Consider the following 135,077-nt stretch of genomic DNA (forward strand, 5'->3'; position numbering starts at 1 on the left):
TATGGTTGTTTTAAGATCTCCTTTGTGGATGCGGTTCAGTTTCACCACATATGTATAGGTGTGAACTTATTTTTCTTGCTTGATATTTGTTATGCCTCCTGTATTTGTGGGTTTATATCTTTCACCAGTTCTTAGAAGTTCTCAGGAATTATCTTTTCAAACATTGTCTCTTTTCCATCCTCTTTTTTACCTACTTTTTGGAACTCCAATTTGACATTCTCATTCCAACCTCCCAATTTTGAAATCTCTCAGTCATATTGTCCCTCTGCTCCCCCACTTTTGTGGCATATTTTGGGAAATCTTTTCCTACCTGCCCGTAATTCTAAAATTCTCTCAACTGTCTCTTATCTGTTTAACTTTTCTTTTGCATTTTACTTCAACAATGAATTTTTTTAGTTTTATTGAGGCATAATTGATGTACAAAAAACTGCACATATTCAATGTACACAATTTGATGTGTTTGGATATGGGTATATACCAGTGATGCCACAATTAAAGTGGCATTTAAAAAATTATTTATTTAATTTATTTATTTTTGGCTGCGTTTGGTCTTCATTGCTGCACGTGGGCTTTCTCTGGTTGCAGTGAGCAGAGGCTACTCTTCGTTGTGGTGCGCAGGCTTCCCATTGCGGTGGCTTCTCGTTGCGGAGCATGGGCTCTAGGTGCACGGGCTTCAGTAGTTGTGGCTCGCAGGCTCAGTAGTTGTGGCACACGGGCTTAGTTGCTCCACAGCATGTGGGATCTTCCTGGACCAGGGCTCAAACCCGTGTCCCCTGCATTGGCAGGCGGATTCTTAACCACTGTGCCACCAGGGAAGCCCTAAAGTTGCACTTTTAAACAATGTTCTCTTTGGTTCTTTTTTGTTGTGAAGCAGTAGAAAACAATATTTGATTTTATAGAAAAATTTAATATAGAGTAAAATTAAAACCCTTTTATTACGATCCATTTGAGAATAAGTTCCTGACTTGAAGCCCCATCACCCCCAAGTACCTTTGTAAGAGGGAATAACAAATCTGACTCCATACTGGATCTGTTTCTTTTACTTTAACCTTTGTATTCTATTGCTTTTGCTACACATTAAGAATGTTGCCTATAGCCTGAACTATACAGGGTAACCCATTCTCAGGGCTCTGACCTTTAAAGGTATAACAATTTTCCATTCATGTAGAATGAAAACGAGATAAAAAGTTGCAGAAGAGAGAATAACACTTGTCTTGTTGGAGGTTTATAAGGACATTGTGACCAGACCTCTGTGGACAGCTGCAAGAAAAAAGGATTCTGGCCCAAGAAGGTTGCAGTAATCAACCACACCCCCACCCCTTTAATATAAAAGAAGCCTGAATTCTAACTCAGGTAAGATGGCTCTTTGGGACGCTAGTCCATCATCTTCTTGGTCATCTGGCTTTCTGAGTAAATTCACTATTCCTTGTCTCAACACCTCATCTCTCAATTTATTGGCCTGTCCTGCAGTGAGCAGTATGAACTTGGATTCCGTAACACTTAGTATTTTCTACAAAGACTTTCTTCCTGCATATCACCTACAATCATCAAAATAAGGAAGTTAATTCTGCTATATAACTCCCATCTTATCTTCAGACTTCATCAATTTTTGCAACTTGTTCCAATAATATTCATTACAGTGAAATGATCCAGTTCAGAATCATGCATTGCATTCAGCTGTCATGTCGTTTTTTTTCTTCAGTCTGAAACAGTTCCTCAGTCTTTCCTTGACTTTCATAACTTTAACACTTTTGAAGACTAAAGGACAATTGTTTTGTAGTATGTCCCTCACTTTTTTTGTCCTTACTTCTTCAGGATTAGGTTCAGTTAGGTATCTGTGACAGGATCAGCACATAAGTGATGCTGTTTCTCCCTATTGCATCTTTTCAGGTGGCACACAATTTTGATTTATCCCATTACTGAAAATGTTTACTATCATCAGTTTAGGTGGAGTTTTGTAGGCTCTTCCACGAGAAATTATTCTTTTCTACTAATACGCCAGCGCCCACGTATACTGCTTGCAGATCTGGAATCATATGAAGTCATTGGACACCTCTGCGCCTTTGCTCAGCCTTCTCTTTCTACCTAAAACAACCCTTTTCTCTCCCCATAATCCCCACACTCGTTGTTTTGGAACCAACGTCTGTAGCTTGTGGGTACGTAAAGGCCTAATTACATTCACCCCCCCTCCCCCCAAAGGCCAACAAGTCATAAGTCGTCTTCGGACGCCTTATCCTGAGAAGCCCTCACTCTTCTCAGCATTACTGTCTGGTCCCCTTTCTGTTACTCATTAGCATCTTGCTCTCCACCTTTGTCGCTGCTCAAACGCAAATTCTCCCGCACTCGTTCCGCGACGTCTGTCTTAGGTCCGTACCGGCTCAGCGCACCCGCCTCTGCCCGCAGTCGGCAGTGCGCATGCCCCGCACCTCCCGGCCCGCCCCAGGCGCGCTCGCTCCCCGCGTCGGTCCACCGCTCAGTTACTCCGCCCCCACCGCGCGCCGCACTGTCTGAACACAGAAACCAGGCTCAGGTCCCACTGCGGGGCGCGGGTCCGCTCCCTCCCCTTTCCAACGAGACTTCCGCCGGCCGTAAAGCTCGGCGCCAACTGCTGCAAAGCGCCTTGCGACAGAGCCCGGGGCCGAACTACAGCCGGTAACCGCCCCCACGTTAAACAGTAGGCTATCAGGAGCCGAGGAAGGCGGCCGCTCGCGTGTTTGATTTCCGCGCTCGGCCTGCGTTCCCCGGAGGTGGCTCGGAGCCGCCGCGGCCAGGAGGGGAGGGCCCGCGCCCGCGCCTCCCGGCCGCCATCATCCCGGCGTGCACCGCGGCGGCGGGCCGAGCCGGCCGCCATGTTGCGATAGTTTGTTGTTTTCTTCCTGAAGAGGAGCAGGCCGTAGGGCCAGCAACCCGCCGGCCGCGCAGCCATCCACCCCCAGGCCCGGCCCGCTGCCCCCCGTGTCTCGTCCCCCGCCGTGCGTCTCCAGGCCCCGGCTGGCCCGGCGGCCCCCACAGCTGGCTTGGTGGGGCGAGGCTGAAGGCCGGGCCCAGCGAGCACTATGGCGGCCGCCCTGGGAGCGGGCGGAGGAACCGGCGCTGGAGGTAAGTGAGCGGCCCCGCGAGGGAGGCGGCGGCGGGGGGGCAGCGGGCCGCTCCTGGCCGTCTTTGTGCTCTCGTGTCCCTGCCTTCACGGCGGTGAGGGCTCAGGCTCACCGGAGGCGGCGGGCGGCCTGCGCGGGGGGCGGGGTGACAGCGCCCGCCCCCGGGCCCTTTGCGGGAGGGTCGCGGCCCAGGAGGTGTTGTCCTGTTGGGCTCCGGGTGGTTGACAGCCCTGCATTAGACTCATCTACGTGAGGGGATGTGTTTGTGCGGAGTTTCGGAGGGCAAGGAGTCTGAAAAAAATAACCTCCCCGAGCTGGTCTCGTTTTCCATGAACTCCTTAGTGGTCTGATACCGACCCATTAGGGCTTCGTGATCAGCGTCCTAGGAGATAGAAACGGGGCCGAAAAGGGTCAGGTACTGATGCAGTTCCTCTGGGTAGTTTGTCTTGTTTTCCTAGCGTAGATGAGTTCGATAGGGGACCTAAGTCAAAACAGATTTCAGGTCAAATCCCTTTCTGGTTGAAATCACATTTTGTTGATTGAGGTTTTTTTTTTTTAACGTGAGAAAAACACTTGAAAGTGACTTTTACGATAGTTCGAAAACTTTGATAAAGGAGACTCTTAACTGGTAAAGTATGAACAACAGCAGTGTTTGGACTTGGTTGTCATTATTGAAACCATCCTACTGCGTGTTCTTTAGGAATGCTTATTTATGAGTACATTGCAATAATCCTGTCTAGGTCTAAGTATTTTGGTCTAAGTATTGAAGCGCTCATATGGTGCAATGGAAAAACCCACAGACACTAAATGCAAGAAATGTCACTTCTGGCAGTATGATTTGGTGTATGCCATTTTTCTGTCACGTGATTTTTTTCCTGAGGCTTTCTAGTTAAATTTTGAAAATACTTGGCTTACCTTCCTTACTTGGTTACTTTCTGGGGTTCAAAATCATGGTTCTGTATCATTTTCAAAGTGTAGTCTGGGAACTCCTGGGTCAGAAGTGTTTCCGTTAATAGTACTAGTGTCACTTGCATGTTTCGCTCTTTCACTGGAGCATAGTGGAGTTTTCCAAAGGCTGCGTGACACGTGAAGGCATCGTTGTACAGGTGGCCAATGGAATGTGTGCTTGCATAGCGTTTTGAGTTTCTCATTTTTAATTTCAAAAATAAGCAAATGTCAGTGAGTGTAATTCACATAAACAAAAGCTTTTTGGTGTCTTCAATACATTTGAGTCCAGAAAGTTTTTGAGAATGGCTATTTTAGAGGATTAAGTAGGTTTTGTCCTTGATGATTTGGAGTTTTTCCTTCCATTTTGTCACAGGTGCCTGGTTTCCCATTGCTTTTAGACTAAAGGCAAACTCCTTACCAAGACTTGTGAGTTCTGCGTGACTCGGTCCCCCAGCCTCCCCAAGCTCTTGGGTCAGCCTGCTTCCCTCCAGGAGGACCGCCCCTGCCCTCCCTCTGGCTCTTCATCCCCCAGGCCTCAGGCTCCTTGGGAGGCCTTCCTTGAGCGTTCTTTCTTCTGTCTCAGATATGTCCATCTCATGCTTGTGTGCCTCCCTCACCTAAATTCTGTGGCACCCTTCTTTCTTCAGAGCATTTATCTGAGTCTGTGATTTTATTTGGTTATTTATTTACTTTTTTAAAATCTCCCTTCCCCAGGAGCCTGTAAGCCCCTTGAGGACAGGAATGCTGCCTGTTTTACCTGCCGTTTATTCCAAGTTCCTGGCATGTAGTGTATGTTCAACAAACACTTGACAAATTAGTGATTAAAGAATAAAGTATTTTCTTCATGAATCCCTTTGCACCCTTTTCTGTGCACACGTAAGTTGCACATTTACAGCTGTGTGGCTTTTTATGGTATGAATGGAATCCCGTAGTGCGCCCCAGTTTGCTTTGTTCACTTAGTAGTAGGTCTTGATGATCTCTCCTGTGTTAGTAGGTGAGAGTTACATGGATCCACCATTTATTGATTAACCATTTTTGTATTGATGGACATTTCAGTTATATGTCCTTTTCCACTGCTGTGGAAAATTCTGCACTAAACGTCTACAGGCACATCTTGGTGTGCTTAAGCAAATATTTCTGGAGGATTGATAACTCTAGAAGTGGAAATACGGTGTTGTAGGCTACATATATTAAAAACTTTTTGTGTGTGTGTGTTTTTTTGTTTTTCAGCCTTGCCTCTCGGCACGTGGGATCTTAGTTCCCCGATTAGGGATTGAACTGATCAGGGATTGAACCCGGGTCCACACCAGTGAAAGCCCGGAATCCTAACCACTAGGCCACCAGGGAACTACCGCTCCCACCCAATTTTTTTTTTTTATTGAAGTGTAGTTGATTTACAAAGTTGTGTTAGTTTCAAGTGTACAGCAGTGATTCGTTTATATATAATTACACATATATATATTTTCTTTTTCAGATTTTTTTTTTTTGTCATTTGTTTTCATAAATTTTTTTCGTAATGGTGTCTCCATGCCAAGAGTTCCCCTGTGCTTTTAATACCTTATGCTTCTGTACTTTTTTATGTTTAGCTTTTATTGCATATGGAATTTTATTTTGGGTGTGGTGTGAATTTGGGGCTTCTAACAGTTCTAATATGATTTATTGAATTCTCTATCTTTTCCAACTTTAGAACATATTAAATTCTCATTCATAGTTTTAAAAGATTACTGCTCCATGGTGTGTGTCTATATATATTATAGCATGTTTTTCAGAAATTTCAATGAGCTCTGCATTTAAAAAAAAGATAAACTTCAGAATCATCACATTCTATAAAGAATTCTGCTGAAATTCTTACTGGGATTGCATTGAGTTTATTAATATAACTTTGGGATGATGGTTACTTTTACAATATGGGTTCTTTCATTCGGCAACAAGAATGTCTTGCTGTCAAGCTCTTTTTTGCCCGTCAGTTATCTACCACATTTCTGAGTACCTGCTCTGTGCTGGGCACTGATCTAAGAGGTTGGGATACATAAATATTGGAATAGAAGAGATTGCAGATACGAAGAAAATTTTACTTAAGTTCCATAGGAGAAGGGATCTCTGTCTTCTATGGAACTTAACCTTAGTAAAATTTTCTTTATATAGTTTTCATACATTTCTTGTTAGTTTTATTCCTAGATATCTTGTATTTGTTGTGGATGGTATAGTTTTTCATCCTATTATATTCTGAAATTTGTTGCTGATCTACTATAGAAAAACTTTTTTTTTTGGTTATTGTGTATAACTGGCTTATTGGAATCTTTTTTTAAGAGTTTGGTGCTTTAGATTTTCTAGTCAGACTGTCATATCTGCAGTCTCTTCTATTTCAGTATTTATGTCTCATTTCTTTTTCTTGTACTTCTCGTTCTAGAACCATTCCTTGTCAAGTCCTCCAATATAATGTTGGGTAGTAGGGGTGATGACAGGCATCTTTGTCTTGTCATCCTGTCATGAGTTTAATGAGCGTTCTTTTAATGTTTTACCAGTGAGTTTAGTGTTTGCTGTAGTTTTCTGGTAGTTACTGTTTGTTTAGCTCAGAAAGTTTATTTTTTGAGTTGGGGTTTTAATTTTATCAAAGCCTTTTCTGCATCATTGAGGTGATCATGAGGCCCCTTCTTTAATATCTTACTGTGATGTATTGATAGATTTCCAATGCTGAATCAATCATGCAATCTTGTGTTCAGAACCTTCTGGCTCTGTAAGTCCTTTTCATTGTTCTGTTGCTTTTCATTTTAGGGTTTATCTGTGATCATAAGAGAGATAGGCTTATAGTTTTGTATTTGTGTGTGCACATGGTGCTATCCTGTTTTTTGTAAGATAGGCTGACTTCCTAGAATGAGTTGTGAGATTTTCTGGACATTGTAAAAATCTTTTTATTAAACGTCAGAAGAGCTGTTGTCTGCAAAGCCATTTGGATCTGTTGCCTGTTTATTTTTCAGTTTCTTCTGATATTATTGGTCTATTTAGCTTTTTTAAATCCATGGGTCAATTTTGATAAATTTTTCTGGGAAAATTATTCTTTATGTTTATATTTTCAAATGAACAAATATGGAGTTACAGGCTTCAGTTTCCTAAGAGTGGGTGTGTTGAAGGTAGGTAAATTTTTGAGACCCATGCATGTCTGAGTAAATTCTTACTTTATTTTCATGCTTGATTGATGATTTGGTAGGGTCTCGAACTCTAGATTTGACTTAGATTCATTTTCCTTAGATTTTTGGTAGTACTGCTGTGTTGTTTTCTGGCTTCCAGTTCTGCTCTTGAGAAGTCTGATGACATTCTGATTCCCTGTCATTTGTATGTGACCCTTTTTCTCTTCCTGGAAGGTTTTAACAGTTCCTCCTTATTGTTATAAGATTCATTAGCATAGGTCTTTTTCTATTTCTTGTGCTGCATTTGGTGGATACCTTAGTCTGGAAATACGCATCCTTCAGTTCTGGGAAATTTTCTCACGGTACTGTTTTTCTCCTTTCAATTCCTCTGTTCTCACTTTCTGAAATTCTTATTATTGGATTTTGCTACTTCATTTGTATACAAAAGATAAGCATGATGAGACAGTTCATTAAGATTCTTTTGGAAGGATAGATATTTTGGTAGTTCATAGAGTCACATAAAGGAGTTGGACAACTAAGACTGCAGAACAATGGAAGTCAGGGCGGTGTGGGCCTTGGGCGGACTTGCAGCTGCTGATGGGGCTTCTCCAGCTAGGCTCTGTGGCTGCCACTTCCTCGTCACTTACTCTTCTTATAGACACAGGGATTTTGTTCCTGTTTGGCCAGGTGCTGTTCACCTTTAGCTGATTTAGCTACAGCAAAATGTGGGTCCACTGTTCTAGATCTTTTGATATTTTTATTTTTTTGGAAGAAGCTGTAACTCCGGTACTTATATATAATTATATTTTTAAAATATTGGCAACCAAGTTGATTAAAAAAAGACAACATAATTCAAAGAGAGTGTGTGTCTTCTAGGCCAGCAGATTGCATCCTGTGCTTTAGAGTGATTCTGCCTTCATGATTTTGTAGGTTCCATGAATTAGTGGTCTTCCTACCTAAACATTCAGGAAGTTATGGTTACCCTTTAATATTTTTACATAGGAAATCAGGGTTTGTTACTGCAGTTGCTTCCTGAATAAGTTCAAGAGCGTTGTACTTCGTGTTTGGTAGACCAGAGTTTAAATCTGATTTTGCTGTTAACTAACTTTGATTAGTCTTACTTTTCACATCTGTAAAAGGAGAATTTGGGGGATGGATTAAATGAGAAAACAAATATAAAAATGCTAGCTTGTTGAAGTAAAATGAAACCTCTCTTCAGCTCTTCAGTAGTGCTAGGCTTATTTGAGCTTTGTCAGTCTTGTTTTAGTTAGGACAGAGGCCATGCCTTGCATTCCAAGTATGAAGGGTTTTAACACAGGAATTAGAGGCTTGTACAATCCTTGGAAAGGCTGGGGGTGTGATGGTCAGGAAAACTTAGTCTGGTTATCTGATACTGATGGTTGGGAGCTTGCCCGGAAGCCCTTGTAACTGAAGACTATTGCGGAGGCTCCAGTGGACTGTCTCAAGTCTGCAGTACTGGAGGTGTTGACTTCTGATGGTATCGAGTCTCAAGAAGCTCCCACTGACCATCACAGCACCTACAAGCCCGGATGCCACACATGGTTTTCAAGAGCACATTCTGACCTCTGAGAACCTCCTATCTGCAGTGTGTGTGTCCGTCCGTCATCTGTCCTGCCTCTGCCTCATCAGAGTAACTGATGATAATTGTGACTCAGAGCTCCTGTGACTGCCTTACCTTGCATACTCCAACTCAGAACCACACAGGGAAGGAGGCTCCGGGAAGTCTACTCCTCCCATTCTCTGCACCATTGCATAGAGCGGTGGGGACCACAGTCTCAGCAGAGCTGTTACTTCTGTCTGTGGAAGGAAAGACAGATGGGTAGAAGGAAATTGTCCCTTTCTTTGACATTTCTTCCCTTACACTTCACCAATTTAGCAACTAATCTTTAGCAATTGAGAAGGTTTCACTTTTTAAAAAGAAGGTGTGGATTCTTGGGAAAAGAAATGGGGTGTCATTTTCTCTAGATTCTAAGTCATGATGGGAACATTCAGTTGGCTGAGCTCTGACTTCTTGTCCTCTCCCAGCCTGCCCGGGCCAGTAGAGAACTCAAGGGTCTAGCTTTTATGGCTTCCGTAATTGGGAGGCAGAGCCCTGCTCTGTCTTCCTTCAGGACTCATACTGTGATTAATTTCCAACACAGGAAGAGGAAATTCAGTTGTAAGACCCGCAAAACAAATTGTCAGTGTGCACTGCACTTCATAAGCGAAATACAAAGTTCACTTTAGGGAAACCTCTCCAGGGTCCCATGAAAGTAAGAGAGTTTTAGAACAAGACTACAAATAATTTTTCAAGTACATGTTGTAGGGGTGCTTTCTGAAAATTTTGCTTGGTTACTCAAAATTTGGTAGTTATACTATAGGGCAAAGATGCTCACTTTGAATGTTCTTAAATATTAGTCCAATTCCTTCCTCTAGTTGCTGTTTAAATAAAGGGTCTGGATTTCCTCACTTATAAAATATGGAATTTTGACTCAGTTAGTGATTCAGAATATGAGCATGTATACATGAGAATGGTGTTGAGGCGAAAGAAAGAAGGTTAGAACCTTTGGACTAGAGCAAAGATTGGCAAACTTCGTAAAGGGCCAAATGGTAAATATTTTAGGCTCTGCAGATCACAGGGCTTCTCTTGCAATCCTCTGCTGTGCCTTGTAGCTTGAAAGACCTGTAGAGAATATGTAACTGAATTAGCATACAGTGTTCCAATAAAAGCTTATTTACATAAGTCAGGCAGTAGCCAAATTTGGACAAAAAGAGGTGGCAGACCCTACGTGGCCTGTGGACTGTAGTTTGCTGACCCTTGGACTAGACAGTTGCTAGAATCCTGTTCCAAGCTAATATTCTATAAAATTTCTAATCTAAGCTCCAGGTTCCTGGAAAGGATGAGGAAATAAGAATGATAAGTAAAAGAGTTGTGTTCGTTATAGATATCTAATTGCTGTGTAATTGAAGATTGTAAAAATTCCAGTAGCTGTTTTTAAGTCTTGCAGATGAGGAAAGTTGATTCCCTTAATAACATAGCATGTCTGGTATAATGTTTAGCCTTAGAAGGAGAGTTTCTAGGTAAAGGCCTTGACCACTCTTGTCCTGCCGAGTTAATCTTCCCCTTGGTCTTCAGGGATGCACTGTTCTTCCTTTAAAACTCTGGATTAGTGTGGACATGTTTTGTTCTCTTGGTTCTGCTCAGTATGACAGATATAAACTAGAACTTTAAAAAAAAAAGGATTTGTTTATATTCTAAAGGGAGAACAGAAGGGAAGTGATGCAGAAAATGTAAGAAGAATAAAAATAGGCATACAGAGTTCTTGTCTTAGTTTGTTTCTTAGGATTTTGAGTTAGAGTTCTTTTCATATCCATTTTTACATTCCATATTCCAGGTGGAAAGAAAGTATGTTTTTGTTTTCTGCTTTATCAGGTGTGGTTTTTCCTTTGCTTAATGTGGTTTTGTCCAAGCACAAGGTTACCCACATTTACAACCTTTTGTGTCTCCTTTTGGGAATTCTAGTTATTTTCCGCTTCCTTTAGGTATTTAGTTTCTCTCGGCAGTGTTTCATAGTTCTTAATTTATAGGTCTTTCACAAATTTTATTATGATTATCCCTAGTATGTATTTCATATTTTTAAGCTAGTGCAAGGATTTTTTAAATTTCCAACTGCTCATTCCTTGTATGTAGAAAAACTTGATTTTTTAAATATTGTTCTTATATTCTGTGACCTTATTTCATTCACTGAATAGTTTCAGTACCTTTTTTTCATAGATTCCATATGATTTTCTCCATAGTTGATCGTGTTTGCTGTGAATGATGACAGTTTTACTTCTTCCTTTTCTATCTGAATTCCTTTTATTTCTTTTTCTTGTCTGGTTGCACTAGGTAGAACTTCCATTACAGTGCCGAATTGCAGTGTAATGGAAGCCCAATCCCAGTCTTGTTCCTGATTCCAGCTGAAAGCACCGAGTCTTTGCCTTTACCTGTGATGTTTGCTATAGGTTTTTCTTACAGATGCCCTTTGATCAGGTTAGGGAAATACCATTCTATACTTAAATTTGATGAGAGTTTGTATAAGGAATGTGGATATTGGGTTTTTTAAAAAAATAAATTTATTTATGTATTTATGTATGTATTTATTTTTGGCTGCGTTGGGTCTTTGTTGCTGCACATGGGCTTTCTCTGGTTGTGGTGTGCGGGCTTCTCATTGCGGTGGCTTCTCTTGTTGTAGAGCGCAGGCTCTAGGCGCGCAGGCTTCAGTAATTGTGACACGTGGTCTCTAGAGCGCAGGCTCAGTAGTTGTGGCGCACGGGCTTAGTTGCTCTGTGGCATGTGGGATTTTCCCGGACCAGGTCTTGAACCCGTGTCCCCTGCATTGGCAGACGGATTCTTAACCACTGTGCCACCAGGGAAATCCCAGATACTGGGTTTTGATTAATGCTTTTTCTCCTTATATTGAGATGATAATTGGGTTTTCTACTTTTAGTTTGTTATTATGACACATTACATTGATTTTTAAAAAGTATTGATTTTTGGATGTTAAACGAACCGTTCATTCCTGGGATAAACCCATGTGGTCATGATGTGTATTATCCTTTTAATGTATTATTGAGTCCTATATGCTAATTTTTTAAAAATAATTTTTGCATGTATGGTCATGAGGAATAATGGTCAAATTTTTTTTTTAATATCTTTGTTTAGTTTTATAGTGGCCTCAGGAATGAATTTGAAAGTGTTTTACTAGTCTGTTTCATGTATCTCTGCTGTAATCTTTATTTTATGGACACAGTTTTCTCTTTTAAATACTTATTTTTTATTTGTTTATTTTTGCTGCACCAGCTCTTAGTTGTGGCATGCGGGCCTCTTTTTTTTTAATAAATAAATTGGTTGATTGATTGATTGATTGCTGTGTTGGGTCTTCGTTGCTGTGCGTGGGCTTTCTCTGGCTGCAGTGAGTGTGGCCTACTCTTCATTGCGGCCCGTGGGCTTCTCATTGCGGGTCTCCTCATTGCGGTGGCTTCTCTTGGTGCGGAGCATGGGCTCTAGGTGCAGGGGCTTCAGTAGTTGCGGCACGCGGGCTCAGTAGTTGTGGCTCGTGGGCTCATTAGTTGTGGTGCGCAGGCTTAGTTGCTCTGTGGATGGAATGTGGGATCTTTCTGGACCAGATCTTGAACCCATGTCCCCTGCATTGGCAGGCAGATTCTTTTTTTTTTTTTTTTTTGTGGTATGCGGGCCTCTCACTGTTGTGGCCTCTCCCGTTGCGGAGCACAGGCTCCGGCCATGGCTCACAGGCCCAGCCACTCCGTGGCATGTGGGATCTTCCTGGACCGGGGCATGAACCCGTGTCCCCTGCATCAGCAGGCGGACTCTCAACCACTGCGCCACCAGGGAAGCCCGGGCAGGTGGATTCTTAACCACCGTGCCACCAGGGAAGTCCACATGCGGGCTTCTTAGTTGCCACACTCGGACTTTTTAGTTGTGGCATGTGGACTCTTAGGTGTGGCATGCATGTGGGATCTGGTCCCCAGACCAGGGATCAAACCCAGGCTTCCTGCATTGGGAGCATGAAGTCTTACCCACTGGATCACAGGGAAGTCCCTCTGCTCTAATCTTTATCATTTACTTCCTTTTGCTATCTTTTGGTTTAATTTCCTTTTCTTTCTCCAGTTCCTCAAGATTTAAATTAAGGTTGTTGATTTGAGATTTTTCTTCTTTGTTAATGTAGGCAATTATAGCCATAAATTTTCCTCCAAGTACTGCTTTTGCTGCATCCCATAAACTTTGGTATGTTGTATTTTTGTGTTCATTTTTCTCAAAGTACATTCTTATTTCCCTGTTTCTTATCTCTTCTTTGACCTATGGGTTGATGAAGTGTACTGGTTAATTTCCATGTATTTGTGAATATTTCAGTTTTCCTTCTTCTGTTTGTTTCTAGTTTTATTATACAGTTGACCCTTGAACAATATAGGGGTCAGCTGCAACCCTCTATGCAGTTGAAAATCCACGCATAACTTTGCAACTGGCTTTTCCATATCCATGGTTCTGCATCTGTGGATTCAACCAATCACGGATTGTGTAGTACTGTAGTACATATTTATTGGCAAAAAATACACACATAAGTGAAACCTATGCAGTTCAATCCGGTGTTGTTCAAGGGTCAACCATTCTTTAGTCAGGTTTGTATGCTTTGTATGATTTTGACCTTTTGAAACTATTAATTAAGAATTGTTTTATGGCCTAACATATATCCCAGAGAATGTTCCGTGTACACCTGAGAAGAATGTATATTCTGCTGCTGAGTTGAGTGTCCTGTTAGGTCTAATATCCAGTATAATTTCATCTTTTTAAAGAAACGATAGTACTGTACCATTTATTTTTAAAACGAGCTTTGCAAAGTCTTAAATTTCTATTTAACTTCCAAATACTCTCATCTTGATTATGTCTGCAGAGACCATGTTTCTAAATAAGGTCACATTCACAGGTGGGGGAATGGGGAGGTAGGACTTAAATGTGTCATTTTGGGGCACACAGTTCAATCAACTACAGAGTCAGTTAGCAACAGATTTCTTCTGTTTTTGTTTAGCTGTGAATGTCTTTTTTTCACCTTTATTTTGATAGTTTTGCTGGATATAGAATTCTTTGAGCACTTGGTGTATGCCTCTGACCTCCATTGTTTCTGATGAGAATTAGCTGTTAATTTTATCGCATTTGTTAAGTGATGAGTTGTTTTTCTCTTGCTGCTGCTGAGGTTTTCTCTTTGTCTCTGAAACATTTTGACTATGATGTGTGTATTTGTAGATCTCTGTGTTTATTTTACTTTGAGTTCGTTGAACTTTTTGAATGTGTAGATTAATATTTACAAATAAATTCGAGAAGTTTTCAGCTATTACTTCTTCAGATATTTCTCCCTGCTTCTATTTCTCTTTTTCTCCTATTACACATATATTTGTGTGCTTAATGGTATCTCACGTTTCTTTGAAGTTATGTTCATTTTTCTTCATTTTTTTCTTTCTGTTCTTTGGATTGGATAATCTCTGTTGATCTGTTTTCAAGTTTACCAGTTCTTTCTTTTTTGCCAGTTCAAATCTGTTGTTGAGCCCCTCTAGTGAATTTTTCATTTCAGTTATTTTTCAATTATAGAATTTCTTTTTGCTTCTTTTTTATAGTTACTGTTTATTCATACTGTTTATTTAGTGCAACATTGTCATCATACCTTCCTTTAGCTCTTTAATCATGGTTTCATTTAGTTATTTGAGCATACTTATAATGGCCAATTTGTCTGTTAAAGCTGACGTTCGTGGCGTGTGGGATCTTAGTTCCCTGACCAGGGATCAGACCCATGCCCCCTGCATTGGAAGTGCAGATTCTTGACCACTGGACTGCCTGGGAAGTCCCTCACAGGCAGTTTCTGTTGCCTCCCTTTTTTCTGATGGGTTGTGGGTTGTACTTTCCTGCTTCTTTGCATGTCTTGTAATTTCTTGTTGGAAATCATTTTAGATAATATATTGTGTCATGTCTGAGTGCTGGTCTCCCACCTCTCCACCCTGGCCCTGTTTTTACTTGCTTGCTTACCTTTTTGGTGACCAGCTAGGTTTTAAGTGAAGTCTGTTCCCACCCCACACCCCACTCTGGGCAGTGTGAAGCTTCTGATGTCACTCCTCAAGGGGGCCACAGCCTTGGGCATGCCCACAGGCACCCTGGGATGGTGGTGCTTTGGCTGGGCTCCTTCTGTCTTTTTCTCTGACCACACCTTCCACAGTGCCCTGGGCCATAATTTCCTTTACAGACTGACCAGTCAAATTCAGACTCCTTTGATTGGATAGTGTCTGAGGTCAGTGATTGAGATCTGTTCTAAGTAAGTGAGGGCACTGGCCCCTGTCTCCTCATTTCTCTGGTCCACTAGGCATCCTGCAGTTCAGTCCTTATCTCCAGTGACTCTTACCTTTTTAATAATCTCTCTCCAAAACCTTCACTGTTTTTGAGAGCGCCTTTTGCTTAGGACTTTTTCTGTACTCTGTTCATAACGAAGTTAGTTCCTCTTAGAGAGTTTTGGAGCTCTGTTGCTACAAGGTTTGCTTTGCCCCTTGGGCTCACTCTGAGCCCCAACTCTTGTGCTGTGGGTGGGGACAGTGATGTACTTGTCTCTTGGGTGACACCCTTGCTCTAGGAGCCGAGTGCCTGGGTGGCAGCAGGGTGGGGGGCGGGTGCTGGCAGTAGCCCTGGATCTGCTTGCTTACCTCTCGGTATGAAACCCCCACCCCGTGAGCTGGGGCAGGGGTGATCTGGGCGCCAGAGGCGTCTGTACCACACTTGGGGCCTGGGTGAAAGAAGGGAACCCCTGCCTCCTTCTCACGCCCGGGAGTTAGCCTCAGTGCCAGGCAGGTTGCGTAGGGGGAGGAATGCGGAGGTGTGTGTTCTTGGCTGCACTGGTCTAGAGGGGATGGAGTTGATGCCTCACTGAGCTGCGAGGGGGAGGAGTGAGTGGGTCCTGGTTCAAAACCCACAGAATCCTGTAGCCGTTCTTACCAAATTTGAGTAGATTTCTTGAATGAGTGTTTTCCATTTAATGTATGCATTTAGAATCAATTCCAGAGACATTAGTCATTTCATCAAAAATAATTTTCACCAGTTTCACAGAGAGTGGGTTCGTGGAGCTCCTCCTGATGTTATACTGGAAGCAGAATTCCCCAAGGATGCTAATTCTTTAATATCTCTCATTCTTCTTCTTTTTAAAGCACCTATTCTGTTTGGTAGTGTATGGTAGGAATTGATGTATTACCTTGCTAGAACTTTATTGGTTAATTTCTAGCCCCAGGCTGAAAAAATTCCTGGGGTTTTATGTTTATGTCATCTCGCTCCCCTAGGTAGGCTCTCTGGGGAGACATGATGCTGCTTCTCAAGCCTCTTTGCTTGCATGTGTTCTAAGATGAAAAACTTAAATTCCAGTTTTTTGATTTTCCTAATAATAAAAATAAATTTGAAAATGAGGTAGGAGATGTGGTGTATATGTGAAATATACACTCAGTGTGGGAAAAAATGTAAAATATCTTAATCTTTTCTGTATCGAGTACATGTTATAATGATGTTTTTGATACGCTAGGTTAAAATGTTGTTAACATTTAACCTGTTTAAATTTCGTCTTTATTTAAAAATTTTTTTAATTCTTTTTTTAAAAATTGAAGTATAGTTGATTTACAATATTATGTTAGTTTCAGGTGTACAGCAAAGTGATTCAGTTATTTTTTTTCAGGTTATATTCCATTATAGATTATTATAAGGTATTGAATATAGTTCCCTGTGCTGTACAGTAAATCCTTTTTGCTTATGTATGGTAGTTTGTGTACTCTTAATTTGTCCCTCCCTCCCTCCGTCGCTGTCCCCTTTGGTAATCATAAGTTTGTTTTCTGTGTCTTTTTCTTTTCACTTTTTAAAATGTGAACAGTAGTAAAATTTAAAATTGTGTATGTAGCTTGTATTGTATTTCTATTGTTTGTTAATTCTCTACATTATCTCTACTGCCCTTAAATAGGGTCTTTGTTTTCCATGATTAATTTGGAAAAATGTAAAAATTTCAAAAAGTATTAGAAAAGTCTCTTTAATTTTTGCAAGGCGGCAATTTTCCCCTTTTATATAGTTGTAGTAAAAAATATGTACTCAAAAACCATTGTTTTATAAAGAAAACAGTTTTACTTAAATTTATGATTTTAAAAAACTATTCTGTCAGTTTTCATGCCTAATAGTGTTTAGTAAGTTGATGTTCTTTAGGTAGATATGTGCTTTAAAATTTTTTAGTTATTAAAAATGGCTAAAGCATTTATAATTGTTGTATATGAAATTTTAGTATTTTAAAATGTCGTGTCAGGAATCCTTAAATGAAACAAGTTGTTTCAGTATTTGAATGTGTGTCTGTTTTAATTTAGTAAGACTGACTTTCGTGGCCTCTCGCTCACAGATGATGACTTTGACCAGTTTGATAAGCCTGGTGCAGAGCGGTCCTGGAGGAGAAGAGCTGCAGACGAGGACTGGGACAGGTGCGGAAACCCCTGGTTACGTGCAGGATCCATGCTGATTTATCTCCTGTCGCTAGGCCACACAGAGATCTTTACTGAGCAGTGTGTTAGCTAGTGATGCTCTTTCCTGGGTAGGCTGGTCCTTACTGGGCTAAAGTAGGGCAGGGGTGAGCACTCCAGGTGGAAGGCTTTGTGGTGGGCTTCTACCCCAGGCCTGTGCTGTCTCAGGGCTGCCAGCGGAGCACGGGGGGTCTTATCTCTCTGTTTTTATACAGTGATGGTATTGAGTTGGTGGGCACCCAGAGCTATTATTGGAGTAATTGTATGCCTGCAACAACAATAGCAACAGAATTCCTCCACATCCTACATAATATTTGGCTAGACGTTAACATTTTTGCTATTTTAATTTGTGTAAAATGGTATCTCATAGTTTAAATTTGGATTTCTCTGATAACTAGTGAAGATGGAAATCTCTCTTTAGGAATACACACACACACACACATACACATACACACACACATACACACACACACACTCTATTAAAAATGTCGACAGTTATGATAGATGTCAGTTCCATGGAGTGATTACTTCTGGGAAGGCACTCTAGTAGGGGTTAGAGGGATGTGCACTGGAGAAGTGCACAGAGGCCTTCATTTGAGTTGGAGGAGTTCTCAAATGATGACTATTCGTTACATATTTCTTACTATCTTAAATACTGTGTTGAAAATGTGAACATTACCTTGGAGTTACCAAGGTAACTACATTACCTTGCAGTCAGAAAGTTTGATAATGAAGGTCAATAGACCTGAATAAGGAACAACAATGATATACTGCTGTGAAAAGAATACCTGGTTGCTGTTTGAAAACTGTGATGTCCCAGAAGTTTTACTGAAAAATCTACATTAAAAACTGTGTAATTCTTATAGTCTACATAAAGTTGATTACCCTCAATGACTCTTAAGGTAGTCCATAAAAAAGTGAGAGCTTAGAGCAAAGTTTTCTATATAAGCAGTGGTCCTATTGGGAAGTACTGATAACTAGTTTTATTTAAAAGACTGTGATGGGGAGCTGAGTCAAATCTTGTGTATTTTCATAATTTACTCATCATTTGGACTTTCTGTTCTGTTAGTCATCTGGTAGTATTTGTCTTTTTCTTTTGGGTTGTTTGTCTTTTCCTTATTGATTTTAGGGATTCTTTATACTTTTTGAAATTTGTTTTTTTGCACTTAGAGATATCTCCTTCCAGTCTGTGGCATGTATTGTCTTAAACTTAATAGTCTTCAAGTAGGTTTTTATAAATAATATCATTATAATCTTTTCCTGTATGGTTTTTGTTTATTTTTTAAATTAAAATATGAAAAATGTATTTGGAAATCATTTTCAGACTTATGGGAAAGTTGCAAGAAAAACCCAGGAATTCTTATAAGCCCTTCTTTCAGACTCACAGTTGCTTTTTGTCATATTCCTGTTATTCTCTCCCTCTTTACATGCTCACATACACACACATAGAACATTTTTCTTTCCTGCACCTTTTGACAGTAGTTTGCAGTAGTTTGTATCATGCCATTTTCTTCTGAATCTACATTGGTTATCCAAGGTTTGTCAGTTGTCCCAGTAATGTGCTTTCTAGCCAAAAATGAGTTTCTTTTCCTCCTCTTTGTTTGTTCATCTGGAAGAATTCTGTCTTTAAAGACTTCTGTAAAGGCTTCTATAAAGGCTTTGTCTTTAACGACGTGACATTTTTGAAGAGGACACGCTGTTTATCTTGTAGCAGCCCTCAAGTGTGGTTTTGCTAGTGTCTCCTCAAGCCTAGATTCAGGTTGTGCATTTGGTAAGTAAGGTGCGCTCTTTGGTGACACTGTGGCCTTCCTGAGGCCACCTCTTCAGGAGACATGTGATGTCAGCCAAGCTGCTTTCTGCCTTTTGTCCTCAAGAAATTCTTCCCTACCCTGTATTCTGTATGTTCCTATGAAAGTTTTAAAGTGTTTTTTGGTCTCCATCCCTCCCTCCCTCCCTCCCTCCCTCCTTCCTTCCTTCCTTCCTTTTCTTCCTCCGTTCTGTCCTTCCTCCTGAAATTGATTAAATTGTTTTTTTTTTTTAATACTTATTGAGAATTTCAAGTGTATATGAGAATAGTACAGTGCAGGCAATATACCATCCTTCAGCTTCAACAGTGTCAGTGGGAAGCACTCTTGTTTTATATGTGATCTCTGTAACCCTCCTCACATCACAGACATAATTTCATCTGAAAATATATCAGATTGTATTTCTCTAAAAAATGAAGGCTCTATAAATATAGCCATAATAGAGTTATAGCTAAAACGCAGCCCCTCAATAGGACTGTCTTATTAATGTCCACATCTCCCCGATCGTCTCATGCATATATAAGTGTATACAAATACACGTACATATAATGTGGATGTGTGTCCTTTTATAGTTTGACTTGGAATCCAAATAAGATCCATATATCATAATTTATTTGTAGGTCTTTTAAGTATTGTTTCATCTGTAAGTTCTCTCCACAGTTTTTGTTAGTTCCCTGCAGTTTTTGTTGAAGAAACAAGGGGTTTATCTTGGAGAATTTCTACTTTTGGTGATTGCATCTCTTGGAGTGTTTTTAGTATGTTCCTTCATCTTGCATTTTCTGTAAATTCATAGTTAGATCTGGAGGTTGATCAGATTCAGGTTTGAATTTGGGCAGGAGTAGGGGCTCTGCAGTGTCTTAGTTGGTGGTATGTTCCTCCATCAGGAGCTTCACAATATCTTGTTAACTTTTTGTGGTGTAACCAGCCATTAGACGATCCAAGTGGTGATATTCTCATTCTGTCATTCCTTCTTTTTCTGTTAGTTGTGGTAATTCTGTAAACTACTTGGTTCCTCTGAGGTACGGAATAAGTGCTTGATTCTTTACTTTTATTTACCAGTTTTCAAAAGAATGGCTCAGTTCCTTAGCATCCTCCAGAGGTGAGTTCTATTTTTGAGTCATTTCAAATTCATAGATTTAAATACTGCATGTGTTTTTTTAATCCATTGTAGTTATTATTCTTATTAATGTTTGAATTGTCCCAGTATTTGTTCAGTGGGAATTTATTTTGGTTGTCATGACATTAGTTGGTCTTCTGCTATGAAGGAATTGGGTTTTGTTTGCAGTGAGACAGGGCTCTAGTTTTTCTTGTTCTTTCCAGTGTGACTAGCATTTGTCCCAGTGCCCTCTCTTCACTCATCTTCAGTGCATGTTTGCATATGAAGATTCTGTATCATATGTATTTCTTTATTTGATATTTTTAAAGCATAAAATAGCCTCTTCCATGTGCTGGATGGTAGAGGAGAAGTTTGAAAGTTTAGAAGAGTGAGTCAGAAAACACCAGTGTACGTCCCGGTAGGTAAGAGCATGTTGAGGAGGTCTCCACTGAAGGTCATTTGATGACGGGGATGTTTAGGGGCAGGGCTAAAGAAGCAGGTGTGACACTGGGGGAGCAGCCGCAGGCCTGCGGGGCAGGGCTGTCTGAGGGCCCAGCCAGGGCTGCGCTTGTGTGGGGTGGAACTGGAGCTGAGCAGGTGGGGGGGGCAGTCTCTCCTCTCACTTTGTGACATTCCGTTGGGACCTCCCATGGCCGAGCCCATCCAGAAGAAAGACCGGGGGAACGGAGAGCCTGTGGGAGCCATTCCTGGAGACCCCATCCAGGGCCTGGAGCCGGCAGGGACCAGACGAGGTTGGCCTGGAGTAGGCAGGCACAGAGACGATGAGCTCACGTGCAGTCTTTGTTGTCACTTAGATTTCTCATTTTGAAAGGCTGCAGCCAGGTGACTGCCTGCAAAATACCTGTTTCCTGAAAAAGTCTTTTAGTATAATTCTGTTTGTTAGTAAAAATGTACTTGCTCCCTAAGAGATCGTTGTCTCTCATCTTTGATAAGAAATACCTGCCAAAGAGGTTGTTCTTCCTCCAGTAGTGTTTACTGGTGAAATCTTGTGGGAGCTCTGCAGGTGAATGCAGGAAGCCTCCTCGTGCTTTTGGTACTCCTTTCGCTTCCGAACAGTTATCGTTATTGTCCACGAGCATAACTGCTCACGCCTTTGAAAGGACTCGATTTGGACCATTCAGTCCCATTGGTTCATTGTTGCTTTTGGTGACCCTTGGTGTAATTTTGGTAGTGTTTCGTAGTTTACAAGTTTCTTCCCTTTTGTGTACCTCTTTGTAAGGATCCAACTTTATGATAACAATAGAGAACTAACTACATTTAACTTTTGTGGGGTGTGTGCATAGTAGTTAGTATTTGGACTCTGGAGCCAGACTGTCTCAACTCATCTACTGGTTTCTGACTTGGAAGCAGGGTGACCTTGGGCCAGTTCTTTAACATCTTGGCGTCTTTGTTTTCACGTTGAAAAAAATGGAGAATGATGTAGGTGTCTGGTTGCTGGGGTTGTGTTATGTCAACAAAAGAGCGAGTGTGTGTGAAACGCGTGGAGTGGTTCTTGGCATGTAGCACACTGAATGGGCGTTAGTGATTTCTTGAGCTATAATTTATGCATATTGTAGTCGCGTGCACTTAATCCTTCTGTCTCCCGTCTTGCTTTCTTATTTCATGCTATTATTGCCTTTGTTAGTCATGGAAACAACTGTTCTCCACCTCTGTATACTCCACTCATTTACAACTGGTAAAGTTTTCATTTATCTTCTTTTAAAAAATGCTTTTGTTTAGAAAAAATAGGTGGTAGTGCAAGACTGATTTCTTATTTCCATATATTTGTCAGCAACAAATACTTTCTAGATTTTTGCTTATATGATTACCAGTACCTGTTCATATTATGGTTTTAAGAGTTCTCCTCAGTTAGTTTCCCTGGGGCAAATGGGATTACCTCCCCTTTTCAGTTATTTGGAGGGATGCTTCAGGGGGTGCTTGTCCTCAAAGGGGTGCTTGTATTTTTGGGGGGTTATCTGGAATCAGATTCTCAAATCCGCTTATTGTAAATATTGTGACTAGAAAGCACTTTTTCCTCGTCCATGGAAAATGATTGTAACACTGAAGACACAAAAATTGTATCTGAAAGATGATTAGGTGATTTGTGGATTGAAAATGTTGGAAGAAGTTATACATTAGTCTCTAATAACTGTTTTACTTATACAGGTCCATGAAAGATTTTTTTCCATGAGCTAAGTTCTCATCCTGAGTCTGTCTCTGCTGTGTGACCTTGGGCAAATCATTTAACCTTGTCCTTATTTCCTTTATCTATAAAATGATGGTATACGATTTATGTAGGGTAACATAAAATAATGAAAGAGGTATTCAGTGCATGAATGAAATGACTTGTTGAGTTGTTTCTGGTTCTAAAAAGTAGTATATAGAATTTCTGTTGTAACTTCCTATGTGCATTCCAGGATATTCTGGCATTCTGCACAGTAGCACACTAGAAGTAAACATGGGTTTTGGGTAAAATAGCACTCAAAACCTATAGAACTTACAGATATTTGTAACCAGAGCCCTTATTGAAAAAGTAGCAAATCATAGTAAGAACATTGGTGCAGTTAAATCTCCATTGGCATTTGTACCTAGAATCATAGCCTAATTGCGTTTCCTCCTTTCTAGTTGTTGGTCCTTAGTCATCTGCTTTTAAAAGATGTAATTTAGTGGTAGCCATCTTCATCAGTTAGAGAAACATACAGTGGGAAATGTCTTCAGGTTTTTCATCTGGTAAGGGTTTGTATTTTAATTATGAGAAAAACTCCTTCTGATTGCTTCAAAGCATAAATATGCTGACAAAAAATTGCGGACAGCTGACATGACTCCCATGTTATAAAGATAATTCTCTTAGTTATGATTTACTTGAATGTCCTCATCAGCATTTGTTTTTCATTTTTAAACTTCCTCAGTTTTCGCAGTTTGAGTGTTAAATGGTCTTTCAATGATTTTGGTTTTTAATTTTCCTAGTTAATGATGTTGAGCATCTATCTTTTCCTATTTCATCGTAGATAAGAGAAAGCATAGATATTGTATTATAGTTTCTTCTTGCTCATTAATGAACAAGTCCAGAGAAATTAAGATCTCATATTGAGGTGAAAAAACTAAGATTAGAAGTCTAGTGAGAGCCGCTAGTTATAGCAAAGCTTCCCATACTTAAAGGACCAGATGTTCCCTATGTATTTGAAAATACGTTTTCATTATTAATAAAGGAAAATGTAGCAAACTTAATGTGAAAGTACCCAAACCCTAATGTCCTGGATAAATTTCCCAGTGGTCGACAAACTTCGCAGTGTGTAATAGGAATAATACATTGTCATGTCTCTTTTTTCCACAGTGAACTTGAAGATGACTTACTGGGAGAAGATTTGCTCTCTGGCAAAAAGGTAAGAAATACAGGTCTTCCTGAAACTAAATGATAGTTATTTAATTGCATTTAAAATATAGGAATACATCTTATGCATGGGATGTGTTACTGGAAAGTTGGGTATAGATTAAAATTTTGTGAATCGAATTACTTTTTAAATGCACAAAGAGTTGAGTGTTTAATTTGTTAGTAAGTTCTTTGATAACTTAGAATTCAAGCCCTAAACCCTTTGAAGCAAGTACTTTAGCTCCTGCTACGACAAGGCACTCTAGCAGGCACTGAATCTCTGAAGGCGGCAGCAAAGCTGCCACTTGCCCAAAGGAAGCGGCAGCTCCTTCCTTAACATTCAGTGGTTAGTATTTGCATATTGGAGCTGGGATTTACTTTTTGGGAATATTCAGAGATAAGCATAAAAATAAACATAAATATGATACATTTTCAGATAAACAAGAATAAAAGTCTAAAACCTGATGTAGGTTTTTCTAAACTCTTGATCAAGTAAAAACTTGAAAGCAGTTATCGTTGATGTGTATATCTATTTATATATCGTGTGTATATGTATATACATAACTCTACATATATATATATATATTTTTTTTTTGGCTGCGTTGGGTCTTCGTTGCTGCGCGTGGGCTTTCTCTAGTTGTGGCGGGCAGGGGCTGCTCTTCGTTGTGGTGCGCGGGCTTCTCATTGTGGTGGCTTCTCTTGTTGTGGAGCACAGGCCCTAGGTGCGCGGGCTTCAGTAGTCGTGGCGCACGAGCTTAGTTGCTCTGCAGCATGTGGGATCTTCCCGGACCAGGGCTCAAACCTGTGTCCCCTGCATCGGCAGGCGGACTCTCAACCACTGCACCACCAGGGAAGCCCCATTTTTTTTTTTTGTGGTAAGAAAAAATTACTTGTCTATAGGATACTGCCAAAGGACTCGTTCCTTTTTTTCTTTCATTAAGAGTTATAGTAAATATGATCATTATGCTTGCTGCTTCTATACTTATTTGACTGGGCATCTAAAAATTAGTTCGGGGTTTCCCTGGTGGCACAGTGGTTGGGAATTCGCCTGTCAATACAGGGGACACAGGTTCGAGCCCTGGTCTGGGAAGATCCCACGTGCTGCGGAGCGACTAAGTCCGCGCTCCACAACTGCTGAAGCCCACACGCCCTAGAGCCCGTGCTCCACAACAAGAGAAGCCACTGCGGTGGGAAGCCCGCGCACTGCAACGAAGAATAGCCCCTGCTCGCTGCAGCTAGAGAAACCTACGCACAGCAATGAAGACCCAACACAGCCATAAATAAATAAATTAATTAAAAATAAATAAATAAAAATTAGTCTGGGGTAGTTAGCCAGTATGCCATATGTAGAATCTCGACTGGCAAATGGTTATATCAAACTGAGAAAACTTTCTGAATGGTAGATGTTTTAGTAACAAGGTTAGAAACAATCCAGTCAACGTAATTTTGCACTTTTGTAACAAGTTTTTTTTTGTGGAAGTAACATGCATTAATTAGATTTCTTACTTTAATTAGAATCAGTCGGATTTGTCAGATGAGGAGCTAAATGATGATCTTTTGCAGAGTGATAACGAAGACGAAGAAAATTTCAGGTACTCAACATTAGCTCATTAAAAATGTTCTTTATGTAACTAAATTTCTAGTGACTAATTTATAATTATAGTGAGATATAAATGATAATGTAGCACTGTATCTTTAACATGATTATATTGTAAACAGGATATTAATATAACTCTTTGATGTGGAAGCCATATATATTTTTCTATAAATAGATCAACTGTTTAAAATCAGTGTTGGTCTTGCATTTAATGACCTCTGAGAGCTCTGTTGAGTGCTGGTTATAAAAGTTCAGTACAGGTATATGCACCGCTCTTTTAAAGAATTCTTTTATTTGGACGGGGGGCAGTGGCCCCCCACTCTTAATACTGTTAGTCACAGTTTGATGTTACTGCTTTTGTTTTCATTTTAGACAGTTTTTATCTATACATATCTAGTAACTGAATTGCCATTTTGAAAACTCCTTTGGACTGTACTTCGCCTCTAGTTGACTATCTGAATATAGTTGTTTTCGTCTGTTTGGGCTGCCATAACAAAATTTCATAAAAGGGTAGCTTACAAAGAACAGAAATTTATTTCTCACGGTTCTGGGAGCCGGGAAGTCCTAGGTTGAGGTGCTGGCCTGGTTGGGTTCTAGTGAGGACCCCCAGCCCTCTCACTGTGTACTCACATGGTTGGAAGGTGTGAGGGAGCTCTCTCGGGTCCCTTTCATAAGGGCACTGATCGTATTCAGAGGTTCCACCCTCATGACCTAGGCATCTCCCAAAGGCTTCACCTCCAGACACCATCACATTGGGTTTTAGGATTCAACACATGAATTTGGAGGGGGGGGGGCACAAATACTCAGTGCATGGCAATAAAGAACATCTTTCTGTTGCCGACATAGTAACGCAATTAGAAGAGGAAGAGGCATTTAGTATACTCTGTTCGGTGGAACAATTTTTTCAGTTTTATGAGGAAACATTTATTGTGAAAATATAGAGACGCTTCTTGCTTATAGATGTAGTTAACAAATATATTCCATTCATTGTTGAGCTATAGATTTGTAATAGTTTTTCTAACATAATGGGTAACAAGTTTTAAATTAATTTATTTTGTCAGTTATTTGTTTCCCAGTTCCATTCCGTGACATCATTATTATATTTTGATCTTTTGAGTTAGTTAAATTGCCCTTGAAATAAACCTTTGGAATGTTTTTAGCCATATGTCTTCAAGTGTATGTGGCATGTTCAATTTTTTGTTAGGATTGGATACTTAATAAGTGTAAACTTAGATTTAGCTACAAAACCTTGTGTTTTAAGTGTTATTATGCATTTTTAATTGTTTGACATTTATCTGTTGTGATTTAACAGGTGGAATGTGATTTCTTTTTTTGCAGTTTTAAAACTGCCCTCGTTTATTTTACTCAGAAATTAACTTTTTTTTTTTTTTTAAAGAGTTTTACTTTTTATTTTTTTATTTGCGGTACGCGGGCCTCTCATCGCTGTGGCCCCTCCCGCCGCAGAGCACAGGCTCCGGACGCGCAAGCCCGGCGGCCATGGCTCACGGGCCCAGCTGCTCCACGGCATGTGGGATCCTCTCGGGCCGTGGCATGAACCCTCGTCCCCTGCATCGGCAGGCGGACTCTCAACCACTGCGCCACCAGGGAAGCCCAGAAATTAACTTTTTAAAAAAAAATTTGTGGCTAGTATAAACTTTAGTTGAACATTGAAATGTATTTTCATGCAGATTTTTAATATTTTGATTTCTTAAATAGGAGTTTATAGTTTGCGTCATAGATTTAAAAAAGAAAACAAGTTCTTAAAATTCCATCTATGATTTTCTGTTTATAGAGTAATACTCCTAGTTTTACCTGGATGTTTTAGAAAATAGATACCACCCATTTCATTCTGGAAGTTAGAATGAAACATAGTCTATTTGCTTTCAGTCCTGGACTTTTGCCAGGTAGACCTGTTTCCCATGGTTGCTCTGTTCTCCTGGTCACATAAGCTGCAGCCGATGATAGAGGGGGCGCCTTATGCAGTAGGAGTCTGGTGCTGGCCCTGGCTCAGTGTAGTGCACTGAGCTCTGCGGTGTGCAGGAGGGTTTGTAGTGCTGGCTTAGTAGGGAGCACAATGAGTTTTGCTTGCAGTCGTTGTTGTCAGCGTGCATTGAGCAGCCACTGGAGTAACTTTTCACTGGTCTTTCTAACAGTTAACTTATGCAGTGATTTAGTTTTGAGCTTCACTCCAGTTGCCTGCCTTTCTTTGTATTTTTGTCCCCTCTAGTTCTCAGGGTGTCACAATTAGTCTGAATACCACATCTGGCATGGTCACATCGTTTGAACTGTCTGACAACACTAATGACCAGTCTGGAGAACAGGAATCCGAGTATGAACAAGGAGAGGATGAACTCGTTTATCACAAGTCTGATGGATCTGAACTGTATGCTCCTGAGTACCAGGAAGAAGGACAGTATGAAGGCCACGGTGCTGAGCTGGCAGAAGACCACATCGAGTACGCGGGGGAGCCGGAGGAGGAGCCACTGTACAGCGACGAGGTGTTAGACATCGAGATCAACGAGCCTTTAGATGAGTTCACAGTGAGTCTTTCTCCTTTGTATGGCCGAAGAGAGCATGGCTGCCTGGGTACAGGTTTCTAGACTGATTTGAAATCTGTTTCCCTCCCCTGGGAGGGCGGGAAATTAGACCTTATTATCACTGTCTGCCAGTTTCTTTATCTGTGCTCTGACAAAGTTTGTGTTGACAGCTTGTTTGGCCGGAGGTAATGCTCCTTTGTCATCCTGGAAGGCTGCACAGAATCGTGACCTTGAGGAAGAAAACAGCTTTGTGTGGTGGAGATACACTGCCAATTGTTAGAAGTACTTAATGCAGGGCTTTTATCCAGGCTTTAGACAAGATCTGATAAAGTCCTTCTAAGGTGAAAAGATTATTGACCTGCTAAAGACATCTTTAAGGTGCTAATATTCCAGAGTGATTGATGTCCTGTTCATTCATCCTTTTTTGTAACTGAGAACTGTCTAAACATGAATAAAGAGATTGGAGGTTAGTTTAGGAAATGTCACCCATAATTTGTTATCTGTAATCAGGAAGCAAAGATTGCACTGATTTTTATTTCAGAAAGGTGGTTTTGGTTGGTAGCTTTTTTTTTTTTTAGGTTGAACTGTCAAGAAAGAAAAAGGTATTAGTGAAAGATTGCTCATCTGTCTTCATGTTATCATTAAAAAAGATTTGTTTTTGAAATAAGCATTAAAAGAAATTTATGTTGGAAGGGCATGACCTCCATAGGTGCAGTAGAATCTTAGGGTTTTCAGGGTGCTGGTCTCCCCCAAGGTGCAGTGTGAGTGGGGCTGCTGGAATGGGGTGGAGGCATGCAGCATTAGGGCTAGAGTTCTGCCTTTATCTCTTAATGTTTCTATTCAGAGTAGGTAATTTTTCATTTGATAAAAAATTTGTGTGTGTGTAGTTTTGAAAGACACTAATCGTTTACGTGGAGCCTTAGAATATTTAGTTCCAAACACAGTTGCGTTTATATATCGCAGTGTTATTTTTAAGATTTATTCTTTTTGAATGCTTTCTCTTTAGTAGATATAGTAATGAAAAAATATTTCTAGATTTGGTAAACAGAATCCTGTAAAAGGCATCATGGGTCCTTGTTTTTCCGATAACTCTGTAATGGTTTCTTTTGGTAATAAATCCTTCAGTAGTGTGGACAGGTGCTCTCTGGTTTACTGGTGTGTCCATATACTATGTTAAAGTGAGACACTGTAAATTAAAATGATTCTTAAAAATTAAGCCAAGGTCTTTAAAAAATGTGCCCCGTTATTCCCTGGTTAGAGCGTTTTAGTATTTCTACTGCTCATCCCTAAAATAAGATGGTCAGTCAGTCACATCCCTTGTAAATTCAAAAGCTCAACAGATCTTTACCAGTGTCCAAGCAGTGGGGATGTAAGTATTGCTGAAATATGAAGCATAAAGCGTGGCCCCTGCCTTCTGTGAACTTAGACTTTAGTGGAACAAATCACAGTGTGGAAAGTGCTTGATAGCACTTATACATGGTCACATAAGAGGTATCTCTCACTTTGGTGTTCTTGCAGAGTTTGTTGTAAAGAGAATTTTTAGTAAGTGAGGACTTTCCCTCTCTTATTTTCCAAACTTGAGGTTACATTTAGGCCCCTTGTTGTATAAAATCCAACTTAACTATCCAGCATCTTGTGCCTAAGATTCACGTATTGAAAAGACAAAAATGCAAATTCATTATACTCACAGTACTTCTCCGCATTAAAATAAATTTTTTCAGAATTAAAAAAATCTTAAATAAATTTACTTAACTGAACGTGTCCAAATATTTTCACAGAGAGTTGTAAAGTTTAAAGGTACAAGGCGAAGTTAAATGTCTGTCTGTGAGCAGTGTCAGCTCACCTCAGTATATCCGGCTTTACAGCCACACTCATTCTTTCCTTTCTTTCTGGTTTCTTTAAGATTATTGGTTTCTTTATAGACATCACAGTGGTAGAATCTGGCACTGCCTCTTCTTTGCATGGAAAGAGAAAAATGGACTTAAGCTGTGAAATACTTTTCTCCAGCTCTGCAGTGCGGGCCTCTTACTGTCTTAGGCTGTCACTGGTGCACAGATTAATTAATTATTCATTATTAGAGTAACGAACATATGAGTAGATTGCAGTCCTGTGTATCCCAGTGGTATTTTAGTTTATTAAATGGTTTATTTAACTGTGGTTCATGTCCTACTTAGGACTTGTTAACTCATACTCTAAAGCTAGAATTAACTCTGTACTCATCACGAGTATGTTCTGTCTATTTGAGCTCACACGTAACATCACAGGGAGGAATTTTGTGTATAACTGGGAGTGGAATCATAAAATCGCAGAATTTTACAATTGGAAGGGACAATCTTACATATGAAGAAACTGCATTTTCCCATAAAAAGTTGGTAGTAAATTGTGGTGTTCTTTCCTTTCATACTCAAAAAAATTTTTTTTGAATTTTGCTGTCCTAATCTTGAGAGTGAATTGGGATTTGATGTAAAAACTTGTGTTCTTGTATTAGGAAGAGATGTATATTATTTATTATTCAACAGAATATGAGAACACTGTCAGATGATTTATACTTTTGAGCACAACCAGATTTACTTAGTGCCTGTAAAGTTAACATAGATTGAGATTTCATAAGACATTGTTCTGTAAGAACAATTTCAGATTGGTAATTTATGTAATGGATAGCAGATTTTTGTTTCCCAGTGAGAGTTCAGTGGTGTAGACTATTCTCCATTGTATGTTGGCTGACAATTTTGATTAGCATCGTATGGCCTTATTTGAAATCCGACAGTTCTGCTCTCAGTGAATCATGGGTAGTGATAGTTGCTCTTTTAGGTAGGATGGTAACAGTTTCTTTGGGGAAGTAAAATGCAGTGTGTTTGGACAGTCTTGCGAGACGGTTGTGGGGACTAAGGTGGTCTGTCACCTTGGGTACACCTGCTGTTCTTTGTAGAGAGACTGTTGGATTCTGTGCAGTAGGGCTGTGCAGGTCCCGCAGCTGGTCCGCTCTTCCTTCCTGCCTATTGTTCACTTGAGCTGGTGGCCAGGGGCACTGGGGAGTTCAGCTCCCCTGGAGGGGTCAGATCTTGTTACTTGTAGTGATACCTGCAGGAGCCCTTCTTTCCTTGCAATTGTTGTTTCTAGCCAGCTTGCCTGCTTCCTTCCCTATGCCCTCAAGAGATGCCTGCCTGCTGCCATGCCCTTACATTTCATGCAAACCTGGAATCATCCTTCTGATTCAAGGGAGCGGCTGATGGAGAAACTAATTCTAACATGTAATTTTAATACAGCTCCTGAGTTGAATTGAATTGCCCATACTTTTGTTGTCTTCTGTTGCTATAAAAACGGTTCGAATTGGGCATGATTCCAGCCCCCGTACTGCTGCTGAGCTGCTCTGTGCAAGCACATACACACTTTCTTTTTAAGATTACATTTCCTTAGTGTTGGATTTGAAGAAGAGCTACTTGTCAGGGCCCTTGGAGGTTGAAGCAGGGTCCGTATCACTCCCTGCAGCGATTGGGTTGGCATACTGCTCTCTTGCGCCCATGAACACTCAGGGGAGGCCCCATTCTGGTTTTGTGCTTAGTGCTTTTCTGCTCAGTCTGATAATTGCCATAGTAAAATTTGCTAACATAACTAAGCATGAGTCATGAAGGTGAAAAGTGCTTAAAAACCCCAAAGCTATATGAGAAAAACTTACTTTCTCTTTAATGGCTGTTAGGATGAAGAATACTTGCAGGCTTGTGGGCAACAAGGGATGAAAGAGCAGGAAGACTGTGTTGCTGAAGAGGAATTAGATGAGATTACTGATTCCCAGGTTGCTCCTGAAACTGAAGAGGTATTTGTTCATCTTTTCAAAAGAGTCCAAAAGTTTGCTGGAGTTTTTTTTTTCTTCCAGATTTAAAATGAGCATCTTTTTAATATTAGCAAAAAGTTGATACATCTCTTCTTTGAAGTATGAGTGTAGTTAAAAAAAAAAGAACAAAAACAAAACCCTGAGCTCTCTAGAATCTTTGGACAGTGAGTTCTGGTTAGCTGTGGCTTCCAGATAGCTGTTTGCCCTTTGAGTGTTAAGAATGTTTTTTTTGTTTTTTTTTTTTTGCGGTACGCGGGCCTCTCACTGCTGTGGCTTCTCCCGCTGCGGAGCACAGGCTCCGGACGCACAGGCTCAGCGGCCATGGCTCACGGGCCCAGCCGCTCCGCGGCATGTGGGATCCTCCCGGACAGGGGCACGAACCCGCGTCCCCTGCAACGGCAGGCGGACTCTCAGCCAATGCGCCACCAGGGAGGCCCCTAAGAATGTTTTAAATGTTTTATGGGAGTGTGGGTAGAAATGTTTTGAAATGCGCAGTATATGTTAGTGCTTTGAAAGGAGTGCTGTAATTATTTCAAATTAGTTAACGTTAGTTAATTTTGACCATTATTCAAAAAATACTGCAGAGTTCCCTGGATTTAGGTGCTGTGTTAGGTATTGAAGAAATAAGGATGATTGAGAAGCTTGGTTCTTGTGCTCAAGGTAATTGCAGCCTCATAAAAGGGAGAGAAGACGTGGGCAAATCCCAGTGATGGAAACATAGAAGTAAACCTCCTGGAAGAGGCTCAGGCACATGCTTTAGCGGGTCACACAGCGGGCCTCTCTGGTCGGGTGTGTGTCTTGAGGATGGATTGGGGAACCGGGGTGGGATGTGTTGAGGCTTTATGGAGGAGGCAGCCTGTGAAGTAGGTCTGGAAAAATAGATGTCATTGGATGAATAGAGGTGTGCTCTGAGATGGAGGCTTATAGATTCTGTTTTCCAACCTTGGAACTTGTCCCATGGGTCAAGCGTGTGAGCCACAAAATCATTCTATAGTCTTAGAACTTGTGGGTTAAAATTTTTTTTTTCCTTAATAATGTTTTTTCTCAGTTATTTTCCTTAATACTTTTTTCCCTCTTTTTCCCAAGAGATCATGAAAAGTGGTATTTCTCTGGCTTAGGTCATTTCCTTTAGGTCTTACACCAGTGCTTTAGAAACTCAGTATACAAAACATTTACCCTTATCTTTTCCCTAATATAATGCTACGACAGAGTATATGATCACGTACAGACACTTTCTGGGACACCCTTGCTTTTCCCCAACGAGCTAAATTTGACTTCTCTTTTTGTGCTTTCTCTCTGTCTCTCTTGCTATTTGAAATAATTTGAAACTTAGAGAAAAGGTAGAATAGTAGAACGCTCCCTTTTCCCAGATTCTTCAATTGTAGGCAAATATATTCAGCCCAAGGAACCAAGACAAAGCTAAAGAAGATGTTAAGTAAGAAATGGTTCTCCTACTGGTGACTGCTCTGTTCTGAGTGATGAGCCACCGAACCGAGGTTCAGGGAGACCAGATTTAAGTGGGTCGTGTTTAGCACCACGTTCCGCCCAGTGCAAAGCCAGTACGAGCCTAGATTAGGTCAGACCTGTGAAAGGGTGTTTTGGCAAAAGATCTCTGAGAGAGAAATCTAAGAAGCTGTTAAGGCGTTGGGGGGGACAGACGGAAGTGGCTGTGGAGGTCATTCTGGGGGTGAGTAGTTGAAAGGGAAACCTGGGAATCCAGCGCCCATTAATTAGTTCATTTCGTCTTCATTAGTTTGTAGTATTTTGTAGTTGGAAAATTAATTCCATTGTGGTTTTTTTCCGCCCAGTAATTTATTCTTTCAGCATTTTAGGTAATACTTCTCCTTACTCGGATAATGTATTGTGTTTGTAGCATATTTTAGAGTGAGAAAAGGTTTTGTAGATTTTAAGCTTGAAATGATCTCTGGAGATATAAACTATTTTATTGTAAAGCAGTTAAAGAATAAGAATGCTGGTAGGTGTTATGCTGTTGCTTGGGTGCCTTCGGGAACTGATAAGGTATGACTTGTAGATCTAGATGTTTCCGACTTTGGTTCCTGAACTGTATTCATTAAAATATTGAAGCAAAAGTGGATTATTATTTAAAAAAATGGTAATCTTACCTTCCATTTTCAGTGTCTTCTGAACAGACAGATTGAGGGAGAGAGTTATCTTTGGAGGAGCATGAATGATCAGACCCAGCCCTCAAGTAAATGAACTCATAACATGTATGAGTTAATATAACAATATCTCAGACATACTTAGGAAGCCTTAGTCATCGGGGGAAAAGTTAGATACCTTTCTTGTACCTTATGCCAATATTGATCTCAGATTAATTCACACCAAACTTTACATGTATTAGAAGAAAATGTTTTAATGTTTTAATAATGGTGTGTTAGCCTTAGGCTTACCTGCAAAACAGAAAACTCACCAAATAGTGCAAGTTTATTTCTCATGATGTCAAAAAATTCCAGAAGGCATTTCAGATCTGGTATTAGCCTCACAAGGTAATCAGGTACCCAGGCTTCTTCCAGATTTCCATGGTACAACTCCAGGGCTGCTGGTCTTACCATGGTCCACATCCAAGCAGTGGATTGCAGGAAGACTGAATGAGACCATGCCCACCCTTTGAAGACATGTCCCAGAGTTCTCAAACAACACTGTGTAAACATCTCATGAGTTACGTCTTAGGTACGTGGCTGTACCTCACAGCAAAGGAGACTGGTGAATATAGTGTTTTATTAGGTGACAGCATATTCAGTTAAAGCTGAGATTTTCATGATTAAGGACATGATAGAGAATGAGTAAAAATGAGTACCAAGTTGTCTTGGTTTCACTACTCTGCTACTCTTGGTATTGGGCCTTTTTAAGCCGTAAAGGAAAAGAATGATTTGATCATACAGAAATACCCCAAAACACTATAAACAAGTTTAGAAAGTCATAGAGAAATACCCCAAAACACTATAAACAAGTTTAGACAGTATGAGGAAATATTTACACATGAGCCTAAGAATTAGTATATGTAGTAAAGTTAATATGTTCGGTATGGAAGAGTTAATATATTCAGTATGTTCCGTATATACAGATGAGCACTCCTGTAGAAAGAAGGGCAAATAATGTGAGAAAGTAATCCAAAAATAACATAAGCAAATGATCACTAAGTATATAAAATATATTCAATAAAATAAAAATTATAACAGTTGAGAATTCTAACCTGTCTTAATATTGGGAAAAATCAAAATTATTGGTCAGGTATTTTTTATTCTGTTGGGGGGATTATTTTGGAAATATTGACTGCCAGAAGAATTTTCCACAATTCTGTCATGTCTCTGCATGTTCGGGGGAGCAAAGCACCTCCTTTGTTCCCGACAGTCTTTTCAAGGATGTTTTTGTAGCAGCATCTAGGAAAGATGTATCTTTCTCTGGAGTAGGGGGCAGCCATGCCTTCTGCTCATTATAACAGTTCCCTAAACTCAGTGCCCCTCCTGTAATACAGCTACCTTTGCACAGGGTCACCTGGCCCTCTTCGTCAGATGGCCCAATGGGAATTGGGGCTTAGGGAGCTGGACCCAAATGCTACTGCTATTGTTAAGAGTAATAAATTGTCCTAGTCTGTGGCTGAGAGCCTCGTGCCTTCTCACAGCCTCCATGAAACAGTGGCAGGCTACGTTATTAACTTGCAAGAAGAGTAAAATTGCAGACCCTACACTGTTCGTGACAGTATCAAAAGCCTGAAAGTCCTTTGGCTCAATAATTCCACTTTGATGAAGTTATCCAAGAGTTAATCGAAGATGTGCTGTTCAAGGACACATGCAGTGGGTATTTGTTTGCAGCGTTGAAAATAAGTGGAACCAATGTAAATAGATTTTTCTAAAAGGTTGAATAAATGATGGTCAGGGGACTGCAGGTTGCCAAAGGATGCCCTTGCTCTCTTGGACATGGAAAGAGGCTCGTGATGCGTTAAGTGAAAAGAGCAAGCTAACAGATTTCCTCCCCTTAGGTTCCTCCATAGCTTTGCATGTTTAAATGTGTGTGTGTGACTCTCAAACACATGTCTGGATGGATAAAGACAAATGGTGATAGTGATCACCTCTGGATGGTGGGATTATTTTATACTTTCTGTGTCAAATATTTTAAAATGTTTTTGCCACGAATAAAATAACTTTTGTGAACAGGGAAATACAGAGAGGTTAAAATTTGACCCTTGGTGATTTGGAGGGGAAAGAAGTAGAATGCGTTTGTTTAACTCCTGTGATTTCCAGTTGCTGCTAACTCACTTGAAACATCTTAATGCTTGTTTTCTATGTGACTCTTTTTATAGAGAAGAAAGTAAACTCTCATCCAGATTACATAGTTTATACCATCTGTTAAGAGGTATATTATCTGCTTTTTCTTTTAAGCTGTATGTTCCATAATTTAATTTTATATCTAGTATTTAAAAATATTTTTAAAAAGTCACTCACACATTTTCCTTATCCTCTGTCCTTGATTGTTGGTTTGTTTATTGCCTTGTTTTTGTTGCTTGTTTTTGTACTGACTGAAAATTCTTTGTATTGCTCTTTGCTCTCAGGACTTAATAGTCCTTCTTGGAGGCAGGTGTTGTGCTGGTCTTTTCTCCTGGCAACAGATGTTTTGGGCTTGTTTTCTTCCTCATAGTGGAATCGCTGAATGTCAGTCAAAGAGATCATTATTGAGAACTTGTATGCACGGTACTGTTGTGGGTGCTGGGAGGTATTATTTCAGTACCTTTTGGTAGTCTTTGCTTTTGGAGGGCTGTCCTCCCATCCTTTTTAGTAGTATAAATAAATTATATAGTCCTCAGGGAAGAGCAGCAGTTTTATTTTGCCGCATACACCTGTGTTTTGGTGTCTTCCTAGTTTTTTGACCCATTGTCTTAAATTAACTGTCTGCAGCGTGTTGATGAACCAAACCTTTGCACTCCACCTTGCGTTGCAGTGCTCATGGCTCTGGGTTGCTTAAGACGGAGGTGGAAGGCACATTGCAGTTTTTCAGATGACTTCTTTTTAGGAGTTATGTTTAAGTACACATTAGAATCTGAATTATGGAACTAAAAAGTAATTTCAGTTGAAAGGTCTATTTTCAGTGGCTCCTTTTATTTAACTAATGTTCTTCCTTGGTTAATACAAAGGAATCACTGTACTCGAAACAAATTAGAAAGACCTAATTATGAAGACTAACTCTCAAGCCTTTCTAATTATACAGCCACTTCAGTGTCAGTGATGCTTTTGTCTTCAAACATGGTTAAAAAGGTTTTGGCTTGTATAGAGGAACAAGTGAGAAGTTTAAAAATATCTTTGCACTAGTTAAATTTGAAACTTTTAAAATTGTGATAACATTTACATTCAGTGATAGGCATAGATCTGAGGTATACGTTCAGTGTTTTGATACATCCAAGTTACTATCCTTCTGTTGGTGAGAAACAGTTCATCACCCCAGAAAATTCCCCCTTGTTTCTTTCTAGTCTGTCCTGACTCCTCTCAGAGGCAAGCCGTGTTCTTAGTTCTGTTGACTTAAATTAGTCTTTCCTTGTCTTTCCTTTGCATACATTTATACAATCAGTTTGTGATGATGTAATGCTGTGTGCCTAGCTTCTTTTGCTCACCGTAATGTTTCTGAGTTTCATCCAAGTGGTTGTGTATGTCAGTAGTCAACAGTTCATTCCATTTTATGGATATACCTTATTTGTGTTCTGATAATAGATATTTGGGTTGTTTGCAGTTTTGTTTTTGTTATTATGAATAACTCAAAGCTTATCTTACACATCGTTTTGTGAATGTAATTTTTCGTTTCCCTTGGCATTAACTAGGAGTGGAATTACTGAGACAGGGTAGCAGTGTGTTTAATGCTATAAGAAACAGCTGAATGGTTTTCCAAAGTGTTTGTACCGTTTATACTCCCACCAGTCATGTGTGAGAGTCTCAGTTCTCCCATTAGTTTATCTAGTTTTTGTACCATTATTTGTTGTAAAGGCTTTCCCATTGAGTTGCCTTGGTGCTTATGTTAAGAATCAATTGCCCACTTAAGTTTAGGTCTCTTTCTGGAATCTCTTTTTTGTTCTATTGCCAATACTACACTATCTTGATTACTGTGGCATGAAATCAGGAAGTGTAATTCACCAGTTTTGTTCCCTTTTCAAGATTGTTTTGGCTATTCTCAGTCCTTTGAATTTTGCATATAAATTCTGTAATTCACTTGTCAGTATCTATTAAAAATCTGTTTGGGATTTTTATGAAAATTACATTGTATCTTTAGATCATATTCGGGGAAAACTAACATCGTAATAACCATGTTGCCTGTTGATAAACAGTTTAATTCTTCCTACTAGTTTTTTTATTTCTTTCTTTTGCTGCGATCTCCAGTGCTATGTAGAATAGAAACATTGAGGGCACTGTTGTTCATAGTAGGTGTAAAATATTCAATATTTCATCAAGTAAGTAATATAAGCTACTTGGAGGTTTTTCAGTCAAATTGAAGTTCTTTTCTATGTCTAGTTTACTGAGATATTTTTTTTTAAATCAGAAGTGAGTGTTGAATTTTGTCAATGCTTTTTCTGCATCTGTTGAGATAATCTTGTGACTTTTATCCCCCGTTTTATTAATGTGAATTAAATTGGCTTTAAAAGCTATTAACTATATTCCCAAATTAATTTCCATTTTGCAGGTTTTTCCATTAATGTCCTCTTTCCATTAATGTCCTCTTTCTATTCTGGGATCCAGTCCAGGGCACCACGTTGTTGTCTTGTCTCCTCTGGTCTGTAATAGTTTGTTGGTCTTTCCTGAGTTTCACGACCATGACAGTCTAAAGAAGTACTGGCCAGGTGTCCTGTGGAATGTCTCCCAACCTGGGCTCGTCTGATGTTTTTCTCATGATTATACTGGGGTTATGGGTTTTTGGAAAGAATACCATGGAGGTTAGGTGTCCTCATTCCATCATACCACTGGGTACAGGACCTCCCTGGCAATGTCAGCCTTGATTATGTGGTGAGGTGGCCTTTGCCAGTTAAAGATAGTAATTCTGTAAAGTTACTATCTTTTACTTTCTCTGCTCTCTTCTTTGGAAGCAAGTAACTAAGTCTAGTCTGCACCCAAGGCGAGGGAGAGGAGGGACTTAAGGTCCACTCCTGGGGGAGGGGAGAGTATGTACATATATTTGGAATTCTTCTCGAAGTAAGATTTGTTAAATTGATTTTTGAATGTTAAATCAACCTTATGCTTCCGGCTAAACCTCACTTGGTCGTGACGAATTTTCCTTTTATTTTTTGCTGGATTCCATGTGCTTTTATTTTCTTAAGGACTTTTGTGTCTGTATTCATGAAGGAGGTTGGTCTGTAATTTTCTTCTCTTGTAATGTTTGCACAATTTAATTGCTCAGTCTTTCCAGCTTGTAAATTTTAACTGTTGGTAGAAATAGATACTTTTTGTATATCATGATATAGTAAAGAAGTATCCTCTGTCAAATATTTTGTAAGCACTAAAAACTTTTGGGAAGTTTTTTAAAGCAGTGTTCTCTATAGTTTTCTATTGGGTTGGCCAAAAAGTTCCTTCAGTTTTTAAAATAAAAATAAAAGACACATTTTTCATGTTCATCAAGAACTTTATTGAACAACACATTCACCCTTTTGTTCTACTACCTTCTGCCAAGAACTGCAAATAACTGTACCAGGTGCCCTTTACAGTCTTCCAGGGAATTGAAATGTTTTCCATTAAGAGAAGTTTGTAAGTGGAAATCCGAAGATGCAATGTCTGGTGAATACGACAGATGAATTAGAACTTCCCAGCCAAGCTGTTAACAGTCTTTGCCTGGTCATCAAAGAAACATGCCGTCTTGTGTTACCCTGATGGAAGATTATGTGTTTTCTGTTGACTAATTCCGGATGCTTTTCGTCGAGTGCTGCTTTCAGTTGGTCTAATTGGGAGCAGTACTTGTTGGAATTAATTGTTCGGTTTTCCGGAAGGAACTCATAATGGAGGACTCCATTCCAATCCCACCATATACACAACGTCACCTTCTCTGGATGAAGACTGGCCTTGGCGTGGTTGGTGGTGGTTCATTTCGCTTGCCCCACGATTTCTTCCATTCCACATTATTGTACAGTATCCACTATTCGTCGCCCGTCACAATTTGTTTTAAAATGGAACGTTTTCATTGCAGTTAAGTAGAGAATTACATGCAGAAATAGGTCAGGAAGGTGTTTTTGCTTAACTTAACCAAGCTGGTGCAAATGATTTTCAGCACTCGTTTGGATATTTTGTGTATGTCGGCTGTCTCCCACTTGGTATAACGTTGATTGTTCTCAATTAATGTCTTGATTTGATCGCTGTCAACTTCATCTGGGCTACCCGACCCTGGAGCGTGGTCAACGGAGAAATCTCCAGCACGAAACTTTGCAAACCACTTTTGACACGTTCAGTCAGTCACAGCACCTTCTCCATACACTGCACAACTGCACAAATCATGTTTTGCATTTCAGTTGCGTTTTTGCCTTTCTTGAAATAATAAAGCATAATATGCCAAAAATGTTGCTTTTTGTCTTCCATCTTCAGTATTAAAATGGCTACACAAAAATTCAACAGTTTTGATACTTTTTTTTTTTATGCATGCTGATATGACAGCTGTCACAATACAGTCTAACAAAATTGTTTTGAATGAAGTTAGAGACAACTACGTGCTCCTGGAGCCACCTTACAGGAAAAACCAAACGAACTTTTTGGCCCACCCAGTATATATGATAAGACTTTAGTGGACTTGGCTATTTTTAAAGAACTTTCATGATGGTTTTCATATGCACCCTCTGTTTCATATGCACCCTCTGTTTCAGGATAATTAAATAGCTAAAGATCAAACCTCCAAATATTTCTGGCAGTGTCTATAATGAAATCAGAGATTTACATACGTATTTAAATTCTTACAAAATACAATCTTAGGCTAATTAAATTATTATATTGTTATCCAGCACCACCCTTCAGTGGAATTTTAGTTGTGAATGGAATATTGTGAATATGTATGAATATTCCATTCATAAGTATCTCTCTGCAGAGAAAGTCAGCATTTTGGCAGGTAGGTTAGTTAGTTAATTCTATAAGCACATAGGCAAAGGAGATGCCCAGTATTTAGAGTAAGAGGTAGTGACCAGTGGCTGAAGGAGCGAGTCTAGCTTAGTGAATGTTGCCAGGTGGCCTGCACTTGAGGCAACTGAGACCAGGCAGTGTTTCAGTTTTAGCTCAGGGCTTGTATAATCCTTGATGTAGTTCAAAGCTGAAGTGGACCCTGCGACTTGGACCAGAAGTTTGCATTCTAGGACATTCCATCTCTCAAAAAGCTACCTTGTGCCATCCTTTTTGTAGTCAGGCCCTCCCTCCATTCCTAATCACTGGTAACCAGTGCAGTTTTGTTTCTTGGAGAGTGTCATGTATGTGGAATTGTCGCAGAGTATCACCTTTTGAGTGATAAACCTTTTGACTTCTCTCAATCAGCATGATGCCTTTGTGATTGCACCCCAGTTGTTGTATCAGTAGTTCATTCCTTTTTATGGCCGAAAGAGCATTCCATGGTTTGGATGCACCATAGTTCGTATATCCATTCACTACTGTTTCTGTTTTCGGTGATCCAAAAGAGAACTGTAAACATTTTCCTGTAGGTTTTTACATGAAATGACTATTGTAATAGAATCTTTGCTTTATTGGTAGTGATTTCCTTTCCTCCTCTGTGGCCTTGCTACTTAAAGTGTGTTCTGTGGACCTGCACGTTGGCTTCACTTGGGAGCTTCTTGGAAATACAGAATGTCAGACCCCACCCTGGACCTGCGGAATCAGAATCTGCATCTTAGCAGGATTCCCAGTGATCGGTATAAACCTTAAATTTGAGAAGCACTGCTCTGGAGCATTAATGGCGGTGGAGAAGAGTATTTTGTAAGTGAGTTGACGTTTGCTCAGTTTGAACGTAGTGCAGCACAAACATAGCTGGGTCCATCTCGCACGTCACTCATTCTTGGTTTCAGATATTGAGTAAGACAGAAGTAATTGTATTAAACCAACAAAATGCCAGCATTTTGGTACTTTAAAATTCTATAGTGGAGGGGCTTCCCTGGTGGTGCAGTGGTTAAGAATCTGCCTGCCATTGCAGGGGACACAGGTTTGAGCCCTGGTCCGGGAAGATCCCACATGCTGCAGAGCAACTAAGCCCGTGTGCCACAACTACTGAGCTCGTGTGCCGCAACTACTGAAGCCCACGCGCCTACAGCCTGTGCTTGGCAACAAGAGAAGCCACTGCAATGAGAAGCCCGCGCACTGCAACAAAGAGAGTAGCCCCCACTTGCTGCAACTAGAGAAAGCCTGCACACAGCAACGAAGACCCAGCGCAGCCAAAAATAAATTAATTAATTAATGAAAAAAATTCTATAATGGACTTCCCTGGTGATGCAGTGGTTAAGAATCTGCCTGCCCATGCAGGGGACACAGGTTCGATCCCTGGTCCAGGAAGATCCCACGTGCCGCAGAGCAACTAAGTCTGTGCGCCACAACTGTGTTCTAGAGCCCGCAAGCCACAGCTACTGAAGCCCCCACGCCTAGAGCCCGTGCTTCACAACAAGAGAGGCCACCGCAATGAGAAGCCTGCGCACCGCAACCAAGAGTAGCCCCCGCCCGCCGCAACTAGAGAAAGCCTGTGCGCAGCAACAAAGACCCAACACAGCCAAAAATAAATAAGTAAAATAAATTAAAAAAAAAAGAAATGGACTAAAATTAAAAACAAAAAATTCTATAGTATGCTGAGTATCAGAATACTGAAAAGTGGTTTTGCAATCATTAGGCTAAAAGTTACAGTTTACATTCATTATTTTATTTTCAGGCATTTGTTTCTCTACTTTAGGGTTTATAGCAATGAGTGTGTGCATTTTTTACACAGAAAATGTTGGGGAAAGAATCCAAAATGATTGTATCTTTTTTTTCTTGCACACTTTCTAATGAAGTAGTTTATATTTCTTTCTTTTAAGAGTAAAGGACCTGTAAGAATTATGAATGATGAGACTAAAGGAGTAGTTTCTGGGTCTTTTTTTTTTTTTTTTCAAGTTTACCAAAAATCTAAGTGAACCTAACGGTCAGAAGGTACCTACCTTATTACCTAACAGTAGGTCACTAAGATGTAACATGAGGTGAAAGTGATTCGTGTCAAAAGGAACATGAGTTATGCAGAAAGAATTGATGAAGAAATTACTTTTAGTTTGGGACCAGATTGGGCAGAATTTTTATAGGAATCCTGATGTAATGAAATATAAGATAAAAACTGGTTTTAGTGTGATGTGAATGAAGAAAAAAAATAGTTTTATGGTTAATAATCTGAGCCAGAGGTGGTAATGAGCGAACACTAGGCAGTGGAACGAAGTAGAAAGGGGTGAGAAATGTTACAGGAAAGATTATGGAGGCTGAAAAAAAACCAGATCAACCCAACAGCAGATTTGGAGCGCTTGCCTGGCATTGAAAGTCAAAGTAGATGGGGTCAGGAATTACAGGAAATGTGGAGCCTGTTTAATGGGAAGGAGTGTGCTGTCATCTAATGTGAGTTACAGGGTGGGTTATATGCTAATAAGCTCATGGAACACTAGTGTTAATTTAATTAATATATTGAACTTTGTTTAGCTCTGAATTAGACTCCAGGCCAGCAGGGATTTTTGGAATTCATGTTTGCTCTCTTAGAAGTATAAGTAGTAACAATGTGTAAGACTTTGTTTATTAACCAGGAGTAGGAATTTGAATTTTTTCTAGCATTGTTAATTTTTAATGTTTGAGATTTTTTCTCCTGGGATCAGTTTAATGTTTCACATGGCTTTACAAATAGGACATTTTGCAGTATTTTTACATCTTGAATATAAAGAGCTTTTATGTGTGCATACACATATGTGTATACATACCATTATTCAATATTTAATTCAAAAGAATATGAACTCACTTTCCCTCCTCTTGTTTTTTGTATGTCTGCAATGTAGGGAGGCATGGAAACTTTGGAGCTGCAGAAGGACATGAAAGAGGAGTCTGATGAAGAAGAGGATGATGATGAAGAATCTGGACGATTACGTTTCAAAACTGAAAGGAAAGAAGGAACAATTATTAGGCTCTCAGATGTAACTAGAGAGAGAAGGAACATTCCAGAAACTTTGGGTAACGTTTTTTGCCTGTCTCCCATCCTTCACTCCCATTTCAACTTCCTCCGTAGTACTGTTATGATTAACGAAACAGATAAAAAAAAGTTGCGTTTATAGAGTATTATGCATGGCATTTACAGGGTGGATGGTCGTTGTGAGGTGAGAGCTGAGTTACGGTGCTGTACAGGTCAGCCTATAAACGTGACTTGTCTTCTGGATTAAAACATGTTTGAATAAAATATTTGATTGTTTTTTTTAATAGTTTTTCTTTTGGAGTCTGTGGCTGCTCTCGTGCATCCTGTGCGCTTCCTGGCTGGCTCTGGGAAGGTGGTGTGGGGTGGTACGGGGTCATTTTACCCTTCCCGAGACTGTCCAGGTTGCCAGGGCTAATTCTGGGCCAGACTGTTTTTATTTTGTACCTTTTAGTGTTGTTATAACCATCTCTTTTTGCTGCTCTTTTATTATAACCATGAGACAAGATGACTTGTTTGTAGCACAGTCAGTTGAACATCATTCCTGTTACAGACCTACTGCAGGCTGTTGCTAATCAGCAGAGCCTTTTCCAGTATTGACCCCCCGCCCCCTCTTGTCTGTGGCTCTGTCTAGTGCCCATTGCAAAGAATAAAGCAGTGGTTCTCACATTTGAGCGGCAGAATCACCCAGAAGACGTGTTAAAACACATATTTCTGGATGCACTCTCAGCTGTTCTGATTCGGTAGCTTTAGGGTGGGGCCCAGGGAAGTTGCGTTTCTGGTGCGTTCCCGGGTAATGCCATTCCTGCTGCTCTGGGACCCATACTTTGAGAGCCACTGGGATATTGTCCCGTACTCCAAGGAGGAGGGTAGGAGGGTGGAAGGATGGAAGGACAGAGGGTTGTTGTTCTTGTTCTCTGGTCTTGGTCAAAGTAAAAGTCAAGAAACTAACCATTAGTTACTACCTTTATTACTTCATAAAAGTGTTATTTGTAACCGTTTTCAGTCGAAACCCTGAGCGTGTGTCTTTAAGTGGCAGATAGGAATTCTCTGTCACAGGGCACTAAGCTCACAAGATGCCAAAGTTAACAGTAGTGAGCCAGTCTTACCATGTTCCTTTACTGAGTAAGGTTTGTGGAAAGGTTGACCTAGAGACTTAGTGTTCTCCATTTCTTCTCCCTCCAGTTTCCTCCTCCTACCTTTTGGCCCAGGATTTCCCTAGACTGTTCTTAAGTTATGGTATAAAGTTGCCGGTTAGTCTGAACCAGTACACCACAGGTTTCTAAGAAAGCAGAGCTGAGAAGTTGGGCTTGGGTAAAAGGAGGTGAATCAAAGGTCTTAAAACGGGGATGAAAAGACTAAAAGTATCCGTCAGCAGAAGTAATTGGTAACATTACAGAACAAGCTTATTGGAATAGATAGACATCTCAATCTTGGGCTGGGATAAGATGAACAAAGGAAAGATGGCGCCCCTGGCTGAACACCAGAGGGCAATGGGCAGCGGCTTATTAGGGAAGGAGGGTGGCATGTGGGGCGGGTGGTGGTGGTGAATCATCCCTTTTCTGCTTCTGTGTAGCTGGCCTGTGGCTTTGTTACATAAGTTGGGGAACATATGTGTCAAATCTTCATAATTGGGATAGCTACACGTTCTAAGGATGTGAAATCACTTCACAGACACCGTCAGGAATGGTGGCCTTCCCTCTCTGCAGCCAGCTCCTATGGGCCCTGGTGCATTTCATGGATCACCCTCCCCTCATCCTCAGCGCCCTTGCTTCTCCCGTCCCCTGGTCCTCAGCTATGGTCTTCTCATCTCTTTTCACTTTACCTTGACCCAAGCACTGACGTGTTCTGAAATGTCCTGCTTGCCTGTGTTCATAATTTGTACTTGTTTCATTCCTGCGTCTCTTTCTTTTCAGGATCTTTGCCTCATTTCATTCTTTTCAGGGTCATTTGTACTTCCTTAACTGAAAAGAATTTGTGTTGAATCTTTTTTTTTTTTCCTTTTTAGGGCATTTCTCAGTTGCTATAGTCATGTCATCCTGAGACAGGAGGGTGGAAGGTGGGTAGTGATGGGCAGGTTGGCCCTTTACATACGGGCAGAGAGGGCCTGGGGTTCTTAGAGGCAAAGTATCTGAAGCATAAACAGTTTGACCATTTACCATTTTTTTAAACGTTAAGAAAAAAGGCTTTAAATGTATTTGTGCAGAATGTGATTCTTTGGCTAGATAATAGGGCAAGTAAAAATGGTACTTAAAAGTATCTTTCTCTGTTCCCTATTTGTAAGCCCTAACTTAAGAAAGCTTAGTGTTTGAAAACATGAGTTTTCTAGTAACTGAAAAGTTAGGATTATTCCCAGTACAAAAACGATTTTTCTGTTCATTTTAGAGATTGGTTTCCTAAAGCAGTGAGCTCCCTTATTTCCTTAAGACCCCTCCCCCCAACAAAAGGTTAATTTTATATAGAAGAAGAATATTCAGTGAGAAAGAGAAGCTACTACAGTATTTGGTATACTAGAAATTCACATAAATTTGTACTCATCACTTTGTATACTCCTGGTGATAGAAATACCAGTTTCAGGTTCTGTATACAGATGCTTGCACTTATCTGATTGTATAAAGCTGCTTACCTACTCTTTGTAATGGAATTGAAATACCTTGCTACCGGAATATATATGTCGTCTCATATGATATGTGTTTCTTGACAAATGGTGTCTTTTAACATTCTGAATACAAATAAAAACAATCATTTTGTGATATCATTGATTAATGTTAAGAACACTCCACTCTAAAAAGAATGAAATGATGGTCTGGCATCCCCCATTTCTGACCCTTCCATCTGCATGTGGACTAGTGAGTTCTTTTCAAAATCTGGAAGGGCATTTGGTCACTTTCAGTCTTCTTTACATTCAAATATATGATGTCATCCTTAAATATGAAGAACACTAACTCATATTTATGACAGTCTTGACCATTGTAGAACCTGATTCACAGTTGTTGATCTGTATTTTGAATTACAGATTGGATTAGATATGGAATTTTGGGCTTTTACCTGAGTTACGATCTTAAGTAGTGAGCTTTTATCCTCAACCAGGATTCTGGGAATTAAATACCTTAGAGAAAATGTGACTGTTTCTCAGTTTTCCCAAGGATGGTACAAAACTACGTACTTAGGAAATACATTCATTCATTACATAAAAAGGACCCCATTGGGTAAAAGGGCTTAATTCTCTCACAGAATGCAGTTGGGAAGGGTTTCTAGCACATGCATGTGTAAGGGAAAGATTTATTTTGAATGGAAATGTCAAAAGCCATCTCTAAGACGTGGGTGTCATTGACCAGTTACCCTGAAGTGTCAGCACAGCAGTTCAGAGCTGCCAGTTCTTTTGCCCTAGGAGGTGGACCTCAGATTCTCTTTGGAAGCAGTACAAGCAATAAATGAAAAACTATGTTTATTTTAGTTAGGCTTTGACAGTTCTTTCTGTATGAGGAGGCACCTAGATTTTTCCGTGTCCTCAGTTTCACTGGCACATGTAATATGTTAAACCATGTTTTACTGCTTTAACCTGAAGACCGTTGTTGTTATGCCCACATGAAGTCCTCTTGAAGTAATGTCCTCGGCTAATTTTGCTTAAGGCAGAGGATCTTTGGGAAAAATATTTTCATCTAGTAATGAACAGTTTAAGGTCACCTAGTACCAGCAATAGGATACTGCCTTCAGTTTACACGATGGTCCTTGTATTTGCAAGATTTTCACAAATTTCTTGATTCAGTTACCTGTTTAAAAAAGAAAAAAACTCAGACTGTCATTTGTTTTTATTTTGCCAAGTAAACTGTTTTATAGATATTCATTATGTATTCAACTATTATGAAATTATTTATATGTAAATATGTTTTTCTTAAGCACATTTTAGAAAGGGACAACACTGTAAAACCTCGTTACATTGAGCTATATCTCTTTACTTTGTAATATGGACATAGTTCAGAAAACACTTAAAGGGAAATTAACATTTCAGTTGAAGTTACAAATGTAATTTTCATCCTGTCATATTTTGGTGACCTTTTGTGACAGCTTGTCTCAATTGGAGGAAAGCATTTTTACTTGCTGATTAAAGATGTCATTTGAAACCATTTTATTACTGGGGATAGTGAAATTAATCTTGACACTTAGAACCACTAGCAAAATAATTGCTGATTCACTGCATAAAATGTGTATGTGAACCAATCATGTAGTCAAGATGAGAATAAAAGTGTGTGCTTGTTAAGAAGAGATTAAATTTTCTTTTGTATGGAGTCAAAGATTCATTTGAAAGGGAGGGGAATACCATAGAAACAATTTCAAGAAAATGAAATGTGGCTTAGAGGTTTTGGAAGAGTTTGGAGATGATTATGGAATCCAAGGTAGGAGATAAACTGGTAATATTTAAAATTTACCCTTCACTGTGGAAGAGGGCATAACAATCCTTCTTAGTAGAATTCAGTGAAATCTTTAGAAGGTATTCATTTATTAATGGAAGATATATTATCATAACTTAGATAATATTTTAAAATAAAGGAACCATATTTGAATAAGTTAGCATTTTTCTTCTAGGAATTCAGAATAATGTGCCAACTGAAGTTTCTTAGGGCCAGAGCCTATATGTTTCTTGTATCCCTAAAGCACTGGTCAGAGAGGTGAGCAGCCCCTACTGGGTGTCCCAGAAATATCTGCATTAATGAGTTTTTTTCTTTTCTGGCTTTGCTCTCATTTGCTGTAGCTTCCCTATCAGACTGCATGGATATAAGCCTTTCTTCACAGAGTAAAGTTGTTATTTAAAAAAACATAAATCTGAAAATCTGAAATGACAGTATTAAATAAGTTTCCATTTTTTATGAAATTAACTTAAGTATTTGACTCGAGAGTGATTTTATTAGTTCTGCTTTTAAAGCAGAACAATCAGGAATTTGTCATTTTTGAGTCTCTGTGTCACTGTGTATTAACTAATACTTGTCCTGGTTCCGCTTTAGAAGAGTGTCCTTGTTTAAGACTGGGGGAGCCAGGTCTTGACCAGCGTCATCCGCCATCACTGCAAGATGCCTAGCAGATTAAGGGCGGTGGTTGGGTTGAACTTCAGCTCCTCCTTTTTAGCTTCCCTCAGCACAAATGAAAACACTTTAAAATTTACAGGCGATCCTTGTATTTTATTACAAGGGAAAGGCATGTCTTCCATTTAACTGGTCTCACTCATGGGGCCTGAGTGTCTCTGTGATTGTATCCTACTTGATGCTGCTAGTTGAGTTGTTCGTAGTGGGTGAAGCACTCGCTGTTCCTAAGTTTCATCGTCATGTAGTTCTTTCCTGTTTTTCCCTATAAGTCTGACTTAGGCTATTCGAAGGTATCTAACACATGTGCATCTTTTCAAATAGAGCTTTCAGCAGAAGCCAAAGCTGCGCTGCTTGAATTCGAAGAAAGGGAGCGGCAGCATAAGCAGGGCCGCTACGGCTCGAGGCGGGGAGGAAGGAGAGGAGGTTCGTCCATGTGTCGTGGAGTGGGAGACCAGAGGAGAGAGAACACTGAGAGGGGAAGAGCCAAGGATCACAGGCCCGCCCTGCTGCCCACACAGCCACCTGTGGTGGTAAGTTGTGTAGTTTCATTGTGGGAGCTTTTGCAATTTCAGATGAAAATACGCTTTTGTGTGGGTATCATATTTTGCATTTATCTTAGTCTGAAATTAAAATTGAGTAAAAGGCATAATGGCTCAAGTTTCTTTGTAATCTATAGTATGATTTCGTGTATGGTCACACACATTCAGTCCTCTAGTATTCAGGTAGTGCAAACTAATTCTCTGCACATTACTGATAAAGAGAGAGGCGATAAGGAGACCTGGTGTCCTCCCGTGGCCGAACCACAGGGGAGCCTTGCTTTTACCTTCTGCTTGTGGAGACGTGCTGCTCCTGCGAGCACCATTCTGAAAATACTGGACGTCTTACATCTAGAATCTGGCAGTAATGGCGTATTTTATAAAATATTTTTCCTTATACACCGCTTACCGTAGGTTTTTCCTTAAATGTAGCAGTTTCTCTTACAAGTAACTATCATATCCTATCCATAAAAATGGAGATTGTCATATCCATAAAAAGTTTTCATAATTTAGGAAGAAATCAAGTACTTGTAATTTCAGCTTCATTTGAATTTCCTCTGTATTTCAAAGATGAGGCATCTCAGGAATAAAGACAGGAATCGTAGTGATTTGTTGTTGTTGTTCCTTCAGTTAGCGTCAGGATCTTACAGCTTTTTCCTTCAGAAGTCAGTCTTCAAGGACAGATTCATTTAATATAAATATGTGTCCACACTGTCTACCCTCCTACATTATTACCTGAGTTTAGGGGAAAACCACACTTTGCCTCCGTGTACAAATGTTATGTTTCAGGAGGCATTCATTTGTGAAATAACAAAGTAGAAAAGATGACTTACTGTTTTTTGTTTTGTTTTATTATTATTATTTTTAATTAATTTTTATTGGAGTATGGTTGCTTTGCAGTGTTGTGTTAGCCTCCACTGCACAGCAGAATGACTCAGCCGTACACATACAGATATCCCCTCCCTTTTGGACTTCCCTCCCATTTAGGTTACCACAGTGCATTAGGTAGAGTTCCCTGTGCTGTACGGTGCGTTCCCGTCAGTTGTCTATTTTATACATAGTATCAATAATGTAAACGTGTCAGTCCCAGTCTCCCAGTCCCTCCCACCCCACTCCTTTCCCCCTTGGTATCCAGACATTTGTCCTCTAAGGATGACTTAACTGTTTTAGCAGGAGAATTCTAATTTTGATCTACAGGGAAGAGAGGTAGGTGGGTTGATTACAGCATAAAGAGGTTGATGATATTAATAACTGCTGTCTGCTCATACAACTGTTCTTAAGCTTCTCTGATAGCGAGAAGACTGGCCCTTCAGTTTTTTCTTTTTCTTCTCCATCCCGTCTCCTCGCCCCCAACCTCCACTTGCCGTGTACTAAACAGCCAACTCCGTTATTTTGGCCTCCTGGAGGGGAACCAGCCACACAGGAGACCAGTTTTTGCATAATTGTGTCTCCATGATCCTGGAAAAGTAACAGAACTCCCTGTTTTCTTATCTACATAGAGGAAGTATGCACCCATACGTGCCTCCTTCAGAGAGGCTCAACTGCGAGATCTGTGAGTGCTTTAAAAACGTTGCCCAAGTGTCAGTTGACCTGAGTCCCTCCCGACAGTGATGCCGTATCTGTGGAATTCTGTAGATGCTATAGGGCTCCCAGTGAGCTGGGACTGAACCCACTCCTGGAGCTTTGGCATATATGCTCTATGCTCATCTTCGCTAGTCAGTGGTGTTTTAAAGCTGCAGTTTACTGAAACGGTCACAACTGTCTGAAATGGCCTTAACCTCGCTCACACTTGGGTCCCTCCTTGATCCTGGCCACTCCCCACCCCAGAGCTGTCTCTTTGACTCTTCACCCTCAGAGTTCTGGAAAGAATAACCTTTGCTCACCGTCTTTGCTTGTGTCCATTTTCTCGGTCCGTCCCTTGCTGCCTGGACTTCGTGCCTTTCCCTCTCCCGGATGTGCTTCCAGAATCGCCACCTGACGTTTGCAGTCCGTCCTGTTGGACTGCACTCTGGGACCTTGGGCATCACCCACGAGCTCCTCTTTCTTGAGCCTTTCTTATTTTGAGTGTCTGAGCTTGGGGTGTACTCTCTTCTCTTCCAGCAGGGCCCCTTCTGTCTCTCCTGTTCCTCTGGCTGCGTTGTTCTCAGGCCTCTTTTTAGTCAGAGCTCTCAGTCAGCAGCATTGACCTTCCTGCCATCTGCTGTCTCCACACGAGTCTGGGTCTGTAGCCCTAGCCTCTTGCCAGCTCAGTTTCTTCATTTCCTAGCTGCCCTGGGCCTCTCTGCATGGGTGTCACCCAGGCCCTAAATTCCCCTTGTTTAAAACACACGATTTCCTTAAAAATCCTTCATGCTCTTGAGTGAATGGCCCTGCACTGTGCTCATTCCCAGTTCTGTTCAGATTTAGCTTAGCTGTCCCTCTGTCAGCGTGCTTTCCGTGTGGATTCAGTGGTGAATGAGATAGAAAAGACTCCCGCACCATGTGCAAATGTGCACATTACAGATGTCATGAGTCAGAGGAGGGAACAGACTGGTTTCTGGGAGCATATGTATGTATCCACGGATTTAAGCCGTTTCCAGAATCTTTAGAGAAGTCCTCCCTGAGGAAGGATAGGTTAGACAGGGTCATGTACACTTTGGTTTCAAAATTCTCATTGTTCCGTTGAAATGTCTTCTTCCTGCTGCTCTTGTTCAGACCGCGGCCGTTTCTTCCATTCAGCTCCCACCGTAGCCTGTTAAATGGTCTGTCTTGTTCCATCCTCTTTCCTCTCGTCCATCTCACACACTGTTAGTCATCGGCGTCATGCATGCTGTGACAACTGAGAAGCCTCCGTAATTTGGCGTCATCCCGGGGAAAACAGCTCATTATACGAGACACTTTGGTCGGTAGTAGCCTGCTGCCTCTACTGCTGCGTGTGGCCAGTTTGGTTAGTGGCTACAAGCAGGACTTGTGGAATCAGATTCTCTGCTCTTCTGCTTACCAGCCACTTGATCTTGTAAAAGGAGAGTCCTAACGGGGGCCCACTGCATAGGGTGGTTGGGAGTGAGTCAGTTACTCCACATACTGACCTCTGAGTAGGTGCTTAAAACACAAGAGCCCGGTGCTCTGCAGCTGTTGCTGTGGGTGGTGGTTTCCTGCTCTCCAGCGAGTCTTCCATGAAACAGCCCGAGATCCTTGACCACCTTGAGGGTGTATTTTCCCACCTTCGCATCCTCCGGTCTTCAGATGTGGCTGTAGCCACACTGGTCTCCCCCTCGTGTACCCAGCAGGCATGTGTTTCTGCCTCTGCTGCTCTCTGGTGATTCTGTTCCCCTCCTGCCATGGTACGTCTCCTTCCCCTCCTTCCTGGTTCGGATGCCGTCTTCTCAGGAGCTTCCCCCCACTCCTTTCAGGGAGCCCTTTGTCCTTTTCTGCAGCCTGGTTTCTAGCAGGGTTGTTTGTGCATGTTCTCGCCTGGCTCCCTAGGCTTTCTCAAAGGGGGGCAGGGCTGGCTGTGCAGGGACAGCCCAGGGCAGGTTGTGTTCCGTCCCCAGCGCAGCGCTTGGCTCGCGGTGGGCAGTTTTGATGGTGGAACTGCACTTTTTTTGCTTTTGGAATCCATGCGTGTTATTCTGGGGCTGCGGTTTTCCCTCCTGGCCCTGAGGTCGACTCGTGTTGTCCGGCAGTGGCCCTTACTGTGAGCAGGCGAGCAGCTTATTTATCCTGCTGTTTTACACAAGCTGCTCCTGTAAACTTATTTCTAAGTCGTAACTTCACAGTTCAGTCGATGTGAAATCTGTAAGGCACTGGCTTTTTTTCTTCTGAGCGTTGATCTCTGTGAATGTGTCTCTTTTCCGGTACTCTTCAGGCGCACTCTCCGAGGTTAATTCCTCCTCCACAGCCTCAGCCTCCCCCTCCGCCGCCACCGCCACCGCCTCAGCAGCAGCCGATCAGAAGTCTGTTCCAGCAGCAGCAGCTCCAGCCTCTGCTTCCCCTGCAGCATCCCCACCATCCCTCCCCTCCTCAAGGGATGCACCTGCCGCCCCAGATTGAGGCCCCGAGGGCGATGATGACCCCTCCTCCTGTGACTGCACAGCAGCCCAAGAACATACACATAAATCCCCACTTCAAGGGGGCAGTGGTGACGCCCGTTCAAGGTACGTGTCTCCGTTGCTCTTGTAAAGTTCCAGGTTCTTCTGGCAGATCATTCTCACGTGCAGATCTGTAAGGACCACGTGGATTCCCTGACTCTTCCCCCACCACTCAGATGCGTGCTGCCTGGCCAGGCCACGCTTGTCTGCTGCAACACGTGCGTCTCTTGTTGTATCATTCAGTGGCAGGTACTGAGAAGGCACAGTAAATGTAAAGGGCATCAGAGGTAATTGTGGAAGTGCCTGATTGGTGTTCTTCATAAATTCCCAGGTGGGGGTGTTTGCAAAGTGAATGTGCCCTTCAGGTTCCACTCGGTGTGCTTGCTTTGAGTTCCAGAGGTACAAACCCATCTTTTAGTTATTAATTCTAAGTGAATAACCTCTTCTGTTATGATTACAGATGCATGTTCCCGAAGCTGGGAAACTAGTTTTGAGCAGTTGATATGGAGCATATCTTCATGCATCTGTTCAACACAGTGTTGATTGAGATCCTGCTCTCCCTGGCATTGGAGATATATTGGTGAACAAAACAGACAGTGCTTTCTGCAGTTGTGACCTGGCTTTCTAGTAGAGGCAGTGAGCAGTAAACGTCATAAAATAAGAACGCTGGGTGGCGTGTTAGAGGACAAGCATACGGTGACACACATGCGCAGGGTTGGGGGCATCGGGGTGGGCTTCAGCTTTCCATGGGGTGGTGAGGGCCGGCTTCATTAAGAAGGGAAGAGTTGAAGGTCCAGGAGCTAGTGACGTGCAGAGGGGTCGGCAAGTACAGGGGCTCTTACTTCTGGTGAGACTATGCCTTTTGTGTTCAAGTAACTAAAAAGAGACCATGTAACATTAAAAGAGTGATAAAGGTGGAAAGAAGTGCGGAACCTGGGTCAGGTAGGACCTGGGAACCATCCTGAGAGCTTTGGCTTTTGTTCTGAACGATGTGGGCTGTGATTAGAGCAATTCAAGCAGAGGAATAACGTGATCTGGTGTATGTTTTAAAAGGGTTATTCTTGCTGCCGTGTTGAGAGTGGGCTTGTTAGGGTGGCAGGGGTGGAGACCAGGCATTCAGCTAGGAGGTGACCACGGTAATCCAGGTAACAAATGACATGGCTCAGGTCAGGGTGGTGGTGGTGGTTAGGGGTCAGATGCTGGATGTAATTCAAGATGGAGCCGTTGGGCCGGATGAGCATGAGAGGGGAGAAGAGGCGGAATGATGCTGAGGGGGCCTGAGCATTTGAGGGGTGGAGTTGCCGTCACCTGAGAGCCCTTGGGGGAGAGCAGGTTTTGAGGAGCAGCACAGCAAAAGTTCTGTGCTGGAGATGCCACCTAGACGTGCAGGTGGAAGTGTCACGTATGAAGTTACTAGGAAGAGTTGAGACGAGGGGTCTGGGCGCAAAGCAGAGGTGGGGGTTTGTTGGCACAGAGGTGGACCTAGAGTCTGCACCCAGTGGGAGACCCAGGCGTCATCGTGTCGGGGAGACTGAGGCCTGGAACCTGGGGCCCTCGACGTGATAGGCGGGGGCCCGCAGGGAGTCGGAAACCCAAGGAGTGTAGAGGATGGGGGCAGCAGGGGACCCACTGCTGCCAGGTCGTTGGGGACGGGCTTCAGGCCGCGTGCTGCACGTGGCGGTAGAGGGGTCTTTGGGGTTTTGACAGAGTGGTTTTGGTGAAGTGGTGGCAGTACATGCCTCACTGAGGTGGGTTTGAGAGGGAACGGGCGCACAGAAATGGGAGATGGTTGTACTGACAGTTGTCAAAGGTGTCCTGTTGAGACAGAAGCTGGGGAGTGGAGGTGCTGGGCAGCATTGGCGCCCACTCGAGCTGTGGGTCCTGACCGGAGACCCGGCCGCGTGCTTGCACGCTCTTCTCCAGCCACACTCACCTTTCTGTGTCAGGTGCAGCCTAGACAGAGCTGGACTTGCTGGAGTCCAGGTGTTGGCAAAGCAGTAGAGAAGGCGCTTTGCTCATAATGAAGGGCTGTGGCGGGTATGGTGACAAGGGGCCAGGAGATCTTTGAGGGTCCAACAGTTGGAGGAGCTGGGGTCCTGGAGGAAGAGGAGTGGAAAGGTAGAAGGTAGTGCGGCAAGAAGGGGGACTCGTAGAGATTGCGTACGGTCGTGGATAATGCCCAGGTCTCAGGTGTGGTGGAGCTGGGACAGAGGCTGGCGGCCGGGCGCCTGGTGGCAGGGTGCTGGAGCCTGAGCATCGCTGCCGAGGCCTGAGGCAGGGCTGGTGTTGAAGACGGTGAGCTAGGAGCTGGACTCTGAGACACAGGAAGGAAAGAGCAGTGGTGTGACCAGTACGTGGGCAGCAGTGGGGGTTCCTGGGCCGTGTTGTCCGATAACATGAGATCCAAATCTGGGGTCTGAAACAGCAGTGAGGACCGAGAAGGATCCCCCACCCCCACCCCCGCTCCAGAGCCAGCGGGAAGAAGGCTGAGGGAGACAAACAGCCTCATCCTTTGGGAGAGTTAGATTTCCATTAGACCAAGAAGGGGAAGAGCTGAGGCCATCACAGCTTCTGCTGATGGTGAACTTGGAATTCGAAAGGGTCAGGAAGTTCCAGAAGTTGGAGAGAGGCCTGAGATAGGACTTGGAGTATGGGAGAAAGCCAGGGCCTGGCGTCACCATGAAACTGCTGTGGCCTTGGAGCAGAGGGCTGTGAGGGCAGCTGGCTGGCCGTGGGTGTCAGTGTCCGTGTGTGGCTCTAGGAGTTGCTCTTGTTTTACACACCCAGGAGGGTCAGAGTCGGGTTGGTACCTGTGGGTCCCTGAGCCTCCTGCCCTGGCCCCTTCCCTTGTCCCCATGCTGTGCTGGAGTCACTCGTTGGCCTCACCCCCTCCCAGGGCTCTTAGCTCCCAGGGGCAGGCAGTATGGCTGCTGCACTTAACCTTTGTAGTCCCTGCAGCTAGTGCACCGGTGGCCTGGGTCTCCTTCAGCAGCTGTGGGATGAAGGAACCAGCACACGCTGCGTGAAGGGGGAGGATGACTCATTGGGGAAGCCTGTTCCACAGCGGCTTCCCAAGACATGCAACTGCAGTAAATCTAATTTGTCGAAATAATTTTACTGATGTCAGCATCTGTTACTGTGTATTTCTTTCTAAAATTGAATGGAAAACTGGCAGTTGGTAAGGTGCACAGATTTTCTTTAGCTTAATGAAAATAAAGTGTTGGAACTACACAGTGGGAAAGCTATAAGGAAACCCCAAGCTGTCCTCTAGGCATGAAAATAGTGTGCCTTGCCAGAGTCAGTTGCCAAATGGGTACAGAATGCAGGCCTTGCATCCCAGTGCTTGTGCCTGATTCAGTAGATACAAGATCAGCTTTCTGACAAGAGTTTTTAAACTCTTAGAACCAGCTAAATGTGTTCTCCTCATGAAGCCAGGCGACTCAGTGCCCCACCCACGTTCCTTCTCTTTAACGTACCTTTGATCTTGAGAACCCTGACACAGGGAGAGAGAGAAATTGCCTTTGCAGGGTATACACTCAGAACACTGTCGAAGCAGTTGTTTATTCGATATTAAATGAACGAGCTTAATGAAATAGAAAGCCGACGTTATTCTTGAGAGAGGCTGAATGTCTAGTGGTCTCTTGTACATGAGAGAGAGATTAACCCGTGATTCTCAGAGCCTCAGGCAATTAAAAGATATTTTAAAAAACTGTTTTTAGGGCTTCCCTGGTGGCACAGTGGTAGAGAGTCCGCCTGCCAATGCAGGGGACACGGGTTCGTGCCCCTGGTCCGGGAAGATCCCACATGCCCGGAGCGGCTGGGCCCATGAGCCATGGCTTCTGGGCCTGCGCGTCTGGAGCCTGTGCTCCGCAATGGGAGAGGCCACAACAGTGAGAGGCCCGCATGCCGCAACAACAACAAAAAAAACAACTGTTTTTAAAAAATTTAAAAATGTATGCACACCATTGCCTGATAGCACATATTTTCTTTTCAAGGATGAAGAGTGTTCTATCATATTGTAATTAACGAGTTTTGGTGGAAATTTAACTTGTTTTCCAGATTTTCAGTATTAGAACTGTGGTAATGAATTGAAACATTAATCAATTTAGTTCATTAATTCGTGGGATAATATGGGAAATAGATATTAAATATCAAATATAAAGAGTTCAGGGTTCAACTAGAATGATCTGTTAGCATTACAGGTTTTATTTTATTTATTTTTAAAATTTATTTATTTATTCATTCAGTCATGGCTACGTTGGGTCTTTGTTGCTGCATGCAACAAGTTGCAGCCAGTGGGGGCTACTCTTCGTTGTGGTGTGCGGACTTCTCATTGCGGTGGCTTATCTTGTTGTGGAGCATGGGCTCTAGGCGCCTGGGCTTCAGTAGTTGTGGCACGTGGGCTCAATAGTTGTGGCATGTGGGCTCAGTAGTTGTGGCACGTGGGCTCAGTAGTTGCGGCTCACAGGCTCTAGAGCTTAGGCTCAGTAGTTGTGGGGCATGGGCTTAGTTGCTCTGTGGCATGTGGGATCTTCCAGGACCAGGGCTCGAACCCATGTTCCCTGTGTTGGCAGGCAGATTCTTATCCACTGTACCACCAGGGAGGCCCTAGCATTACAGGTTTTAAATTCTCTCCTGTTCACAGTGAAGAAGGAGGCAGATAAGTAGAAGTGTTCTGCTTGCAAACCAGGTCGTGGGCTACGAGACTTCTGCAAAGATGCTTTGCAAACACGTTGGCAGTCTGACCACGGCCCCCCTGGGTTTGGCTAGATTTCTGATCTGCTTCTATCACACCTGTTCTCAGATGCTCTCTTCTGTCATCTTTTGTTCTTTTTCTCTTCTTTCTCTTTCCTTGCTTTTTACAGTTGATTAAAAAAAAATTGCCACCTCATCAGAAGGCTTCTGTGTAAGAAATCTATTAATTATGATGGGATTTCTTGCTCTCATCCATCCCCCCTCCCCCCGAACTTAGAGAGACTTAAAATACTTACCCTTTCATTGTGTTGGAATTATTTGATAGGAATTGTTGTTTAAATACCAAGTTTATAAATAAGTGGTACATATTCTTGGAGATCTGTGTATTTTCTATTTGGTAGTTAATTTTAAAAACACTGTCTTTGTATTGTTTACTATGTAGTTTTTTTTCTTCCTCACTTTCATGATAATCTTCTGAGGTCAGAGATACTTTCTTTCTCCATTTCACAGTCTAATATTTTGCTTCAGGTATATAATCCATGTACCCCAGTGCCTGTTAGCTAGCTGTATAAAATTTTATATTGTCTTGCACAGTGACCCACTGTTACTTTGAAATTTTGACTCATTAGATTAGATTGTCAAGAGGGACGGACTTCTCCCATTTTTACATTTTATCAAAGGAAGTTTCTCTTGGTCTCACTTTTTGGCTTTGGTCAGGCAATTGACACAGGCCCTTACACTGTATCACTTTCAGTTGGACCTGTGGAAGTGTGATGTTAATTAGAAGCTGAGTTACGGAATTCTTTGAGTAATCATAATAACTAAAAAAAAAATTCATCCTTAGCACTCTATTTTTTTTTTTTTTTTGTGGTACGCGGGCCTCTCACTGTTGTGGCCTCTCCCGTGGCTCTGGACGTGCAGGCTCAGCGGCCATGGCTCACGGGCCCAGCCGCTCGGTGGCATGTGGGATCTTCCCGGACCGGGGCATGAACCCGTGTCCCCTGCATCGGCAGGCGGACTCTCAACCAATGCGCCACTAGGGAAGCCCTGGCAGGACGTTTTAATGGAAGATATAGCAGGCTACCATGTAGCAGTCACCACTCGAGTGGGCATTTTTTTTCACCCCCAAAATCAAAATCACTATAAGGCATATGTTTTAAATAGCTTAAACATATCTGATTTAGCCCCATGGTGTGAAACTAGCATCTGGCTTCTTCCCTATGATAAAATGTCTGTTTTAAAATTATTTGGCTCCTTGTTCTTCTGGTAAGTTGATGAGAGTTCAGCCTGTTTAAACACAAAACTAAGACAAGCTGGTAGTCTTGGCATAGCAGGTTTTTGTGTAGGTCATTCTTTGTTACAATATCCTGGGTGTGTGTGTTTTCCTTTCTCTGCCTGCTTCACTTCCTCCTTCCCTCCTCCTCTCTCTTTCATGATCCTAGAGGATTTGGGTTTAAATTCGTATTTGATTGGAGTCAGAAAACATAACTCGGATTAGATAGCCTGGATAACCTGGGTATGGATGTCAAAAATAAAGTAGGTTTTTTATTGTAGAGGAATAATATCTCCTTTTGTTGCAAAATATTTTAATTCTAAATAAGAATTCACTGTTGAAATTTAAGCTTCTGCTCGTGCTATTGTATACTGAAGGCAGAAGTTCTCTCCCCTTTCCCTTTATGGAATTGTGAAAATATTCAGCACTTAGCTTAAGTGTAAACTTATTATATGTATTATACACATAGTATATATTTTTCATTAAGCTTAATACATTGTACTCCTTTTCTGGTGGGTTTGGATGTGTTTGTAATGAAAGGTGTTTTTCTTGCAGTGCCCTTGCTGCCAGTCCCGAGCCAGCCGAGACCTGCTGTGGGACCCCAGAGATTCCCGGTGAGTAGCAGCTGCCCCTTCTGCTCTGATAGGGATGAGCATGCCTTTATTAGGAAATATTACTATAGCAAATATAAGTGGTTCCAGCTAAGTATAAGTTGAAGGATTTGTAAATATTGACAATAAGTTTTGCAGTGGAAAATGTTTGTTAAAAGCTTAAGGTCAGTGGATTTTTGAGAATGGAATTAATTTTGTTTAACTGTAAAATTGTTGAATCAGGATCATCAGTAGAATGGCTTTCGTCTTAAAGAATATGAATTTTGATTTTATTGTTGCCTTATGTTAAAGTGAAAAAGGGCCTTTATTATCGTGTGTGTGGGGGGAACATGTGCATTTGGGTAAGTACGGGTATGTGTGTGCAATTTTAGGGAATAATGATGAGATGTCTACTTGTTTTTACAAAAACCCTCAGAAGTCTTCATGAGCCATTGGTTTTATATTTTAAAATGGAGGTTTTCTTTTTAAAATATCTTTAAGAGAAAACACTCCTCCCCACACTTTCCTGTAGTTCCCATAACTTTATCCATTCTTGTAACATGTTTTAAGTAGAAGAAAAATGTCCATTAAATAGTTATATTTCGTTTTACTTGAGTTTTAGGTTTGATGTGTAGTTAGTTCATGGTTTTGTGAAATCAGTGAGAACGTGTTCTCTCTAAGAACAATTTTGAGGAAAAAAGGACCAGACCATAACTTTTTAATGTAGTTTGTATGTAAAACAGGTGTAGTTTTGTTGAGGCTAAACAATCTGATATCCAGGAAAGGCCTAAATGACCTATTTGACTCTAGCTTTGATGCTACAGTAGATACCATAGTTATGTGGGGCATTTAGCAAAAAGGTTTTAATGAAGGATATGTAGATGTGTAATCAGATGATTATTCAAAAAATCAGTATTGGATTTAAGTTTCAGAGTGTTTTTAAGAAAATTCCTTGATTTGTAATTATTATTTATGAATTAGGATTTCTGAAACTGCTTCTTACTGCTTTCATACCCTGTATTAGCTAATTTTTAAAAATTACTTATCAAGTTCTAAAAACTAGTTATTTTTAAAAATTAGGTGATGTTTATTGAGTACAATTCTGTATTTGAAGCACTTGTCTAAATAGCTAAGATTTATTAATTGTATTACTCAAGGATAAGCGTGTATGATTTTAGTCATTAGATATATTTCTTTTGGTGAAGTAGTTTAACTGCTAGTTATTGTAAAGCACTGACATTTAAAAAACTGTACTTTTTGCTATTTTCAGGGTTGTGAGCTTCTGCGTTAGAATCCTCATTGGACTTGTGTTTGTGTTTTATTTGCAATATAGCGATAAAACTTGATGTGAAAAAGCAATTGTAGCTTAAATCATAAGGCAATGTTGTATGTAAATATAAAATTAGAATAATCATTTGCAGTTTTTAACTACTTAAAATTTTTGATTGTGCAGATATAATTGTATCTGATACTGGAAGAAGCAAACCTCATAATACTTGAGATTTTACAAGAGGATAATAAAACAGAATTTCTTTGTGAGAAATTGAACTTATTTTTAAGTTATATTGTACTCTGAGGGTAGTAAATATTATTGAACTGCTCTTGGAAGTTTCTGCAAGGCGTAATGTTTTGTTACTGTTTTTAAGGTGGGATGTGTGTGGGGTGATGGGAAGGAGTTGGCCTAGAAATTAGTCATGTGTGTGATATAATTTCAGAAATATTTACTGCTGTTTATTATGTATCTTTTATTTATTTACTTATTTATTTATGGCTGCGTTGGGTCTTCGTTGCTGTGCACAGGCTTTCTCTAGTTGCGGCGAGCGGGGGCTACTCTTGGTTGCGGTGCGCGGGCTTCTCATTGCGGTGGCTTCTCTTGCTGCGGAGCATGGGCTCTAGGCACACGGGCTCAGTAGTTGTGGCTCGCGGGCTCTAGAGTGCAGGCTCAGTAGTTGCGGCGCGCGGGCTTAGTTGCTTCACGGCATGTGGGATCTTCCCGGACCGGGGCTCAAACCTGTGTCCCCTGCAGGCGGATTCTTAACCACTGCGCCAATATGTATCTTTAAGCCCCAAATGCTGTTTCTTAAGCTGAAGTTACAGTAAACTTGTGATCTTGAAAATGCAGTGCTCTACTTACTTCTACAATCAGTCTCCCTTAGAGAGAACAATCGGATTTGGAATCTGTTTTTTAAAAATTACATTAGAGCTGTTACGTTTCTTAATAGTCCATCAAAATATTGTTGGGAAGGGAGAATAACTCTAGGCCATCTCCTGTCATTTTACGTATGCCAAATTATTTTTTTTAAATATCTTTATGAGTATTAATTTTTAATTTTATGTAATTTTAAAGGTTTCTTTCCATTTACAGTTATTACAAAATATTGGCTACGTTCAGCATGTTGTACAGTGCATCCCTGAGCCTATGTTACACCCAGTCGTTTGTAATTCCCATTTCCGCACCCCTGTATACACCCCCCCGCCCCCGCCCTTAGCTGCTGGCTTGGTCTCCATATCTGTGAGTCCTGCTTCATTTTGGTTATATTCACTAGTTTGTTGTATTTTTTAGATTACACATATAAGTGTTATCGTACAGTATTTGTCTTTGTCTGACTTATTTCACTTAGCATAGTGCTTTCCAAGTCCACCCATGTTGCTGCAGATGGCAAAATTTCTTTTTTTTTTACGGCTGAGTAATATTCCATTGTATATACGTACCACATCTTCTTTACCCATTCATCTGTTGATGGACACTTAGGTTGCTTCCACGTCTTGGCAATTGTAAATACTGCTGCTGTGAACATTGGGGTGCATATATCTTTTCTGAGTAAAATTATTTTTTTCCTGGAATATTACTCAGCCATAAAAAGAAATGAAATTGAGCTATTTGTAATGAGGTGGATAGACCTAGAGTCTGTCATACAGAGTGAAGTAAGTCAGAAAGAGAAAGGCAAATACCGTATGCTAACACATATATATGGAATTTAAGAAAAAAAATGTCATGAAGAACCTAGGGGTAAGACAGGAATAAAGACACAGACCTACTGGAGAATGGACTTGAGGATATGCGGAGGGGGAAGGGTGAGCTGTGACAGGGCGAGAGAGAGGCATGGACATATATACACTAACAAATGTAAGTTAGATAGCTAGTGGGAAGCAGCCGCATGGCACAGGGATATCGGCTCGGTGCTTTGTGACCGCCTGGAGGGGTGGGATAGGGAGGGTGGGAGGGAGGGAGACGCAGGAGGGAAGAGATATGGGAACATATGTATATGTGTAACTGATTCACTTTGTTACAAAGCAGAAACTAACACACCATTGTAAAGCAATTATACCCCAATAAAGATGTTAAAAAATTATTTTTTTCCTTTTCTGCTAATAGATTATACTTGGATTTTTTATCAATGTAGGTATAGTTTTGTGACCATTTAGTGAGTTTCTCCTATGCAGAATGCTCTGCACAGAGCTAGTCCTTAAACTATAAAACGTATAAGCATAGGTCACTGAAGCCTAACAGTACTGTTGTGGCTTAACAAAGCCCCTTGGCAATTTCTTACTGATGGCAGTGTGCCCTGCAGGCTCTTTCTTGGTACTTTTCCGTAGGGGACTTCAGTCATTATTTGTTAAACTGAATTTTGCTTTGTAAAATGACTATACACACACACACGTGCATGCGAGCACGCACACACACACACGTTGGTAAAACATGTTAGGAAACCTTACTTCAGTTTCATCATAGGGTCTGTTTGAATCAGTGTACTTCCTTGGCACACAAAAAGATTTGAATTATACAGAAATGTATTGAGCAAAGCAAAGTTGATTTTGATCTTGTCTTTCCCCAGCCTAAGCCCCCTTTATGAATTCCCATTGCTTCTAGAGTAGGTCATGCTCTTGTTGACAGCTTCATACTTGTATTGATTTAAGGACCCGATTCATGTCTGTACAGAGTCCCAGGCATCCTGTGTCTTGTGGAGATGACCTGACTCCAGGCCTTGTGCACAGAAGTCCAGATAAATAGTTGTTAAATAAGTGTATACAGGGATTTAATGTTGAGTTATCTTGCTATTTATTAGGAACCTACATAAAATTAATAGTGTAGAGAAGGGGTGTATACTTTAATTTTTTACTTTTTGTTGTTTTCAAGAATACATAAATGATTTTGCACAGTAGAATTACATTATCCACATTTAACTATACAAGAATTCAGCTCTACCCGGTTGACTAAAGAGTGAAAAAGGCAGGCAGTAGACAGAAGTACCACTAGATTTCCCAGTTTTAAAGGGATTAGGATACAGTTGGTATTAATGCTAAGATATTCCTTCTCTTCCCCAACACTGGTAAACTTTACTTTGTTAATGGTCCAGTTTGTTTGGCAATTTTGTGAAAACTTGAGAACTAGTATGAAAACTTGAGAACTAATATGCCTAGAAATTGTAAGAACTAGTAAGAAAACTTGAGAACTAGTATGCCTAGAAATTGTACTAAGTGATAACACATCCAGTTTTTTAATTAAACAATCACAGAGGACTCTAGACAACCTAATATGAAACACAATTTTTTTACAGAATTATTCAGTTATTTTTTAAAATCACAATCTTAGACCAAAATATGGTATTCTAGGCTATGCTTAATATAGCAATACTAATATTTTTATTTCCTGTTAATGAATTTTATTTACAGAATTGAATAAACAGTTTCTGAAACAAAAGTTTGAATGTCAAAGTAATAAATATCATAAGAAAAGGATTCCTTATTTTTGATCATTTTAGAAAATACTGCTTAAGCTTTTAAGCTCACTGCCAGCACTTCTTTTGTCACGTTAGTCTTTGCATCCAGATGGGATTTTTTTCCCCCTTCTTCCTTTGTTTATGGAATTTAGTGAAGTGCTTTGTAATTTATGTTTCTAAAAATTAGATTCACGTATTTAATTTTAGTTACAGATATAGCCATTAGTGCTTTCTTCTCACTTAAGCTTTTATTCCCAGGACTATTTTAATTTTTCATATCAGAGTTATGAATCTTTTTTGGAATCGTAAGTATGTCTCAGTTGATAGCAAGCATATCAGAGAATGAATCTTTTTCATACTTACTTTCATATCAGAATATTAATCTGCTGAATGTAAAATGTACCTTAGAAATAGCGACTACTTGCAAGAGCAGATTGGCACAGGAAGGAAGCATGTGCCTCAGGAGATCAGGGGGCCATCGAGTGACTGTTCGTCCTTCCTCCATTTCAGCTCCTTCTCTTCTGCCCCATCCTGCCATCTAGCCACCTACTTTCCCGCAGTCCACTCCTGAAGCATTTTTTTCATGCCACGACCTTTTAGTGTGATTTCACAGGACACTTGTGGTTTTCTCGTGTGTGTGTGTGTGTGTGTGTGTGTGTTTGTTTTTTTTTAAAATAAATTATTTCTTCATTTTTGGCTGCATTGGGTCTTCGTTGCTTTGCACGGGCTTTCTCTAGTTGCGGCAAGCGGGGGCTGCTCTTTGTTGCGGCGCGCGGGCTTCTCATTGCGGCAGCTTCTCTTGTTGTGGAGCACGGGCTTTAGGCGCACGGGCTTCAGTAGTTGTGGCACGTGGGCTCGGTAGTTGTGGCGCACGGGCTTAGCTGCTCCGTGGCATATGGGATCTTCCCAGATCAGGGATCAAACCCATGTCCCCTGCATTGGCAGGTGGATTCTTAACCACGGTGCCACCAGGGAAGCCCTCTTTTTTCTTTTGTTTTTGCAAGGGAGCGAGGATGGGGAGACTAGTTTACCTTTCTGCAAGTCAGCTTCTGTTTTTGTGTCTATCTGAATTCTGTTTTCAGTTCCATGTTCTTTGTTGACATATTAGTTTAATAGATCTCTCTTTCCACAAGGCTGTTCCTGATGTTTTTGTCATTAAAGTTTTAAGTCCTTTCCTTATCCATAAGTATGGCTATCCAGTTATGTATTTGTCCTCAAAGAGATGTTCGTTGTTTTTAAACTTTGTCCACTTGAAAAAGCAACTCTGAAGTGTTGATTAATAATATTTTTAAAGTGTTTTCAGTGTCAGGTAAGCATACATATGAATTTCAGGTAACTCACATTGTGAAGATTCTTGACCTAGGCTATTTTAAAACCTATTTAGTCATTCATTTTGCATTGGTGTTTCTGGTAAATGCTGCTATTTCAGGGTAGCCAATTAAATACCGAGTAATTTGGCTACTGAATAATTTCCTAGTGATCTTTGTTTAAATGAAAACTAAATATTATGTTTAAAAAAGACTATCATACTAAGTTTAAATTAGTCTCCTTAGTGATTACCTTATTAGGTAGACGCGATAAATGAGATTTCCATTTGTGTTTACTGTGTAGTTATAGCACCTCACAGGTAGGTCTGACTGCACTGTGTTTCCATGTAACGCGGATGCATGGTATCAGGTGGTGGTGATTGACACTTCTTGGATGTATTTTATATGGCATTTCATGCAAATCATGTTTGATGAGACTGCTGCATCAAATTACATTTCTCTCTGATTATAGCCCTTGCAGATGTGAGTCCAGACTTTGTTCCGTCTAGGAAAAAGAAGTCTTTCTTTTGAACCCTTGTTTTTACAACTTGCCTGCAATGCCTTGTAATCATTAGCACTTAAGATGGGTAAGAAATGCTGGGCATTTTCTCTTACCAGATCTCTGAGTAGTAGCAGGTGAATGTGGGAGGAGGTCCTTCCCCCTGTCAAACATTGTCAGGCTTGCAGCAAGAGAATGCGTTTTAAAATGCAGGTGACATAATACCCAACATCCTCCATTTGCTAGTGGGTTTCTGATTAATCATGATTACCATACATTATCATACCATCAGATTTAATCATATCAGTGCATTCCCATCTGCAGCAGTAACAGGAGCAGCTAAGCACTGTGGTAACAGCTATTAAATATGGTGGTTATAAAATTCAGTGCCCTGTTGACTTGCTGTCCTGTCAGCAAGTGTTGTGTGCGTTGGGTGGAGAGAGGGTGGTGGGCATCCACACCAATAACTCGAAGGCCAGGGAATACTCATTGAGATCATAAAGTCCAGCCATTAAGTCACAGTGTAAAAACTGCATTGTAAAAGTGTGATGCACTATTTTGTTTCATTTTTGGCTAAGTAAAACTGTTACATTGAATTGAATACCTTTCATAAATCCTCCCAGATACATAGTGCCATTCATTGTATAGTAGACTTGAACTTTGAGTATGACTTGCCCATCTGTGATTTAATAACTCAGCCAATGAAATGTTGACAATAACACAAAGTTTCAAAGTCTTAGAACTCCTTCCATGCCAAGAAAATCTCTGTCCTGTTTTTACTGATTTGTCCTGCAAAGCACACCAATTTTTTTTTAATGTTTATTTTTCCAGGAGTCCTTGAAGATCCATAGTTCTGTTTAAACTTTGAAAGTGGCCCTATTTTATTTGAAAGCACCTGAAAGCACTTCTTCCAAAAGATGTGAATTTTTTTAAACTTTAAAAATTTTGTCCTTTTGATGTACACTCTGATTTTTAACAAATACATACGGTTGTGTAATCACTACAATTAAGATAGAGAACAGTTCCGTCTCCCCAGAAGACTTCCTTGTGCTGCCCCTTTGTAGGCAGCCCCTTTCCCCACCCCAGCCCCTGGCAACCAGTGATCTGCTTTCTGCTCCTCAAATTGTGGCGCATGAATGGAACCACATGGCATGCTTCATTTCGAGCCTGGCCTCGTGCTCCCAGCACAGTGTATTTGAGGCTAGACCATCCCTTTTGTCGCCCTTGCCAGTGGTTTGTCCTTTCTTATTGACCAGCATTATTCCATTGTGCACATATAGCCCAGTTTGTCTGCCCAGTCACCATTTGGACATTGGAATTTTTTCTGGTCATAGTTGTCAGTGAATAGTTGGGAGGTGGGGATTGTGGGTCATACGGTAGGTATATTGAGATGAGAATTTTGAGACAGACTGTGCTTTCAGTCGATAGAGCTGATACCGCTGCTTTGCTTTCTTAGTCCTTCATTGAATGAGGAAATACCATCTTCCTAGAGCATATACTATTGACGACCAGTGGGAAATGAAGAACATTATTGAGTGATTACAATATTCCAGATTTTGCTCAAAGCTTGTGTTCAACAACCTCATGAAGGTACCATTTTCTCCACTTTACAGATAGGGAAACTTTGAGTCTTGGAAAGATGAAATCGCTCAAGTTCACATAGCTGGGTGCAGGAGGTAGGATTTGAAGCAAGGCGACCTGAGTCTCTTAATCGTGCTGAACCTTCTCCCTTTCTCTCTGAATATTAAAATGCACCTCAGTAAACTGGGTAAAAATAATTGGATCTGGTAAGATGCATCATAACTGTAAGATTGTGGCTGTCAGGAGTGCTGAGGTGGAGAAGTTTACCACGGTAGGGCCTGACGTTGGGTGAGCTTGTTTCCGGAGGGGAGTGGCGGGGGGCGAGGTATAGGGATAAAAGGTTGTTTGATTTATGAAAAAGTGTAAACAGTCTTCAGTAGGTTCATCAGAAACAGTATTTTGTACTAAAGTAACAGTGTTATAACTTGCAGTGCCTGCTCTAGCTTCACCGCTTGAACCAGTAACCTTAAATACCCTAGCGTATTTAAGTTCATGTGGTGTCCTCCTCTCTCCCCCACCACCTCCAGTGTGAAACCTAGCGCTTGCTGCTGGGTATATGGTGCTTCAGAATGTTAAGAATGCGTCTGCAAATACACAAGTACCTTCTAGGAAAATGAATGTAGGTATTTAAACAAGGCATAACCTGAAAGAAAAAAATCTATGGAAAATACTGAAATAAGAGGATTAACGTTGTGACAACGGGCTGTAATTCTAATTACGTCGGGGGTCACTAGTGGTCTTGATTCTTTGCACTTAACCCATCATTTAATCAGAATTAACTGAGAGGCATTCTCAAGTGTCTGTTGGTTTCTTATATAGTTCTTCGCATTTTAAGTGAGATTAATAAACGAAAACATGTTGTAGCGGAGGCTGTAATCTCTTGAAAGATTCATGAAGTTTCAATGACATTGTTAAGGTGTTCAATTAGTCTCATTAAAATATACCAACTGACCCTTCAGGGAAGCTGATAAGTCACATAATAGCTGTTAGAGCCTCTTTATTCTTTGCATTATACGATTAACTTTGTGCTAAGCAATTTATGCAAAGTTTTCATCTTTCTTTTTCTGTAATTGAAGTTATCAGTTCTTCCTGAATAGGATTAACATAGATAACATCACATAATTAACAAGAGATGCAAAAAAGAAAGTACAATTTGTATAAGAATTATATGGGAGAATGATAATTTCTTACCTTGGACTTTTAAAGGGATAAAGCAAAAAAAAGCAAAACAGAGCAGTTATTTGAAAGGATTATGCTAGCTTTTTCTTTCAAAAGGCAGAATTACGGTAGTCCTAAAAGTTCTGTTAAGTGAGGTATTTACAGCTCACTAACAGTCTTAAAATAGTTCTTCATTTTCTAGAGCGAGTTGGTCATTTATTATCCTTTCTACTTGTGAAATGGCAGGTGCTATTCCATGAATGATCGCATCAAGAGAATTTAGGTAGTGAACGCCAGACTCAGGAACGGCCGTTTATTCAGCATTACCTGAGGACAGGCTGGCCGCAGCGGAAGCAGTGCGCGAGGGGAGAAAGAGCATTTATAGACCACAAGTCAGTGTAACTTTGGATAGTTGTTTAACTCTGTAAACCTGAGTTTCTTCATCCCTTAAAGGAAAGGTTACTGGTTCTGCCTGATTCTTGCACTGTATTTATGAAGGAAACTTGGTTTATCAGTCAGGATGTGAATGAGGCTGCAGGTAACGCAAAACTCAGTTAACAGGGAGTTAACAAACTGAGTGTCATATTCTTTGCATAAAAATAAAGTTCTTCTGGGTGGGTATAGCAGTTCTGTGTTGTTACCAGAGATCCGTTTTTTTCCCCTACCCAAGTTTCAGGCTGAAAGAGGAGGAGGGTCAGGCAGCCCCTAGTGAGCCTTCCCGGAGCCCCTGTCCAGCTGTGCCAGCTCGCCTTGTCCCAGGCTGGGGTCGGTGGTCTTCTAGCTGGGCACAGTGTTGTCCTTCCGTTACTAAGGAAGAAGTGAGAACTTATACTAGATAAGCAATGGGAAGTCTTTTCCATGTGGCTAAAACTTGTGGTCAGAACTTAAGTTGTGTAAATCGAGAAAAAGAAAGTGACATCTGTGTTCCAAACAGAACAGAAGACAATGAGGAAAAATGGTACTGTGAGCTTAATGATACCTCCTATCTGTTAAGTGTTTACTTCATAAAGCCAATACTGACAGCAGTCAGCAAGCGGCTTCTAGGACCTTAAAGCGGAAAATTTTTCAGTTTGTTTACATATTCAAGACTCTCAAGTTCTGTTATCCATTGAGGCAAATGGAGGCAACTAGGGGCCCGCTTATCTTCCCAGATGGTTTCTCCCTAGTGTCCGGCATGGTCTGACATCGCCAGAGAAGTAGCCGTTGTCACTGTGGTTTATTTCATGTATCAGCCATTGTCTTTCTTTCGGAATAATACCCTGTATTATCTGCCCTCTTCTTTCTAATCCTCTTACGTAGGCATTTGCCCTCTTGGAAACGGGCTTCTTCCTCGTTGGATACGCTGCGTTTATCATTAAAGCTGTCTCTTTGCCAGTGTCGGCCTCCCTCATTTGTACACCTCAGGGTGGCTTTCAGCTTCTTGGGGGCCTGCGGGTTAGCTGCCGTGATCTTAGCTGGCACCCGCTGCCTTCCACCTGGCTGTCCCAGGTTCCCACACCTTGCTAGTGTCACTTAGTTTCAAGGTTAAGCCCACAAAACCCCTCTTTTTCCATTCTTATTCTATTGAGCCAACTTCCAAAGCCAGAAATTTCCTTGTTTACTCAGCTTGAGTCAGCTATTTCTTTCTAAGCTGTAGATAGCATCTCTGGTCCTCCCTCCTTTATCAGTCTCTCAGGTTGATCAGATAAGAGCTGCTCATTTGTATTAGCCATTCAGGCCAGTGGAACGTCCATGGCTGTCTGACTTGACTGGATTTAGTATTTAACTGGTTTTCTTAACTCTAAAGCGCACACACACTCTCACGCACTTACATATACATATGTGATTGTAAGACACTGAGACAGATAAGGGGATGTGAAAGTAAGTCCCTGCCGTTTGCTGTTCGCGGCAAGCAGTAGATAGCACGGTGGGTCCGAGTTCCCTGCTCTGGCCATAGGTGACCTGTGCTTTCTAACCTTGTGCTTTGTGCAGGTGATTTAAGTGCTCAAAAGATTTCTGTGAGCACAATAGCTCCCTCGTAGGGCTGTTGGCAGGATTGAGGGAGATAGCAGAGGCGCTCTCTGCAGAATTGGCAGCAGCAGCAGCAGTGTGGGTTGAGCCTTAGGTGGGCAGCAGCAGGGCCCGGGAGGGGCATTTGGGGTGCCCAGGACTAGGTAAGGGCGCAGGGGATGCAGGACAGGAAGGAGGCGGAGCCCCCAGGGTAAGGTGTGGTTTCAGGTGAAAGTCCCCAGCCCTGGCCTGATCCCCAGAGGGTAGGGCTTTGGGGCGTAAGTTGTCCATCCTGGGGCAGAGGGCAGAGTGCGTGGCCATGTCAGGCAGTCCTTGGCGAAGGACGGCGTTTGCAGCACCTGGGGCATGTGGTGCTGGCCCGGTGAAGGAGACTCGGCGATGGCCCCAGAGCGTCCAGCGTGAGAGTGTCAGCCAGAGTGGACTGACTTCACAGCGCCACCGGGATGCCTATTTCTTGCTCAGATCACCCTCTGGGCATCTTCCTCTGGCCCTCAGGGGCCTCTCGCTCCACCCTCTGGCAGGTGGGGAAAGAGGGAAGATTATTCACGGGAGGTTGTCTTTCAGTGACCGGGCCTGGAACCAGCCCACATCACTTCTGCTCACACGCCATCTGCCAGGAACTTGGTCATGAGGCCGTATTGGCTTCATTCATGTTACAGGTGCATTGTTCTTCAGTTGGATCTACAGGCAAGGTGGGGACACTGGCCTGGGCTGTGTTCCTTAACAGCAGTGCTGGAAGTATACCCTACCCACTCTCCACTTCAGTTTCATTCTTCAGGGAACAGCCCTCTTCTCTACAATTAGGGACGTGGTCATACGGTGAGGATGAGAGTCTCCAGGTTCATGTCACCTTTCCTGTCTAATTGTATTACGTCATTACAGGACAAGTTGCAGCAAATTCCCTCCTACAGTCATTAGGTTGCAGAGTCCGGCTCTGTCGGTCTTGCCTGCTCCCTGGTGCTGCTGCCCTGTCTGTGCTCCGAGTCCGCTCGGCTCGTGGCCTTGGGGCTGGTCGCTGGTGCCCTGGGCAGCACAGTCCACCCTCCTCTGCTTGCTTCCTGGGGCTTTCAGCCGCTGCCTGACCGTGTGCTTCCTGGGCAGCCGGTTGCTGGGCGTGCTGTGGCATTCTCCATTAGATGTGGGGCCTGGCTCCCCTCACCTTGGAGTACGGCAGTTCATCCATGCCTTACGTGTTATGGGCGTCTTTGTGCCCAGCTGTGTGCCGAGCGTGGAAGTGCACTGGTGAATGAAGCAGTCGTGGTCTCGGCCCTCATGGCTCTGTGGGTGAAGGGTAGAGAGAGGCGGGGGTGGACTTGAGGGAGATTTAGGAGGTAAAATTACTAGGACTTGGTAATACCTGTTCTGTGAAGGCTTTCTGGTTTGAACTCAGAATGAGAGCACAGGAAGGAGACCTGTGCTGATCTTTCACCTTACAAGGAAACACGTTAATTGTCAGAAGCTGATATATTTATTAATTGTAACTATATTATAATTATATCAATATAATATACTATATATTATATAATAGAGGGTCATTTGGAAGTAGGAATAAAGTTCTAGTTAAATATTACTGATGGAGAAAGAATTCCGGGGCTTTGTTCAGTATTGCTGACACTTGAATGCCTGTGTATATGCAGTTAGCACATGGATGATTAGTAAAAGGGAAGAAGGTTTGGGGAAGAGATGAAAATCGTAATATTAAAATTCCAGAGGGGGCAAGATTTATGATCCCCATGTATCTTCAGTTTAATACCAAAAAATGTCTTTAGAAGTTAGGAATATTCAATATAATCTCCCAGGAAATCTGAAAGTGCTTAGAGACCCAAGAAGTAATGTACCTAGTTCTCAGGCAGCTTGAAATTATCAGTCTCTCTTTGAGTTTATTCTTGTAACTCAGTGACTCTTTTTTTTTAACTTTTAAAAAAAATTAATTTATTTTTGGCTATGTTGGGTCTTTGTTGCTGTGCACGGGCTTTCTCTAGTTGTAGTGAGCGGGAGCTACTCTTCGTTGCCGTGCACGGGCTTCTTGTTGCGGTGGCTTCTCTTGTTGCGGAGCATGCGTTCTAGGCGTGCAAGCTCAGTGGTTGTGGCTCGTGGGCTCCGTAGTTGTGGCTTGCAGGCTCTAGAGCGCAGGCCCAGTAGTTGTGGCGCATGGGCTTAGTTGCTCCGCAGCATGTGGGATATTCCTGGACCAGAGCTTGAACCCGTGTCCCCTGCATTGGCAGGCGAATTCCTAACCACTGTGCCACCAGGGAAGCCCCCTACTTCCTTTTAGAAAAGGATGAAGGGGCTAAGGGGCGAATACTTTACCTGATCTCAGCCTGTGGCAAAGTAAAAATCAAAATTTATCAGACTTTCTACTTACAGTGGAGGGAAGCCAGTCTACTTTTCCACTTACATTTTGCCTTATCTGTAATGAGAAAACCTATCTTTGGGCGGACTTGAAATTAACTGTCTAATGGAAGGAGGAAAAGAAGGTTATAAAGAGCCCTGTTGCAGCAGCCACGTGACCAGTGCCGGTCAGAGCTTCATCAGCAGAGGGCGAGGCTTGTGGCACTAAAGTGCACTCATGGAATTTACAAATAACTACAGATTTCAGAAGAAACCGAGTACTTTCCCAGCATGATGCGAGCCTGCTAAGAAAAGTGGTAATAAATATCGGGGCTTCACATGTTAAATAATGAAGAAAGCTGTGTTTATTAGTCAAGACAGAAAAGTCAGGAAGCTTTTCCAGGCTTCTTCCAATTGTGAGCAGAATCAGGGAAGTAAGACAAAGAGAGTCTGTCACTCCCTGGCTTCCATGAAGCTGAGTGAAGGAGCAGTTCTGGAGTCATTCTTATGGGGCTGAGTTCTGCCTTCTAGGTACTGGCAGTGCCGATGTCAACACTGTGCAAAACCCCATGTGTCCTGCAGTGACCCACACCGGACGGAAGTGGAAGTGGGCCGAGCTGGGGTGCAGGAGCAGTGCTGGACTGGGGCCTGTGATCACAGTGGTTCTGAACAACAGAGGTTAAGTTTTGCTTTGCCCCTTATGGGAATCGGCGAAACGTTCGTAAGTTAGTAAAAGTTCCCACAATGAGTGATGCTGCTTGCTAGCTATTCATACAACACAGTACTGAAGGGCTAAGTGGAAATAGCCCCAAAGGACTTTCCCTCTTTCTCAGAAAATGCGTTTTACTCTTCCCGTCTTCCTTTCTCCCCGTGTCTGTCCTTTTTTGTCAACTTGTTAGCATAGTGGTGACTGATACAGCTAATGAGTTTATGAGTCCTGAAGTATGCTGACTGTAGTTCAGATTGAAAGCTTGTCAACAAATTAGTAGTGTATTTCAATTGCTGTTATAATTCAGCATACTGTTCCTATCTTTTAAGTGAAAAATCTGACCAAATGCAGTAATAGAATGAGAATTAAAATTTTTAACAAATAGACTGCTGCTAAAAATTAGCAACAAACACATGATTCATGCCAGAAAATTCTCTGTAGTTGTAGCTGAATGAAAGTGGAGGGGACAGAAAGGAAGCGAGAACGCAGAGAGCATGTTGGCCCCGGGGGTGGGGGGCGGGGGGAGAGGGGAGGGGGGCTCCTGACGGGGGGGGGGTGGGTAGGAAGCATCTTACCTGGTAGGAGGGTGAGAGAGGGCAGGTCAGGAGGCTGAGGGACTAGAAGATGCTCAGAGAAGGGAGAATGTCCTGGGCAGTGGGAGGGCTGACCAGGAGGAGGGGAAACTGTGAGGGACCTTGCTGGGCCCATTAAGAGTAAATAGAAACTCGGCTTCCCTGGTGGCGCAGTGGTTAAGAATCTGCCTGCCAACACAGGGGACACGGGTTCGAGCCCTGGTCTGGGAAGATCCCACATGCCGCGGAGCAGCTAAGCCTGTGTGCCACAACTACTGAGCCTGCGCTCTAGGGCCCGTGCGCCACAACTGCTGAAGCCTGCGAGCCTAGAGCCTCTGCTCTGCAACAGGAGAAGCCACTGCAATGAGAAGCCCGCGCAGCGCAACGAAGAGCGTAGCCCCCAGAGAAAGCCAGCGCGCAGCAACGAAGACCCAACACATCCAAAAATAAATACATAAATAAATAAATATTTTTTAAAAAAGAGTAAATAGAAACTTAGAGTGAGTCTGATTCAGCATACGGAGAGTATCACCCAGCAGTACTCAGCATCCCGTAGAGAAGCGGGGCGCTGGGGCCCACGTGCATGCAGGGTCTCCTGAAACAGTGTGGCTGCAGGACGGACGGGTCGGTGAGAGAGTGAAGGAGGGACAGGAGAAAATGAAGTTTGTATAATGCGGGCTTACGAGAGGGCTCACGTTTTGGCTGAAACAGAAGTATAGAGTGAACATTTCCTGAAGAAATCAGTAGTATATGGAAGTTTGTGTGGGATGTGATGGTTTCCAGAATTCACGTTCTAGACGATCATGTTCATATCTAAGTCAGGGGAAAGTATGGTTTTTAAAATCCCCAAATTTAGTCTTTTTTTTTTTGCGGTATGCGGGCCTCTCACTGTTGCGGCCTCTCCCGTTGCGGAGCACAGGCTCCGGATGCGCAGGCTCAGCGGCCATGGCTCACGGGCCCAGCCGCTCCGCGGCATGTGGGATCTTCCCGGACTGGGGCACGAACCCGCGTCCTCTGCATCGGCAGGCGGACTCTCAACCACTGCACCACCAGGGAAGCCCAACCAGATTTAGTCATTTTGACAAGGTTTATACCATATGGGATGAAATTTCCCCTACCTCATTTTAACTTGTTTTTCTTGGGTATTGAAATCTGTGATTAAAAAACAAAGAATGGTGTCACCTTGGACACATTATTTAATGGCCTAAGTTTCGATCTCCTTGGCTGTGAAGTAAGACACCGCCCCCCCCCCCCCCCCGATGTCACTGTGCTGTGCGTTCATGAGCTCAGGTGGTCAGGGGCTCTGCACAGGGCCTGGCGGGCAGTGCGTGAGCCACAGGTGGGGGAAGCTGCTGCCGTCACGCCTGGGTCCTCATTATTTCTTACTGTGAAGCAGATGCTCACGCTGGCTTCACAAGGTTACTTGTGTGAATTACGTGCCAGTTGCTGCCGTCGTTATCCGCTGTGCGGTGGAAGTGTGTCAGGAGCATGGGCTTGCACACACACAGGCTGAGAATCCTTGTGAGTAGAAAGGATCATCTCCCGCTCTGGTTGACGGTGCCCAGACCTGAGCCTTGGTTCAGGCTTCGGCCTGGGTTCTTACGCGGGTCCCGAGTCTCTCACCAAGCTCCCCCAGGGCTGTCAGACCAGCCAGAGGAGCAAGAGAATTGACACTGAATCCAGGTGACTACACCAAGTAAGCACCCACTGAGTCCCAGCCCCTGCATTTCACCAAGCCATCATCCCCCAGGTCTCCCTGTCCTGCCTGGCGCCGTCCTGATGCCACCCCGTGCCCAGCTCAGCAGACGGACCTGCAGGTTGCTGGTTGCTCCAGCGGTGGCCCAGGTTCACAACTCGGTCTTTCAGCTTGCCGCCTGATTCTCAGAACACGGACGGGCCTGAAGTCCTTTCCTGGTGCAGCAGTCCCCCTGCTGTGGGGCAGTTCCATACCCAAGGGGCTTTTCTGAGGCTTCGTGGTGCCGTTCGCTCCCTGGCTGGGATCTACCCCACCAAACCCGTATCCAGGCAAACCCTGCCCTAGTGACCTGATGCAGGCTAACATACACCTGCTTGTAAGTGATCGCAGCTCAGGTATTTGAAGAGAGCTATCGTTTCTTAATACACTTTAAAGGCTGAAAATGTTTTCTGTCTTCAAGTAGGTGTTAATATTTTACTATTTGTAAGCTAAAGCCTCATGAAAAATACATATATTTCATTTTTAAAAGATTTTAAATTTCAGTGATTTCTTTTACCTTCTACATCCCATAGCTTGTTTTAGGCTGTGGTGATATTAATGAATCTTATCTGTCCCTTCTGTATTTATCTATTTGAAACTCCTTCTTGGTGTTCCCCCCTCCAGAAGAGGGACAGTCAGGTATACATCAAATTAGTTTAAGGAAACAAGCCGTATAGCTGAAACCAGGTTTTACTTAGGTGAACGTTGCTAATTTATGTAGTCAAATTGCATGGATTGGAGGCGGCGTGACCAGTCAAAGCTTGCCACAACCCAGAGGGCAGACAATTTTCAATTTTATTTTCTGGGCCACTCCACGAAAAATGGTTTAAACATTAAAAAAAAAAAAAGACTGGGGACTTCTCCGGCAGTCCAGTGGTTGAGAATCCATGCTTCCACTGCAGGGGGCACGGGTTCGATCCCTGGTCGGGGAACTAAGATCCCACGTGGCACAGCCAACAACAACAAAAAAAATGACTGAACCTTGATTGCTAATTTGTTATCATCCAGAAAGTTCTGAAATATGTGTATACATGAGGGAAAAGGCCTGTAAAACTATACACAGGTTACTAATGCTATATTTTATAAAGAAATACTTCATTAATAAATGTTCTTTTTAAGTTACCTGGCAAAATATCCATGCAAATGCACACCACGTGTTTCATCGGCTTCACATAAAAATAAGAGTAGTTTCAAAACGAGGAAAGAACGCGGCAGTGAAAGACAGAAGGCAAGTCCATCGAAACTCCTAGTGCAGATGTGATCAGTACCAATGTCGGATAGCCGATGCTGTTAGAAATGTGTTTTTCGAGCGTATTATTACCATAGTAAAAAGTAGTAAATATTGAAGAATATCCATATCAAAGCATCATATTAGTAAAGTCTCAAATAAACATCGCGATAAAATGTATGCATTTGTTAGGGGTCAAAAGCTTTTGGTTTAGTGTGAGTGTGTACAGTATGTATTCTCAGTTATAAATCCAACATTTCTCTGATGTTGTTTGCTTCAGTTGTATCTTAATTGATGCCTTTATCTAGAGTGAGAAGTGATGTTCCCTAATGTCAGATGTCAAACACTGGTGGGGTGAGAATACCCTTGATTTCACCTAAACTGGTAGACACAGACTACAAGAATTTAAGCTTTGCAACTTTCTGATCCATATGTTTCAGTACCATGTGTTTTTATGAAGATGTAACATTTGTGTGTAAATCTAATTTCGTTAATGTTATATAGCCAGTGGTCATATGGGTTTGTGGTGTTTATTGTGTTCATTTTGCATTATTCTTACAACACTGTGGATAGAGCAGACCTTTAAAGAGAGAAGGAAGGCAAATGTAATTTGCAGAAGCATTTTCAGTGTTATAATATGATGTCACATTTAGAAAGAACAGCTAATTCGTAATAAAATGACAGAAAAGTCATTAGAATTTTAAGTTTATGAGAAAGAAGTGTGGTTTTTGAAAGTTGAGAAATACTTCAAAGAATGGGGTGTTATTAAATGAATATTATTTTGATGATACAGTATGTATAATCAATGAATTTCTGGATAAAGAAGTGAAAAAAAGTTGTGAGGCTCTCTTAAGTAAATGTGGTGTTTTAAAAGAATCTCCATAAATGCTTGAAAGGCCAACTGAAAAATGAAGTAATTTTTCAAAATTGAGGTATAGTTGATTTACAATATTAGTTTCAGGTGTACAACGTAGTGATTCAAAATTTTTATAGATTATACTCCATTTAAAGTTACTGTAAAATATTGGCTAAAAAGTGAAGTAATTTGTCTTTGTAGAGTTCTACTGGTAACCTGCAGTTATGGAAAAACGGCAATCTGTTTTAAGAGTTCAGAATTTTTAGCCAATGGAATCTGACTGTATTATTTCTTTTGTAGCAATGTGGTTTCTTAAACATTTCACATTTTCCTGTTTCGTCAGCGATTGCTGATTTTTGTTATGGTACACATTCAGTTTCTTTTTCTTCTGTTGAAATAAAGCAACTTCATAGCTGTGGCTTATGGTTGTGTGAAAAAGGTAGCAAAGAATAGCATGTTTGAGAAGAGTGTCAGGAACACTGAAAGTAGACATTTAGTCTCTTGGATTAGTGGACAGGAAGCTCAGTAATTGCATGGATTTCAGTAAGCTTAAAACTAATATTCTTCTGGTTTTGTAGTGCTGTTAAAACATTGAATTAATTTTTAGATGCTGCATTTTGACATTTGACTGTTTCACTATGGCAGAATCACCTATTTTGTAACATGAGGTTATATATATATATGTGTGTGTGTGTGTATATACAGGGGTGGCGGCTTCAGGAGATAAGTTCCTTGACGTTTGCAGAGGAAAACTTAAAACATGTACACCTTTCTGAAAACTACCGTTCATTTTCCTGCCTTCCACCCTGTTTTCCTGCTGTGCTTCAGGGCCCTCCAGAGTTCCCACAGCACACACCTGGACCTGTTCCCAACAGCTTCAGCCAGCCCCCGCGGCTTCCTCTTCAGGACCAGTGGAGGGCCCCGCCGCCTCCCCAGGAGCGAGACCCTTTCTTCTTAGGAGGTAAAGGATGGCGCAGAGTAACAGAGCAAAGCCGCGTGGGGCGACGTGCCTGAACATGCTTATGTTTTAAACGGTATTTAGCTCCCAATAGGAGATTTTGTTAATAAGAGTGTCAGATTTTTGTCCCATAGCCCTTCTGCCTGTCATTTCAGATGCTAAAATTGGACATTATTGGTATCTGAAATGTGAAAATTTCATACAAAGGAGGAAATCATCTATAGAAAATGACTAATGAAGCAGTCTAGAAATAAGAGGCAAAATGTAGAATTCTTTTCAGACATTCACACCCAACCTCTTGTAATTTTCGTCCATACTAAGACAGTACATAAAACTGATTTCTGTGAAGTGTGTGTTCTGTGTGACCAGAGGGCAGTAACGTTGCAACGCCCTTCCGTTTCAGGTGAACCAAGGTTCCCGAGCCATCTCTTTCTGGAACAGCGAAGTCCCCCTCCCCCGCCACCTCCTCCCACGCTTCTTAGCAGTGGTCACCCTGTGCCCACTCCCAGCCCCTTACCATTCACCCAGCCTGGACCAGCGTTTAATCAGCAAGGACAGCAGCCTGTGTTCCCCAGAGAGAGGCCCGTGAGGCCAGCCCTCCAGCCGCCAGGGCCGGTGGGGATTCTGCACTTCAGCCAGCCGGGGTCCGCAGCAGCACGGCCGTTCATCCCTCCTCGACAGCCCTTCCTGCCTGGCCCTGGACAGCCCTTCCTGCCCGCCCACACACAGCCTAACCTTCAGGTAGGCGTCAGGGGCTGGTTTTGTGTTTCAGAATTCAAGTTAAAACCTTTCACATTTTTATTCTAGTCTGCCAAGATGTGGAGATTATTTAAAGAACGAGGGTATTCAACTTAAATGTGCTCTTTATTAAAGACAACTTCCTTAACAATATTGCTTATCTCCTTAATCGTAGGAGAAATGGAGAAAGTGATTGTCATTTTTTGGGAAATGAAAAAACTCAGTAGTAAGATTTTGTAAAGGATATACTATACATTGCTAATGAAATTAGGGCATGTTTTGATAATACCTTTGCTTATCATTGCAAGATTCTTAAAAGGTTAACAGGAAATAAGGTTCTTTGTCAAATTATGTTTCTGCAATATGTAGTGGGGGAAAAAAAGGGTTGCTGCTCCCTCATTATTTGAGAGATTTGAGTGCCCTCTGCTGGTGTTTTATGTTTCATCAGCTGCCTTGAGTCTGATACCTCTCTTACCCAGTATGTTTTTTCTTGTGTCTTAAGTTTCCTGTTAAGGTATGTAATGATGATGGGCTTGAACCGATTATTTAGAAACACATGGAATATGTACCTAAAGTAAGAACAGGAAAATGGTTATTATATAAGGTGTTACAGTAGGACAAAATGTTTTTTTCTTTTTATTAAAAAAGTATAATTTGGGAATTTCCTGGAGGTCCAGTAATTGGGACTCTGTGATTTCACTGCCGAGGGTGCGGGTTCAACCCCTGGTCGGGGAACTAAGATCCCACAAGCTGCTCTGCACAACCAAAATATATATAAATGTGTGTGTGTGTGTGTGTGTGTGTGTGTGTGTGTGTATAAATATATATACATAATACAATATAATGTAATATATATAATCACTGCATTGCAGAAATAAGTATAGATAGGAATTTGAAAAGGAAATGAAGTCATCCCACCATCTAGAGACAGTTACCACTAACATTTGGGTGCACATGTCTTTCAGTCTCTTTAGTGCTTGCATCCTCATCATGATGCTTTCTTTTCCCAGTTAACATGTTATTACCATCTTCTCATGGTGATGAGTTCTCTTTCACCACGGCATTTGAAAACACTGCACAAGTTGACATTTTACGGCTGTCACTATTTCTGGCCATGTTTATTGGTTTCAGTCCTTGGGTATTGGAAACAGTGCTGCAGGAAACATCCTTGAGGTTGTGTTTGCTCGCATCCTTAGTTATTTCCTTAGGATAAATTCCTGGAATTTCAAGATCTAAAGGATTTAGGGCAAATATAAAATGCAGGGTAGTAGCTTTTGGCTTATCACTGCATTTAAGATAGCATCAGCTTCATCAACAAATCTAAAATGAAATTTTAGTGCCACTTGAAGCTTCTTTCTGGTGTTGGGGTTTTTAAGGAAATGGCTGAGTTGGAACACGAGCAGTACGTACATGATAAACTGTTGCTTCTCTCTTGTTGGCTTGGAAGGGGCCCCTGCACCCTCCTCTGCCCCCTCCCCCGCAGCCCCAGCAGCAGCCCCCGCTCCCGCCCCCGCTCCAGCCACCTTCGCAGCACCAGCCGCCGCCTCCGCCGCCGCCGCCGCACCCGCACCCGCACCAGCACCACCACCTCTCTGTTCCTCCCCCGCCCCTGATGCCCGCGGCTCAGCCCCAGTTCAGGCCTCACATGCAGACGGGGCCGCCTCAGCCAAGCAGCAGTCGGACGCAGTGCCCCCAGCGCCAGGGGCTAAGGCATGTAAGTGTCCAGTTCCTCAGCTGTCTTCCGGGGGCACCTTTTATGTCGCGGGGCCTTGTGTGTCTAGATCCTCCTGTAGTGCGAGATGGCCTTAGTAATTGATGCATAACTTCAGAAAGTAGTTTTGGGTGATAATCATTCTGCCTTTGCCAGTGGCTGTCTGTCTCCGTGGGCACTGAATGCACAAGTAAATGAATTCAGGAGGAGTTTCTTGAACATCCTTTGTTGTTGGGCAGTACTCTGGTTCCTGGGAATACAGCAGTGAATGAGAGAGACACATTTCCTGCCTTCATGGAGCTTATAGTTAATCGTGGGGGATGGACTGCATTGATCTGTGAGGTTACCTCTCGAGTACCATCGGCAGATGTGCGGCTTGTCGTGCATTGAAAGAGACTGGGAGATGTGTGTCGCTTTAAAAGTCAAAGACTAGTCACGGTTACTGTCTTACCCTCCATTAAATAACTAACCGCGTAAAGAGGCTCAGGGTTAGAGTTCCAGGCTGTAAGGTGAGATAGTTGGGTTTTCCCTTTAATACTGGTCCTTTTGACCTTGAGCTTCAAGCATGTCACTTAGCTGCTTTTAATCTCAGTTTTTTCATACCCGCCTCTTTGTTTCTTAAAGTAACATTGAGACTAAAATGATGTAAGAAGTGAGAAAGGATTTCTAGATCTGGAAAGAGGGTGCTTTGTAACCTGGGCTTCCTTTTGTAAGAACAGGGGCAGACGACACCCCCAGTCTTGAGCTGAGCAGCCGTGGAATGCAGTCCTCCCCCAGCCATCTCACAGATCTCCACACTCCTCTAGGCGCTGGGTCTCTGTTAAGGATCCTCAGGGTGAACATGACCTGACTGTCTCCTCCCCGATGAGAGCGATGGGCATCTTCCTCCTTTTTCTTAGGGCACTAACTTAATGCTTCGTTCTTTGTTTGTTCTACCTTCAATTTAGGGGACCCATTGACAGTGGTGGTGCCATTAACCCAGCTGACTCCTTGTGCGGGAGTCCTTGTTGCACTGCTGATTCTGTTAAAAATGTTTGTCCCCACCCTGTAAGTCACCTGGTGTAATATCCGTAAAGAGGAGCCTGTCTGTAGGCAGGTATGGTACCTTTCCCAGCCCCAGTCCTTATCAGTAAGGGTATGTTACTATGTAGAGCAGAAAGCATTTATGCAGGGAAAAAATGTTTACCAACAGGAAGGTGTCTGCCCCCCAAAGGAGAAGTCACGTATTCAGTTAGAATGATTTTTAAAAATATTTTAATCTAATGTGCCTTTTTATGTTTCTTCTCCCAAGTTTCCAGTTGTAATTAGAATTTCTTTCTTCTTGTGATGATAGAACACAACTTCTCAGAATGTAACCAAACGACCAATGCAGCAAATGCAGCCAACTGCTCCAAGAAACAGTAATTTGCGTGAATTACCAATAGCACCATCACATGTTATAGAAGTGAGTAACAGTCGCTGCTCCTCCGCACCAGCCGGGGCTCAAGTAAAGCCTATTATCAGCACGTCACCGCCCACGAGGCCCGGGGTGGGGCCCAGGACTGCGCAGGGGAAGGCTGATGTGAAAGTCAAGCCAGTTAGCCCTGTGGGCCGGCCTAAAGAGGAAGCAAAAACAGAACCAGAGGTAGGACTTTTCTTTTTCTAATTAAAAAATAATGTTTGGTTTCAAACAGGGAGACCTTATAATCAAGGTCTGTACCTCTTATCTCAGTTCACTCTCACCCAGTGAGTTCTTCACAAAATCATCCCACCTTCTTTTAACCTAACAGCCATGTTCATATAAGATACACTTTCATTCTCACTGGTACTATATCAGATTGTATTCATGTATTTATACAGTTATAGTTGTGTGTTACAGAATCTGTGTATATCAGGGATCTTAACCAACTGTTTCTCTGAAGGGCCCAGATAACAAATATTTTAGGTTTTATAGTCCAAATTGTCTCAGAATTACTCAACTCTGCTGTTTTATCACAAAAGCAAACATAGACAGTCTTACATCGATGGGCATGGCTGTGTTCTGGTAGCACTTTATGACAAAGTCAAGCGTTGGGCTGGATGGGCTCATGGGCCATAGTTAGCTGACCCCTTACATTTACTCTTATGTTCCTGTGGCTTTTCTGGTTTTACACTGTGAACTTCTAGAAGGTAGGACCAGTTTAGACCTTTAAATAAGATGGGGAGGGGTGTTTTGTTCTGAATTGTGTATATTATTGCTGATTTCTAAATAGGTATAAATGTTGTAAGAATAAATAATAAATGCAAGTCAGTATTCTACATGATTTCCAATTGAGATGTTATTTGTACCTTTGTTTAGTTTTGGCCACTTGATTATGTTTTGCTTAGAGGCAGTTCAGTGTTAATGCAGTATTAGTCACAAACTTTCACATTTTTAAAAAAAATTTCTTTACGTCAGTAAAATTTATGCCTGAGACAAACCCCTTGAGGCCCTTGGTCTCCTGTAAAAGAAGTGAATGCGCTTGTCTAATGCTTCCCTGAAGTCAGGATTCCATTGCGGGCTGTTCCCTGGAATTATAGATACAAAAGTTGGGCAGTATCTGTATAATGTAGGTTCTGATGAAGCATAGGCATCTAGTGTAGCACAGGTTAGAACACGCCCTTGGAATGGTCCGCTGTCGCTAGCAGTGCGGCTCTGAGCCAGTTCCTTCACTTATTCCAAGCCTCAGTTTCCTTAACTATTGGGTGTATGTGCCTGAGACGTGGCAAGAGACCAGTATGTGGAAGTTACGTTAATAATAATATATATAATGTAATAAGTAAGTATATCTATTAACTTCATAAAATAATGGCACGAAGTTTCCTTAGATGAGAATATAAGCCCTTAATCATAATAAAAACAAGCGTTAACTGTTTTTTGCCTTTCAATCAATTAAAGTGCGGGGGTGTGTGTGTGTCAGATTTTCTTCTAATAAATTATTATAGCAGCTGTAATGTAATGTTTCCAAGTCAGAAATGTAAGTATAAAGTGAAAATACTGAGTTAACGTTTAATAACATCTTATTAGAAGAAGGGTGACATTTCGGTTTTAAAATCAGTATATGAAAAAATCATGTAGATTTACAGACGGGATTGGGATAGTTTATAAAAAGAAATCATTGCTAAAAATTTCATCCTGCTTTTAGTTTATAGAGCTAGCTCCTGACTCATGTGTGTAAATGGATTTGGCTCAAAAATGAAGTCACATTTACTTTTGTAGTAACAGTGGCTAAATAAAAAGAGAAAAGTGACTTTTTAGGCATACCACTAGCCACGTTTGTCCCTTTCATAATAGTTGAGTTAATAAGCAGGCTTCTGAAGAAGTCTTCTGTAGGATAAAATGGATGCTTTGTGCGTGAAGTGGAACTTGCAGGTGGCCATAGTGTAAGTGGTGCGTGTCTTAATTTGTTTGCTTTTAATTTTCTGTGCACATAGAATGGGACCAGGAGTAAAGTGTTTTTTTTATTTTTAAAACCTTCTGTTTGTTTTGCTTAGGTAAGTGTGGTTTATCTTCTTATATGCACCCAGTTGGTAATGATATAATGAAGGACAAATCTATTTAGAAGTATTCCTACCTATATTCTTGAACATACTTTAACTCTTTTTTGATTACATGGGGAAAAATCCTAGTGAATGTTAATTATTCTTGCATTTGAAACAGTGGGTCCTCTGGACCTGTTATTATTTCCCCAGAATGCCCTGGCCCCTGTACTTTTTGAACTTCTGTTTTTCTGTCTTCCTCTTAATGTCACTTCTAGCTCTGTGTAGCCCTCAGCCAACTTAAGATTTTCTGTTTCAGGTCTGTCCTAGACTTTGAAATTAGGTGACTGAGTTGATCAGGATTGCTGCTAAAATGACAAGCAAGCCCCAATGAGGGGGCTTGGCTCTGTGTCTTGTAGGTCAAGTGCACGGGCTCTGGGGGCACCAGCCAACTCTTCAGCTACATTGTGGTCTTGTAATTCCTAACTTCTAAGGTTTATTTGCTAACAGCTGAATTCTAGGTAGAGTAAATCCTATTATATTCTTTTGCAAAGGATCTGTGAGTGATGATATCTATGTTTTTTTTTAAAGAAAATTATTACAATTTTAAACAAATGCTAAACTTTCCTCTTTGGATGCTTTTTTTTTTTTTTTTTTTTTTTTGCGGTACGTGGGCCTCTCACTGTTGCGGCCTCTTGCATTGCGGAGCACAGGCTCCGGATGTGCAGGCTCAGCGGCCATGGCTCACAGGCCCAGCCGCTCCGCGGCATGTGGGATCTTCCCGGACCGGGGCACGAACCCGTGTCCCCTGCATCGGCAGGCAGACTCTCAACCACTGCGCCACCAGGGAAGCCCCTGGATGCTTTTTTTAAGAAAATTATTGGACTTTTTACAAAGATTCTTCTGATAGACTTTCAGAATGGTTTGGGACTGGCATATTAAAGGCATTCCTTATATACCATTAATATTCCAATACTGCAATTGGCAGCATTTTGATTCTGAGGAGAGTGCATGAGTTCAAGGTCAGAGAGATTGATTTGTGCTGTTCATTATAAGCAATTATTCTGTGACAAATGAGTTTGAGATCAGGCTGAAAATTCTGTACGAAAAATCAATAGTTCTAATCAGACCCTTTCAGGTCATTTACACCCCACCTTTTGTTGGTTCGTCAGAGGAGAGCCAGATAAAACCTGTGTGACAGCGAGGCCTCCCTACTGTTGCAGTTTCCATTTCAAACATATTTTGATATCTTAAATGAATAGTTTAATTGGTTTCAAAGTTGTAAATGAGTGGAAATTTACATTATTTCATTTTTAATATTCTGATAAGATTTTCCAAATTAGCTTTAGCTGTGTAATTTTTTTTTCCCTCCCCAGGGGAAGGAGTTATACTTAAAGTCTATAAGCAGATTTTGAACGGCTTCTTTCAATCCTGAATTAAAGGGTTTTTAGAAAGTGCCTTTTCTTAAGTTTGCTGAAACAGACTGGAACTGTCACCTAGCCTTGCACTCTAAACCATGCGTGTTTTCTGCTTCAGTTTCCTGATGAAGATGAAGAAACGAGGTTATACCGCTTAAAGATAGAAGAACAGAAGCGCCTCCGAGAAGAAATCCTGAAGCAGAAGGAGCTGCGGCGGCAGCAGCAGGCCGGCGCGAGGAAGAAGGAGCTGCTCGAGAGGCTGGCGCAGCAGCAGCAGCAGCTCTGCCCCCCGCCGGCCCTGGCTGGGCAGGAGGAGCAGCTGTCGGCACCGTCGCCCACCAATGGTAACCCACTGTTACCCTTCCCGGGGGCACAGGTCAGACCGCATGTGAAAAACAGACTTCTCGTGAAAAACCAAGATGCCACTGTTTCAAATGTTCCACCCAAAACATCCAATTTTGTGCCATCTGGTGCTAACACGCAGTATCAAGGACAGCAGATGAAACCACTGAAACATTTGAGACAGGCCAGAACCATACCTCAGTGTCCAGCTCAGCACAAGGTCCTGCAGGTGAAGCCTGCAGACGGGGAGGGACCGCCACCCCCCTCGCAGACTGCTCGAGCCGCGTCCCTCCAGGGCCGGCCCCCGGAGGCCAAGCCTGGCGCGAAAAGGACTGTCATGCACCGGGCCAACAGCGGTGGCGGAGACGGGCCGCACGTCAGCTCCAAGGTCAGGGTGATTAAGTTGTCAGGCGGGGTAAGTTGACGAGGTCACCAGTGCCTCTTGGAATCTATGTTTCACTTAGTATGTCCTAACTCCCAGAGAGGATATTTGAAGGAAGGGAAGTAAAGTTGCCTGTCTTAGAATCATGTGGACCAGCCTCTCCCCACTTGAAGCTGGTGTAAGAATTGTCGTTTAAATCCTGCTTCCAATTGGGACCCATGTTTCAGTTGTCTCTTGAGTCTTAGTGAAAAACCAGTGTGACAGTTCCTAAATTAGACGTTTCTCAGTTTTAGCTTCTTTTTATAGATAATTTATGCTAGCATCATCAGTTTGTTTTAAAAATAAAATTTCCTTTACCACAGAACACATAATTCGTTGTGTGTAGCTTTAGACTCAGGGAGCATCTATGGCAGCGGGGGGCGGGGGGGCAGTGTGTGTGTTGCTTTTAAGCAGCGTTGTTTCAAAGACTGGTTCCCGTCTTCCAGGTGAAGCTAATTGCCCACCACCCCGCCCCCACTTGAGGGAGAAAGGGATTGACAGTATTCTAAAGTGAAATCATGTGTGATCCTACCATGTGCTTTCAGAAGTGGGGCACCCCTCATTTCTTTCTTCACCTCATAACAGTGCCCATTTTAGAGCATTTTTCAGTAAAGCACAGTAATTGCAGTTTGGATAAATTCAGTACTTAAACTAAACAGAGTTGCTGCAGATAGATTCCCATTGCAGGAGATTCTCCCGTCAGCGTCTGTAGAATACTTGCTTCCTTGATTCTGCCCTATAGTCTTTATTTATTAGAGAAGGTAGCACTCGTCTCTTGCTTTAATTATATTAATTCTGCAACAGACTCTTTGGTCCGAGTAACTGTCGTGCTCTCTGTCGCAGCTCCCCATTGTGTGCAATTTGTGTTACAAACTGGGGAAGAAGGGGGGAGAACCGTAAGACACAGGCTCTTAGAGCAAACCAGCTACAGATGATTCCTTTTAAAACCACAAAATATTTACAGGAAAAAAAGAAAGGGACTTCTAATCCTCAGTTCACCCAGGGACAGCAGCACCACTAGGAACGGGCGGGAGCTGTTTGCTGTGCTGGATTAAGGGCGGCTCCTTGTTGCTGCTTAATTAGTCGAGTTTTAATTGCTTTTGTTTCTAGGTTTGTAGACTAAGGTGTGAAGTTTTTCACACGCCATAAGAAAATTTGTGATAGAGCAAATCTGTTGTTTCTCACCTCGGTTCATGGTGATTCAAAATGTTGATAAGTAGATGGCCTGTATTATATCAGATTGCTTAAATACTGTATGAATTTATTATCTTTAGGTGAAGACCCAAGTGTTCATCAGTTTCCGGTGTCTGTGTGGCCTTTTGCTTTTGACCATATTTTAATCATACTTTGTTGGTGTCTCATTTTTTTACTTGAGTTAGAAACTTCTGAGGGTGGGCCATGGGGCGATGGTTTGGGAATAGGCCTTTTCCCTGGGCAGCCACAGTGGTGCGGTGCGGGCCTGTGCACTCTGGGCTCCGGCAGACTAGGAGGTGCAGGGCACAGCTCTGCTGTCCACAGGCAGCCTTCAACTAATGAATTTATCTACTTCAGCAGAATTTATCTACCTCAATTTGCTTTTTTCTCCTGTGGAAAAAATATAGTTTTTATATCAGACCATATTCCAAAATCATGCTGTATAATTTTACAATACACAGGAAAACAACAGAGGAATTTTACATGAAAATAGCTGTCTGCCAAACTTTGAAATGGTTTTTTAGCTCCCTTTTTAATTCTTAAGTATTAAGTTAATTAACCAACATGTTCTGTATATTAGGATTTATTCCAAAAATTCCTCCAATAGCATGTTGGCAACTTTCACCTTATCAGAGGATAAATGTCTCTCGTTTGTTTGTATCTCTCTGAACCAGAACAAACAGTGTTTCCCTAAAGGCCTGGGTTTTTTGGTGTGTTTTTTTGGTGGGTAGGAACTATTTGTAACATACCCATTGTGCAAAAAGGAGACAGTTCTTGTAAGTGCTAAGTACGCTCTCATTTTTCCTTTTATTTCTGTCCCTGCTGGTCCTTCTCTCCTTTCATGCACCATGGCATTAATGCCCAGGGCTGTGCTATGTTGTGTGCTTGGAGCTGAACCAGCCACCCTGGTGAGGGGCTGACAGGGGCTTAGCATATGGGAGGATTGACTTGTATATCGTACCTGTGCAGAATATTATGTATGCATTTCAGGTTTATAGTTACTTGTTTAATAGAAGCATTTCATTGTCAGTTCACATTCTTGTATTTTGCTGTGAGCCCAGGACTTCTTCACATTCTGTTTGTGCAGAAATACAATAGACATCCTATTTATAAGGTTTTCTAGAGAAATTTACTTTTCAGAGAGTCAGTTTGACTTCTTTCTAACCTAAACTGGCATCGAATGTATTAACTAAACTATTCTTTGCATTCAGTGGTCTCCTCGTTCTAGTAGTTGGTCTTCAGACAGGACACAGGACTATTGCAGTACATAGTGCTGTTCTAGAAATTGTGCTCTGGTGGTGATCACAGTCAAAATACGTATCTACAGGATTGTTAGGGAAGCGGAAATTTCTTGTACATCAGTTTTATTCTGATGTACAAATTGAAAATATATGACAGCTTAAATTAGTTTTCTTTAGGTGAACTTTTACCTGTGAGGCAATTGTGAATCAATAAGGTCTTCTCTTTTGTCATTTCCATATTTCATTGTCTGTAATTCAATAATTTATCTTTGGATTTTATTAAATTGGGTTTTTTGAAAGGTGAAAGAGCCTGTGTCTTAAGACTATAGGTTTTTCAGTCTGCCCTTTCATTAATTATACTATCTTCAAAGTGATTTTAATTCATACTGATCATCGAAGGAGAATTTCTAGTCTTTTTTTATTGTTCCTCTTTGTTAGAGCTAATGCATTACGGACATGGGAAGCATTTTCAAAAGGACGTAATGAAAAGTATTTCTTGGTGTCGGTTCTCACACAGTCCCTGACCAGGTCTGGGTTTGTAGCTCGCAGAGTCGTACCTGACTTCCTTTGGGAGCCGTCTTGGCCTCATGTGTTCTTTGTTGGCCAATCCGAAGCTCCTGTGTGGGGGGCGTGGAGGTTGAGGCCCTCAGTCACCAGGAGGGTGTGATGAGGTGAAAACAACGTGGCTGTGTTTGAGGAAGACCCGTGGCTGGATGCTTGTCTACTATTTATTGTCTTGGGGGCCCTTCTAACACGTAGAAGCTACTTTATAAATGTCCATTTTCTTTTTGGAATGCTCCTAAGGCCCCTTCTAGAAATACATTCCCTGATCTTATGCCACATAATAGGTAGTAGCTGCTGTTTATCAGGTGTTCAGCATGTATTCACAGCATCCTTATGAGTTAGACCTATTACTGCCATTTCACAGGTAAGTAAATTGAGTCTCAGAGAGTAGCCCAGGCCACTCAGCTGCTGACTGGCAGAGCGAGGCTTCTAAATCCTGTGCTTTTTACCCTTATTTACAATAGCTATTTTTACTGCTCCTTTTCCTCCTAGGTTTCTTAGTTCTAGATTAGGGAGAGTAGTGTACTCTTTCCAGTGAGTTTTTAGGGGCGGCTTCTAGCATGAGGGCTGATCAGGTTTCATTTTGCTTGCCAACCCCAGTTGGTACTGACTGGCTGCAGAGTATGTGGAGAGGGTTTAGAGGTGGGCCACAGAGCCCTGACTGGGGAGTCTGGACTGGGGAGTGGCTGGGGTTGCATCACGCCTGTGCTGGAACCTGTGTGGAGTAGCCTGGTATGGTGAATTAAAGCGAGGGACGGCGTACCCTGGCTGAGTGTAGCTGTGACTATAGCTGTGTGCTAGAAATGTGTCTTTGAACATTTCTATGTAGATCAAAATAGATCCGATTTTATATTTAAAATTGAAATCATTAAGGGAATTTGAAATTTAAAGAGACCTTTTGTTATGAGGCTGATCAATCTCTTTGTGAATTTTAGTTTTTTCCCATTTTTTTTTTCCCATTTTTTTTCCCATTTTTTTAGTTTTTTCCCATTTTTTTCCCATTTTTCCCAAATCAGACATTTATATTGTCTGATTTGTTGGGTGAGATTTAAAAAGGAACAAATTAATGCTACTTGTAAAGAGTGTTAAATGTTGGCAAATACTGCTTCTAAAATTTCATGTGCCTCCCTGAATAATATTTATATAAGTAATCTACTTAAAGAACTGTAGTTGATGGAATGGTTCTCTTTTTATTATTTAAAACATAGGAATAGTCTCCATTTGCTCATTTCTCAGAAAGCTACTTTTAAGTATTTAATTTTCAGAAACCAAAAGAGCAATCTTGTTAAATTATAATTTCTGAAATTCCCGGGTGATCCAGTGGTTAGGACTCCATGCTTTCACTGACGAGGGCCTGGGTTCAGTCCCTGGTTGGGGAACAAAGATCCCACAAGCTGTGCAGCGTGCCGTGCCCCCCTGCCCCCAATCATAATTTCTCTCATAACCAATACATAATCCAGAAAACCTCTTCAGGTTAATAACAGAGCATATATAAAAATGTAAAATGTTTACTTAGTGTAAACTTAGTATAATCATCCTCAGCCATGTTCTGTGATTAAACCCCAGAAAAAAGAATTAGGACGAGCAAGTGCCGTGCAGAATTTGTTTATTCAGGAGTTTCATTAGGCCTGCAGCTCTGTCTTCCAGGTTAGGGGAAATGGGGAATCTTTGAGATGTTTGCATCGGGTTACCTGGCCCAGATGAACCTGTGTCCTCCTCAGAATGAGGCTAAGCTTCTCCCAGGGTGGCTGTGAGGGTTAACTGTTGTGACATGGGTGAGATGAGTGGCACAGTGCTTGGGCACATGGCATTGGCTCAGTAGATGTTACTACCCTTTCCTTTTAGTTAAAGGAAGAAAAAGTGTGTTCTTACAGTGTTCTTTAAGAAAATGAAAGCAAATTCTGAATTCAGCTGCTTTATTCTAATTGAGGTCATGAAAATTTTAAGAATTTGGCAGCAAATTAAGTAAAGAGCCCTTTGTTCTGCTGGCCACACAGAGAAATGGGAGAAGCACAGAATGCCTCAGCAGGAAAGCCAGCTGTCCAGTCATGATATTCTTGAATTTTACTTTTAAAAGGCTGTCAAAATGCTTCACGTAAAAGGTCCCAATTTGTTTGTGTGAGCTTGCTTTTGGGGGTTGGTGTGCATTTGTAGATTTCTTCTCTTCCTCAAAAGTTATTCTCAGATTTTCTCTAGCGCGATGGTGTGTGCATACCTGATCTTTTTTTGTGGAGTGGAGGACGTTTAATTTTGATATACGTAATCTCAAGAGAAGTTGCAAAAATAGTATAAGGAGTTTCTTACACTGTGTATCAGATTTACTAGAAACAGAAGTGCTGGTCTTGGAGTCATCTGTCAGTCTTCGGGGACTCTAGTCTGAGAAGGAGTCGCAGGTGGGGGTACAAGTGGTCACCCTCGCGGCCTCCCGTTCTCCGGACGTGCCCTGTTTTTCCGTGGTCTGGCCGCCTTGCTCTTGTAGTTCTGTCTCCCCGCTCCGTCCACACTCACGCTGCGCCCTTTCTCGGCGCCTGCATGCCCCCGCCGCGCCCTGCCCTTCTCTGCGCACTGCTGGAGCTGTCTCCTAGTCACTGCTCCTGACTGAGGCTGGGTTTCCACTTCAGTTCATTTTTTGTCTCAAATACATTATAAATATTTAAGAAACATTTGTTGAAATAATAGAGAAAATTAGTAGCTTCTCCCTTTAAAAATACAGGTATTGTTTACAGTTTCTTTCTTTTTTTTTTTTTTTTTACAGTTTCTTTATGGAAATATCCAAGGAGGAGGAGTTAACACAGTGTGGTGTTGTTGTCGTTTCCTTCCCCCCCGCCCCGCCCCACAGTACTTCTGATTATAAAAGTAACAGCTGTATATTGTAGACATTTAGATGACACTAGTAAGCAGAGTATAACACCAGAAATAGCATTAATCCTTGTTAATTCAGTTTACAAGATGCGATTGTATTGTACATTTGGCTGTTTGATGAGTCTGTGGTGATGACTCGTTCTTGGGGAGACCCACGCCCCAGGCCAAGGCAGAACAAGGCTCACGTTGTGTATGTCCTTCTGTGACTCGCCAAGCTGCCTGGCCACGGCTGGAGGACTCAGCTGTCCTGACTCATTGGCTTCTGGTGGAAGCTGACTTGATGCCATGGTTTTGGGCAGTACCCAAGAGCTGATGCCATGCTAGAGGACCAGGAGAAAGCAAGTCAGATGAAAGTGAGTTGGAAATGGGTAGTAAAGGACAGAACTGCAGTGGGCTTGTGATAGAGAAACACCTCTGGGAAGCTGAGTGTAAGAGAAGCTTCTTTGACACAGGTAGGGGAGCCAGGAGAGGCCCTGCCCAGATGGACGGGGAGTGGGGGTGGGTGTGAAGGCACCACTGTCCAAGGAGGTGAGAGCCCAGACTCCCACCTTGCTGACCCCTGGTTCCCTCTCGTCCTGCCATCCCTCTCCTCTCTGGTGGGGAGAGTGGCCACGTGGCTGGTTGTAGTTGGGCCTCATTTGTTGCCTGATCACTTCCCTGTTAGAGGAGCTGATGAGCAGTCAGATGGCCGAAAGGCAAATAAGAGAGGAAGAAAAATGGGGCACGAATTTTGATTAATCGCTTGTTTGATAAGATGTATATTCTAGAATCTTCTTTTGGAGGAGAAGCTACTGTGCATAAGTAATTGTTTTTAAGAGCTTTGAAACACTTTGGTGCGAAGAACTGATAACTTCTAGAGGTATGACGTTTTCAGCATTCTTAAACATGTGACCTCTAAATTTGGGCAAAATAGACTACTGTCCATTAGAGGACAGGCATCAGTTTTAATGAATTAGAATGTCTACACGTGAATTTATAGGTGTTTTTAGGCATATGGTGTTTCTTTCAGAGCGAAATAAGTGGTTAAATCAGAAATAATTCTCTTGTAATTAGGAATCAGGATTTGCTAACCCACCTTCTCCAGCAGAAAAGGAATCTGCTTTCTCCAGCGTCTTGGGTAACTTCCCTCTCCTCACTTCGAACGGCTACCAAGAATAGGAGCCTCGTCACCTGCGCGGGGAAGTCGCCTAGCGCTCTGAAGTAGGTCCTTCCCAGCTGCCCATCCGGGGCAGGTTGGAAGCGTCTGCTTTCCAGAGTCTGGAGCTTCATCCGTACGGGGGCGCTCTTGCTGGAGAAGCCGGAGTTCGTGGGCCCCTGCTGCTGGGTGAACCGCAGTCTCACTTCTAGCAGTCCTTTCCTTTTTTTAGATTGGTAGGTCTGTGCTGTAGAAATTGGAGAATCCTGGGGCATCAGATCCCCTCACAGGCTCAGGGCTTTGGTATATTTCTCCAAAGGCCAATTAATTTTGCTTTTAAAAGATTGCCCAAACCTAACTAGTTTCAGAAAGGTAGAATGTTGAGAGAGAGAGAGAGAGAGAGAGAGAGAGAGCACTTGAATAACTGTGCCGTGTTATCACCATAAGGCGAAATCCTGGTGCACCTACCGGTTGAATCCTTTTTTTCTCCAGGAAGCCCAAGCAAGCACTTGTGAGATCCCTTTAACCTTAAGGATTTTGTTTCAGTCCAGCCCGTGTAGACCTGTTGCTGGAATTTTATAGGAAGCAGTTTAGATTTAAGTTGCTGCTTTTACACGTTCTGCATGCTTGCCGTATGGAGGGATAGCTTATTGCGTAGAATAGATGGACACTGCCCATGTGAAGTGTCCTCACCTCATATCATATTGCAGCAGTTTAATTAGGGAATTGACACAGGAGCCTGGATAAGAATGTTATTAGCCTGTTTATTTTATCTTTTCTCCTTTAAGTAGTAGTCTCAAAGACAGACTAGAGCATGAAATGTATTTGTGTTTAGAAACTTCGTAGAGCATGCATATCATTTATTGTCCAGATTCTGGGCGAGCTTTCTAAAGATCACAGGGCCAGGCCCAGCATTGTTGTAGTTAATAGAAACCTGCTCTGTGAGGTCTGTGGGCTGGCAGATCAGCAGCATTGCCATGACAGTGAAGTAGGCCTTATCGAAAGGAGAATTCATAAGAGGCTGCCCTGGGACCCTAACCACTGTCCTTCTCTGTGTCCCGACAATGTTATCTGTCCTCTCAGTACGGAGTATCAAATGTCTGTCATGAGTACAGAAATTAATTTAATGTCACCTGAAGACATGCAATTAATCTTTTAGAGGTTTTCATAATACCTTTACAGAAAGAGTTGCCAGTTTGGCGGATTTGGATTTTGGGGTTTAGAAGAAGATAAGGAAAATTAATTTTTCATCAGGGTTAATACAAGCTAGCAGGGCCACAAAGGCTGAGAAAAATGGTTGGGGAATTTGTCAAGTGTTGTCACTCTAGAATAATGCTGCTTAACGTCTGATAGGTGTAATCAAGAGTTGAGATTTCTATAGAGAGGGATTAATCAATTTGCTCACTAGTGAATGCGAGCCAGCGATACCACTTCTTCATGATGTTTAAGAATGAAAATAAGATTTGATCTGTCAAATTGCAGGCTACCCTGACAATATCAATGGGCATTTTTATCTATACATTTAAACAATTTGTTATAAATAAACTTGTCATGCTAATGTTGGTGGCTACAAACCTCATTTTTTTTAACGATTAAGCTGGTAAAAAGTGTTCCCTAAGCTTACTTAATTCAGGAAGTGCCTTTTATATTTAAGAAAAACTGCCCTCAAGAGACATTTTTATAGTGTGTTCATTAAAAGATATTTATCTGCAGAAGAAAGCAAGGAAATATTTCCAGGTTGGCCTAAGACAGGTCGAACTCCTCTTCTCTTCATCTGTTTTGGAGGAAGTAAAAGGTATTTAAAATCATGTCTAAACACACTGCTGTGCAAAGAATTTAAAAGGGAACTGTGCCACCCTAGAGAAATGCACTTTCAAAGTGGATTTCCTTTCTTTGAATGGAATGTAATCTGCCATCCACAGATGACTAGTTATTTCCTTACATTAAGATGATAATGTAACTTAATAAGCTTTTAATGAAACTTTCAGGTTTCTGAAAGTCCTGATTTGAATCGACAGTATTTTAAAATTTACATAAGTAATAATTTTGGAATCTCCTTCAGTGCTGTTAACTATATGCACAAGTTGTAGAAGACTTCTAAGTAAATAGGCGGGTTCAGTTTGGCTTGGTTCTCATTCACCTTTTTTCTGTGTCTGTGAGAATGTGAGAGTAGGTGTAAAAAATATGTTTCTGGCCACAGCCTAGAAGTTAGTAGGTTGAATGTTGCCTAGTGTTAACCGGAATAACTCTGGGATTTAAAATTTATCCTAAGAATTAGCTTTTCGTTGTGCTAATTTGAAAGAAAATAATTGTTCTCTCAATTGAAAAAAAAAACTGCTTTTCTTACAAAATGAAATAACATTACTTATATTTAAGCCTTGAGTCCTCAGCATGGTTTCCAGAAAAATGTCAGAGCAGAGCATTATAGTAAACCTTCATTTCCTTAAAATGATTTAATTGAATGATGGTTAGTCCCTTTGTTTCTAACCCTGCTAAAAATAGTTATGTTAGTATAAGCTCCTTGCCTACGAGGTTGTGTGGAGTCCATGCTTTGGAACCACTGAGACAGGAAGTCCTAAAAGCACTTACTGTGTGACCAAGGATCTCGGGTTTTTCATTTGGAAAGTGAGAATAATAATATTTACCTTGAGGGAGGATTGAAGGAAAACAGTCTCTGTACAGACCCTAGTGTACTACTTGTCAAGTTGAAGACATTCAGCAAACAACTCCATCCATCTTCCCATGAGTGGAGCATGTTGAATGGTGCCATTCAGCATGGTGATGGAGAGCCTAGAGTGCCCTGGAAATTTCTGTTATAAAGTTTATTACATCATTTGTAGCTGTAGAAGGTGTAAAACATTGTCCTGAATATAAGTAACTCCAGAGCTTACCCAGACCTTCCCGTCACTTGTCAGTAAGCTGACGATAGCAGTTTTTCCCAAAAGTTGGGCCTTTGTTATAATCCCTGCCTGAAGCATCCCTCTTTCTTGTTCATCGTTGACTCACCAAGTGCTTGTCGTCTTCCTGCCCAGGGCTCGGTCCTCTTCTCTGAGCCGAGGATGCGTGGCGACCAGTGCTGCCCGCGGGGCTCCCGTTCTCGTGAGCGTGACAGGACTGTGAGTGGTGATTAACGCTGTGAAGAAGAATAAAGCAGTTACGTGGCCTGGGAAACCTTAGGGTTAGAGATGCTGGGGGCCCCCTCGAGTGAGCAGGTCAGGCTGGCGGCTGCTGAGGCTCCCCGGGCGGGGAGGAGTAGGGGTGCTCACCGTGCCCGTGAGTTTGTGAGATGCAGACGGAGCGGGGAGACCTCCAGGCGGCGAGGTCCAGACCTGCAGGCGCTCTGATCACAGACGTCCTTTACTGTGTCTTCTCAGGCCATCTCCTAGGAAGTCTTAAATGGAGAGGCTTTTTGTGATAACTCTACCTGTATTTCTGAACTGCAGATGGGAATCAAGCTTACTTTAAAACGTAAACTTGTTTTGAAAGGAAAATAAAAGTTTAGAACTTTGTTTTTCAGGGTGTTCCTCTGACCTAATATTGTCAGACATAAATTAGCACCAGTCTCTTAACTCAGAATAACAGCAAAGAGAATTTTTGTTTGGGGTGTTTATTGACTAAATGTTTCTGTTCTTAATTCCCAGTTTAAAAATCATCAGATCACCACAGCGTTACATATTTATCACCCAAATACATACACACAGTGTATACCTTAAAAATAGGCAAATATCCTATTTTTGGTGCAAGCTCTTCTTTTTAAATAAAACTTCACTATCTAGATCATCTACTTTTTTTTTTGGCCGCTCCTCGCGGCTTGTGGGGTATTAGTTCCCCAACTGGAGATTGAACCCAGGCCCCCCCGGCCGTGGAAGCACAGAGTCCTAACCACTGGTGGCGAGGGAATTCCCTTTTTCTTCTCTTTTTCTTTTTTTGTTTTCTATTTTAAGATCATCTACGTTTTTGGCTCTGGATTGCTAAAGAAAATATCTGCAACGATATTCACCATGTTGTCCACCGTATATATGGACATCATTCCTTTCAGACCACATGTACCAGCTGATTACCGATTTGTACAGCATGACAGTATGTTTTCTGGTGCACCCAGTATCAGTGCTGAACTGAAGGCTGGCCTCTTTAGTATCACAGTGGCATTTAGTAAATACGTGTGTACTAATTGACAGTGGCTATAACCTAGTATTCTGATACTGTAATCTCTTTTTTAATAGCACATTCAGAGCTACGTAGTTCTTAGAAGCCTGATCTACCATTGATTGTTTTATTCAGTAAATATCTCATTGCCATCTATATGCATAGGAAATTTTGGCTTGGTAAACAAAAACAGACTCACCCAGGTCTAAGCCACTGGTTTCTCTAAACCATACATAATAGCCAGTTCATTTATCCACATTAGTGAAAAAGGTGGACGGTGGAGAATCAGTCAGTAGACTGTTAGGTAGCTGAGCTGTGTGGAGAATTCAGTGACCCAGTGCCACCCGCATCTGTGGCACAGCCTCTGGTGGGACCTGGGGGCTAGTGTGAGGTGTCAGCCCATGTAAAGAGACGTGTTTAAGAACAGTGAGACTTAACATTTGAACAGTGAATTTATGAATCTTATACTAACATAATTTGAATATGATTTTAAGTAAATTAATAAGTGATGGATTACTGGCTTTTAAAGATAGGAATATGTGGTGTATACCCTTAAAATTTTCAACTTTTTAGTATAGAAAATTTCAAGCATATACAAAACTAGAGAGTGTTCACATAGCTTTTCAAGATATGAACTTTGAAAAATTGTGTGCTGAGAATAGGCCATCATCCCTGCCTGGCTGGGGTACCTGCTGACACCTTTTGGATGAAAGATGTAATGGAGAAGTTTCAAGAAGCACAAGAAGCAGTCTGACTTCATGTGGGTCCTGGTCCTGCAGAACGGCCTGCCTTTCCATAGTGCGTCCGTTTTCATTTGGGGAACAGTCTCCCATCAGGTTGGAATAACGCCCAGCAGGATCACATTTCAGACAATTATAGCCGACATTATAGAGTCACAGAGTCACAGAACATTATGGGGGCAACCACCTGGTTCAGCCATCCTCAGCCCTGGCTGGAAAACATCACTGGAAGAGCGTTTAAAATATGCTCATGTCTGGGGCTTCCCTGGTGGCGCAGTGGTTGGGAGTCTGCCTGCCGATGCAGGGGACACGGGTTCGTGCCCCGGTCCAGGAAGATCCCACATGCCGCGGAGCGGCTGGGCCCGTGAGCCATGGCCGCTGAGCCTGCGCGTCCGGAGCCTGTGCTCTGCAACGGGAGAGGCCACAACAGTGAGAGGCCCGCGTACCGCAAAAAAAAAACCCCCCAAAAAACAACAAAAAAATACTCATGTCTGGGTTCCAGCTCCAGAGGGTCTAATTGGATGGTTCTGGGTCAGAGTCCAGGAACACTAACACACGAGAGCTCCCTAGGTGACTAACGTGCAGGTCGAATACCCGTGACTAGTCTCACACTAAGCATGATGTGAGCTGTCGATTTTTGGTAGATTTCCTTTGTCAGGTTGATTTGTCCCTTCTGTTCCTAGTTCACTGAAAATTTTTATTATGAGTGCTTTTCCTGTATCAGTGCAGGTGGTCATGTGGTCTTTTCCTCTACTGATGTGGTCTGATAACTGATTTTTGAGTTAAACCAACCTTGCATTCCTGGGGTAAATCTTACTTGGTTATGGTGTATGATTCTTCTTCTGCGTTGCTGAATTTAGTTTGCTAGTGTTTTGGTGAGAATCTTTTTCATGTATATGTATGAGGGATATTCTTTTGTGGCTTTTGTTTCTTTTGATGTCTTTGTCTGACTTTTGTAAAAGGGTAATACAAGTCTGAGAGAATGAGTGGGGAAGTTGTCCCTCTGCTTTTGTTTTCTGAACCAGATTGGGAGTCTGTCTTTCTTAAACAGTTGATAGAATTCACCAGAGGATCCGTTTGGGCCTGGGCTTTTCATTTCTTCACCTGGTCTCCTGGGAGGCAGCCCTGTCGCTGCCCAGCTTAGTGCTCAGCCAGCGCTCAGGGATCGGTGGTGCTCGGCACCCCGCCCTGCCCTTGGCCGGCGAGCTGTGAGTGCGTTGCCCCCTCAGACCCCTCCTCAGCTCTTCTTCCTGCTGTCCCCCTGCAGTTCCCTGTCCGCCATGTGGGGAGGACTTGTCTGGGCCTCCAGTAACTCTTTCATTTCTAGAATTTCCTCATTCAGTTTCTCAGACTCCTGGCTGGTCTGCTCTTGTTCCAAACAGGACTGAGGCCGGAGGCCAGCCTACGTGTGGGTGCTTGTGACTCGGAGGAGGAGGGGCGACCAGGGTGCTGGTCAGCCTGCGGGCGCTCTGGGGAGCCCAGGTGTTCAGGGTTGTATCTGCAGGGAGGAAGGCACTGGGACGCGCCTGGGATTCACAACCAGCGCCGGGGGACAGCGGGGCGAGTCAGGATCATGACCCGCTTTCATTAGGTTTGAGTGGGAGTTAAAAGTTTAAAACCACTGCCTATACAAACTGTCAGATTTTCACAAGAATGCTCATGAAAATGGAAAAGGCATGTCGAGTATGAAGTATTTTTAAAGTCAAGCACTATTTCACTGAACTCAACAGCACTTACTTTAGTAATTATAGACCTCTTGAGTGGGTACAGTAATTAAAGATCTTAGTTTTAAATTTGAAAAATACTATTAAAACCCAAACCCCCGTCAAGTAAGAAATTTCCTTCGTGGCCCTGGTGAATGGCAGGCTTGATGGTTGTGCTTCTCGGTTGAGCACTGATCGAGGTGGACCCCGATGCTGGGGAGGGATGCCTGCTCGTGCGGAGACTGACCAGCGTGCTGCCTTGGTTTCAGCAGGGAGGAGAGAGCGATGGCTTTTTTCACCTGGAGGGCCAGCCTCAACGGCTCCCTCAGCCCCCAGAAGTGAGACAGCAGCCTGCCCGCAAGGTGACGCTGACCAAGGGGGCGCTTCAGCAGCCCCAGCACCCTCCGGTGGGGGCCCACGTGCACTCAGCCGGCCCTCCAGGCATCAAGAGCATCCAAGGAATTCACCCGGCCAAGAAGGTACTGCCTGTTACTGCCCCTGCCCCAGGAGCGGAGCCCGTGAACCCACTGATGGGAGTGCCTGGCGCAGCAGGAGTGCTCAGATTGTGGATGAACCAACCATAGTTTCCTTCGCCCTGGCTTTGAAAGCTAACGTGTTCACAAAAGCGCTTTCCTCTTGTGACATTTTGAGTGGTACGATGCTGGGAAATCACCCTAAACCCAGGCTGCGGGTATTTCGGGCAGCTCTGAGCTGTGCTCTGGGGACAGCCCTGCACAGAGCCCAGCCCAGCGCTCCTTCCTCCCCTGCCAGCTGCTCCTCCAGAGACTGCTTCCTCCTCGTCACCCCAGTTCGCAGATGGGAAGCCTTTGGGGGTGAAGTACCTTGCCCGAGAAAGTGCCTCTCCCCCCGGCTCTTCCCTCCTCCCTCCCTTGCTCTGGGGGTCGAGGGTGTGTTTTCCTTCTCCGAGCTCAGTGTGGGAGACGAGGTGTGGGCATCCAGTACCCCTTGTGAATTTAACCTTCCCGAGGAGAGGAGCGTCCCCCTTGTCCCATCATGTCCTGGTGGGGACCCCCCCAGCTTCTGGTGAGGGTGTCTTTGTAGCTTTCCCAAGGGCCCCCTCTCTGCCCGACAGCAAGGTCCCCTCTCGGCGCAGAAGCCAGATGCCCCTTGCCTGATGACCTTAGGGTGGAAGAGGAGCAACAATACTTGCTCTGAGTTTCTTCTAGAAAGCTCTGAACTCTGCCAGTTCATCCTCTCTGCTTGCCTTGCAGGTGATATTAAGGAGTAGTGTTAGCCTGAAGACCGTTCTTTGAAGTAATTCAGTTACTCCAGATTTATTTTCTCATAAATACCTTATGATACAGGGACAAACAGAGTAGGGACATTTTTGCTGCAGGTGGCACAGGCACAGACACATTAAGTCGTATCTTCAGATATACTCTTTAAAAATTGCTCCAGTCTAAATTTTCTTTGGTCAGGTGTTGTCCCTGGGTATGCTATGAGAAAGATCGTAGAACACCCCTCCCCCCCATAGTCTGTTGGACACACAGATAAAGCACTCGTGTTTCTTCATCCTCAGCCTCAGGTTACTCTCCTGTAAAAGTGAGGACAGTAATCTTTCCTGGCTTATTTGGGCTCTTGCGAGGGTTTTATAAGAAGATACCTGGAATGTGAGCCAGCACTCGGTAGAGAATGTTGTTATTAATGTTATAGAACACACTGCTGGTTTCCAGGCAGTGAAACTTGCACTTTTTGATGGTGTTTTCCCATGTGACTTCTCTTGAAATACCCTTTTGCACTCTGGGAACTCACTTCACAGGAGTAGTTGTGTCGCCTCCTGTGGAATGTTCCGAAGTGTTGCGTTCTTTTCTCAGTTTCCCTTTATGTGGCACCCATTCATGTACTAAGGGTTCCATTCTGATTTCTGTCTGCCTTCCTCTGTGCCCTTCTCTGTGATGGGGCGGGAGGTCATTTTTGGCTCTTTCTACCCGACTCTCGGGCAGAGTTGGGCAGGACGTCTGGAAAGCGCAGTGAGCCCAGTCACATCCGCGTCTGCGTTTCACTGCTGTCCTGGTCTGGGGGCACTGGTGCTTTATCTACTTTCCGGATTAGAAAAGACGGGAAAGCTCAGCGGTTCCTTCTTGTTTAAAAGATCCCAGAACAGTGGTTTTGAGCCCTGGACGGCTTTAAAAAATGCTAAGGTCTGGGTCCTACCTTAGGCCAGTGCTGTTGTAATTTCGGTGGGGGACAGGGGCACTCAGTCGTTGTAGTTTGGGTTTTTGGTTTTGTTTTGAAAGCCCTGCAGAGGAGTGTAATGTGCAGTGGTGCAGCCAGTGGGAGACTCCTGCTGCAGAATCCGCCCTCCAGGGTACGTAGTGTTGTGGCTTGCAGTGACAGGGAGGCGGCTGTGGGGAGCACCATACACAGTCCCCTGGTCCCCGCTGGGTTTGCCTGTGGTACAGTGGGAGAAATTTGGGCTCCGGGGCCGTTAAGGACTGGACCCAGATCTTTGTGTTACTCGCGGCAGGTTTCTGAACCCCTGTGATCCTGCTGCTTCGTCTACAGGATGATGGTAGCACAGAAAGTGCCTACCTAGTACCATGCTTGGCACCAAGATAGGTGCAGACTTTGCTGCTTCCTTTTCCTTCCTTTTCTTTTACTCCAGTTTGCTGGGTACTGTGGTCTTATTTAGACATTAAACCCTTTTCTGATAGTGGATAAAAACTACAGAAGGTCCTGTCGTTCACGGTGTATTTTAATGGATTCTGATTTGTTCACTTTTGTATCTTAGTAGCTGTGAAAAAACCCCCAAGCTTCAACCTTGAATAGTTCCTTTTGTTGTTGCCAGGTCATCATGCACGGGAGAGGCCGGGGAATGGCAGGTGCGATGGGCCGGGGCCGCCTGATGCCGAACAAGCAGAATCTCCGGGTGGTGGAGTGCAAGCCTCAGCCCTGCGTCGTGTCTGTTGAAGGGCTTTCTTCCTCCACTACTGACGCCCAGCTGAAGAGCCTGCTGATGTCAGTAGGACCCATTCAGGTGGGTCACCTGGGGCCCGTTCTGTCTGTGCCCTTTGTCCTTCCCAAGACTCGGTTATTTCTTCATTTAAGATCCCTTTGTGTTGGTTACTTCATGGTAAAACAGTACTCTCGAGAAGAAGGACAAGTATTTTATCTGCTGTGCACACTTGATGCCAGAACTTTGCCTTAGGCTTGGATTACTTGGAAATTATCAGGTGCTCAGAAACCTTATGAAATAGTTATTCTAGCCGAACAGATTGTCCTTTGAAACCCTCATATTATCCTAAAGTTCTTATATGCGCCCAAACACACAACCTTTTTGCTCTATCACACACTTGTTTTGTGTGTAACAATTTTAACATTTTAAAAGTATCTAGCCTTTTGACCTTAATTTTCAGAAATAGCCTCACATGTTAACACCTGTGGAACTTGCTTTAGACTTTACAAATGTGAAATAATGTGGACTATATTTTGGTCTCTTAAGTTTTAAACTGGCTAATTCTAAATGCGTGAAGGTCTCTGCCGAGCTGGCTGCAGATGGGTCTCCAGTTGTGTTGTAAACAAAAATTGCCACTGAAATCCCTGATTGCTCCAGCCTCTAGAGCCCTGGAGGCAAACCAGCGCAGTGGGTAGACCTGGTTTTCCTTGAGCAGCGTGTCTGTAGTCCCCAACTCTGGCCTTTCCTGCCAGCTCCCCGCCTCCCGCCCGCCCCCGCAACCCCCCTACGCCCACCCCCCCGAGCAGCACAGCCCTCCATCCTGCGCCAGGACCCATGTCTGAGGCTGGAGCGCTTGGGAAGGATGTTTGATGCAAATCGTAGGACGTGGATGTGAATGTTAGATTTCTGAGTAAAAAGTGCACAGAAAGGGGACTTCCCTGGTGGTCCAGTGGTTGCACTGCAGGAGGCACAGGTTTGATCCCTGGTCGGGGAGAACTAAGGTCCCGAAAGCAGCATGGCCAAAAAAAAAAGAACACAGCACAGAGTGCTTTCTTTTAAGGTCTCTTGCTTCATGGGGAAACAGAGTTGACACAAGTACATTACATTAATTACATTAAGTACAATACATTCATTTTTAGTGTATTTTAAGCCTTCGTCTACCATTGAGTGTTGACAAGAGTGAGGTGTAGATGGAAGCCCTTCTGAGATGGTTTCGTTGTTTAGGTTTAACTACTTCTGCCTTCATCCTTGGATTCTCAGAGATGGTTAAGCTTAGTTTTCATGTGTATGTAATAGTGAAACGTTAGCCAGAGGCTGTGGCTTCTGTTTTTAGGAGGGTCAGTTTTCCAGCTGTATGGTCAGGAGCGGCTTGTCAGTCATCAAGAGGCATTAAGCTCATGGCCAAGGAGAGTTGTCCTTGGGCAGTCCGTCATAACACGGATTAATTTGCAGGAACAGAACTGGCATTAGAGAACTTACGATGCATTGAAATATGGTTAAATTACGATAAATTAAAATATGGTTATCCTGAGTGGATTCTCAAACAAATGGCGGTTGAAAACTTGGGGTCAAATCACAGTTCACCAGGGATCCTGGAGTTAAAGACCTGGGGCCTAGTCCAGTCTGTTCTCTGGGGCCTCGTGTTCCTGGTGTCTGTGTTTGGGTGGGAAGTGGTAGCACTGTTGCTTTCCACGTGTGACCGGCTCATTTTCTGGGCTTTGCTTCTTCCTACGTAGTCTTGATAATTCTCTTGAGCATCCTTGAATGTGATTCAGTTTTCAGGAAGTGTGAAGGGCAGTGCTCTTGCTGCTTACAGCACTGCGTGAGGTTGACTGCCCTGCAGAAGTTAGCTTGGAGCCACTGCTAAAACACCTAACCTTGGTTTTATCCATCTTAAAAACTGAATTTTGAGTTCTGCATTTTGGGGGCCGTCTTTCCTCCCATTTGCCTTTTTTATTTTTTTTTCTCCTGTTCTGGAAAGAAGGATTAGAGATCATTGTGTTAAGTAAAGTTTAACTGAGGGCACTTAAAGCCAGGCAAAAACAATGCCAAGTGTTTTAAGGGCTTCTCTTAACTCGAAAGGGAGAGGAAGATAGGAAAATGAGAGTGGTGTTTTCTGAGTTACATCAGGTACCCTGAAAAGGCCACCGTAAAGAATCCCCGAGGGTGATGGATGGATCTGGCACTTACTAGTAGGGCATGTTCGTCCATCGCAGGGAGCAAAAAGCAGAGCTCTCGTTTCTTGCCAGTCTTACTTAGTTCCGTGGAATGGTTTTGAGGGAGAGTTTATAGATTTTTAAGCACCGCATTCACAAAGTGCTGAGTTACTCAATTTAAAAACAAACAGGGCTTCCCTGGTGGCCCAGTGGTTGAGAGTCCGCCTGCCAGTGCAGGGGACGCGGGTTCGTGCCCCGGTCCGGGAGGATCCCACATGCCGCGGAGCGGCTGGGCCTGTGAGCCATGGCCGCTGAGCCTGCGCGTCCGGAAACAAACTGATCTGTTGATAGCAAGCTTCTGCCAACATTAGATAGCTAAAGAATAATATTGCTAGGTATAAATTTTTTAAAGGCGTTTATAACAAGACTTCATTGTGGTTTAAGTATAAGTGTACTTCAGAGGGAGGGTTAGGGGACCCAGGCCTCCCGGCCCGCCGTGCTGTCTGAGGAAGAAACGTGTGTCAAGTCTCTGGTGGGCTGGGCTGTGGTGCCACCTGGCGTTCACTTAGTGTAACAGCAAGAGGTGGTGTCTGGACCAGGAAGGCCGGTTCCTTTGGGCCTTTAATTATGGGAACCGCAGTAACAGCACGTGAGCTCTGCTTGTTTTCTGTGGCGGCGTCATTCCCCGGTTAGTGTGCTGTCCCCTTAACCTGTTCTCATAAGCCTCTCTAAAGAGTCCTTTTTAAAGACATTTATCTGTAGTCTCCCTGACAGAATAAGGAAAAATGATAGAATTTTGTAGAAGTGTTCTGACCAGTGGTAGAAATGACACAGGAAGCATCGCAGCGTGTTTGAGAGTTTCAGGTGAGAGGGTGCAGTGAGAATAAGCCCACCTGGTACTCTCTAGCAGTGATAGGGAAAGAATCAGAAAGAAGGTTCTGCCCGGACACTGGGGGGGGGGTCTTGCTCTTAGGGAAGGGAGGGGCCGGCTGGGTGCACGTGGGGCTCCGGGAGGCTGACTTGTGCGGGGCATGGGGGCTCCACAGACAGGTGAGTCTCGCGCAGGTGCCCCTCCGGTGACCGGCGCATGTTCCCCCAGAGCGGCCTCCCGCTGCGTTCCGGAAGACTGAAGTCGAGTTAACTCTTAGGGTCAGGAAGTAAGGTAGTTATAACTTCTGAGCCCCTTTGCTTAGTTATCCTTCTTTCCCTGTTTGAGGGATTTTACCTAAAACTGTTAAGAAAACTGTGTTATCCTATAGAGAAATGAAATTCCACGGTGTAAAAATAAAAGTATTTTCCTAAAATAAAAAGGCGGGCGCTGGCCATGAGCAACGGCAGTAACAACGGCTGAGGCTTAGATTAGGCCAACACGTGCCTGGCACTGTGCTGTTCACTTTTCCCTGGCTTCTTTCCTGATTTCTCCAACAACCCTGGAAGGTAGTCGCTAAACCGAGAGCCCGAGTGACCGGAGTGGCCATGGCGGCTCATTCTCGAAGCTGCCGGGCCCTCCGGGACGCGGCAGTGCGGCAGCAAGTGTCGGGCTTTGAGAGAGGGCTTCGGTTTTGGTCCCAGGTCTGCCGTTTATTGGTGTGCAGCTTCCCAACCAAGTACTTCACCTACGTGAGTCTCACGAACCACACAAGCTTGCAAACGCTGTCTCCTACCTCTTTCACTGTTCCCTGGCGTCACCCGGAAGGGGGAATGGAAGAAACATGGAGGCCTCCACATGCCATTGAGGGGGAAAGCGTGTGCTCTCGAAAGGCGGCCTGTTGTCCCAGAGCAGAGTCCTCTGGGGGGTTCGCTTCAGGCTGCTGAGGAGAGGCTGTCCGGGACCCACCAAGTTTGCCAAGCTCCCAATGCGGTAGTTCCAGGGAACCAGACACTTGGAAAGCCCTCATTCTGGTGGGTATCTTGGGCCGCCCAGTGAGGGGGAGCCCTTTTGAGCAGTCGTGTAAGTTGGGGTCACGTTAGAACATATCGCCTTCTGGGATGAGACCATCTTACCTTCTTTGCGTCTGGTTCTGACTGACCAGGGATGTCTGGTGGGTGATGTGGAGAAAGCTGGGATCTCAGTGAAAGCAGTTCAGTCATTTTGAAGTTCAGGACGTTTGGGAAGGAAAACACCAGGCATAGTCAAATGTAGACTTTCTGAAAACCGACATCACGAGGTTTAAAGAAAATACAGGCATGGCCGCATGATCTGAAACCGTAATGGGAAAAACTGTTAACTGGAGGCTCGCACACAAAGTTCTGAAAACACTGTTGTAAATAATCCCAAAAGAAAAAAGAGGATTCCAGGCAGACCATGTGATAAGACACGGGCTCTTACCTGCAGGACACGTTTGTACAAGATGAAGGTGAGTGTGGAAGAGGAGGGCCTCAGGATGTCTTTAAACTGTATCAGAGCAGAAAGAACAGCACTTACGCCGTGGACACAAGAAGCCCCAACACAGGACTCGAGGAAAAAACAGAATCGGCATCAAAAAAGACCACACACGCTGCGATGATTAGTTCAATATGAACAGGCACTGGAGGAGTCGTCGATTTCCGCGAGAAGTGGCCTGAGATGCTGCCCCGTCACCAGCGAGAGGGTCGGGTGGGCTGCGTGCAGAAAGGGTCCGGAATGAAGGGATCCTGCGCCATGCTGCCCGAGGACTGGCTCGAGGAGCCCGGCTGCGAGGCTGGAGAAGGAAAGATTTAATGGGCATAGGCCAGCTGCCACCACCACGTGCAGGTGCCATCGCGTGAGAAAGGAAGACCTGGTACGTGTCCCTCGATGGTTCCCAAGCTGTCCCTGGAGGCTGGGCCCAACCCAGGGTGTCTTACCAGGTCTGGGGTGGAGCCCGAGAGAGTAGATGTCTAATGATTGATCAGTGGGGCTCTTGTTTGAGCAACTTCACTTGTTTAAAACAACTAATATCAATATCATTTTTGGCTTTAGGTTGATTCCTGAAGGTGCTGGGAACTGTTGGCCAGAGTGGGAGAATAGTTTAATTGATTTTCAGGACTGCAGAATCATTTCAGAATCCCCTTAACATTCATATGGGGATATAAGTATATGTATAGCTGATTCATTTTGTTATACAGCAGAAAGTAACACAACAATGTAAAGCAATTATACTCCAATAAAGATGTTAAAAAAAAAGAAAGAATCCCCATAATATTGTAATTTATTAGTATACATGGACATGAACACAAGCTCTTTCTAGAAAGAGGAAGAACTTTTCCTAATCAGGGAAAAAACGGCCAAGGTTCTGAACAGCATGGACATTTTTCTGGACTTTAAATTGTGGGTTGTCACAGCTCTTCTACTGTTAATGTAGTGCCTTGTGGCAGTTCAGTCAAATGGCCCTGAATGGGATGGCTGAATATAAACAAAGGAAGCGGCCAACTAAAGGAGTATTTTAACAGGTATTTTGCTACTTATAGTAGCACAGTTATTCTCAAATTTTCTGCAGATGTCTTGTCTCTGAAAAATGAGAAGTATATCAGGGTGGGCGTGGGCAAGTTAGCCTGTCTCTCCGAGGGCCAGTACCATATTTGTGGGGGAGATGGGGCGGGGTCAGAGTGAGTGTGTAGACTGGAGACAAAGTTTAACTCTTCGTTCATTCTGGGTGAATTGAAGTGTTTAATTATTTGGAAATGGGCTACTGATTAGCAGAAGCACATATTTTCAAAGTAGAAGCTGGTGGTCATAATAAGTTTTTAGCTTATTAGTGGACAGCGTCTTTTCCTCTCTTCGCAATAAAGTGATCGCTAATACTTGTCATTTTGGTAGGTCAGAAATGGTTGAATATTGACAGTTTTAGCAATTCAGTGTTATATCTGAAAATAGGTTTTGTTTTTTGGAAAAGGGTGCAGAAATGTCAATAAAGGGGAACAGACAGAAAACAAATTTTAAGACAGTGTTATTACTTTTGTTGACTATTGAGAACTGATCCTGCATGCCGCAACTAAGACCTGACGCAGCCAATAAATAAGTAAATATTAAAAAAAAATTTCATTGAAAGTTTATGCTCTCTTGATTGATACCTTCTCAATCAAATTGAGCTTTAAACCACTTAGATACAGATAAGCTATCTTCTTACCTCTTACCTTATAAATTGGTAAATGGTAAAGAGGAAGCTTCATGCCTTCATTCCACATTGTGAAATCACCCAGAGGAAATGACATCTTGACATGCTTTTTCTCAAAAGAAGAGCATAGTATTTTCAAAATCCAGATTCCATCTGTGAATTGTAGAGTGTGGATAATCACTTGTGGTATCATAACAAGTTAGTTTTTTCTTGTCTGTTCCTAATCGAGCGATTTTTGTAGTTTTGGACAAAATAAGTTTAGGTTAAGTTCTCCTAAGTCTTGTGGTAAGAACTGCCACAGTGCTGGCCGCAGTTCATGAAGAAATGGAGCTGTGCCTACACCCCAGCGCCCTCGAGCACTGCGGCCACGTGGCCGGAAGAGGAAAAGGGTGCCTGAGGCGCCTGAGATGGAATCAGAAAGCAGGGCCTGGCGGGAGGTTCTGCTGCAGTGCTTGGGTTGGACCTGGGCTTGAAGCTGGCTCTTACCCACGTTCTTCTCTGGCCTCCTCTGGTGGTGACAGGACAGCACGGCATTTCCTCTTGCATTTTCTCTTCAGGAGCAGTTCCAGAAGAGCTTCAGCAGCTGGAGATCGTTCAAGGATAAGGCACAGAGTGGGCGTGAGCCGAAAGCGGGGGCTGGCAGAGAAAACAGGTCTTTGTCAAGTAACGAATTTGAGAGGCCAGAAAAGCCGCATGCTGACAGTGTATCCAAGAGAAGTTAATTGATGGCATTAATTAAAGACCAGGTTGCTGAGCTTTACTTGTCCAGTTAACTTAATGATAAGTGAAATCATCAAGAAAAATCTTTTGCGTCTGGTTTTTATATCTGAAAGAAGAGGAAAACTCTAGTATCTACTAAACTGGCTTCAGAAAACCAGGCAGACGGAGCTCACTGCAGCCTAGTGGCTGCCTCTGTCACCTCCGGGCCTGGTCCTTGCACTGGTCCGGGTCTGGTTGGTGATGTGCCCCAGACTATCTGACTGCTTCTCCGAGGGGAGCCTGTGTGTAAACCTTAGTGCCATGTAATATGGAGACTTGAAACTGTTTATTTCTGTGTGAAGCACTGAAAAGCAACTTTTTGGAAAGAATATTTTTTTAGCGCTCTCCTGGTCATGTTTTACTCATGGGAGTTCTGTGTTTACTAAAATGGAGAGTGCTTATTTCATATACAGTATACTTTTTTTTTTTTTTTTTTTTTGCGGTACACGGGCCTCTCACTGCTGTGGCCTCTCCCGTTGCGGAGCACAGGCTCAGCGGCCATGGCTCACGGGCCCAGCCGCTCCACGGCATGTGGGATCTTCCCGGACCGGGGCACGAACCCGTGTCCCCTGCATCGGCAGGCGGACTCTCAACCACTGCGCCACCAGGGAAGCCCCCAGTTTACCTTGTTTGAACGTATTTCAAGGAACTGATATTTTGGCTATGTGCTTTTGTTGTAGGTCTTTGAACAAATGCTTTAAAATGAAACAGCCACGTGTGTAAACACTTCTAAAGGGTTGTGTTTTACCATTAGATATTTTTTCTGGCTGTTAAACGTCACTGGACAGAAGCCCAGACACAGCAGACGGTTCCCCGCCACTGAGTCCTCTGCTACTTCCTCAGGCTGTGTCCCCGTGGTAGCAAGGCCCCCCTGCCACTTTGCTCATTGCCACAGACACACATGGCAAGTCACCAAAATGCTTGAGAAGGATCAGACTCCGGAGAGTGGGACCGGCTGAGAAATCCGAATTCTCCTCCGGCGCATCCCTCCCGAATCCTAGGATCCTACGTCCCCAGGCCTCGGGGAAGCACAGAGCTGCCCCTTGTCCTCAGGGCAAGTGTGAGGGAGGACCAGGTGAAAGTTCACTGTCCCTGCACCAGTCTCTTCACTTGATGGATCCATCTTCTTCATGAACTCACTTGGTTTTTACTGCAAATAGTAGCCTCAGGAATGGTTGTTTCAAATCCTAAAGATTTAATTTTCTTTTTAAGGTTTTTTTTGATGTGGACCATTTTTAAAGTCTTTATTGAATTTCTTACAGTATTGCTTCTATGTTTTGGGTTTTTTGGCTGCGAGGCATGTGGGATCTTAGCTCCCCGACCAAGGATCAAACCCGCACCCGCTGCATTGGAAGGTGAAGGCTTAACCACTGGACCGCCAGGGAAGTCCCCTAAAGGTTTAATTTAAGATGCCGCTTCTCTCAGACTTTTTAAAGCACAGACTGTGACCAAATTATGCTGATGGCTGCCACAGACACAGCTGCCCCTCACTGTGGCCCACCTACATATATGAAACCCTTAATTTACCCCAGTGATAATTAGGAGATAACTACCCACTCCGACCGTGGGGTCCCGTTGCCTTACAGCAGTTCCTCCTGTATGATGAGTATTGTGCTTTTAAAAAGCTTACTGAGGGCCCCGTGGAAAATCGCCTGACAGGAAGATGTGAAAGCAGAAAGTAACTCTCCAAGGACACCTGTCCTGGGCCTCCCCAGGAAGGTTTAGAGAGAAGATTGGGTGGCTGACAGGGCAAATGATGGAAGGTCTATATGTATATATATATATATTATTTTTGGCTGCGTTGGGTCTTCGTTGCTGCGCGCGGGCTTTCTCTAGTTGCGGCGGGCAGGGGCTACTCTTGGTTGTGGAGCACAGGCTCTAGGCACGCGGGCTTCAGTAGCTGTGGCTCGTGGGCTTAGTTGCTCCGCGGCATGTGGGCTTTTCCCAGATCAGGGCTCGAACGTGTGTCCCCTGCATTGGCAGGTGGATTCTTAACCACTGTGACACCAGGGAAGCCCCCTGATGGAAGGAAGGTCTTAACACCAAGCTGTGAGGACACGAACGACTGCTGCTCAGGGCAGTGACTTAGCGAAGCACTGTTGCTGGATAGATTATCTGGATAGATTACAAAAAATTGCCAGGGAGGTAGAATTAGTTTGTTTTAGTGATCTAAGTGTCAGCCTGGACTCAAATTTTGCATTAAATCTGATGTATAAAAATGAATGAATGAATGAATGAATGAATGTATGTATGAATGTATGTATGTATGTATGTATGTTATATGTATATTACACCCCATACAACAGGATTCTAAAGTGTTTCTGTCATCTTCCTTCAGAGTTTACAGATGCTTCCCCAGCAGCGGAAAGCCATAGCCAAGTTCAAGGAACCCGCCCATGCGTTAGCGTTTCAGCAGAAGTTCCACAGGTAGCCTTGGAGCCCCTGGTGACAGGTGGGAGATGGGAGGAGTCTGTGCTGCCACCTGCTGTCTGTCTCTGCGGAGACGCGCCGCCGCCTCCTGTGACGTGGGTGGTCACCCCGGGTGTGGTGGATCCTCTCTGTCAGTCTGCATGTTTCTTCCGCTTGATCCCGTGGCTGCTGATGTGCACAGGTAGCCTAATGGTCACTGTTTCTTTAAATCCCCACAGGCATATGATAGATTTGTCCCACATAAATGTGGCCCTGATTGTTGAGTGATTTCTGGCAGGAGAGCCTGACCGTAACGCTGCACACGCGCTGTGGAATTTCTTCCCGGGAGCTGCTGCGCAGAGCCCCGCGAGCTTAGGTCTCTCCGTCCGCAGCCCTGCGTGGCTGTCGTCCGGAGCGCCCAGCGGCCCAGCACTGATTCCAGAAGAGCTGACCTTACGGGACGCGGCAGACTCGACTCGGTGTTAGATCGCTTCACATTCTCTTGTCACCACAAAGAACTACAGGTTTCGCTTTCTCATGTTTTCAAAGTGCTTACAATGCATGTAGACATCGTTCTTCGTGATCTTATGTATGATCGATTACAGCGACTTAGAGTGAGTAAAGACATTAACGTCACAAATTCTCAGTAGTTTTCACAGCAAAGAATATTTGATAATGGTTGCACTTATCTTCAGTGCAGGCTAGATGAGCGTTTTCTCAACCAGCTTCACTTGTTTTACCGTCTCAGAAAGCCCTCAAAAGGCTCTTGTAAAAACGTAGGTTAAAATTCGGGTGCTTATGATTGGCAGTTGCATATCCTGGAAAGCAGGGTATGAGGGTGGTTGGGAGTGGTGCCAATTGTGTGGCCGATTCTGCTTCTTGTAAATACTCCTAAAGCGCCAACTGTATAGTCCTAAGTTCCAAAGGGAGCGCCCCCTTTTATACTCGTTCTGAATGCGGCGGAAGTGCTGCTGGGCGTCGTCACACGCCCCCAGGCTGAGCGCAGGTGTCCGGATGCCCTCACCTCCAGCCCTCGCTGGGCTCCCTGCTAGGCGAGCGTAGCATACCTGCCAGGTGAGGAGGGTAGGACAGCCTGAAGCTTTCGCAGGCCTGTTTGGTTTTTTCCTCTTTTTAAGTGCAGCCCCAAGTGGCATATTCATGTCACCGGCTCTGTGACGCATATAGAACATTCTTGGGCAATCTGTGATTAAGATTTTCTTTTTTGAAGGCCTTTTGAGCAGGGGCTGCTGTGTCCTTCAGTGGACCCGAGAGCGAGGGGATGTTTGCGCTGGCTTGTCGTTCTCCGTGGCGTGTGGCGCAGTGTGTCTCTGGGATGCTGGGTAGGCTCCTTCAGGTGAGAGACGCTTCCTCCCCTTAAAGTCATCTGTAGTAAAATTCATTCTGGGCAAATGTGGAAAAAAGTGCCTTATTGTATTTCTGCTCATGAAGGAGTTTCACTATTTTGGATTGATTCTAATGTGGACCTGAACTAGTTGAGCAAATGATACCGGGGCATACTCAGACTTTTTAGCTATATTTTATACCTAAGATTTCCTGTGAGATTTATTAATGGAATTAAGGGAAATAGAAGCCTGTTACCACCGGTGAATGCGTCTGGTTAGCCCAGCGAGGACCAGATGTGAGCAGGCAGCCCCCCCTGCAGCAAGGCGTCCCTCCTTCTCAGCCTTCTCTTGGGAGCTAAGACACAGGTCACGTGAACTTGTATCTTCTTATTTTCACAGTTGAAATTTTGTATTACTTTTGCAAATTAAGTTACCAGAACCAGAGAAGAGCATTTCAGACCCTGTGAGACTTCCTGTAGCATTGATTCCACTGTGGTACCGTGTGCTAGGAGTGAGTCTGGAATGTGAAGGTGGGTGCTGATGACTGCTCTTCAGAAGATTTCGGTTCCGGGAAACTATAGGCACTCAGAACACGCTAGAACACCCCCTCGCCCCCCTGAGCTGAGGTGCCTGGCCCCCCGTGCTCCAGAAAGCCCCTGCCTAACCCTTGGGAGGTGGTGGTGTGTGCCAGCCTGGCCCCGGGTGCTCCGGCGGAGCATCCAGATGGCCAGTGGCCGCTGCCGCCGTCCTCACAGGTAGAGATAAAGTTGCGTTCACAGGTTAGGAGCTCAGTCCACGGAGAGCCGCGCTGAAGTGGTGAGTTGGGTAGCATGCAGGCACCACATAGGAGGGACCCACACCACTTCCCCGCCCTGGGCAGCAGGAAGGCTTACAGTTAATGGACTTATTTTATCACCGAGGACTTAATGACGCAGTGAGCTGAGTATGCAAAATTTGACCGCTTTTTGAAATAGTCTGAGTGTGTTGTGGCTGTGAAGCTAAAAATCTGCATGTTGTCTCTGAAAAGTAGACATTCAGGCGTACTTTCTTCTAGTTAGTGGTAAGAAACGAATCCTATTTGGGCACCTTTGTTCAAGGCAGACCTCATGGCTACTTTAAGGTCTGTTTTTGTGTTGTCTGAGTCTGACAGAGGTGCCCCGGAACAGGTGTGTGTCTGTAACAGTCTACGCACACAGAGAAGTAAGCTTTCTCTTGATAGAAAGTTCTTGAAAGGCCTAGTCGAGCCGGGCCTTCCGGAAAGGACTGGTTAGAAAGGCTTCCCGCGGTCGCTTCCTGATGCACACGGCCCCTGGGCACGGGCTCTGTTAGTGCCAGCCAGGCCTGGGAACAAAGGCTTTGCTTTCCTTGAGGGAAACTGGAAAAGGAAAGAAAGAAGCAGAATTAGAAAGGAACGTTATTTCCATTTTTGGTGCACTTCTCGCAGTGAAATCAGACCACGGTGAGCTGAACCCTCTTGGAAGATCTGCTGCAACCATTATCTTTGTTCTTTCGTTATCATGCATTTAAAGGGTATGCAGGAGCAGTTAACAACCATGTAAATATGGACCTCTTAAAACTAAATGTTATTGGAAATGCTTTCAATTCAGCAGCATCTTAGCTATTTGTTAGTTCCTTTGTGTTGTCTTATCAAAGTTTAATGGCTGCAGTTCCATAACTGTTGATGTGTTTGTGTGTATATTCGATTTTTATAAAGATGGTAGTAAGTCAATACATTTATCCTGACCTGTGTATTATTTGTTCACAAATTCAAGAAGCCAGTAAATATCAGTATATCTCATAAGGTGAAGACAGTAGGTGACTGTGTGGACCTGAGGTGCTTTTTCTTTTTGCATTATATCTTGTTTTGATCTTATGCTGTAACAGAAGCTCACTTAGCTACTTATCTGAGCATAACCTTGCACTACCGTTGGTCTGGCCACATTTGTTAAATTCTTATACTGATATCCTTCTTAAGGAGAAATATCGTCTCTTTTTTCCAAAAGAAATATTGCGGGTTCCCCCCTTTCTGGACAGGCAGCATGCTAAGTAGGTGTCTGTGCCCTCTCCCCACCGGGGAGGGCGGGGGAGGGGACGGGGGGAGGGGAGGGGGGCGTCATCATAACTATTTCTAATTGGGGGTCTTCCTTCTCATGATTTGTAAAGGTCCTGGATAAACAATTGTTTATGCTTGGTTTTGTAGCGTTTCTGAATTGTGACAGCTTAGATCCTGCACAAAGGGGTCTTTTTTTTTAAAGGGCATTTGGCTTAATTATGCAAACAGACTTTGTTGCTGGAAGGAGGCTGGGAGGAGGTGTCCAGGGTGAGGGAAGAAGGAGCCTAGAAGTGGGGCGAGGAGAGTTGTAGCACGGAGGGGTGCTAACGAGGGTCCATCAGAGGCTTTATTCTAACACGCTGGCTCTGCACAGGAGTCAGCCGGTCTGGTGGGGAGGCCTGCGGGCGGGCGGCGGGCACGGTGGGCTCGGTAGATGTCCGCTGGCGGCCCGGGCTGGAGGAGGGGCGTCCGCGCCAGGCCCAGCCCCTTGGGCTCGGTGGACCGCCGGGCTCTTGGACAGGAGGAGGCCTGGCTGGCTTGCCTGGAGGGTAGATGAGAACTGAGGCCGTGTTGTTTTGAGAACCTGTCACTTTCTTTTTTTGTTTTTTTTTTTTGTTTTTTTGTTCTTTTGTGTGTTTTTTTGGCTTCTGGTTTTTGTTTTGTTCTGTTTGGCTTTTGTTTTCTTATTTTTTTAAATTTCTTTGTTGTTTAATTGAAGGTAAGCTCAATGTGCTCGTCGTCCCCTCCTGGGGACGGTCAGGTTTTGGTCAAGGTCTGTGTGCAGAGCACCTAGAGCCGCTCTTGGGGGCTTCTGTCCTCCCTTCTGTCCCTTAGATCCTGGAGAGGCAGCGGGCCGCTTGTCCAGAAGCGTGTCCCCGGCGGGCGCAGGCCCGCGCTGCCCTTGCTCTCCTGGTGCGTCTCTGGGCTTCCCTCACACCCCGGTAGAGCTGCTTTCACTTTCCTGTAGTCAGCTAGAGGCCCCGCCCTGCCCCGTCCCCCCACAGCCCAGCTCCTTTCTCTTTGTTTGTTGGGGGAGGGGGTGGGGTGCTTGAAGGTATTTGATTTTTTACAGGGTTTTAAGTGACAGAATTCTAAAAGGGAATTAACCAACAGAGGGAAGGGGGGTGGGTGAGGCGAAATAGGACCAGGAGATGCCCCCACCCCCCATGAAGGAAGCCACAGGAGTTACATCGATAGAGGGAAAATTTAGATACTCCATTGTATTTAATGAGCATTTTATCAATTAACCTTCTCAACTCTTCTTAAAACTTGTGAATGATGCATTATTTTGGACATTGGTAAATATGATCTCTCCAAAGGCAGTCAGCCTTGACTTCTATTAAATCCTAAGGATTTTGTGTAAGGTTTTTTACAACCTATTTAATTTTTCTCATTTAAAGTGCCCATGGTTTTGTGTCCTAGAACCAAACAAAACTCACTGATTCATATTGGATCCCAGGTATACCTTCTGGTAGCGTGTGGTTGGGAAGGATCATTGGTTTTACACGTGTAAGCTGCCCTTTCTAGAGAAGGTGCAGAAAATCTTAACTCGCTCTTTTCTGTGCCGTGTTTTGGTAGGAGTCTTTTCACTAAGATGGGCAGAGGCAGAGCAGGTACTTTTAGTGAGAAGCTGCTTTTTGCTTTTACTTCTCACCAACTAAAATGTAAAAAGGCCTCGTGTTGCTGTTTTGTTTTACTTATTTTGAAAGGTATGTAGAAAAATATAGGCCTTTTAAAAAGGAACATGATGTAGTCTTTGAATTTTAATATTTTCCACAGAGTGGACAAACAGTTGTGCTGTTTTAATATATTCTGTATGTAGTCATTTATATACTCTAGAAAGTAGACCTCTTGCTAGCATGATTTTCTTTTAAACTATTTTTCATTTTAAGGGCACGTAATGGAACCTGATTTTTAAAGGACTATTTAAATTGTGTGCAGTCCGCAGTGCTGTCTTGGAGTATATAATTTATGTTTTTGAAGCAACACGCATGCATGCAACACACATTTATACTGTTGACTGAAGAGCAGATAATCATTTGTTCTTATAATTCAGCTTTGCTTTTCACAGGCATGGGATCCAGAATTGTTCTTCCTTTGTGAGGATTTTAACTCTAAGGCTTTAATTCCACTGTTTAATTTTCAGGTTCACCAACAACACAGCCTGAAATCTGATTTTTTTCCTCTCCCCGCCCCCCCACCCCATTTTTGAGTTGGTTCTCTTTGCTGGGCTCCCAGTCTGGTCTCGCTTCTGCTGCTGAGTGTCTGGGCCACGTCAGCCAGGCCTGCTGTGCACCCTCCTTCCTTCCTTCGGGGGTCTCCCTGCCAAACCCACCATCCACCGTCCTCAGGCGCGGCCCCTTCTTTCACTTGCCATTGCTGGGTGTCCATTCTCTTCTCCTGCCGTCTCCCCTGGTGACGGCTTCTTCATCTGGTGACGGCGCTCCTTCCTGGCTGCTCTGTCCAAGTGTTAACGTTTAGAATTCCACTCTCAGTGCCATGAATATCTTTGTGCTGTGTCGACAACTCGATTACATCTAAACCTTTGCTTTGACAGGTTTTACTCACGGTTTGTCCCTCCAGGTCTTTGGCTGGCGAGAGTAACATCTGGATTCTGTTGTTTTGCAGTCCGACTCAGGGGCTGGGGCCCCGCGGAAGCCAGCGTCCTGCAGCCTGCGCCGGCCGTGCCATTAATCACCCCTTCTCTGTTTTTATCCACTTTTGCAGGACCTCTTTTGCATGGGTTCAGTGTTAGTGGTAGCGTGCCTCTTCTTCCACTGGGAGGTGACGGCTTGTTTGGCTTTGTTGCCGCTCTCGCTGACTGTGACCCTTCCTAACCTTGTTGCTAATCGCTGTGAGCTGGTCTGGGCCAGCTCGGCGTCGAGTCTGAAGCTGTGGTTATGGGGCGCGCAGTGGGAGTTGAGACATCAAGAGCTGAGCGAATTGCTTTCCTCTGGGTGATCTACTCCGTGTTTTCTACCGAACGCTACACACATTTGCGGGAAATGACGTTGCCTTGTTTTACCCCATTTTTCACTTTGCTCTAATCACTGTGACAGCTTTATCAGGAATATATGTGAAGAACAGTTGTGACATGGTTGGAAAAAATGTATTCTTGTGTGTATCATTTGTGTGATTCCATGCTGAGAAATATGTTTTGAACTGTGTTGTAATCTGGAAGATGTGTTAATAAATAGCTTTGCAGTTTCTGCTTTTGTTCTGTAGCTTTCATTTTTTCTCGCGCTCGGGTTCAGTCCGTTCCACGACTTACCCATGTGGACAGAGGGCACTGGGACCGTCCCTCAGAGGATGGGGGTTGTCCCCAGGCCCCCAGATCCGCCTCATCTGGTCAGCGCTTGGCCTTGAACGTGTCTGATTCATGGAGGGTCAGGGACGGCCTTCCTCAGTCCACGGTCTCACGAGTCTGAACCGACCAAGCAGACAGCGTCCTTGTGTGTTTTGTTTGTTGCAAGTGGGAGACTTATATTCTCTTCTTTAATTTTTTAAAACATCACGAATAATCTGTACAGGTTTTCAAAGGAGATCTGTACTCCAGCACGAATTGTGACACTGAAAGTGGGGAAAATCCGTCGCCCATGCCTTTCCACCGCGATTGCCCGGCGCCTTCTGTTTCTGTCACGTGCACACGGCCTGTCTGAGAAGCCGCGTGCGCTGGCGCTGCTGTGTCCACTTCCCACTTCAGGCATCCTCAGAGCTTTTCACGCTGCTACAGATTGCTCATAATTCACGGTCTATTTGGAAAATATTAAAAAAAATAAAGGTTCCCCCCCCCCCCCACACACACACACAAACCAAACATTGTTAAAGGAAAAGCTTGAGGAGGAGAAAACCAGAGGTTCGCCCCTCCCACCTCCCGCCATGCTGTACAGGCCAGGAACCTGGGCTCCATCCACACACACCCACTGCCTCACTGACAGAAATGAGGCTGACTTTTCAAGGTAAGCCGTAGCTTAGCACTGCTGTCCCCACGGGAAGGCTGAGGAGAAGGATCCCAGGTCTCAGGTAAGGACGGGAGCAGGTGAGAAAGAAAGCTGGTTTGGGGAGACAGAAGGAAGTGATGTGTCAGAGGCCAGCACATCTAATCAGCTTCTCAGATCTGATTTAGTGGAATTTTTACACCTCAATCAGAATCGGAAAATACCTAGTGAATAAAGTCAAAGCCGTTTTTCTTCTATTTTAACCCATATTCCATGGATAAGTCCTTCTTTTTCTAAAAGGCTGACCTTTGCGTTGAGTGATGGGATCTCAGGAAGGTGGACTCAACACCTGGAGATGTCAGGTCGAAAGTGGGTTTCTCGCAACTGGGGGGATTCCTTATGAATGGAGCTCCTTTGAAAGGTGCTTTCAGGTCGCCAGCCCTCTGTACCCCCGCCCGGCCTCTCGGGAGGCGGGGAGGTACTCTGTGCGCTCCCATGACTCCTGTTGAAAGGCTGCAGCTGTCTCCACAGTTCTCACCCAGCTCTCATCTGACAGGCTCTTTTACTCAACAGTGTATTTCAGTATTTTGAAGGAAATTATAAGTCTGAAGAGAAAAATAGGTCGTGAAAGAGTTCTCTAGGCGAGCACAGCGCTTAGGAATTGTGGCTCCAAGAAAGAGAAGCACAGGAAGTAACATGTCTGCAGCTTGAGGTGTGGCTTCCAGATTGAAAGAAGTGATGAGCACAGCAGTTTTCCAGCTTCATATGCTCACAAATAACGTCTCCTCGCTCCACTTGTGGTGTCGCCTATAGACGGGGTGAGAGGCAGAGAGGTTTAAGTTAGATCCAAACCAGAAAATAAACCCTGAGCCTCCCACCAAGTACCTCTCCCTAAGCTGCGTCCACACTTGTGCCTGGGTGATAGAGGGGGGCAGGACGCGTCAGGGACCCTCGCGGACGGATCCCCCCCGCCTTGAGGTGAGACGGCTGAGCCCGGCCTAGGGACCAGGGTGGGCGTGGGGAGGAGAAGAGCAGAGGTTTGGCCGGAGGACAGCGCCCCCTGGGCCCGAGCCCCCATGGCGGCCCCTGCGCTGGCGGCCTGGTCGGGAGGTGTCCTCGGGCGGACGTGGCTCGCGGTGACCGGGCGGTGGGCTCTGAGGGCTACGCGACCACGGGGAGGCCCTGCCCCTGCAGCTTCTAGCCGTGAGCGCTGAGCACTGGCCAGGGAGCACCCTGCAGCTGCCCCGAGGGTGCAGGTCGCGGCACAGCCGGGTCGGCACCGCCCGGGGACCCACCCTGCCCTGCGCCCGCCCGGCCTGCGTCCTGCGTCCTCCGCAATGCAGGTCCCAGCCCTCCTTCCCTCCTGAGCCGGTGGGCCAGGAAAGGCGGCTGCACGTCGGGTGCTCAGGTCTGCGTGACTGGGAACCCCTCTCTCCTCAGGGGTACTTGCCTAAGGCCTGAATCCTTGGACGGACCAGAGGTGGGACTCTGCCACCCACTGCCCACTGTGGATGCCATCTCCCTAGGGTCACCACCCTCCCCCATGGTCACACACATCCCCCCCGCGCTCCCCCGCCCCCCAGTGTCACGCTGTCCCGGTTTCTCTCCCCCATTTCTTTGGTCGTTCCTCTTAGGAAATGTCATTCCCACAGCACGATATTAGATGGAGACTCGGTCGCTTGCCTTCCTCTGCGCCCTCAGCTGCCCCCACCCACCCCTTGTCGGCCACCGGGTCATGGCCAGAAAGTATCCCCCGTGGCCTGTGTGGACACCTCCTGGACTCCAGATCCGCGGGCGCCCCGATTAGCGAGTCTCCTCGCCGCCGGGATCCCCACGCCTCAGCCCTGCCTCTTCGGACGACTTGCCCTCCAGATCTGCGGGCGCCCCGACTAGCGAGTCCCACGCCGCCGGGATCCCCACGCCCTGCCTCTTTTGACTGCTTGTCACCTGACGTCGGTTTTTTCTGGCTGCTGCTGGGAGCCAGCTCCTTGAGTTCTTTCGACTCCCTTGCTTTTGTTCTCTTCCTGCTTTGATGCTCCCTGGGCAAGACCCCAGTCCTCCGGGACACTTGCCTCGCACCCCAGCTGTGACCACAGCTGGAAAAACGGGCAGCCACACTGCCTGGCCTACTCTGAATTCACAGCTGCAGACCTCAAAGGTGAGCCCCACGTGTAGCCGGGAAACCCTACTGTATCTCCCGACCAGGTCAGTCACTCTCACGGGAGCATTTTCACATCTCCTCCTCTCTTCAGTGTCAGCAGCCTCTTCCCCGCTCCCATTTCCTTACTACAACAGGAGCGCTCAGAAGAGAACTCCCACATCCCCTCACCACGAAACCCCCAGCATGCCTTCGGGTGCCCTGCGTGAACCACCGGCCCCTGCTACAGTAGGCGAGCATCCTTGCTCCTGTGCAAGGCCAGCATCCCGGCTGCACTGCCTCCCGCCCCCCTCACTGAAGGACCCGGCACCTGCAGGTGTCTCTTCTCACCCCTGGATTTTTTCTTCTGTGCTGGACCTTTCCTGTTAGCAACAAACATGCAACAATATTCTCCATTTAAGAAAACAATCCTCCCTTGACCGCATAACCGCTTTTGGTGACCAGTGCGTACTTCTTTCCCCCTTTTGGTAAAACTCACTGAAAGAGTTATCTTTTCTTGCTGCCTCCATATTCTCTTTTAAAAATTCTCTCTTGAATCCACACCAGTCTGGCTTTCGAACCCAACGTTCCCCCAAAACTTCTCTTGCTAAGAATGTTCCTGGTGCCCATGTCACCAAATTCAAGGATCAAGCCTCAGGACTCCTCAGTCCATCGGCGTGTGTAAAGCAGTTGACTTCCCCTGGTGTCCAGGACACCGCCTTCTCTTCGTTTTCATCCTGCCTCACTGGAACCTGCTTCTTGGTCTCCAGGTGGGGTCCTCCTCACTTGCTGTCGGCTAAAGGTCGGAGCCCTTGGACCTCCCCCTTTCTCAGTCCACACACACTCCCTACATGACCTCAGGCAATTCAGTACCTTTAGAGCAGCAGCAGGCCGCTGAGTCCCATGGACTTTCCCATCCTCCTGTGGACTTTCTCCTGAATCCCAGACTCGAACCTTCATTCCTCCTGAGATGTTCAGTACGCAGCTCACACCTGATCCAGCTGAGCTCTTGATCTCTTCCCTTCTCTCCCCATCTCGGGAAATGGCAGCTCCTTTCTTTCTTTTTTTTTTTTTTTTTTTTTTTTTTTTGCGGTACACGGGCCTCTCACTGCTGTGGCCTCTCCCGTTGCGGAGCACAGGCTCCAGACGCGCAGGCCCAGCGGCCATGGCTCACGGGCCCAGCCGCTCCACGGCATGTGGGATCTTCCCGGACTGGGGCACGAACCCGTGTCCCCTGCATCGGCAGGTGGGCTCTCAACCACTGTGCCACCAGGGAAGCCCAGCAGCTCCTTTCTTAAGGATGCTCAGGCCCCAAACTTTGGAGCCATCCTTGCCTCCCCTTCCTCCCTAACGCACCACCCACACTCAGCAAGCCCTGTCCTCCAAGTGTTTCTGGAATCTCACCACTTCTGGCTCCACAGCTGCCACCCCAGTCAGAGCCACCAACCTGTCACCTGGAAGGCCGGCCGGGTCTCGAGACTGATTTCCCTGCATCCACTCTTAACCTTCTACTGTCTGTTACCAGACATCAGCTGGAAGCATCTTACTTAAGATGTAAGTCAGGTGACATCACTCCTCTGTTGGGAATGCTCCGGTGATTTCTCGTCTTACTGGGGCTAAAATCAAAATCCCCACAACAGCCTTCCGGGCCTTGGGTCCCCTGACCCCCATCATACTAGCTCATCTCACACCCTTCCGCTCAGTCGGCCCAAGCGACACTCGCTGCCCTGCCCTTTCTTGATAAGCCAAGCGGGATTCCACTGGCTGTGTCCTCGCCCTAGGATGGTCTGCCCCTGGATGTTTTCCTGGCCTTCTCCGTGCATGCTCTCCGAGGCCTTTGCTCTCTGTCAAAGCGACCACTCTCTAAATAATCTCCCCGTTCCCTTGCTACCATTATTTTCTCTCTCCTTATACTACTTAATTCTCCTGGGAGTTTTCACCCTGGTCTCTTCCTTCTTAGAATGTCCAGTAATTTTGGATTGTATATTGGACGTTTCGGACACATCATTTTGGGAATCTGGAATTTGTTGTCCTGATTTAAAGAATGTTCATTTTTGTTCTGGAAGGCAGCCAATCTCATGGAGGGTTGGCACGAGCCTTTGAGATGTCGTTTCAGCTTGGTTTGGTCCATCTTGGGGGGGCCCTTGCTCAGGGCTCCTGGGGCTGGAGTTGCAGATTGATTGCCCAGGATGTTCAGTGATGTTTCCGCTATGTCTGGTCAGAGCACCTCCTCTGTCAGCACTGAGTCCTCTGCAGTCTGCGTAGCTCACGGTTCGTGGCTGATTCCTGCCAAGCCCCACGGTGTCATGCCCGGAACACGTGCAGCTTAGTAGAAAGCCAGGACTCACGGGGACCCCCTGCAAGTGTCTGGAGTTCCTCCTCTGCTTCGTCCTCCCCAGGACCCTGCACCACAAATTCCAGTCTGCTCGGCTCAGCCGAACTGGTGTGCTGCACTCGGGGTCCACGGCCCTGCACTGAGGTCTGGAAGGTTCCTCCAGGCAGAAGCCGGCTATGTGTGATGACAGCCCTGTGTGCCTGTGGTCCAGCACCTGGCAGAGATGCTGCATACATTTCACTCCATTTCACGCCTGGTACAGGGGCAGAACAAGTTGGGTTGTGGTCGTTCTGTCCTGGTTGGAAGCAGAGCTCCTATCCTGTTGGGTAATATAACCTAATAACTTACTACATTTTGTATGTTTTGTTGATCACGTGCCTCCCTTCACTCTATAAGTAAGTAAATTCTAGAAAGGGAGGAAATATTTCCTGTTTTTTTTTTCTTTCCCTGCTGTATCCAGAGGGCCCAGAATTGTGCTTGTCACTCAAAAGGTGCTCAGTTCATAAGTGAACGAGTAGAACTTGTCCCCAGATGGTACCACATGAGCTCCTCTTGGAGGAGGACCATCTGGGCCCTGATCCTGCCCCGCACCTGCTCCCACGGGGGCCGCGAGGACCGCAGATTCAGTGCTCCCGTCCGCGGGGCCCGCCATCCCTGGCTGCCCGGCACACTGGGAAAGCCTCTCTCGTTCAGTCTGCTGACGGGGGCTGAGTGTGCAGTGAGGAAACCCTTCTGTTTGAAGAGAAACTGTAAACGTTTCAAATGGGAGCGACCGGCTGCAGGCGCTCCTTGGAATTCAGGTGTTATGACCTGTGCAGGAGTTGGCGGGGCGCGGTGACCACCTGGGACACGGCCTGGAGGGGGGCGCGTGGCCACGGGAGAGCACGGCCTGGGCAGGAGGCACGGAGCCTGAGCTGGGTCCCTGCCACCCTCAGCTGCAAGACGTCTTCCCCTGGTTGGGGCCCAGAAACCAACGTGGCATGAGGCCCAGAGACCAAGCAAAGCTGTCAGCCCTTCAGTAGGAAGCGGCTGCTTCCTGGGAATCCTGGTGGGGAATCTCGGAGGATGAAAGGCCCTCAGGTCACACGTGGACATCAATGACCTCTGGTCCTCACCTTCCACATCCCCCTCCTGGATTTCATGGTGACGATCCCGTCATCTTGTAAGCCCCAGGCTTCGGGAAAAAACATTTTTTAATATATGTATGTAAATATACGTATTGATTTTTATAAAATATGGCATTGTGGCCCTTATTCTTTGCGAAACAAATATAAAGTTCTCTAGAGAAGAAGTCTACACTGCACCGTGGTACGCTGACTGTAAGATACTTTTTTTCACCCTCGGCATCTCTGAGACGGGGTGTGCCCGACGCCATCAGCCAGGAGGCACTCCAGATGCAGTCGCACACGTCTTGTTGTTCATCTCGAGGGCATCGTCAGACGGCTGCAGCGCCTTGATGTTGCAGAAAACGGCCATTGAGGAAGGACCGTGGTGCGTGAAAACTTCCATTGGTACCGCCCACTGGTAAGTTAGGCAGCTTCGATTGGACAGAAGGTGTAACGGCTGCCACTTACCGAACGCGTGTAAGTGCTGGGCCCGTGTGATGTGCGTTATGTTGCTTACAGTACACAGCGTACATGCACCCCAGATACACACACACGTGTTGTCCAGTGCACAACAGCCCCCGTGTGCTGTGAACGGTGACGTCGACTACAGCCCGGTTTGGGCCAGGGCCACACGGCTTGGCATGTTGCTGCCGCAAGTTTGGGAAATCGCCCCTGTCCTGGTTGAGGGTATGAAATCGTATTAACTGAGGGCTCGGGAGCGGAGGGGAGGGCGGGGCTGGGGAGAGGGAGCTCACAGCCTCCCCGGGGCCCCCCTCCTCTCTCCTCTACGGCCCCTCAGCTCTGTCCTCCGCCTGCCCCTCCGGCGGCCCCGTGGTCCCCGCGTGGCCTGTCCCAGGACCCCGTCACCTGCCTGTTCCGTTCCTCTCAAGACCCATCCTCAGAGGAGGAGTCGCTACTGAAGAAGTGACAGAAAGGCTTTCCTCCCCAGGGGCCTAGCATTTCTAGCCCGAGCCGCCTCTCTCGGCAGGAAGACAGGCGCCTTTAGCTCGCGCTCACCATCCGGGCGCCCTTGGACTCAGAAGGCGCGTTCACACTCAGCCAGTCTGGTCCTCGCTCTGCGGCCCGGCGCCTGCGCGCTCCTCCCCGACTCCGCCGCTCACACACACGCGTGTGTGCGCACCCTCACAACTCCCGCGGTATACTTGCGTACACGCACGCCGCACACTCACGGACACTTGCACACCCAGCCACACCCTCAAGCGCTTAATCCAGAAGCTCATGTGCTCACCTGCCTGTCTGCACCTTCCGGGGTGGGAGGGGGAAGCAGCGGGGGCCCTGCCGCTCCTGGAGTTGGACTTGGTGGGGGGGGGGGGTCTGTCTGCCCTGGGGCGTCTTCCCTGGGGACTGGAGGTCACAGCTGGCAGGACGGCAGGAGGGCGCCCGGTGCGCTCAGAGGGTCCTCCTGGAGGAGCCTGAGGATGGGAAGGCTGCGCCCTCCAGCTGGCTCACTCGCAGGCAAAGTATTTTTAAACTCATTTCCTTGACCTAAAAAGGTTCTTTTTGGACTGAACACCTCGTGTTCAGGACCGACGCGGAGCACTGCCTATAAATAGCTCGGAGCGGCGGGGAGGGCGCTGGCATCCGGGGACCCTGAGATAGAGGCCCGCGTGAGGGCCACCGGGGTCGCTTTAAGTCAAGGAACCGGGAAGGGATGAAACAGACCGTCCTGCCCCGCCCCCGAGTGCCACGCGGCCGGGGAGCGAGGGGCTGCAGGGCAGAGGGTGGCCTGACCGCACGGGTGGGATCTGAGCTCCTGGCATTTAAAAATCACTTCACTCTCCCCACGACAAAAGTGCGCTCCTTCCATGGAACTAGGGAAACACAGAGAATGCAACGAATCGATACGCATCCACGAAGCTCCTCACAGGTTGCTTCCAGGCCACGGAAGCCAAGTGACGGTCCACTGTGATGGGCGTGGCTGGGCTGAGTCCCCCCGGGCCGCCCCTTCCCGGCTCAGCCTCCTTGCCGACCAGGGGTGTCGGGGCTTCTCTGCTGAGGGTGGTCAGGCTCCTCAGATGCACCTTGGACCATGGGGGCTGGTGGCTGGCGGCTGAGACCCCCCGGGCTGCCTCAGTTTCCCCTTTTCCTTCTCACCCCCGGTGCTCCCCTTCCTCTGCCCTCCGTGGGTGGGCTGGTGGCCAGGAGGGCAGGTGGGGGGTCTGGGGCTGCAATGGGACCCAAGCTTGGTGCCGTCTGCAGGGGGTGCCCTCCGCACGCTCTGTCTGGTTCTTGGCTCGGCCCTGGGGTTCAGGGCAGTCACTTGAAAGCCTCTCCCGCAGGCCTCCCGAGGTCGTGGACCCCTGGATGCGAATAAACGGGGAGGGGGGGAGGGAGAAGGCAGCGTGCGCGGCAGGCAGCATGGCTGTGGTGCCGCGTGGCCAGAGTTGGGGCAGATGCGGCTCCTCTCCATGGACGGGCCGGTCGTATCGCAGAGGAGCTCCAACAGGGAAGGGGTTCTGGACGTTCGATCAACGTTGGTCTATTAGGTTTTTACTTTTTTCTTCAACTTCTTCCTTGAAAAAGAGGAAGAGAGCTGAAAGGGGCGCTTTCCCCACAGCAGCGGCTGCGCTGGGGTCTGCATCTGGGCGGCCTGGGCTCTGTCTGGGAGGGGCTGGGAGGAAAGTGCTTTCTGGTCTACAGTGGATGAGGACAGAGAGGGATCTCTTCTCCCCGTCCCCAGTCGCCCTACGCACAACTCTGCTCCCGCCACAGCCAGCCCTGGCTTTTAGGGAGGGGGCATTTCTCCTACAGTGTCTCTGGTCCCCAGGTGTTGCTGCAGAGGGCACCGGGGCGGGGCAGATGCTGGGTTCTTTCCCACTGAGGATGGCGTCCAGCACAGGGACGGGTCCCCCGTGAAGGCCTCTCGAGGGAAGAGCCACGCCCCCCCCCGCCCCACCGTGCTTTGTTGCTCAGGACACAGCTGGTGTCGGCATCAGCGCTCCACTGTAGCCGACCCCAAACATCGGTTCACAGAGACTCAGATGCCTTCATCTAGAATTTTCAAAGACTCTAAGGTCATCTTTTTCCGTGTGTGTAGACAGACTCCATCAGAGTCTCATCTGAATCCAGGTGAGGCCTGAGTACGGGGCAGAGGAGCGATCCAGCCTTAGATCAGGGGTATTTCTGAGCTTAAAGGAACCTCAGGGTGCCCTGTCTCATCTGCCCTGGGGTGGAATGGAGGCCTGGCGGAGTTAACCCCCCCAGTCAGAGGGCTGGGGAGTGGGGAGCCCATCGGTTCCCTCTTGGTAAAGGAGAGGCCACCATGATACTGTCCACGTGTGTGGCCCTGGCCTTCCTAAGAGCCTCTCCCAGGCCATCCACTCACCCCAAGATGTGGGAAGTTGTTTCCAGGCCACGGAAGCCAAGTGACGGTCCACAGGTCCAGGAACCTCCGGACGCTGCCACCCCGACCCTCGGGAGGAGGAGTCGCCAAGTCGCACCCCTGGCCACACCCCTCAGCTCGGAAAGGGCTGCAGCTGGGCCCGGATGCGGGGCCTCCCAGCCCGGGGACCCTGAGCCCCAGGTAAGGGAGAGGAAGTCTCGAGGGTGCCCTGCCGCCCTACTCAGCGCACGTTTCTAGGCTTCAGTTTTCCCAGCACAGTCATCGTTCACTTCTTCCTTCTTTGACTACTGGCCGGAATAAAGGAGCGATGCTTTAGAGCACTGATCCAGCCTGGTGCAGGGGGCAGCTTTGATGGCTGGGCTTCAACTGGTGGGGAGGGGATGCAGGACAGGGCGGTGCTGTCGGCTCTGACCCCACACGTCACCCCTCTCTGGGGGCTTGCCCTGCCGCCATTGCCTCTTTTTGAAGGTACTTTTGATATTTTGTGTTGGTCAGCCCGCGCTGGCGGCCCCTGTCTGGGCGCGAGGCCCGACTTTCCCACCGTGACCAGCAGAGGGCGCTCTGACTCCACTCAGGGGAGTTTCTCCTGCCAGCCCGGCTGCCTCTCCGTGATGCTGGATCCCGGGAAACTTTCTCGGCGAGCAGGCGGAACCAGAGGCATGGTGCCACCCTGAGCCAGCAAGTCCGCAGCCCAGCCCTCTGCTCCCAGCCACCTCCTGCACTTGGCGCTTCTGCTGCCCGGGGCAGCGTCGAAGGGAAGGAGGCTGCCCGGAAGTCCCAGCGAGAAGCGGAGCGGCTGCAGGCTCGGGAGGGCAGGCGCCGTCCCGGGAAGGCAAGAGACGGGGCCGGCCGGGCCAGCCGGAGCGCGTCCGCGGAAGGGGCGGCGGCCGCCCGATGCTGGCAGCGGTGGGGCACTGACCCGCAGAGCCCCGGGCTCGGGAAGGTTGGCTGTGCCCTCCCACGTAGGCCACGGAGTAACACCATCAGCAGCAGGGGGAGCGCTCAGGTCCAGCTCCACCTGGCGGTCCCGTGCTGATGCCAACGCTTTGGGGCTCTTTCTGAAACAGCCCCCCTTCCACGCCCACGTCTCTGCCCAGGCTCCTGCTTTCTTGGCCCATGTGTGGCCTGCCTGTTGGGTCTGGCTGGAGGGTTTCGGCTGGGATTCTGATGACTTGGACCCGCAGGGTGACAGACACAGGGACCCGGGGCCCAAAGCTCCTTCCAAAGACACCGGGTTTGTTTTGCTGCCTTTTGGTTGTGAGGCTCAGAAAGGGAAGCCTTGAGCCTTTCGGGGGGGGGGGGTCTGGAGAAAGGGAATTTCCCGACTGGGATGAGGCTTGGCGTCCAGCTGAAAGGGCATCACCTTCCCCTGGAAGCAAACACCCAGGCCCTCACCTGGGACGTGGAAGTTTCCACCCAGGAACCGGTTCAGTTGTACGGGGGAAATCCTTGGGTTTTCAGCATAATATTTCTTCGAATTGATCATTTCAGATTTCTTGAGCTTCTTATTTCAACCAGTTTCCCCCTTCTGGAAGCATAGCTGCCCTCATCCTGAAAACCAAAGACACCCATTGAAAACGCCAGCCTCATGCAGTTTCCCTGTCTTCTTGGTGGGCCCAGAGCTTGTTTATAGAACGGGAATTACTGTCAGTTTCTTCTTCCTTTGAGAAAATCAGGCTCGGCCAAGAAAAGCCAAGAAGGTTCCCTCCAAACACGGGCTTCCTATTTCCCCCTGGGGGCGATTTGCACCAGGTTGGGGTGAAGCCTGCATGGCTTCTGGCCCCGCTCGCTTGTGGGTCTTTACAGGTGGGTGTCTCCTGTTTACCTCCAGGCTAGCATAGGGTTCACCTGTCACACCACCAGGTCTTGCTGGATTTGTTACCCCGGCAAGTAGCGATGGGAGCCACCTTTGAATTCCAATAGAGAGTGAGCTGTGCTGGCCTCACCCCACTACGTTCCGGCCCCACCACAGCGGGCTGGGTTTCCATGAGATCCTAGGTGGGGGTTGGCGAACGTTCTCTGTAAAGACCCGGCTAGTACATACTTCAGACTCTGTGGGCTGCGTGGTCCCTGATGCAGCTTCTCAGGAGCCGTGGGAGCCTGAAGGCCCCCCCTCCCCCCACCCCCCGGGACAGCAGGCAGAGGAATGAGCCAGCCTGGGGGTGGGGTGGGGGGAGTAAGATTCCAAGAGGAACTTGCTGATGGAAGCTGAGTTACAGATTTTATAGAATTTTCACATATGGAATATTCTTCTTTAGCTGTTTTATTTTCAACCATTTAAAACGTAAAACCCGATCTCAGCTTGTGGGCTGTATAAAAACGGGCTGCTGTCCAGATTTGTCCCTGGGGCCATGGTTGGCCGATAAGAAACTATGAAGGTCGCTTCCCGGGACGTCTCAGCCCCCTTGAGTGGACGGTTCTTTCACAAGGATAGACCGGCCACTTTTCTGCGTCACTGGGGCACCCAGATGCTTCCCCCCCCGCCCCCCAGCCCTGGAGCTGGCTCCCAGGCAGGCACTTGGTTGCTTTCTTGCCAAATCTTGCAACCAGCCGGCATTCTTTGCATGTCAGCCCAGTATTTCCCATGTGGATGTGATGCTGACAGCAAAGGGTCTCCACCAGGAGAGGATGGGGCTGCCTCCCTCCCCCCCACACACACACGCCACCGCGTGCCGGCAGCTTCCCCAGATGGACGGGCCTCGTGCTTTGTCCCACAAGCAAGAGCCCGTCACCACCCCTGATGGATCCGAAGTGTGCACTCTCAGTGACATTTCTTCTTTCACATATTTGGGACAACCTGGTGGAAGAAAACGGGAGTTGCCGATGACAGGATGGGACGGGAATTTTGCCACAGAACAGACACGGCACAAAGTCTCTGTAACTTCTTTAATTATTCAAACAACAGAGCACAAAGATAACAGTTTCAAGTACATTCTGGTACGCGTGTTTGACAGGAATAGATATGCAATTAGTCACGAGGGAGGCCGGCGGCAACACCACACACACGCTTGGCACAAACGCTTGGTCCTGTCAACCCTGAAGATGGAGAAGTGGGCCCTCGTCCGGCAGCAGTGCTGCACCTGCCCGATGCCCTGCACTTCCTTTCTCTACGCGGCGGACGTGAAAAAGAGAATTCTCACTATAAAGCTGCGAAGGGTCTTAAAAGGTGGGGAGGGAGGCGGGGAAACAGGCGAGGGTGCCACAACCTCGCCCGGCCAGGAGGGGGCGCTGCCAGGGACCTTCGGCAGGCCAACACCTGACCTTCCTCTCTGACCGCTAACTAGTCTGGGGGCTCAGTCTGGCCAGAGCTGCTGGTGTGCTGCGTGCTCCTGGTTTGACTTAACACTCAGACCTGAACAGTCATCAGAACAGAAACCACCAACCTTACCAGGGATCGTAACCCTGCTGACCACCTAGGAGACCAAGGGGGACCAGGGACCACTCCTGCCCGGAGGGTGAGCTCTGGCCCCAGCGCCACCCATCGGGGCCCCCGGCCTCCTGGAGGGCCACATCTCACCAGACCTCAGCACAGAAGCCCCCCCCAGGGACCTGAGCCCTAGCCTCAGAAGCAGCTTCTCCAGACCCTGAGCAGGTGGGACCGAGACTGGCCCGAGGCCGTCGAGTTCCATTCGGTTCCCCTAAACCCAGGCCCGCCTTGTTTAATCTTCTGGGAGGCCCTGAGGCCACACGGCCCACCTTCCCAAAGCTCAGCCTCAGAGGCATGTGGGCCCAGAGCGCAGAGCGGGACAGCAGCCTTCACTAAACCAAAGCCCTCAGAGTGAGCGCCCGGGGCGGCCGAGCCTATGACACAGCAACAGGCACGGAGGACTGTCTCCCCGGCCCTGCCAACACAGGGCACTGGCCCCAGGGCGCCCGCAGAAGGAGGACCACGACTTAGGGACAAACGTCCTCACCTGACAACCACTCAAGACAGACAACTTGGAGACGGCAGCGTGGCCCGAGGACCCCGGCACCCTGAGGCTCTAGTGGGTGTGACGGGAGAGGAGGGAAGGCCGGGCCGCACAGAGCAGGCAGGGAACACATCCTCCTGCAGACCGTCAACACCTGGCCCTCTCCTTGGGGACCCTTCTGAAAAGGGCACCCCAGGACTTCAGAAAGCAGTTAGGACCTCCTCCCTGCAAGGCCAGGGGGACAGTGCACCCCAACCTGGGTCAACCAAGTGAAGGGAACAAAGTCGGCCACCAGTGACGCGGGGCCTGGGGAGGAAGTTCTGGGTGACTGCCCCAGGCCATCTCCTCCAGGCAGCCACCGAGGCTGTGCTGGTTAAGCTGGGGGAGGTGAGGGCAGAAGGGCACCCAGCACGGCACCGCCATCCTTTGAGTAGAGAGACTTTCACACAATAAATACAAACAGAGCTGAGGTTTCTCCAGTGACGAAAACAAACAAGTCGATTCGGTTACCTACGTAAGTGGATCTGAATTCACAGTATAAGCAACACATCTAAATATAATACTGGGAACTCCTGTCAGCACTAGGTTTCCCAAACAAAGAAGCCAAAAAAAGGAAAGAAAAAGGGCTGCAACAGGAATTCTTAGTTATTATATACTAACCAGGCTGTGCGTGGCACATTTTATTTCTATAAAACTATTACAAAATATTCAAAAATACATTTTAGTAAATTTACAGCAGTTATTTCTCAATTTATTAATGCAAAAACATCCTTTGTTTTTCTCTGTACAAACTACAGGCTCCATCCTTGTGGGATCATCACTATGTGCGCTTTTAAAAAATATTATTTTCTAATAAATTCTTTGAAGTTAAAAATAACAGAGTTCTTCCAGTTTGTCCAAGAAAAAAAAAAGTGTATGTGTGTGTGTGAGTGTGTAACAGTCTTGACTTCCAAGAATGTGGCCAAAATGGTGATGACAAAGCAAATATTCAACCCAGAAGACAAAACAGGAGATGGCTGTTACATTGGAAACTAGTTAAATTAAAATAATATATTTTCATATTTTACACTATTTCAAAAATGAAATGTAATTCAGTTAAGTATTGATCTCTCAAAAATCTAATTTACAATTCTGTGTATAAAAATATAATTTGTGGACCCCCATGAAGCATGTTTTAGTTTACACTTGCTGAAAAGCAGGAGCGTTGCAAACGAGGAATGGAGAGGACAGAATTTTGCTTTCTGAAAGTCAGGACGAGGGACATGTAGAAAAATAGACTCTGAGCGGGTCGCTTGGCTTCACAAAATAATCTTTCCCCCTGTGAGTACAGTTCACATGATAATAAATTATCCAAGAA

At 44.5% G+C, this 135,077-nt stretch overlaps 1 protein-coding gene across 11 annotated transcripts; it reads left to right on the forward strand.

Moving 5' to 3' along the window:
• Positions 1-2,917: 2,917 nt before the first annotated feature.
• On the forward strand, positions 2,918-120,138 carry RBM33 (RNA binding motif protein 33). Of its 11 annotated transcripts, none has more exons than XM_019930260.3 (19): positions 2,918-3,099; positions 17,131-17,209; positions 23,484-23,532; positions 25,035-25,111; positions 27,344-27,656; positions 31,351-31,467; positions 43,487-43,658; positions 49,017-49,225; positions 53,079-53,367; positions 59,825-59,883; positions 79,395-79,527; positions 79,928-80,265; positions 81,710-81,976; positions 83,307-83,597; positions 86,987-87,625; positions 101,486-101,695; positions 104,026-104,214; positions 113,463-113,551; positions 113,773-120,138. In XM_019930260.3, the coding sequence occupies exons 1-19, from the start codon at positions 3,057-3,059 to the stop codon at positions 113,819-113,821; spliced, it is 3,612 nt and encodes a 1,203-aa protein (XP_019785819.1). In that variant the 5' UTR covers positions 2,918-3,056; the 3' UTR covers positions 113,822-120,138. The 11 variants fall into 11 exon arrangements, 10 of the variants coding, with proteins under 10 accessions (XP_019785819.1, XP_019785820.1, XP_019785821.1 ...); XM_019930261.3 differs by having other exon boundaries at positions 101,489-101,695; XM_019930262.3 differs by having other exon boundaries at positions 86,987-87,598.
• The last annotated feature ends 14,939 nt before the right edge of the window (positions 120,139-135,077 follow it).

Source organism: Tursiops truncatus, chromosome 9 (genome assembly GCF_011762595.2).
Source record: "Tursiops truncatus isolate mTurTru1 chromosome 9, mTurTru1.mat.Y, whole genome shotgun sequence".
In the NCBI taxonomy this organism is placed as follows: Eukaryota; Metazoa; Chordata; class Mammalia; order Artiodactyla; family Delphinidae; genus Tursiops; species Tursiops truncatus.

What these genes read in the sequence shown, in the direction of transcription:
- RBM33 (XM_019930260.3), top strand. Translation starts at nt 3,057, where the DNA reads ATGGCGGCCGCCCTGGGAGCGGGCGGAGGAACCGGCGCTGGAG. An exon ending in TTGCTCCTGAAACTGAAGAG is followed by an intron (nt 31,468 to 43,486) that starts GTATTTGTTCAT and finishes TCTGCAATGTAG; the next exon opens with GGAGGCATGGAAACTTTGGA. An exon ending in TGTCAGTAGGACCCATTCAG is followed by an intron (nt 104,215 to 113,462) that starts GTGGGTCACCTG and finishes ATCTTCCTTCAG; the next exon opens with AGTTTACAGATGCTTCCCCA.